Source organism: Macrotis lagotis, chromosome 1 (genome assembly GCF_037893015.1).
Source record: "Macrotis lagotis isolate mMagLag1 chromosome 1, bilby.v1.9.chrom.fasta, whole genome shotgun sequence".
NCBI lineage: Eukaryota > Metazoa > Chordata > Mammalia > Peramelemorphia > Peramelidae > Macrotis > Macrotis lagotis.
Window position 1 is genome coordinate 605340165 of NC_133658.1, and position 141773 is coordinate 605481937.

Below are 141773 nucleotides of genomic sequence, written 5' to 3' on the forward strand. Positions count from 1 at the left end.
TACTTCTAGCTTGACCCCTTTATAGATATGCTTGTTGATTGTTTTAGATAGATACTGCTCATCATATTAAGGAAAATCCATTAATTCCTATGCAATGATAGTACTGATTTGATTTTAGTTCCAATGTGAGAAAAAGGTATGTGGGTGTCTGCTGTCTCTCCTATAAGTAAAATAAGGTTAAAAGTTCATTGATTATGGACCTTAGCCAGAGGATAATATTAATAAAGATAGTTGACTCTCTCTCTCTCTCTCTCTCTCTCTCTCTCTCTCTCTCTCTCATATAGGCACATTTACACCCATGTATGTGTATATATATATATATATATATATATATATATATAGTTGCAAGCAACTATCATTTGTCTTCTATCAATGCTTTGAGGTAGGTAATACAAGTATCCCCTTCATTTTACAATTGAATAAATGAGTCTCAGAAAGATGAAATGACTTTCATGAAGGGGTCCCCTTAATTTGTTCTTTTGAGATGCCATATTTTGCAGAAACACTGGATATAGAGTATTCAAGAGACCCTGAATGTACCAGGAATGAAGTCTGCCCCTTCTATTGAATTTTTTGTTTGTACCTCTAGCTGGACTTCCTCTGTGTCCTTGGGTGTCAAGATAGGTTCCAGACAGTCTGCACTAGACTGGAAACCTGTTTGTGTAGCTGGGATCCTTTCTATCTTCATAATCTAGCAATTCTCATAGACAATGAATGTGAATTCATGATTTCTCATCTCCTGCCACTCTCATTTAGGCAGTGATTTCTATTTTTCTTCTTCTGTCACAATTTCATAAATATTGTAAATTTTTGTTTGAATTATGAACTCTTTGCACCTGCTTATGTTTAAGCAGGTTTGTTCATTTCTCATGTAATAAATCTAGTTGCAATGTAATGGTTTTATGGATTTACAATATTGTTTTTGGTCAACACTTGAGCATGGCGATAGAACTGGTAACTATTAGACCTATGTTTTGAAGATTAGTCTTCCTTACGGTGAATCTAACATTCCATTTTGCCTCTACCACTCCTAAAATAATTATAGATAAAGTAAACATAATTTTAGTATATGGAAAAATGCAAGAATGAGATAATTTTATGACACTGATTGAAATTCAAACTCTTGCTGATAATTAATTATAATAGTTGATACTTATAATAGCCTTTCTCCTGAAGGCTTTTATATTCACACAATGTATTGGAGCTAATGAGAATGGGAAAAATATTCAGAACTGTTACAAAGAAGGATTTGTGCATTTGTACTTTGAAGATATCTTTTGAAGTAAGTGATTTTTTTAAAAAGGAGTTCTGAGGAAACCAAAAAGCAGAAGGAGGAAGTAAGGGGTGGGGAGTGGAAATTCTTGCTGAGCTTAGGGATTTCTTCCATGAATGTGTTGCATCTAATTTTTCCTCCTTCCAACATCAAAATCTGGGTATTCCTGAGTAGCATTGTTATAGATCAATGAGATTTTGTATCTTTTGTCAGGGCCAGGGTTTGTTTTCATTTTTTTCATGTCTTACCTAAGACAATACCCTTCTATACTAGAAGTAATGGTTCCATATTCCTGAACAGTCAATATTTTTGTATAGGTAGCAATGTTGATCATGTAATCATTAATAAAGAGATTAGAGGAGACCCCTAGAGTCCATTTAAATTGACTTCTCTATTTTACAGATCATGAAACTAAGGAACAGGATTTGAAGTCATGTTCTGCCAGTCCATTTCCAGTACCCCAATCAGATAAGGGAGTGAAACTATTTTTCATTGTAGTCCAAAGGAATAAACTATTGATTTATTATTTCCTGTTCTTTCAGAATGGACAATTAAGGATGGGAAAAATTCCAGGCACATTACCTACTGCCTAGGAATTTGGGAGATGGTTGACTTTGCAAATCATCAAGGAATGGTTTGCTTTTTATTATAATTATCTTCCTATTGACCTCCCTTTTCCTATTAAATAAATTGTACTTTCAACACTATTTTATCTATATATTTGTGTACATATATGCATGTATACATATATATACACAAATGTGCATATATTCTAATTAATATCTACTTATCATTATATATATATATATATATATATATATATTACTATATACACACTTATTACCAGCTAATATGCTTACCATGAGAAAGAGCTTACTAAATGAGAAAAAATAAAAGTCAAAATCAAAGCTTCATTTAATTATTCTTGAATCCAGCCTTGGATGCTTGGCTTCCTAGAAAGTACCTATGTTAGTTTAGTTGTTACCAGCAATTTAAAAAATGACTGTTTTCATAACTTTTTTGTGACATATGCAAGTGATATTATGATCACCATCTTGCAACTCATCTGAGATTTAAATTGCTTTGCCTAAGGCCACAAATCTAGTAAGTAGCAGAGATAAATCTTCATCCCAGATTCCTAGTTCTTTAAGTTCTGGGAGTTTTCATGACATTGCACTGCTTTAAAGAATTACACTGAAGACAAAGTTCATTAGGTATATCCATATAGTGGGTAGACTATAGGAATTAGTCTCAGGAAGACTTGAATTCAAGTTCTTTCACAGACACATACTCTCTGTATAGCCCTGGAAAAGTCTCTTAATCTCTCTAAGCTTTAGTTTCCCTTTCTGCTGAATGGAGATAATAATAGCTTCTACCTCACAGGGTTGTGTCAAATAGTACATGTTGAATTCTTTGCAAACCTTTAAGAACTACATGAATGCTAACCACTACCATTATTACCAATGCAAGGGTGAAGAGAAAATCACTTTTTTAAAAATGAGAAAAGTAAAAGGAATAAAAATACAATAGGCACTTTGAATTTATAGCTGGACAGAGAGGCAACATTTCGATTTTGATTTTCTGACAGTTTGCCTTTTGAAAGTTAACAGAATAACATTTCCCTTTTGGCTTTCCTTTGGGGAAGAACTATAGTTTTCTCTTTCTTTTTTGATCTTTTCAAACCATAAATAAGATTAGACAAATGATTAGCAATGTCCTGTTAGCATCAAATTCTTATATATTGCAGACTATGATCAGACCTGAAAAGTAATCAGGAGGCTTTGTCTTTGGGGTTCAAAGGATGAGGGAATTCAGAGTTGGAAGTACTCTATTCTCCTTGTGTTTTTATAGTTCAAAGAAGATATAGCCCATAAATGTAAATAAACCACACACACACACACACACACACCACAAGAGTTGTTGTTCAGTCACTTTCAGTTGTGTCTGACTTTCCCACTGGGAATATTCTTGGCAAAGATACTGAAGCATTCCATTTCCTCCAATCCCTCATTTTACAGATAAGGAAACACAAAAAGGATTAAATAACTTGATAGGGTTACATAGCTATTCTCTGGGACTGGATTTGAATTCAGATCTTTCTGACTCCAGACCTTGTTTTCTATCCAGTGTGCCTTCTAGCTCTTTGTGTGTGTGTGTGTGTGTGTGTGTGTGTGTGTGCGCGCCTTGCGTGTGTTCTGTTTAAGTTGTTTCTTCATGTCCTAATTACTACAAAAATTAGGGAAAGAAATCTAGATAAATATCCAGCAAAGGAGATGAAGAAAAAGTGGTCAAATAGGTAGAAGGAAAACCAGCATTGAGTAATGTCACAGAAAACTGAAAGAAAAGAACATCAAGGAGAATACAGTGACAATGGTGTCAAAGTCTTCTGAGACATCAGAAAGGATGGAATTAAGAAAAAGACATTCACATTGGCAGTTAAGAAATCATTGGTAACTTTTGGATCATTGGCAACTTTTTCTTTCTCTTTATCTTATATCACTAACATGCCTTCTGCAACCATCTCCTCCATTTCCAAACTTACTTGGACTGGTAGTTCTTTGAATTGATAAGACAAACCTTCCTATATACATGAGTGATACTGTTCTATCATTTCTTAATCAGTGAATTGCTTCCTCTATAATTTATATTTAATCTTTTTCTATCATCTGCTTACCAACTGTCTAGAAGCAAAACCACATCACCCCAATCCTCAAGTTGAAAAAAAAAACAGATGCACTTAATCAGCCCATCCCTGCTAATTATTAATTCCCTGATGAGGTCATCTATAAGAAGAACTTCCACTATCTTTCTACTCATTCTCTTCTTAATTCTTTGCATTCTAACTTCTAACCTCATCTTTCCACTGAAACTACTCTCTCTAAAGTATGATCAGAGGTGTATACAGAGAAGTTGATTCTGTAGAGGAGATGATAATCTCTTCATCATTATTCCTAATATTATCCCTTCTCTCTTTTCACATAATCACCATGTTGCATAAGGCTCTCATCATCACTATCCTAAATTACTATATTAACCTCATAATCTCATAATTATTCTTCTTGGATCTGATCTTTTTGTCTATAATCTATCATTCATATAACTACCAAATAATCCTAAAGCATAAGTTTGGCTACAACATTTTTCCTACTAAAAAAGCTTTAGTGGCCCCCTTTAGAGTTGTGAGAAAAATATAAATTCTCTGTGGTAAAAACTCTTCCGAATCTGGTGAGATATGTTTTCCATACTCAAAGTATATTGTTCATTTTTCCATAATATTTTGTCCAGCTAAACAAATTATATATGTGTACATACATAATTTGTCTTTCACCTCTCTCTCTCTCTTTATATATATGTGTATATATACATATAGATAGATACTTATAAATGTATGTTTTCCATTGGTACCTTTTTACATGGCATTTTCCTCCAGGATAATGTAAGATTTTCTAAGGCTTTGATTTATTCTTATTCATCTTTAAATCCTTAGTACATATCACAATACCTTACCTACACTACAAATAAAATAGATGCTACCTGAGTAAAAAAATAGGAGAGATTGCCTATTATGATGACCCCACAAATCCATTCTATCATTGTCATGCAACTTTTCATTTCTATCTTATCTTCTTTATAAAGTTGTGTTCTCTTGGAGACAAAAGTCCATATCTTAATCTCTCTATTATCATAATATAGTAATTCCTCATTAAATATACAAAATTAGATGTTTATTCACTATAATATAAAATCACAGAAAGAACTAAAAGGAACCTAAGAGACCACTTTATACAAACCAAACATTCTACAGATGATGATAGTAATTTACAGAGAACTTATTATAGTGTGAGGACCACCATGTTAAATTCTGAGAACATAAAGTTGCAGAAATTATGATCCCTGACATTATTAGACATTTGGTCTAGTCAATGAAACAAAAGTATGTGCAGAAATTGTTTTTGTTATTCAGTAGTTCAGTTTTGTTTATTTTTTATGATTCCATTTGGGGTTTTCTTGGCCAAGTTTGCCATTTTCTTTTCCAGTTTATTTTTATAGATGAGGAATTGAGGCAAAGAGGGCTAAGTGATTTGCTCATGGTCATAGAACTATTAAGTGTCAGAGGAAAATGAGTCTTCCAGATTAAAAACAGTGTTGTATCTACTGAGCTACTGAACTGCCCCATATAAAGAATAATGCACAATAATGTAAAACTAAGGGGGAAAATGTTCAGATCCTTCTATAATAAATCACTCAAAAAAAAAAGTAAGAATTGGTACATATTTGATCTCCTTGTCAAATATCTACTGTTATGTTTCAAGTGATCATTTATACATAGAGTGCTAATAAAAAGTGACTTGATAAATGAAGTTTTCATCTTGATATGTGATGATGTTCAATTCCTACTGGTCTAAGTTCTCTTTTGAGACTCCTCTTCATTCTGTCAGAGTATATGGTATGTATGACTCCAAAGTCATTCAATCAGCAATAAAGATACTGTTGTTTGGGTTCTGTCTCATTTCTTCACCATCGGCATCAAGGAATAGAATAATTAGCCAACCAATCATATTATTTTGATCATAGTTTCCCTTATACCCCAAGAAACATAATGTGTTTATTTATTTCTCTGCAGCTTGTTTCCTGAAAACAAGAACCTTAGTAAGATGCCTTTAGCTGTTCTTTAAGGTCTATGTAATTGTCTTTCAATATATTCGGAATATATTGTCTTTCATTGAATGAATGCCATTAAATTTGGTTGTCATGTTTTTATCATCACTGAGTTATTTCAGGAGATTTCTGTTATAAAGGATATGACACTCAAACTATATAAATCTGAAATGCCTTCCTGTGTGTGTGTCTCTCTATATCTCTATTGTCTGTCTCACTCTCTGTGAAAAGTATTGAGACAGTAAAAACCTGGGAAAATATTTTGAAATGTGTTTTCATCACATAGTATGAAGATTTTATTTTAAAAAATTAATTGATGTACAGAATATTTCTTCATGATCACATCAATAACAACCAAGAAGGCTGAATTAACAATATAGTAAAGAAAAATTTGTTGGACAAAAATACATAGAAAAGAAGAGATTAAAATAGGTGGTCCACCTTTTCTATGAATAATAAGAATTAAGAAAAGTCATACAAGAGAGTAAAATTCAATAAAAATAGTTGCTTTTGTTTAATGTAATAATCCTGGTGCTAGGATCATAAGCCTTTGTATTTAGAGCATTTTTTTTATCCCATAATACATCAGTATGAATGAATTAGGCAATCCATCCATTATCAAGGCCAAGAAGAGAAAAGTTCTTTCTAGTACAACCAATTAATAACCTAGTGAGAATATAGAAAACATTTGGATATTTATGAATACATGAACTCTTACCCATAGGACTTTTCTTATTTTAGTCAACACATACATGTGAACTGGGAATAGGAATCTCTCTGATTCTACTTATGACCAGGTCAATTGATTTTTAATTTGAATATCTTGAATTTGGAAAACATGTTTTGATATTAGTGGTGAATATTCTTTAAATAAAGAAAGCAACTGATTTTTTCAGGTAGTTCTAAGGGGTGTAGATCATATATTTTTGAAACTAGAAGGTTTTGAAGAATAATACATTGAAGTATTAGGATTTTTTCCCCTTCTAAAAAAAAAGAAAAATTCAAAACAAAAATAAAAATCGCTGAAGCAAAGGCCCCTGGAGCATTAGACTGTAGAAATATTATCTATACTGTCTTTTCTTTTTATCTTCTCCAGTATTAGGATTTCAAAAGTACAAAAGAACTAAGGGAATTGACTTTAAAACATATCTATTCCCAACACAAAAATCACCATGATATTTAACCCATCACACTGAAAGATGTTTGACAATTATCTTAAAACTACTTTTAAGGTAGAGGATATCATAACTAACATCCTTTCCTTTCCCAAAAGACAAACCCAAGACTCAGATTCAACAACTCTGTTAGTGGTGCTGGTTAAATAGATCCGCTCAAGTTTGAGAATGTAACCCAGGGGGATGATTTACATTCCTTCAGCAAAGAAAAACTTTTAAATGATAAAACAGTAGAGCTTTATTGGAGATTTTATATTGTTGCTTCATGAGTATTCTTTTGTAGGTGAGGAAACAGATCTAGAGTGGTCAAATGACTTGTACTAGATCAAACAAATGGTTAAAACAACTAGAACTCAGATCTCTTGATTCTTTAAACATTAAGAGTCTGGGCTTTTTTCTTTTCTTTTCTTTTTTTCATTTCTCATTTTAGCCTACATCTAGAAAGCAAAACTGGGGGAAAAAATAAAAGAGAGGCCATAGTAACTGGAGTTTATTGAGTACATTTATTCTAGTGACAGTTCATGCCACTAGTACATTTTTTTAGACACAACAGTGAAAAGTTTTCTTTTACTTTGTAAAAAAGTACAATATTCAGAGAGACTGAGTTACCAACAGAAAAATCACAGAGTGATTCACTCACAGGGACAGGACATACTTTGTCCCCTCCAGCTGATGACATTGCATTCCTTATTCATTTTGGTCTTGCTTAGAGAAGTTCCACCTATCCAGATTCAATCATTCTTGATATTATCACAGAGTGAATATTGCCAATATACTTTCAAACATAATTGTTTTCTTTTTTCTGCTATAAAATAAAAGTATAATATTTTTTGAGAATATTTTCCATTTATTTCTACCTAGGCCTAGAGCTATATGTAGCATGTCATGGTAATTTTCCTTTAAAATTGTATAGGTCTTGGCTTTACCTTGCTCTTTATAAAAATTGGAGCCTCTGCAACTCTATTGTGTCAGTTTGCCTCATTGTATAGAAATCACCTTTAGAGGTTGTGATGTTTGAAGAAATTTTTTAGTCTGTTGTTTTATTTGTTCCTCTCACTTCAAACTTGTATTAAACTATGTTTCTATTCTTGGAGCTTAGAAATAAATGTTTATTGAATGAATAATAAATAATATTTTAACCTTGTAGAGCAAGTGTAGTCATTCAAATATTGTAGGTTTGAGTCCTTTTGTCTCTGCTCACATATTTTTGTGAAGGAAACATTTGTAAACCTCAAGGCTCTACCTTGCAAAAATGTTTTTTTTTTATGCATATACATTGCCTGTTCAACGAGATCTTGGTTTATTAAAGACCAAGGACAAGGAAGCATAGTTCAATGAGAAATATGCAGGTTTTGACCTGAGAGGACCAAATTTCAAATCTCTGCTCAGTATTAGCACTTAGCAACGGCTAGACCTTGAGTCATTCCTTTTTTAACTTCTTACAACTCAGTGTCTTCTTTTAAAAAGTGAAAGGGAGGAAATGGATGACATTTAAGGTCACTTCCATCTCTAAACCTCAATTTCTGAAAACATGCTAGGTTTTGTTTTTTACTATCCCCAACACAATTCTTTATATACTTATAGAGAAGGCAGCTAGGTTACTCAATGAATTGTGTAAAAGGCTTGGAGTCAGGGATACTTATCTTGAGAGCAAATCTGGCATTAGACATACTACCTGTGTGACTCTGAGCAAGTCACTTAACTGTGTTAATGAGTTTTCTCATTTGAAAAATGAGAGGATGAAGTAAATGGTAAACTATCCCAGTAGTGGTGCCAAGAAAACTCCAATCAGGATCACAAAAAGTCAGACATGACTGAACAACATACATGTTATGAACTCAATTTAATTGACTAATTTATCCAAATATTCCTTTTTTTTAAATATTGGAGCTTCATTTTTTCCTTATAGGAACTAGAGGAATTACAGTATACAGGAAAATACTTTATATTAGGCTCAAGGGGATTGACTCTTAAATCCTGACTCTGACACTTGATTCTCATATGACCTATCGAATAACTTAAATTCCCTGGGCCTCAGTTGCTTCTTCTGCTAAATGAAGGGAGTACATGGAATATAAACAGGCATTTCTTAAGCACCTGCTATATACCTGACTGAAGACAGGAAGATGCATTCAAGTCTGATCTCAGACACTAACTTTGTGACCCTGGACAATTTGCTTAATCTCTGCTTCATTTTCTCGATCAAAGAATGGGGACAATATTAATAGCATTTACCTTCAAGGGATGTTAAGAATATTGAATGAGATCAAACTTTTAAAAAGTTTTACAAACATTATAAATATTATTATTATTATTATTATTATTATTATTATTATTATTATTATTATTATTAACTAATTACTAGCCACTAGAAATAAGAAGACAAAAGCAAGAGAGTCTCTGCCCTCAAGAAGCTTATATTTTAATGAGTGAAAAAAGCACACTTAATGGGACCTAGAAAGAAGAATATACCTTACCCACATGGTGATATAGTTTAGAAAAATGCATTAAGTGATGGGGAGTCTTGGTTTTGGAAAGAGGTGAAACATTAAAATCCAGAGTTCCACTGACCAAATCTTATAGGAGAATCAATCATCTTTTAAGTGGGAGAAACCAGAGTGGAATGGCTGGAGGCATCATTCTTTATAAAATAACTGGGAAAACAGGAAAATAGTGTTATCTTCTAACTGTTCCATTATCTTCTCCATCATTCTTTAAATTTCAAATATTTTTAAATGTGAACCTGATAATATCAGACATTTTTTTAAAATTCAGTTCCTATATACCTTCTTGCTTCTCTTGGAAAAATCATTACTTCCTACAATTTACTGGTGTTTGTTTGTTTTTTGGTTCTTCACACACCTCATGTACCTGGAATGCTTAAATGTGATTTCCCCCCTGTACAACTCCAATTATATCACCAATCCAGTGAAAGAATGGAATTCCATGTATAAAATTCCAAATATTCTGAAATTTCTCTCCTGCAGGTTGAAGGGTAATGATATTCAAGGTATCAATGTAGATGAGAATGAAATCTCCGAGGATCCTAACTTACTATGTGACTTAGGGGGTATTCTAGTCCTAGCCTTCTTATTTTTCCTGTTTTTATTTTCCTTCTCTCTGTATCTCATTTTCCTCTTTAACGAAAGGAGTTGGTTAAACTGTATGATTTCAAAGTTATTTTAAAAACCTCAATTCAGGTAATTATTCTAGATATGATTTTTTTTTCTCTATGGAATTCTAAATGTGAAAATGCTTTTGGGCTTTATATGTGGTCTGTAAGGAAATCTGGGAATAGGAAAAATGTCTAACTGGAATAAAGGGAAGAGAAAATTAGCTTCCTATTTTTCTTCATGAATGTCTTAAAATGAGCATGAGAGGGAATGTCTGCTCTTTTACTGTCTCTCACAAACTCTTCTTTGACTTTATCTTTTATATTTCCAAGGCTTTGAAAATTTGCAATGGAACAAACCCAGAAAATGACCTCTGTTTTTACCAAGGCCCTACCTTGACCAGTTCTTTCTATCCTCTCTCTCTGCCAGGGAATTTCTACTTCTGTAGGGCAAGTCTTATGGAAACCTCACACATTTTCACAGTCTGGGTTGTAAAAATTCATCAGATGTTGTTTTTGGCAGCTCTTTGACTTCTATTAGGTGCATGGGGCTTCTTGTGTGTTCTGGGAGATGTTTACACAGCTAACTGAAGCCCAACTGTTTTCATTTGCATCAGCTTGTAAAGGCTTTAGTTGTACCCAAGTGGTAGCTGAAGGATACTTAAGGAATCATATTAGGAGGAAAGAAATTACTTTCATGCAGCCTCCTGCCACTCAGTTTTCTGTTGATAGGGCCCTGAAGCTTTGGTTTGCACTGCAGAGGGAGAAACAGTCCTGGTAAGATGCCTGAGGGGCCAGTAATATGAAGGGAGGAAAAGAGAAAATTGCAGGGATGGTTGAAGAACAGAACTCCAGCTCCCTTCTCTAAAACAGGGATCAGAAAACTGGATAACCCTGAGTGTCTCTTCTGGGTAATAACCAACAGACTGGGGTGAATAGAAAGAAGGAAGAAAAGATATAGAGTGAGAGAAAATAGGAATGAAAGAAAAACATTCAAGTTAGAGGGTAAGAGCCCTGACCTATATGATGTTGGGGAATTATACCTTATGTGGTCCTTAGTTTCTGCATCTATAAAATGGGACCAATTAAACTCATCCCATATACCCTATAGAGTTGCTTTTATGAATAAAATATTGTATTTCTTGAAGTTAATAGTACAATTCAAATATAAAACATACTATATTATTTTAAGGAGACAAATGGTAGAGTGCCACTGCTAATTTCCAGAGATGGTAAATTGGTAGAGAATTCAGTCCTTCTTACATTTCATAGAATAAGATCAAATAATGTGTTGTCCTTTTTTACCCATCTCTTTACTTTTCTATGCTTTAACTTGCTAGTCTTGACTTTTTATTGCCTTCCTTAAGTTTCCCATTCTGAATTTAGACTAATATCTCCACAAACTGGATTGATATCATATGTCAAAGGTCATCTGACAGTATTAATATCATGTAATCTTACAGCAAGAAGAGTACTTCTGTGATCTTGTCGAATAAAACACTTAAGAGAAAAGTGGATTGCTCAAGAAAATTCATATGACAATGTGCCAAAACTGAGATTAAAGTCTAGAGCACAATCCCAGAGTCATAGAAATAGCTTTGAAAGGAACCTCAGAGATCATCTAGTACAATCTAAATCCCATACAATCATTTTGTCCACTATACCGTATGGACTTTTTTGATGATGTTTTCAGGTTACCTTTAAAACCTGGATTAAATATGTAATCATTTTTTTTCTTTTTAAAGTTGCTTTTTTAAACCAAAACATTGATCATCTCCCTCTATTTCCAGGTGGAGAATAAAGTTGATTGAGCTGCATTTTGAACAAACCAGGATCAGCATACCGGTGATTTATTAATCTCTTCAATCTCTGAAGTTACCCCATGCCCACTAGATTTTTACCTTCCATATCCAGACTATCTTTAAGACCTTTGTATATTTGTATAAGACCTTTAAGACCTGAGTGGAAGTATATTATCTTTGTGGAAGTGGAAAATGAGATCCAGAGAGGTTAAATAACTTGTCCATGGTCATATAGTTTTTAAGTGTCTAAGGTAAAATTCAAACTCAGATCTTTCTAATTCCATGCCTAGCATTCTTAACATTTTAATACTAAGTGATTTATATGCTATGATCTGGTGAATTTGTCAGATACGTGAAATATAAACCCAAAGCAATTAGATGTTCTGGTATGGTACATGTATAAAAATTGAAGTCTGAATACCTGGATTCAACCCCAGACTTGCCATTAATCAGCAGTAACATAACTTCTCATTTCCCTGAATTTTCATTTTCACAATCACAAAAATGGGACATAGTATATGTTTAATGTTTCCCATTGTTACATTCAGATTCCACCCCTGCCCCCAATATCCACAAAGAGCCTTTGTTTTCTTTTCTCTGAATTTTCTTCAAGTAGTTAGAATTAATCAAATGACATTCCAGCAATTTATAAAGATATTTACTCAAAATGAATACAAGTGCTATTACAGGAGGTAAGAAAGAAATACTAAACACTTTCAAAGTCCATTTTCCAAGCCACAAAAATTCAAAATTCTTGTCCTCTCAGTTCCACTTTCCATTCTAACAAATCAACTTGACTCTAAAAATTACCAGGACTGGAACAAGTTTATAAGTACAATATCTTCAGCATTACATATACTCAGCAAATCTTAAAAACTTGGGCATTAATTACTTGTTAGTCACTTGCCCAACATCAAGTTCTAGAGCAATAGCTTAGTTCAAGTCTGTGTTCAACTCTTTATATATCTCTAACATCTATACTAAATAAATAAATACTGTGATGGAGAAGTTCTACAGATAATCTATCCAAGTGCATGCTGTCAACTGTTCAAACAACATTTTTCATTGACTTGTCTTCCCTGTAAGAATAATCATGAAAAATTATTTTGAAAGATTGTAAATTTCTTTTGGAAGGCTTTGTTCAAGGCCTTGGTGCATTCAACATTTGAACACCTGAAAATTGAAGCCTCTGGAGGACCTCACCACACCTAGGAAATTTCTTTTCATCTTGAATCCTGCACAGGCTCTTCTACTAAATAGAGGAAGACATTTTGGTGAATATGTGTCTCCATGTTTAATTTTGCACTTAATGTCTATGAGAATAGCGTCATTCAATTAAATTACAAGTGTTATTATATCTTTTAAGGAATCTTCTATTAGTTTGATATAGAAATATGTCATTAAATGATTCTGCAAGAAAAAAATGTGCAAAATAAATTAAAAAATCACATGTAGTAGGATTTACTAGTGGCACCCCATAAATCTCTCTCTCTCTCTCTCTCTCTCTCTCTCTGTTTCTCTCTCTATCACACACAGACACATGCACACAAACACACATACACACATATACATATATACATATACATATACACACACATATATATCTATATATATCTATATCTATATATCTATCTATATATATATATATGTAAAAACAATTACCCCAGGTTCAGAGTATTCTATGTAGTCTTTGGCTCTATATGGCTAAAACTGTAACCCATAATCTCAGTCAGTTTTGCTAATTTTGTCAGTGGCTCAAAGCAAAGGTTTGAAATTGCTGATATGTAATAGTAATATATTTATCAGTGAATCATCTCTGCTATAAACCTGGGATATATTCTCTTGCAATTATATATAGTATTTGTTTGAAGAATGGACAAATATATACATACATATATATACACACATACACATACACACATACATACATATATACATGTAGGACACATGTAGCCTAGACAAACTATACTCCCAATGCCATAGACCACTTCTAGTGTTTTCTAGGACATTAGTATTCACAGGGACATCTGTTCATTGGGTTCTACTCTTTCAGAGTCATGGCACTATGGTCAGGCATCTCTAAGAAGGTTACTCATTCTAGGTGCTAGATTCACAATGGTTATTCCTGATTTTCTTGATGCAGTTTTTCAGCTGGAATCTCTGAGCTTGCCTTCTTCTGGAAGATTCCATTAGCCATGGGAGGAAGGGGGGAGAAAAAAATCACACACCCACTGTGTTCTATAAAAGGATAAAGGTAAAAGTCAGAAAGGTGAGATCCACTCAAGAGTTGGATTCCTTCATAGCTAGCTCACTTCTCAAAAGATAGAACTACTCTTTCCAAAGCTTTGTGACTTTCCTATTTTTGCATCTATTTTTTTTTAAATTTCATTGTGTTTGATTCATATGAAGATGGTAAGAACCTTTCAGTCAATCACTGACTTTTTCCTATTCAGTCTCAATTTTCTTTAAGCAATGGTCAAGGCAAAAATCACTTCGAGTTGATTAAGGAACTTGCTTGCATCTCCCTAAAGAGGAATGGCTTACAAATATATCTTTACAGTTCTTTACAGTTGTCAATCAAATTTTGAATAGGGCATACTCTTATATTTAATTGTTTTTATTACCTGTTCCCTTACATCATGTAAAGGTAACCACTCAAAATCTTAAAGTGATGACATTTTATCCCTTCTTGTCTCTGTTAACTGGTTCTTACATTCTTTAACTTTGTCTTGTGGATTGCACAGATTAAAAGATCAGAAGTCTCCCCATCCTTACTTTGCAGTATATTCTCTTTATCTTTCAGACAATTGTGAAATGGAAGCCTATTGTTGAACATCACTTGTGAAAGCATATTCATTCCCTTCTAAGACCAATCAAGGACATGTTCAATTAATGCATAGACAGCTTTCATATTGATTTTGTTTAAATGGGAAAATAAGCCTGCAGTTTGGTAGCTATTGATGTTCTCATGGTCAATTGAAAAGTTTTCCATAGCATTGGTAAATGTCCTTCAAACAACCTTACATTAAACTTTCAAAGCCCTCATAGTTAGGCCACCTCTAGTAAAGGATTTCTCTATATACATTTGGATCAGTCTGACAGCATTCATGTTTTTGTTTTCCTTAGTGACACATACTCCTGCTAAATGGAAATTCAGAACTAAGAAGTTTAATGAACCAACTGTGGTTCTTAAAGTGTCCTTGATAAAACAAACTGTTTATTGTAAAATATTTTAGCCACCTTTTTATATCTTTTTTTAATCTTTTCATTTTCATTTCTAAATGTCTTTCATATAACCTTGCTTAGTTAAATGTTTTGTCAAACTTTCTTAAATCTGGTTTTGCCTTCTGCTGATTTTCTCTGCTTTATGAGAGAATAAGCTCATCATTCTTCTACATAAAATTTTACAAGCAATGTTATAATTTAACTCAATGCTCCCTTTATCAGTGTATCTTCAGTTCTGTGAAGAAGTCAGTTGTCTGTTGGCTATGGTGCTTTCTGAATTTTTTTGTTTTTTTGTGAAAAAGTATTTATACTGCTTAAAATTCTTCATACACTTATTTTAACTGTTTAGTGCAGTGTCTGCTCTTCATTTCACCTTTTTGATGGCAAATTCTATTTAAATAGTTCGAAACTAATTGTCTCAAGTATATATCCTTTTTCTGATGCTTCATCTCAGCATTGAGCTAGTCCTTGGTACTCAATGACCTAACTAATGGAATATGAATTCAAGCAGATTCTCATTCTAGAAAGACTTAATTTTTCACCCCAGCAATAGATTTGCTCATTCTCTGAGGATCAACTTAACCAAATAGGAATAGATTTCTTGGATGGAATGTTTTGCTCATGGAAATCCCCAGAAAAAAAGGAAAATTCAAGGATATCTTTCAGTCCTAAATATTCCACTTCCACTTTTGAATTTAAAATATTAGAATGATAGCAAAAAGGACAGAGGATGCTAAGAATCACAATTTTAAAAAATAATTTCAACAAAATTTATCATTCACATTATAAATATTGGTACCCTAAATTTGAGTTCCTTGCTTAATTAATTACCCCAGCATAATTTTTTTCCTAGATAACTTGAATCATGTCAATTCTGATATTCTTGCTATGAATGAGACCAGAAGAAATAAGGAAGTTGTAGTCAATCAATAAATTATTGATATGCCAGTTACTGTGCTAAACACTGGGGAAGCAAAAAACCAACAAAATATAGTCTCTCCTGTCAAAGAGTTTATCTGATGGGGAAGACAACATGCATGCAAACATATACAAACAAACTCTATACAGGATAAATAGGGAAAATTTTAGCATAGGGAAGACATTAGGATTAAGAGGAGTTGAGAAAGACTACCTATAAAAGATGGTATTTTTAGTTGTGACTTAATGAAAGCCAGGAAAGGCAGGAGGTAGAGATGAGGAAAATCATTTCAGGCATGGGAGACAATCAGAGAAACTGCCCAGATCTGAGAGATGGCGTGGCTTGTTAATAGAAGAGCCATGAGGCTGATATCACTAGGTTGAAAATTATGTGATGGCAAACAAGGTACAGGAAGACTGAAAAGGAAGGAAGAGTCCTGGTTAGAAAGGATTTTGAACAACAGGCGGAGCATTTTGTATTTGAGCTTAAATGTAATATGGATCCAGGGAAGTAGAGGAGTGACATAACTGGACTTGTGGTTTTGTAAAGTCACTTTGGTAGCTAAAGGGTTGATTAGAGTGGGCAGTCACACCATCAGGATATAGGGAAATCCAGGTGTAAGGTGATGAGAGTTTGTCCCAGATTGATGGCAGGGTCAGAAGAGAGAAGGGTGAGTACTTGAGAAACATCACAGAGGTAAAGCGGCAAGTTTTGTCAACAGATTGGACATGAGAAATCAGAGTTAGTGAGGATTCAATCATGAAATCTAAGTTGCAATCCTGAAGGAATGCAAGACTGAGATGCAAACCCTCTATAGTAACAAGAAAGGTAAGAAGGGCAATAGTTTAAGAGGAAAAATATGAATTTTATTTTGGATTTATTTAGGCGAATAGAAGGGGATGGAAATAAATATTTACATGGTAGCAGGCTGAGATTTAATCCTCACAACCCTGTGATATAGGTGCTTTTATTATTCACATTTTATAATCAAAGAAATTGAGAAAAATAGGTTAAATGATTTACTCACATTCTCAGCATCTGAAGCTGGAGTTGAAGCCAGGTCTTCCTGACTCCGGGACTAATCTTCTATCCATTGTACCACCTAGTTACCTTTTGACTTTAAGAAGTCTACTAGACACCCAGTTTGACATCTGAAAGGGAGATAGAGATGCTAAACTGTATGTCAGCAGAGAGATTAGTACATGAAAAGTCAATTTGGGAATCAACACCATACAGATGGTAATTATGAGATCACCAGTGAGTGTAGAGGGAGAAGAGAAGACAAGAACCCTGAGGGATACATACCATCTGGGAGCATGATCTAGATGAAGATCTAGAAAAAGAGACTGAAAAAGGGCACTCACACATAGATGGGGGAGAATTAGGAGAGAGTGGTGTTTCAAAATTGTGGATAAATAAGAATATTAAAGAGAAGATGGGGTTCATTGGAGTCAAAGCTGCAGAAAGATTTAAGGAGAATGAGGAATGAGAAAAAGCCATAAACAGAACAATGACTAACAGAAACCACCTGGAGAGACAAAGAGTTGGTGGAGAAAGTTTTATTATATGTGCAATAGCTATAAGAAAAGAAAGATGGGGGCAGCTAGGTGGCACAGTGGATAGAGCACTGACCCTGGAGTCAGGAGTACCTGAGTTCAAGTCCGGCCTCAGACACTTAATAATTACCTAGCTGTGTGGCCTTGGGCAAGCCGCTTAACCTTATTTGCCTTGCAAAAATACCCCCCCAAATCTAAAAAACAAAAGCAAAAGAAAAGAAAAGAAAAGAAAGATGAAATTCTTCTTCCAGAGAATAAAAAGACAGAGAATTTCTATGAAGACCATGTTAAGATCCTCCAAATTAAATGAACGTACACTTCAGTCCTTGGTGACTTAAATGCCAAAGTTGCAAGTGGTAGAAATGAAAAGACATATATGGGAAATCATGTTTCAAGAGGAAAGAATGAGAATTGTCTCAAAAATTTGAATATTGTCCAAAAGTCTCACCACTTTATACGTGAATGTTATTTTCAAGAAAATGATCTAGATAAGGCAAGCATCAAATAATATCATGGGAGATAAAATAAATTATCATTTACCAACTAAAGAAAAAACAAAACTTATTATTTATGTGAGAATTATCCTATAATCATCTATCTGGGTAGAGTTGCATCATAAGTTAGTTACCACTGCTATCAAGATTAGTTTTAAAAAATGAAGGAATAATAATAGTAAAGCATCTGGCATACAATCAGGAATTATCAATATGGTTTTCATTTCCACTGATTTCAAAAATTCTTTTCATAGGAATAACTGAAACTTGGTCCTCTTTCTCACTATCCCCCAAATTTCAAATACAATGTTATTAAAATATTTACAAGATTATAAAAGTATGATTGAATAGACAGGGTTCTGGACTTAAAAATCTTAAAAGTATGGTTTCAAACATCAACTGTTTGCTATTTGGTCCTAGAATCTTCATTTCACTTCTCTGAAGCTCGATTTATCTAAAAAAATGAGGATAACAAGATTTAGAATAACTGTTTTGAGGACAGCACTTTGAAAACCCATAAATCCTATAAAAATGAGAATGCTATGAGATATTACTAATAAAAACACGAGAAAATTGAGATGACAATGATGGTAATTAAAATTAAAGTTTTCAAAGGTGACATTTTAGTTATTACTTTTACCCATCTTTCGTAAGGCTACCCCTTCAGATCAGTCTCCAACTTCCCCTGGGACTATTTATTTTTGTCCTTGAAGATCAGCAACATAATTTATTAAAATTAAATAGCAAAAGTTTCAGTTAAATGGAAGATGTAGTATCACAGAGAGGATTAAGTCATGAGAAGATAATATGTGTTAACTTTCACAGATAGAAATCTATCCCTTTGAAAATTAGCAGACTTCTTAGCAAATGGTCCCCCAAATTAGAGAACTGTTTAGAGCTAATCAAAATTATTAGCTTTAATGTAAGAGAAGTAGAATAAAAGAATCCTTAACTTAGCAGGAAATTAATTCAAAATCACTAGTGTAAGGTTTTCAGAGTCTAATTATTTAACAAGTATCTCCCAATGAGCTTGTTCTTTCATTTGTTCTACTTAATAAAACTTTGAACTAATAACCCTAATGATTTAAAAAAATTCAAAATCTTCTACACATTTCATCAAGACATATTCTTTAACACAAAGCCTTGTCTCCTATTGATGACTATAATTCTCCACCTAAGTCATAGTATTCCAGATGTTTTAATGCCTATAATGAAATGCTGTGCTATGAGAACACAAATACCCAAGAGAATGAAAAACTTCCATTGGACCATAATCACTCACTGTCTAATGGGTTATACTATGGTTCTCACTTTCACAGTCAATAGAGCACCAACTGTGGATTCAGGAGGACTTGAGTTCAAATTTGGCCTTAGACATTTAATAGTTACCTAGCTGTGTGTTCTTGAGCAAGTCGCTTAACCCCATTACCTTGCAAACCCTCCCCCCCAAAAGGAAAAAAATTTCAGCAGCAAAATTCAATATAATTATATTATTTAAATAAAATTATTAATTATAATTAATTAATATATCTGTCTAGGCAATCCAAAGAGCAATGGAAAGTTATATACCTAGTATTAAGATGTAGCAACATGTTTACAATGACTTATTCACAATGATATAAATTAAATAATAATGATAGCAGTAGTAACTTGTAAAATGTTTACTTTATGATATGCAAATCACTTTTTAAAATCTCACTTTATCTTAACAATAGCCTTTATATCTTTAACTGATATTCTCTTTATAGATGAGAAAACAGAGGCAGATGGAAGTTAAGTGACTTCTGCAGGGTCAAACAGTAAGTTTCTGATGGTTAGATTTCAAATGATACTTTCCTAACTCTATATTCTCTGCATTGTTTCACATAGCTGTGAATGGATTTTGTAAGGGAATAGATTTGGAACGACCACATGTCAAAGTGCAAAGGATTAAAATGGGCTATGAGATTTGCTTTACTAATTGATGTCTTAAACATAAGCAAACTTACTAGAAGAAAGCTCCAAAGTGATAAATCCTTCATGAATGTATGGAAAGGCATGAACAAAGATAAAATATAGACAAAAGTAATTTTCCCCTGTGGAGCTACTAGCCATGTTAATAGTTTAACAGATTGTGCAAAATATCAGAGTATATCAGAGCTGAAAGGAACATTATCATTTAATTATCTAAGCTAACCTCTTAAATTTGTAGATGAGAAAGTTGAGGTCTGAGTATTGAAGTGACCAATTAAAATTCCATAGAGTTGCGTGGTCTAGAATATCTAGATGAAACTAGACTTTGGACCCCTAATTTGCAGTCTCTTTCCTTACACACTGATATACATATGATACTTCTAAATATTTATTTATGTCTATGTACACACCCAAATGTACATATAAACTCTTGTTATATATATAGTACTTAAATATCTATATGTATACACTATATACATTTTCATACATGCACATATCCATAGACATATATGCACAGATGTAGTTATGGATATGCACATACTCATATATATTTTGAAGGTTTATTTCCAGAGAGCATTTGTTCTAGCTGAGTTAAGAAACCAAAAATTTCCTATTGTTAGGTTTTTAAATATATAGGAAAAACCTCAGATATCTCAAAAACTTTTTCAAAATGGTATATTGGTGATTTATGTGTAAATGATCTCAAACTACTTAGCTGAATTATTTCCTTAAATTACCTGTGATTCAAAAAAATTTAAGCAAAAACATTTCTTTAAAATGTTTCTTGAAGTTTCAATAGCTCTTAGTTGTTTGCAATTCATTTGGAGTTGGCTGATACATAAGAGTTCACTGTGTTTCCATCAAACTGGTATTTAGTATCTGAATTTCCTCCAAATCTTTCATCTTTAGGACTCAAAATTCCTTGAAGTGTAAATTAATTATTGTTGCTTATAGTTTTTTTCATAAGACAGTATGTCAGTGTAAAGAACAACCATAGTAAGACCATAGGATGTCTTCATGATATCTAGGTGAAACCTAAGAAAAATCAAGTAATTTATCACTCTGTTCGTAAAAGTATCTCTTGAGGGGAAAAATATGAATTCTATAAATATTTATTTTGGGGGCCATTTTCCTATGCCTTCTCTCTTCTCAGCACTGCTTATGGCATTTATTTCCTCTATCTTAATTTCATGATATTTTAAATGATTAAATGTTTTCTATGAAAGGCTGTTCCTAGGAGGGAAAAATACTAATAACCTTATTCATGTTAATGTTGAATAATAGAATATTTAGTCCAATGGTATTTGGAATTTAAAGGGACAAAACAGAAAAACTGTAAAAGAGGAAAATTTCAGGAGTAAGCAATATAGTTTGGGAGGGATAAATACAAGAAATATTGATGACAATCCTAAAGTCATTTTATGAAAATGGTCACCTGCTTTAGTATTCATTAAGACCAGTGCTTAGATAGTCTTGAATTTGTTATATCTTTGTCAAAAGGTGGTTGTTTGCTGTTTTGGACAAAATTAGAAGATCTGCTTTCTTATAAAATATCAATTAATAATCTTTTTATAGTGCATACACTTTAGATTGACTTTCCCAACCCCAACTTGCCTTAACAGATTGTGGGTATCATTCTACATTAGGGCTCTTGAGATATCTCAGAGGTTGGTAGTGTTATTGGGTGAACAAGGAGATTCCATTGATACGTATATTTTTCCCATAAATTGATACCAATCACCAAAGCAGAATTAATTAGGTTTTAGTTAAAAGTATATGACTCGAATTCTAAAAAGTAAATACAACCTATGGGTAAATTGATTTACCATTAGAGGACATATATTGCGAAAAGGGTAGCTCATAGCAGCTAGAAGTTATTTTGCTCAAATCTTCAATATGTTCAGCTTAGGGATGGTATAGGACACCTCTCCTTGTAAAATCTTGAATCTCACTTTACTTATCACATCTGGTAATTCCTTGTCTATCAGTAAAGGTACTGTCATCAGGTATTCCAGAAAAGCTGAAAGGACCCTTATAATAAGGAGCAAATCTTTATAAACATTTGAGCTCTTTCTCTAGCCAAAGAGCTGTGCAGGTGAAAAGTTAGAGGCATTTGGGGTATATTGTGTGTTCAAGGAAAACTAATACCTCTGGTGTGAGGGATTCCAAACCCTTTTCAGGGTTGCTTTCCACCTTTGATGTCCACCTGAGCCATCTAACTCTCACTTGTGGCTCTAAGAAGTTATAGCATGCAAAGAGGCCACATTCTAGTAAACCTTTTTAGCAGGTGGGCTAAACTAGTCTGAGGCTAACCGAAGGAGTCTCAAACTCATCAGTGAGTTGGGGGAAGTGTCTACTTCAAACATGGGAAGTCTTCCATTGTTGGAATGAGAGGATGGGAACATTTAATTTCAATGTCCATGAAAGTAGTTGTAGTGGGTGCTATCGAGTGCTTAGGACTTGGTTAGACATTGAAGAAGTCAAAAATCATCCATTGCATCTGGAACCATCACCAGTTGTCTTGATTCTGTAGTGCTGCTGGATAATGATGACTGGAAAGACAAGTAAGGTGTATGACTTCTTGCAAGTATATCTCACTTAAATCTAATTTATGCATTCATCAAAAGACATTATGCATACCAATTTGCCATTCCTTAAAGTCCTGTGGCAATAGGCAAGTGATGAAGTAGCAGGTGCAGATACACTGACAGCTGTAATCACAACCCTGCTCACAGGTGACCCAGGTCATAGGGTTCCAGGCCATGGAAGTAGCAGTGAGATGTGGCAGCACCCTAGAGTGCCTGAGGAGCTTTGTAAGGATCACACTGTTCACCTCCTGATGTGAGGAAGGGGCTACAAAAGTTGCCCTAGAAATTGCCTGCTTACCCAACCCGAGGTAGGTGGGGATCCCACAGTGTGGTTGAGATACAAAAAAAATCTATAAAAAGCTTCTTGAATGAAGATTACACTCACCATTACTGCGTGGAACATAGTCACCTTCCTGAGAGCCAGTGTGACTTCAGAAAGGGTAGAGGAATAGTTGATATAGTCTTTGAAGTCCTATAACTCCAGAAAAAATGTCAGGAACAGAACAGAGGTTTGTATACAACATTTGTAGATCTGATCAAGTGCTTTGATACTGTCAGTCACAAGGGTTTATGGAAAATTATGTCAAAATTTGGTTGCCCAGTATTCTTCTTCAGTATTGTATGTCAGTTCCATGATGACATGCATGCCCAGGTTCTGTATAGTGGAAGATGCTCTCAAGATTTTCTGGTCACCAATAGAGTAAAACAAGGCTGTGTTCTTGCTCTCATACTTTTTTAGCATGCTATTTTCACCATATTATCAAATGCCTTTGCTGAAGATGAACATGGCCTCAAGGTCAGCTACTGCCCTGATGGTAAATTCTTCTACATGCAAAGGCTACAATCCAAGATCAGAGTAGAGGGAGTATTGGTGCATGATCTGTTTGCAGATGATTGTCCACTCAATGCAGTCTCTGAAGCTGAGATGCAACAGAGCATGGGTCAATTATCTGTTTCTTGTGCTAATTTTGGTCTAACAATCAACACCAAGAAAACACAGGTGCTCCATCTGCCAGCACCACACCATCCATATGAGGAACCATCGATTACAGTGAATGGAGAAGTTTTGAGTACTGTGGATAAGTTTGCTTACCTTGGCAGTGTCCTTAAGTAGGTACACATTAGCAATGAGTTTGACACACACATTGCCAGAGATAGATCAATATTTGGGAGGCTCCAAAAGAAAATGTGGGAGAGAAGAGGTATTAGACTGACTACCGAATTGAAAGTCTACAGAGCCATCTTTCTGACCTCATTGCTATATGCCTGTGAAACCTGAACAGTCTACCAGCGCCATGTCAGGAAACTGAATTGATACCATTTAAATTGTCTTAGGAAGATTCTGAAGATCTCTTGGCAGAAAATACCAGACAGTGAGGTACTTTCACAAGTTAAACTAGCATTCCAATATTACTACAGAGAATGCAATATAATGGACTGGACACTTTATTAAAATGACAGTTGTTTGCTTGCCAAAAAGACTATTTTATGGAGAACTCACACAGGGCAAGCATTCAAGAGGGGGTCAGAAGAAGTGATACCAGGAAACCCCGAAACTCTCATTCAAGGACTTAGAAATGATTGTGCAGCATGGGAGACCTTGGCACAGGACTGCCCAGCATGGTGTGACTTCATCAGTAAGGGGGCTGTGCTATGCAAGGAAGGCAGAATTGAAACAGCTCAAAGTAAGTTTATGAGTACTCTAATAGTGTTCATATGAACTATTTGTGCCCAACCTGTGGTAGAGCATTCTGAGCTCAGTTTGGTCTGATCAACTGCAGTTAGACACATTGCAATTTGTCTCAAACATCATGACATTTTGGTCTTTTTCAATGACCATCTAAACACCTAAGTTCTTCTCTGAACCAAAAGGCTGTGCAGGTGAAAATTTTGAGGCATTAGGAGTCCAAAGTTCTCTTTTCCTCACTCTCAAGTAATTTCTTCTCAAAGGATTGCCTAAGTTTTGGTATACCTAAATAACTCTAAATGTGTCTTTCCATAGTTTTTGGATTTGCCTTCTTAGATCAATTAGAACAAGTGTGATAACTTTTTTATATATGCCAGTTCAATAATTAAATATATCAATCATGCCAAACCTGATTTTCTCTTCTCCAGGGTAATTGTTCCTATCCCCTTGACTTCTGAAGATACTCATATGACATGAATCCATGGCCTTTCCATCGGGTCAGACTTCCATGGATGTTCTCCAGTTTATCAATATATATCTTAAACTGTGCAGCCAAGAATTGAGTATAATGTTCCAAAAGAAGTCTATTGATATTCAAATATACTAGCTCTATAGACTCCCAATTCTTGAAAGCTTGGTTACTCAATGAAGTCTAAAATTACATTACCTTTTTTGCATGACCCATCACATTACTAACATATGTAGTTGGCAAGTCCCTAAAACTTTATTTTTTTAAGACAAATTGATATCTAATAATATCTGCCTGATTTGATATTGGTGAAGTTTCTTTTTGAATCCATGTGCACTATATATTTCATCATATTGATTTTTTTCCAAATCTCTAGCCTGATATCTTTTTTGAATGATGCTTCTGTTATCCTGTATATTGACTGTCTTCTAGAATCATGATCTCTGAAATCTGATGACTGGGATTTGTATAATTTTTGAAGACATTGCTACTAAAGGTATTGAGAGGACTAGAACAAGTGGTATTAGGAATTTAGTGAACAGACTGATTTTATTTTTTTCTTGGTTTTGGAGCTAGCTTAGTTTTATTCAATTATGAGCTAGTCTAACTTCTATTCTATGAGAAAACTATACTCAAATATGAGAACTAAAAAATCTTACTCAGTTGTTTGAACCTCACCTGGCAGGGCTGGGAAACTGGACCACTTCTACTTGCTATTGAGAGACCCTTAAGAAAGGACCTGAGCTGGGATATTAATACATTGTTGGTGGAGCTGTGAACTCATCCAACCTTTCTGGAGAGCAATTTGGAATTACACCCAAAGGGTAATAAAAATGTGCATACCCTTTGATCCAGCACTACAACTACTGTGTCTATACCCTGAAGGGATCATGAAAAAAGGTTAAAAATGTCACTTGTACAAAAATATTCATAGCAACTGTATTTGTGGTGGCAAAGAATTGGAAATTGAATTAATGTCCATCAATTGGGGAATGGCTGAACAAATTGTAATATATGGACATTATGGAACACTATTTTTCTATTAAAAACTAGGAGAGATAAGAATTCAGAGAAGACTGGAAGAATTTCCATGAACTGATGCTGAGGGAGATGAGAGAGCCAGAACATTGTACACCATAAGAGCAACATGAGGGTGATAATCAATCTTAATGGACTTTCTCATTCTATCAGTGCAATAGCCAGGGACAATTTTGGGGTATCTGCAATGAAGAATACCATCTGTATCCAGAGAAAGGACTGTGGAGTTTGAACAAAGACCAAAGACTATTACCATACATTTTTTTAAAAACTGTTAACTTACTATGTAATTTTTCTACTTCTTGTATTTTATTGTTTTTCCTTAAGGATATGATTTCTCTCTCAACACATTAAACTTAGATCAATGTATAGCATAGAAACAATGTAAAGACTGGTGGACTGCCTTCTGTCAGGGATGGAAGGAGGGAAGTAAGATTAGGGGGAAAATTGTAAAATTCAAAAATAAAAAATTTTAACAAAAAAGAAAGATCTCAGTTATGCTGACAAGAAACTCAGATATATTCAAAGACTGATGAAAAGAGTTTTCTCACAATTTTACACCTCAGCAATCCAAATATCTTCTCTGAAAACTAGCTCTACATTGATCAATCAGTTATTGGTTTTATGATCCTTTGATTGTTTATAAGCCTTTGGGGAGACAAAGGAGACACCTCTTTTACTGAACTCAGGGAATCATATCTGTTCACTCTCCTCCCTTCAAAATTGGAAAGGCTCTAATTTTTTGCAAATTAGAAATCATTCTACCTATTATATTTTCTTTTTATTGGTTTTATTTAATTAAATGTTTTTAATTTATAAAATTCTATTTGCCCCTGTATTTAAGGTCTAGGTCTATGAAGAAAAGGTCAGATTCCTGTTTGTTGGGCAATTGCCATGCAATTGATCAAATATTTATTTTCCTCAGGATCTTAGCACTTGCCTGCTATAAGTTATTAAACAGCACAAACTAGGTTCAACCCAGTTCCCTGGAGCTCTCCTGACAGTTTGACCTTGAATAACTAGTGACCTCTTTTTTATTTTGGCTATCTTTTCCAGAACCATTGGCTATTCAGATTCAACTAGATCTGAAATATTATGATTTAAAATATAGCATATATAGCTCCATAATGTCTGCAAAAACATGAGATTAATTAATTTTGCTGAAATCTAAACTGTAGCCATAACATCTTATCTAGTTTACCAACCTCAGAGATAAGGAAATAATGTTTGCTAACACGACTTAGCCTTCATATAGTTATGTTGTGAGTTTATTAGCATTCCCATGCATTTCTAGATATGAATTAGCCATCTCTTTAATGTTCTGCTAAAAGGAAAAGTATGCTCAGAAATCAAATTCACTACACTATCTTTTTCAGACTTTATTCTTATCTTATTTTTGGATGTTGAGATGACTTTTGTCCTTCTCAGATCTTGTAGAATCTCTCTCGTGTTCCAGCATCATTCAAAAGTCATTCACAATGACTCAGCATTTTTATCTCCCAGTTCTGTCAGTATTAGAATTCATCTTAACCAGATTAACTTGACTTCATCAAGAGTAAATTGATCTTGGATACTAGTTCTTTATTAGCCTATATAGTTCTGTCATTTTTGGTACAAAGTCCATTATCTTGACAGAGAAAGTAGGAAAAAAATAAGAATTAACCAAATCTTCCTTCTATTGATCAGTTTTCATCATATTCTTCAAAAGAAAAGATTCTATTCTTTCTTCCCAATATATCTTTAAAATAACAAACTTTTCTTATTCTTACCTTCTTTTTGAACTGTTGGTTTATTCTGAACTTTAGACTTCCTGACACTATTTTTAGAAAACTATGAGATTCATATTTTTACTGTTTTATTAGAACTTATCTCCATCTTTTGTACATTTTTTATTTTTTAATTGATATTTTATTTTACTTTTCTAATTACATGTCATGGAAGCTTTTCAACAATCATCTTCATGCATATTTTTAAGTTGCACAATTTTCTTCCACCCTCCTTTCCTACTCTTCCCCTCCTCAGCAGCAGTTTAGTGAAAATTATACATGTACAATTGAGTTTAACTTGTTTACATATTAGTCATTTTCTGTATGAAGAATTAGGACTAAGGGAAAAAGAAGAAAAAAAAATGTGAGACAGAAAGAAAAACCTTTAGAGAATATTTTAAAATATGAACATAGTTTTCATTCAGATTCTGTAGTTTGGTTTGTTTGGGGTTTTTTAAAGGTTTTTTTTTTGCAAGGCAATGGGGTTAAGTGGCTTGCCCAAGGCCACACAGCTAGGTTATTATTATTAAGTGTCTGAGGTCAGATTAGAACTCAGCTACTCCTGACTCCAAGGCCAGTGCTCTAACCACTGCACCACCTAACTGCCCACTGTAGTTTGTTTTTGTTTGTTTTTGTTTTTGTTTTGTTTTGTTTTCTCTTCTTCTGGATGTGAATGGCATTGTCCATAATAGGTCTCTCAGGGTTGTCCTTGATTTCTAAACTGATGAGAAGAGCTGCATTTGTCAAAGTTGATCAACTCATAATGTTATTGTAATTTGTATGATGTTCTCTTGATTCTGCTCCCTTTGCTCAACATCAATTCTTGTAACTCTTTCCATACCTCTTTAGAGTCTGATCATTCATGGTTTCTTATAGAACAATAGTACTCCTTAACATTCATACATAATAACTTGTTCAGTCATTCCTCAATTGATGGACATTTCCTCAATTTCTGATTCTTTGCCACTAAAAAAAGTGGTGAATATTTTGGAACATGTAGGAATTTTTACATTTTTTATGATTTTTCTAGAATAGGCTTAGAATTACTATTTCTGGATCAAAGAGTATGATCAGTTTTATGGCTCTTTGGAAAAAATTCCATATTGTTCTCCAGAATGGTTGAATTAATTGACAACTTTTGTACACTTTTAAAAATCTTAGATTGTTTGTGAATAACATATGAATCCACATTGATCTAGTCAGAAATTTTTTCTCCTTATTGTAATTGATATCATCTATTAATCTCCTTTTACATTTTCCTAATTAAATTCATTGAAATTATAATTATATGGATCATCATTCTAAGCTTATATGAAATATGAAATATCAATTTTCCTTCTTTTAGTAAGAATCCATCTTTTTTCATTTTCTTAACTTGGGTATTTGTGAAGTCAAGTTGGAACATTTAAGTGCCTACTCTATGCCAAGTCCTTTGCTAAAGGTAGAGGATCCAAATAAAGTAAAAAAAAAATCAATTTTTCTCTCCTAGAGGTCACAGACTTTATAAGTGAGTATGCAAATACATATAGCTTGGGGGCAGCTAGGTGGCAAGTTAGATATAGCACCTACCTTAGAGTCACTAGGATAGGAATTCAAATACAGCCTCAGACAATTGAGGCTTACTAGCTATGTGACCTGGGGCAAGTCATTTAACCCTGATTGCCTCACATTCAAAGTCATCTAAGGTTGTCCAGATTCATATCTGGTCACTGGAACCAGATGACTCTGGAGGAGAAATTGAAGCTGGTGGCTTAACACAGTATCCTCTCACTCAAATTCAATTCATGTCTTTCTCATGGTATCACTTCCCTGATGTCATGTCTTCTTTGAAAATGAAGGAGAAACATCATCATTAACATTAGCCAATGTCATAGACTAGATAATGCATAGATCCAAATCCAATTTTAAGTTTAAATTGAAGATAATTTAAAAGGAAAATCACTAGTAATTAGGAGTACTGGGAAAGGTTTCTTTCTTTCTAAAAAATGTTTAGCATTTTATTTTTCCCTCAATTACATCTAAAAACAGATTTTCACATTCATTTTTAAATTTTGATTTCCAAATTCTTTTCCTCCCTCCTCCCCAATGAGAAGATAAGCAATTAGATATAGGTTGTATATGTGTGGTCATATAAAACATATGCCTATATTAGCTATGTTGTAAAAATAAATATATAGACAAAAAATAAAGAAAAATTTAGAAAGCTTCTGTCTATATTCAGATTCTGTCAGTTCTTTCTCTGGGAATGAATAGCACTTTTCATCATGTCATTCAGAGTTGACTTGAATCATTTTACTGATGAAAATAGCTGTCATGCACAGTTGACTATCAAATAATATTGTATTTGAGACTTTGTACAATATTGTCCTGGTTCTATTGATTTCACTTTTCATTGATTCAATGAAAATCTTTCCAAGTTTTTCTGAGAGAATTCTGCTCCTCATTTCTTTTTTTGTTTTTTATTTAAGGCAATGTGGTTAAGAGACTTACCTAAGGTCACATAGCTAGGCAATTATTAAATGTCTGAGGCTGGATTTGAACTCAGGTCCTCCTGAGTCCAGAGCTGGTGCTCTATCCACTGCCCCATGCTCCTCATTTCTTAGTAAAACAGCATTCCATCTTAATCATATACCACAAATTATTCAGTCATTTCCCAATTGATGAGCATCCTCTCAATTTCCAATTCTTTGCCATTACAAAATAAGTACTATAGATATTTGTGAATGTATAGGTTCTTTTCCTTTTTTTAAAACTCTTTTGGTATTCAGACCTAGTAGTGGTTTTACCGGGTCAAAGGTGTGCACAAAGTTGGTCAAAGTTCCAAATTACTCTACATAATGGCTAAATACATTCACAATACCACTACCAATGCATTAATACCTCAGTTATTCAAATCCTCCAACATTTGTCATTTTCTTTTTTCTTCCTATTAGCCAATGTCATAGATGTGAAGTAATAGTTTAGAATTGCTTAATTTGTATTCCTCCAACCATAATTAATTTAAGGACTTTTTAAATATAACTATATCTAGCTTTGATTGGTCATGTACTTTGACCATTTATCACTTGGGGAAAGACTCTTAATTTTAGCAATTTGACTCAGTTCTCTATATATTTGAGAAATGAGGTCTTTGTCAGAAAAACTTTCTTCAAAATCTTTATTTTCACAGTTAGTACTATTTTTCCCTCCAGACTATTTTAATCCCTGTTTATTCTATTCTCTCCTCTTTCATCATATCCCTCCTCAAAAGTGTTTTACCTCTTACTATTACTTCCTCCAATCTGTCTTCCCTTCTATCAGTCCCATGGTACCCCCATGTTTATCTTTTTTCCCTCCTACTTTCAGGTAAGGAAAGATAGATTTATAGGCTCAAATGAATGTGTGTTTAATTTCCTTTTTGAGCCAATTCCAATGAGAATAAAGTTTAACTGTTCCCTGTCACCTCTCCCATCTTCCTCTCAAGTGTTTTCACTCTTTCTTGCCCTTTTGCCTTCTGGAATATCATATTCCAGAACCTTTCAAACATCACCTTATAACAATAAGGTGAAAGCCATCATATCTTGTGTTATCCTGATTGTGTCTCCATGATAGTTGAATTTTTTCTTTCTGGCTATTTGCTATATTTTCTCCTTAACCTGGCAGTTCTGGAATTTGACTATAATATTGCTGAGTACTTTAATTTGGGGTCTCTTTGAGGAGATGATCATTGATTCTTTCAATTTCTATTTTATCATCTGATTTTAGAATGTCAGCATAAGTTTCTTTTTTTCTTTTTTTTTTTTTTTAGGTTTTTTGCAAGGCAATGGGGTTAAGTGGCTTGTCCAAGGCCATACAGCTAGGTAATTATTAAGTGTCTGAGGCTGGATCTGAACTCAGGTCCTCCTGACTCCAGGGCTGGTGCTCTATCCACTGCGCCACCTAGCTGCCCTCAGCATAATTTTCTTTCATAATTTTCTGAAGATGAGTCTAGGCTTCTTCTTTAATCATGATTTTCAGGGAGTTCAATAATGTTCAAATTTTACCATCTGCATCTGTTTCCAGATCAGTTATTTTTCTAATGAAATATTTAAAATTTTTTCATTCTGTTTTTTCTTTGTTTCTTATAGTCCATAGTTTCCATGTTGCCAATTCTAATTTTGCCCCTCTCTAAATTCAGTAAATTTTTTTTATCTCCTATTCCATTTAGTCAATTATACTTTTTAAGGAGTTCTTTTCATCATTTAATTTTTATAAATCTTGTTCCATTTGGTCAATTTTGCTTTTTCAAGGCATCCCTCTCTTCATTTTTATACTTCTTTTGCATTTAGCCTAGTTCATTTTTTAATATGTTTGCTCCAGTACGTTTCTGGTGCCTCCTTTACCAAACTGTTGACTTTTTTCATGATTTTTTCATTTTCATGATTCCCTTGTATCATTCTCATTTCTCTTTCTGTATTTTCCTCTACATCACATAATTGATTTCAAAATTCTTTTTGAGCTCTTTCATGTTCTAAGATAAATTCATGTTCCTCTGAGACTTTGGATATAGTAGTTATGACTTCGTTTTCTTCTGAATGTGTGTTGTGATGCTCCTTGTCAATATAGCAACTTTCTATAGTTAGCTTTTTGGTTTTTTTTTAATCTGTTGTTTTCTTATAATTTCAACCTATTTCTTCACTTTTAGCTCTTTGCTAAAGTTGTTCTTTGCTTCTAGGGAGAGTGTACTTTCCCATACTTCAGGAGTTTTGTGCTGCTATTTTGAGAGCTAAGTCAAGTCTAGTATTCCTTCTATTAAATGAAACTGTCTCTTAACATATGTTAAAGTACATTTTGCAATCTAAAAGAAAACTATTATATTATATATTTCCAAGGGAATATTATTTTTCCAAGGCAATGCTTACTGAAAGCATTATTAATAAGCCAACATTAATGTTCTGATGATGAATTTAGCATCTTAGATAATAGATAATCTCCCACTGGGCCTTTACCCAAAGTCTGTTAGGCTAAGCACAAGTTGTGACAAGCATGCATTGCAATGTATTGTTTTTGTGGACTCAGGGTCACTTTAATGCTTTTAATGAGTTATTAGAGTTTGACCTTTGTGGAGGTTTCCATTTGACATAAATAATAATAATAACAACAACAACAACAACAACAACAACAGCAAAAACAATTACAATCTATGGGCACAGGAAAGATAAATAAATTGATGGAGAAATCCTACAGAACTTTAAATGATATAAAACAATTGTCACAACAATCAAGCCAAAAAAGCCCAGATACTGTCTCAGTCAGCAAACATTTGGTCTTCCAAATGACTGGAAATATGTAGTAGACAAGAACAAAATTAATTTAAAATATAAATTTATTTACAAAATATTATAGAGTTCACAATAGAAGATATCAAGTAGCATTGCCTAATAAAATATCTAAAATTAGTGAAGTAGGCATGCAGAAAACTTTATGTGATAGCTAGTTCATATCATTACAAAATCATTCATAATGAAAATGGAATTCTAGCACTTTACATCTCAATGTCATGCTATGTTAAGGAAATGAAAAAGACAAAGATCTCAGCTAGACCAGGCTAACTATATGCAGATGCCTGCTAGAGACAATATGAGCTAGAGACCTTTAAGAGATTTATTTTCATATATCTGAACTGAAATAAATGTGATTACCAAGAAATAAAGATGACACAATAAACTGATAACTGTTAAAGAACATGTTTTTCTATTTGTCTCTATAGAATTTTTATGGGAAGGATCCTAAATTTTTATTAACTCTTTACTGCCATAGTATAATATATATATAGTCATATGTTTGACTTTTACAGCTTATCTTTTCACATTGATTACATATTACTTCTCCTAAAATACTCAATTTTCCAGGCAAACAAGACTACTTGCTTTTCCTGTTTAGTAGTATTACATAGACCTATTGTGTGCCTTCATAAAACAAGCTCACTGTAGCTCCTTTTCACCTCTGCCTTGAAGGATTACTTGGAGTATCAACTTTTTCATGTCATCTTTTCTAATAGGTTCAGTAGTTAATAGCAGTACCACCTAAAATTTTTTGGCATTTAATTGGTGTCTTCCATTTATTTACACTGTACTTGTTGGAACCTTCTAGCAGAATGCCAATTCCTTGGGAGTAGGGACTCATATTTGTTTCTTACTAATACCTAGAACAGTGTCCAAAACACAATGAAGGCTTAAAAAAATCTTGATGACATATTTGGAGAAAAGATTATGGAATCTGAATGCAGACCAAAGGAAACTATTTTTACTTTTTTAAAAAAATTGATTTTTTTCTTTTATGTTTTTTTCTTTTGATTCATTTTTACAACATGACTAATATGGAAATATGTTAAGCCTAATTCTACATGCATAATCGAAATGAAATAACTCACTGACATGAGGCGAATGGAGGGAATGGAGGAAGACAGAAACATGTGAAACTCAAAATCTTATAAAAACTGGATGAAGAAAACTATATTTACATCTAATTGTTAAAAAAAGAAAAATAATTCTTGGTGAATTGCTTAATTGAATCCACACACATATAACAATGTGATTCTACATAATAAAATAAATGAACAGCTGGCTGTTGAAAATGATTTTCCACCATGGACCATGCCTTCATTGTCACACAATTGACTGAAAGTTAAAGAGAATACAAATTCTACTGAGTTAATTGTTTATTAATTATTTTTGAAAACAGATTTAATATAATAAAATTCAGCCTTGAAAGCTTTCTTCCTTCAACTTGTCCCTCATGAATATGTTAAGGCGGCACACTAGTACTTAGAAAGATGCATTCAAAAGTAGCATTTAATAGGGCAATGCAGCAGCAAGAATTCCCTATTTTACCCTTCTAAAATAACAGTCAGAGACTGTATATTTGTATATACATGTATGTATGCAGGATATTTCAATTCTTAGTAAAATATTAAGACTGAGTTAAGATTTTTGGGGTGGAGCTTTTCCCTACACAATGTTAAATGAACATTAAAGTAGACATTATACAGGTATTATATAAGCAGACACGAAAGCTATAAATCCCACCCAAAAAAAGATCAAAACAAATCTTCAACTGTAGACATCATAGAGGATCTTCAGGGAAAGTCTGCCTCTTCAAGAAAAAGAGGAAAGTAAAGGTCAATTAGGTAGGAGAGTCGGAAAACCAAAGGGAGACTTCTAGCCACAGTACAGCCCAGGTTCTGACAGCTAAATAGCAGATCAGCAAGGAGGGTACCATCCCTAGACAGTGTGAACTCTGGAAACAAGGGGGAATAGTCAGGACTGGATTGGGAATAAACCACTGCATATGCATGGGCATAAAGGAGTCAACAAATCTCTGCAAAGGCAATTCCTGGGATGCATAGGCAGCATCTCAGCAAGAGATAAGACAGGGAGCAGACTGAAGACCCAGCACAAAAAACTCATAGGAGCAGAGACAAACACTCAAAATTAGGAAGAAACAAAAAAAAGTCTCTAACCATAGAAAGTTACTCTTCTGAAAGAGATGGCAAAAATGCTATATCAGAAGAGGAAAGCAGCAACAAATTATATACATAGGAAATCTCAAAGGAATTTGTAAATTGGACTCATATCCAAAAGATTTTAAAAATCAAAGAAGTGAGGGAGAATAAAAATGGAAAATTATTAAAAATTGACTAAAGAAATCAACTACTTTAAAAGTGAAGTTAACCAACCCGCAAAAAGAGTGTGACTCATCAAAAAGGGATGCAACTCAGCAAAAAGCAAAATTGGCCAAAGGGAAAGAAAAACAATTCACTGAAAAGCAAAGTTAACCAACTGGAAACACAACTAATTGAACAAAATAAAACCCTAAAAATTAAAATTGGACAAATAGAAACTAATGAATCTATGAGACACCAAGATTCCATCAAACAAAATCAAAAGTTTACAAAAGTAGAAGTAAATTTGTAAAGTACCTTTTAGGAAAAACAAATTACCAGGAAAATAGATCTAGGAGAGAGATTTTCTGAATTATTGTTCTACTAGAAAACTAAGATTAAAAAAAAAAGCCTGGAAAATATCTTTCAGGAAATTATCAGGGAAAACTGTCCCAATAGATCAGATCAAGAAGACAAAATAGTCCTTGAAAGAATACACATAACACTTCCAGAATGAGATCCCAGGATAAAAACTCCAAGGACTATCATATCCAGAATTCTCAAATAAAGGAGAAAATATCCATCAGAAGCAGTCAAAAAGAAGTAATTTAAATATAAAGAAAGCACAATCAGAATTACACAGGACTTATCAGTTTCATTCTTAAAGAAGCAGAGGGACTTGACTATGTTATTTTGGAGAGTAAAGGATCTTGGATTACAACCAAAAATTTAGTACCCTGTAAAATTCAACATATTTTTTCAGAAGAAAAGCTGGATTTTCAATGAAATAGAGAACTTTCAAAATTTTGTGATAAAAAGACCAGAATTAAATAGAAAATTCAACCTTCAAAAACAAGACTCAAGAGATGCATGAAAAGATAAAGGGAAAGGGAAAAAAAGTACTAATCAATAACATTAGATGTATATATCCTTACAAGGGAACATAACACTTGTGACTCTTGAGAATTCAATTAATTTCTCTTAGGATAGTTAAAGGGTTGAATATAGTTAAAGGGATTATATTTAGAGAATATAGGTATGGTTGGTTCTTGTACTTCTTTATTGAAAAAGATCAAAATGACGTCACTATGTTTGAGACAATTTTTAGTGTGTCCAACTGTGGCTGATCAGATCAATATGAGCTCAGAATATTCTACCCTGGGTCAGGCACAAATAGTCCAGGTGAACCACTGGGATGTTTACTCTAAACTTATGTTTCCTTTGAGCTACTTCAATCCTGCCTTCCTCAGAGAGCACACTGCTGCCTCACTGATGAAGGCACACCATGCTGGGCAGTATAATCAATTCCAAAGTTATTCAATGAGACCTCCAGGGTGTCTCAGCATCACTTTTTCAGACCCCCTTGTAAACCCTTGCCTTGTATGAGTTCTCCATAAAATAAGTTTTTTTGACAAGCGTATACCTGGCATTTCAACAATATGTCCAATATGGTTACATTATCTTCAGTAATGTTGGAATGCTAGGCAGTTTTGCCTGAGAAAGGACCTCAGTGTTTGGTATATTCTCCTGCCAGGGTGTGTTCAAGGGAAACTAGTACTTTGGCGTTGTTGAACCCTTCCACCTTTGATGTCCACCTGAGCTACCTAACTCTTACCTGTGGCTCCAAGAAGCTGTTGAAAGTAACTGAGGGACTATCCAACTCAGCTGTGAGTAGTGGGGGGGGGTGTCTACTCCAAGCATGTGAAATCTTCCACTGGTGAAATGGGTGGAAGAGAACAATTCATTCCAATGTTCATGAAGTCAGCTGAAGCAGGTACTGTGGAGCACTTAGAGCTTGGTTAGACATTGAAGATGCCAAGGTCATCCACTGCATCTAGAGTCATCACCAGTTGTATTGCTATGCTGGATCATGATGACTTTGGAAGGGAGAGTGAGGTGGGTAACTTCGTGCTGCTCTACCTCACTTAAATCAAATTTACACATGCAACATAAGATGACATTCATAACTATTCTTCAAAATCCTGTGACAAGGGGCAAATGATAAAGTAACAGGTGTGGATACACTGGGAGCTGTAGTCACAATCCTGCTCATAGGTCATAGGGTCATTTCCCCACTGAAAGCCGCAGTGAGATTTGGCAGCCCCTTGAGTGACTGAGCACCCCCTTTAAGGACTGCACTGCTAACCTGCTGATGTGAAGAAGGGGGCTTAAAAAGGTGCCTTAAAAACTGTCTGCTTATCCAACTCTGGCCTAATTACCGTGGCAGGTGGAGATCCCACAGCATGATCAAGACGCAAAAAAATCTACAAAAACTTCTTCAAAGAAGATTCCACTCAGCATCAGTGCATGAAATGTACGCACTCTCATAGACAACACAAGATCCTATAGACCTGAAAGATGAACAGCTATTGTTTCAAGAGAAGACAGCAGGTATAGTATCCAAATAGCAGCCCTGAATAAAACAAAGCCAGCAAACGAAGGCCAGCTTACTGAAATCAGAACTGGATTGGTCACAGTGAAAGGAAACCTATGAAGCTGGCACAGGTTTTGCAATCAAAACTAATAAAGTCACCTTTCTTGAATGTATATCAAAAGAAGAGAACAACAGGCTTATGACAATGAGATTACCACTTCCAGGAAAATATGATGCCACCATTATCGGTGACTATGCTCCCACTATGACAAAACACTGATGAAGTTAAAGAAAAAGTTTATGAAGACCTGGAGAACCTTATCATCAATGTACCAAATGAGAACAAGCTTCTAACTCTGGGTGACTAATGCTAGAATAGACTTAGATTATCATGCATGGCAGAGAATCCTTGGGAGAAATGGATTTGGATACATAAGAGTAATGGTCACCTTCTTCTGATGACTTGCACATCTCATGACCTTCTCATCACAAACACTATCTAACATTTACCTAAATGCAATAAAACTTCCTGGATGCACCCTCATAGCAAACATTGGCATCTATTAGCCAATGTGATTGTAAGAAGAAGAGATAGGATGTGAGAATTCCAAAGGCAATACTTGGTGCCTTCTATGATAAAAACTCACTATTTGACAAAAACGCTGGAAAAACTGGAAAACAGTATGGCAAATAGTCAACATAGACCCATATCTCATATCCTATACCAAAATGAAGTAAAAAAGATAAAGTATTTAGACATGAAGAGCTATGTCTAGTCAGACAGCTTAAGAAATACTCTTATGTGTTAGATCTATGGAAAAGGGAGAAATTTATGACCAAACAAGAAATAGAGTACATAATAATATACAAAATGGATGATTTTGGCTATATTAAATTAAAAAAAATTTTCAATAATGAAACCAATGCTGCTAAGATTAGAAGGTAAACAGAAAGCTGGGAAACAATTTTCACAGGTAGTGTTCTGATAAAAGCCTCATTTTTAAAATACATTGAGAATTGAATCAAATTTGTAAAATTACAAGTCATTCCCCAACTGGTAAATGGTCAAAGGATATGATCAGGTAGTTTTCTGAGAGGAAACTAAAGCTTTACATAATCATATGAAAAAATTCTCCAAATCATTATTGATTAGAGAAATCCAAATTAAAACCACTCTTAGTTATTACCTCACACCTATCAGATTGATTAAGATGACTAAAAGAGAAAATGAGTAATGTTGGAGAGGTTGTGGGAGTATTGGGACATTAACACACTCTTGGTGGAGTTGTGTACTACTCCTGCCTTTGGAGAACAATATGGAACTATGCTCCAAAAGCAATAAATACCATTTGAAAGATCAATGCTAATACTAGACCTCTATCCAGAAGAAATAATAAAAATGAATGAAGTTCAACAAAATTCCAAAATGTTTGTAGCAGCTCTTTTTGTAGTGGCAAAGAATTAGAAATTGAGGGGACAGTCATCAATTGTAGAATGACTGACTAAATTATGGTATATGAATGTTATGTAGTTCAAATGTTCTACAAGAAATATTCAAGAGAAGCACATAAAGAATTTCAGAACTGATGCTGAGAGAAGGGAGCAAAACCAAGAGAATATTGTAAACATTGACAATAACAATGTGATGTGATGAACTAGATGAATGCAGCTCCTCTCAGCAGTTCAGAGAGCTAGTACAACACGGTGAGATCTTTTACGGACAATACCATCCACATCCAAATTTTAAAAAACAAAATCCAAAATAATTGACAAAAATCTGAATGATCACTATATTCACTTTTTAAAAATTTCTCTTCTGTTTTTTTTCTTTCTATCCCATGGTTTCTTTCTTTTCCCTTAGTCCTAATTCCTCATACACACAATGACAAATATGTAAACTTATTAAACCACATGTACATGTATAATGTTCACTAAACTGTTCAGAAGGGAGAGTAAAAAAAGTATGTAACTTATGCTAGTGGATGAATGATGACAAACTTTCATATCATGTATTTGATAAAATAAATAAAATATCAATTAAAAAAGACTTGAGAACTGGAAAGTAAAATGGATTGTTAAAATGCTCTACCAGTACCCTCTCAATTCCAGAAGCAAACAAAATAGGCCTTCAGCATATTGGGTAGTTCTTCCGCAGGAAACCTTTGAGACAAGAATGAAAATCACTTAGGATACATACACAGATGGACATTAGCATCATTGCAAGGAACTTCCAAATTAATGATTTCACATCCATAAAAGTTTTTGAAGAGGATAGGAATAAGAGGAAAATAATTCTAGGGTCAATAATGTGGGTGTTTTTTTTTTTCTGCAATATACCACTGACTGTTTTTGTGTGTGTGTGTGTGTGTGTGTGTGTGTGTGTGTGTGTGTGGAGAGAGAGAGAGAGAGAGAGAGAGAGAGAGAGAAGGGGGGGGGTTGTGGGGAGAAAAAGAGCAAGAAAAAGAAATTTTGGAATACCTGTTAAATTCTGCAGATATAAGTTTCATTAATTGCAAAATGAAAAAGTTATATAATATCAATATTTCCTTTGGATTTTGATATTCTGATTCAATAAATAAAATATAAAAATATATAAATATCTTTTCTTCTAAACTATTAAGCTAAATCAACATTTTTCAATACAGATTTTCATGGATAATTTTTGGTCTATCAGAATAGTATATATTATGTAGACTCAGTACTTCAAAATTTGATAACTCCTGGAAAACTATTCAGGACCCAGAAAATGGGGTCATTCTTAAGGAATAAGCTCCTTCAGATTCACAGTCCTGGAATACAGAAATACAGATTCCATCTTCACCTCAGCTCAAATATGCAGATCCAGAAGCCTCTATTCCTGAAATCGTGACATGTATTGTGGTTCCTGTTAAGCTCCAAACTCCTCCTCTTGTAGTCTCCCTCTCTTCTTCTTCTCCTTCTTCTTCTCCTTCTCCTCCTCCTCCTCCTCCTTCTCCTTCTCCTCCTTCTTTCTTCTTCTTCTTCTTCTTCTTCTTCTTCTTCTTCTTCTTCTCTCTCTCCTCTCTCTCTTTCTCTCTCTCTCTCTCTCTCGTTCTCTCTCTCTCTCTCTCTCTCTCTCTCTCTCTCTCTCTCTCTCTCTCTTTCTTTCTCCTCTCTCTCTCCCCAGTATGTAGAAGATACAAAAAGAACCTTTCCAAATCCCCTTATCCCATAATAATCTATTGACTTTCCAACTCTCCCTAAGCATTCTCCTACCAATTCTCTCTCAGCTGAACTCTTATAATAGTCACGGTCTCCTCTTTTCTCCACCTTGATCTCTTAGTGAAGTATTTTTTTTTTAGGTTTTTGCAAGGCAAATGGGGTTAAGTGGCTTGCCCAAGGCACACAGGTAGGTAATTCTTAAGTGTCTGAGGCTGGATTTGAACCCAGGTACTCCTGACTCCAAGGCCGGTGCTTTATCCACTACACCACCTGGCCACCTAGCCACCCTGTCTTGGTGAAGCATTTTAACCCTTCACTCTCCTCTTCTCTTGATTCACTAGTCCCCTTACCATTTACCCAATTTCTCTCTGCCTGGTTTCAATCTTTTTTTTTTGTTTTTTTTTTTTAGGTTTTTGCAAGGCAAACAGGGTTAAGTGGCTTGCCCAAGGCCTCACAGCTAGGTAATTATTAAATGTCTGAAGCTGGATTTGAACCCAGGGACTCCTGACTCCAGGGCCGGTGCTTTATCCACTATGTCACCTAGCCTCCCCTGGTTTCAATCTTTAATGAAAATATTTGCTACTTGTTCAATAAACTCCAGAGGCTCACTATTGCCTCCACAATCAAATACAAAATCATTTAGCATTAAAGGTCTTTAATAACCTAGTTCCATTTTTCTTTTCCATCTGACCATTTCTCCTGCTTTTTAAGGCTTTCTTCTCCTCATTGATCTTTTGGCCTGCTTTTTCCATTTGACCTAAACTAGTTTTTAACATGTTATTTTCTTTGTTTTTGTTTGTTTGTTTTTGTTTTTCTTCTTTTGTATCTCTTTCACTAAGCTGCTGACTTGGTATTCAGGATTTTCCCTCATCACTCTCATTTCTCTTACCAAATTTTCCTCTACCTCCCTTACTTGCTTTTCAAAGTCTTTTTTGAGATTGAATTCAATTCCTATTTTTCTTGAAAGCTTTAGATACAGCTTTGACTTTGTCATCTTCTGAGTATATATTTTTATCCTCCATGGGACCAAAGTAATTTTCTGTGGTCAAATTCTTTTTCTTCTGTTGTTTGCTCATTTCCCCAACCTATGTCCTGATTTTAACAGGCTGTCAAAACTTTTGAAGGGTATTGGGGACAACCCCTGGAGATTTTAATTCCTTCAAGGTCTTATTAGAGGCTCTGACCGCTCTCTTGGCCTGTACTCTGGACTGTGGATGACTACAAGCCCTGCACTCTGTCCTGGAGCTGTGAGGAGGGTGCCTGCTCCTCCTTTGGTAATAGGGGCCCCAGACTGAGACCAAGGAATGAGTGTGCACAAACAGCAGAGTCCTGCCCCAGGAATAACAGAGAGACTTCTGCAGTCTCTCCTCACCCCCTGACCATCCCTGGGCTGACAGCTCTGGAAGCAGCTACTGGCTGACTCTGGAGGCCTGCTTGTGTTTCCCAGGGTGGGGCTGCACTGAGGCCTGGCTGGACTGGGCTCTGTGCTGTCTTTGGTGCAACAAAGTTTTCCTATTGACCTTCTAAATTGTCTTTTTCAATCCCTGGATTGAAAGATCTGGAAATTTCCCATGGACCTAGGCACCCCCAGGGACTGCCATGGGGCTGTTCCTGAAGGACTGGAGCTGGTTTGTTCCAGTGTAGCCTGGCTGCGGTATGGGTTGTTCTGTGGCTCTTTCCAACCCTGGTACCAGTGGAACAGACCTTTCCTGCAGATCTTTCAAGTTGTCTTGGATTAAAAAAATTGTTTTACTCGATCTTTTTTTGTGGGTTCTAACATTTTAGAATTTAGTTAGAGTCATAATTTAACAGCATATGGAATGTTCTGGGGAAGAACATCTGGGCATTACTGATGCCATGCCACCATCTTGTCTCTTCCCCATACAATAAACACTTGCAAAAAATGCTTATTGTTTGATAGATGTTCACCATCTTTTTAGTGATCTACCTAGAATTTTCCAATTAATCAAAGTCAAGTTTATTATCCTTTAGTTTACAGACTGTTCCTTTTCCTTTTGTTGAATGTTGTTACATTTTCTTTACTCCAGTTTTATGACACTCGTCTTTTTTCCCACAATTTTTCATTTACTAGTAGAGGTACCTAGTAGAGGTACCTAGATCAGTTCTTTCAGTGTTTGATAATACAGTTACTCTAGATCAGGCAACTTGAATTCATCAGGGGCTACTAGGTATTCTCTGAAGATCTCTTTTTTTATCTTGGATATTACCTCATTATTGATCATTGTTTCTTTTTTTTGTCCCATCGCTTCCAAGGGCAAACATTCCATTTCCATCTGGTGAGACCCTTCTCTTGTCTGAACTTTCAACTATTTGACTTCTTCATTGCAGCTTCACTTTTTGGATCTCCATGCAGGTTATCACTAAAAGTAAGTGCCCCTCTGGACTCAGCATAGTTGCATTTTTCTTATGCTTTTGCAGTCTTCCCATAGTCCCCATATATTTTTCTATTCAGTGTCAATGGTCTTGCTATTCTACCATCATGACTTTCCATCTCCTAGCTCCCTGGCTATCTCCCAAGCTGGAAAAGTTCTCTCTTCTAATCTCTGTCTTTCCCAAACTCTTTCAATTTAGTGTTTCCTTCTCCTACTGATTTCCTATTTGTCCTACTTATAATCTGTGGGTATATTTATTTGCTTGTTTTCTCTCTCATCAGAATATGAATTCCATAAGGGCAAGGACCATCTTTTTTTTTTTCTGTCCTCAGCACTTAGTACAATGCCCAGTATATTGTACATATATACACACATTCATACACACACAAACACATATAACATATATGTGTATATATGTATATACATATGTATGTATGTATACTTAGTTATTGGAGAGTGTTAAACGAACCACCCCTCTCCCTTCAGGCCAGCTATCTCTAAGTTACTAATGATAACAGCAGGGATAGCAAGAACTAGGTCTCTGGCACCTATCCATGATGTAGTTCTTTATTTTATTTATTCTTTATTTATTTATCTATCTATCTATTTATTTATTTATTTATTTATTTATTTATTTATTTGTATGTTTGTTTGTTTATGGTATTGGGGTTAAATGACTTGCTCAAGCTTTCACAGTTAAGCAATTATTAAGTGTTTGAGGAAAGGTTTGAACTCAGGTCCTCCTGACCCGAGGACCAATGTTCTATCCACTGTACCACCTAGCTGCCCTCTTGATGTAGTTTTAACCACTGCAGGGACCCACTGCTGCAGGGATCCTACTGTCAATCCTCCCCTTTTTTTCTGTAAAAAGTATTCTATTAAAGAAATTTTCTCTCAAAGTCTAGAAAGTTAGCAGTTATTGCTATCCCCAATATGATTCTCAGTCCACTATACTTCTTGCAGCATCAGAAAGATAGAATTATTGAAATGATGCAAAGTTACCCCCTGAAACATCTAGAGGAAGTAGAAAGAACAAAAGATTTTCATATTACAGTTTGTTATCAAAGAAAATGTGTGGTTTCCACTATATTCATAAATGGTACAGTTGAAGAGGAAGAAGTAAAAATCATAAAGCAATTAAGTATAAATATCTTGACATCATAAATTTTATTTTATACCCTTAGCAATCCAATTACTTAGCAGTGTGCTAGTTACATAAAATATCCAATTCCTCCTCCCCAAAATGTAATTCACAAATCATCTCTATGATCAAACAGGTAATATTTATGTAATCCCACTGAAAAAATAAGTACATACATTTATTTAGAAAACAAATCACCAATTAATGTTTTTACATGGTTTAAATGGAATTGGTGTCTTAAGGCTTTAAAATTTTGTACTCTTCTGAACTATTTTGATACCAGGCTCTAATCTCAGAAGGTCATTTTATTTCTCAGCCTTATTGATTCCACCTAGAAATACTCTTATGAAAATGATAGATAGATTAAAGATGGATACAGATATGTGTTGAGATAGATAGATATAGATATGCACATAGAGATATAGATATATCATTCTGATGTAAATTATAAATATAGATTTTCTTTAGTAAAGGTATTAGGATCCTAGGTAATAAACACAAAAAACATTGAAGATAACATATGCAATGGGATATTCTTTATTTTATCACAGAGTAAACGTAGACAATGCAAAGGACTCCAAGAAATACATAGAGACAGAAAGCACAAATGATACTAAACTAATCTCCAAGTTCCCCTTTAAAAGAAGCTAAACTTGGGATTGTGATCAGAGAACCCTTTGGTCACTCTGTTTTCCAGCTTCCTTAGAAAATTAATCTAGATTCCTAGTATTATCCTGTGTTTTTAGCTTCATAGAAGCAAACATACTTTGGGGACTGTTAAACAAGTCAATCCCCTCCCATCAGATCTGCTCTCTCCAAGTCACTACTGATAATAGCAGGAATGGCAAGGTTCACATCTCTTGACCCTGTCCATGATGTGACTTTTATTCTTCAGCTATAGGGACCCCTCTTAATCTTCCTTCTTTCTATAAAAGGTTTGCTATTAAAGAAATCTCTCGTTTAGAAAGTTAACAGCTAAATTTTCAAATTTAGAAACTCTTAAACCCCAAGTCTAGCACTGCTTAAGACATTTTCTTGCTCTACCTAGAAGACTACAAGCAGTTCCTGGAATTTGAGATTCCATCTTCCTCCATTTTCTGTAGAGAAGAGTGTGGTTCAATTAAATTATTCATGAAATATCCTGTCTAGCTATGTGTGAGCATGGGTATCATTGTGATGCAATTCAGTTCCAAATTGTCAATATTTGCTTTTTGAAAGGAAACTGTCTATGCACCATTTTCCCTACTCTTTGTCCACAACATTTCCTTTTTTATCTCAATAACTATTGCCAGTCTTCTGGAGAGAAAGCAGAATCATTGAGCAATCAAACTAGATAATAAATTCACTTTTACTGATTTTTGGATAGGGGTGACTTTCCAAAAAGGGATTTATCCTCTTCAGCCTCAGTCTGTCAATCATCTTGGAGTTCCCTATATATTTTTAGAAAGGATGTGCTCAAATTTATAGGGTGGGGACACTTAGATGCTTCTAATTAAAAATCCACACTCTATAATCTCATCATTTTGATTGAGGAACTCATCAAAATTTTCAGGAGACTTCCCTGATGACCCCCTTTTACACAGATTTCTGGGGACAAAGTGGAAAATTCATTACAGTTAGGCTAGTATGGGTTTCTCTTAATGAACATCCTGAATTAGGTTTTTGGTTTTTTTTTTAAATCATCTAGATGATTTCCTGTTCTGTAAGAGAAGTGATTCAATTCAGTCAATTGTTATCTTGTTCACTCAGTCAATTATTCCCTTGTTTAAATGCTGTTCTATGCTTCCTGATTACCTCATGCCTAGAAATCACTTAAAAACCAAAGACCATACATTTAATTGTATAAACATTAGTGAGTACGAAGTATTTTCCTAAGCTCTATGTAATATACAAATACATATGAATATGTGTGTCTGTGTATATAAATATATTTATACCCACATATTTGAATTTATTATCTGTTTATAGAAACAATATGCATGAAAAGGCAACAAGTAGTACAACATCTATTAAATACCTTATATAGACAATAAATATTATAAGATTTAAGAAAAAGGAAAGCTAATTATGGGCTTAAGAGATCAGAGAAGGCATCATGGAGAAGGTGCAACTAGAGAAAGGCTTTGAATGAAAAATAGGATTTAGAGAGATGGCAAGAAGAAAGTAATTGTTTCCCTTCAATCCAAAGGAAAAATAGCATAGAAAAGGCAAAAAGTTGAGATGGATAAAAGAATGTAATTGGAGCATAATAATGAGAGGGGTGAAAATGAAGACAAAAGCACATATTGGGTTAAGTGCTGGAGATTCAAAGACAGCAAAAAAATACAATATTCTCTCAAGTAAAGAGGAATGACTTGGAAGAACCACTGAGATGAATGAGGTAAGGAGTTAAGTAATTTTAAAAGGATTATCATGACTCAGTGAAGCTCCAGTTGAAATCAGATAGTATAAATTTATAGAGGACCCAATTAGCACATTTTTGCCACCTAGCTGCCCCTTAAGATAAGGGATAGTTCCATAGTGATGTAGAGCACATTCAGATAGTAAACAGAGTCAGGATTCAAACTCAGGTTATTCTAAATACAAATCTATTATGTCCCAGCCACTGTGCTAAGTGCTGAGGCTGCAAAGATAAAAATTAAATAGCTTCTATTCTCAAGGAGCTTATATTTTGTTGGGGGAATACATTGGCATGTATAAAAATATGCCCACTTTGGCAAAAAAGTACTGACAACTGAGGACCAGAAAAGACTTCTGGGTTAAAGTAAGATTAAAATATAAGGTTCCCTATTCCTAGCCCACAAGGCAATGGTGTTAGATGACTTACCCAAGGTCATGCAGCTAGTAAGTATCAAATGTCTGAGTTCTGATTTGAACTCAGATCCTACTGACTCCAGGGCTGGTGTTCTATCCACTGTGCCATCTAGCTGCCTACTATCCTTTTTTTTAAAATATAAGACTTTTAAATATAGGGTATGTATTTTATGTATTGGGAAATGGTGATATGAAGCCCCTTCCTTGAAGGGGCAGTGCTTGTGTAGTAAGCAGAGTATGATGGAATCCAGCACTAACTAAACTGGAATGTAGTCTCTGACATTTATTAAGTGATATTAGAGAAGTTCCTGAGTCTCAGGCTCTGTATTTACAAAGTGTGGATGTTTTTGTTGCTTATTTGTTTCAGTTGTGTCCAGGTTTGTGATGTCAATTGAGATTTCTTTGGTAAAGATGCTTTCTTTCCCTAGTTCATTTTAGAGATGAGGACACTGAGACACCCAGGGTTAGGTGACTTGCCCAGGGTCACAAAACTAGTAAGTCTCTGAAATCAGATTTGCACTGAGCAAACAGACTTCAGGGTTTGCTGCTCTACCCACTATGCCACCCACCTACTGGGCAAAGCAGCAGACCCTGAAGTGGGGATACTAATGCCCATTCTACCCACCTCAGGAAAATGTTTTGTAATCCTTAAAGTGCTATAGAAACATGAATTATTATGATTATAGCTTACACTAGAGTCCTATAGTTAATGAAAGTAGGGATAGGGCCTCAGCAGGGAAGCAGGTAATTTAAGTGAAAGTGTCAACCTCACACTTAAAGAGTAGGAACATTAATTTCTGAACAAATTGCCTATATATTCACCATGTAGTTTGAGCTCCTAACACAGCTGTTCATTGGTTCTATATTAATGGAGACAAAATATTTTTGGCTGAAATTTATAATTTATTTCAATTGGATGGTGTTCAGAAAACACGGCCCTTAAATAGAATATAGTAAATACATGTTCTTCATTCTGAGGCTCACTTATCCAGTGGTCAGACTTTCATTATCATAACAGCAGGTAGCCAGGATCTGGGAATAAGCAATAACAGGGCTACACTCTGGGCTACACTGAACACAAATAGCTGGTACAAAGTCCATGCACCATACTCTACTTAGGATATTTATATTTTCTAGACTGGTACCTACAATTTCTGCAGTGAAAAGAAATCCCAGTATGGATTCACTACATAGATATAGATCAACAGGTCATCAGTAACTTGTGATAAGCGTCATAGATTTTCAATTGAAAGGGACCTGAGAGATCATCTAAGTCCAACCTTCCTTATTTTATAGATAAGGAAAGTAAAGTAGATTAAGGGACTTGTCCAAGTTTACACATACAATAAAAATTCTGAAGTCAGGATTTGAATTCAGGTCCAGTGACACCAGGGAAATTATTCTTTCTACTGTATAGTCTGTTTTCTTCATAGAGATCTGACTGGGGTACAAAGAGTTTAAATAATTTGTACATGGTCACTTTTAGATGTAAGACTCCTATGCAAGGTTTTGTCATTTTAAGGTCAGCCTTGTATTTGCTGCCCTACAATGTCTCTTGATAAAGTAATAGAAATAGTAAGAAATGTGTCCTCAGAATGACTGGAGTGAAAGTGAAATCAGAAGTAGGATAAAAATCTATGAACCACAGACAAGAGAACTATCACAACATGAATATCTAGGTTCATTCAGTAATGTGGATAACTGCTTTACCATAAGGAATTACATGACAAGAATTTCTATTTATCCATCAATCAACTATCAACAAAGAATTGTGTCCAATGACAAGGATCAAAATGGAAAAAAAAAGAATCTCTTTTCTCAAAAAACACACAGTCAATTGTAGAACATACCCCATGTACATATATATGTGTGATCATACAAAAATATGCAGAATTAACACAAAATAAATAATTCATATAATTTAAATATAATATAATTTAAATATAATTCATTAGGGGACAAACTAATTATAGGGATCAGGAAAGTCTTTATGTAGAAGGTGGACATTTGAGTTGAAGTTTTAAGGAATCGAGATATTAATGAAATTTAGCTATGGAGGAAGTACAGACAAATTATGGGAGATAACAGCTTTAAAGGCAGGAGATGGAGTATCTCATGAAAATAAAATCCAAAGGCCATTCAAGCTAGTCTATGCAGAGTTCAGGTAGAGGAGTAATATATAATGAGGAGGGAGGAGGAAGGGGTAATGTTGGGAAGGACTTTAAAATCCCAACAAAGGTGTCATTTTTGGACACCTGGCAAGTTTGTAATAGAAATAGGGAAACCATGGAGTACATTGAATGAGAGAGTAACACAGTCCTAACTGGAAAGATCACTTTGGTATCAGTGTGAAGGAGTGATCAGAATGGGGAAAAACTTGAGCCTGGAGGAGTCAGTCCTCTTACTTAGTCTCTCTTGTTTTCTCCAATACAAAAGATGTATCAGATCTCAGTCTGGTTAAGAATGGATCACATTTTCTGGATTTTTACAAAACAAAACCCTAGAGAAATTCAGGAACAGAAGAGAACACAGCTATACTGTTTTAGTCATATTGACAAGATTATGCAGCTTCAGACTTATATGCTGTTCATTTTTTATTCAATTTCTTGTGGACTTCAGTACAAATATATACTACATTGTTGTCAAGTTCTTGATTCTTCACACTTATTTGAAGAAAATTCTAGACTGAGAGTCAAGAGACCTGTATTCAAATTCTATATCTGAAATTTCCCACGTTAATAATCATGGACAAGTCATTTCACAACTCATATGAAATTTCTGTTTCTTTATCTTTAAAATGGAAAAAGTAATGTTCAGTTTTTGAAAAGTCAAATTGGGTGTACCTTTCTCAGTCCCAGGCTTCCACAGAGCTTCCTGGACGTCTCTAGTAATACCACTTCATGTGTTATACCTGACACCTATAGAAACTAACCATTATGTATGGTCCTTCTTTTCTCATTTTGTATAATGCAGTCTCCCAGGGGAAAGCACTATGTTTTTATTTATCTCAAGTTCAAAGAAATAACTTAGTAAGTATTTGACTGATCTATCTCTTTAACTATCTAGTTACTCTCTCTGTCTCTCTCTGTCTCTCTCTCTCTCTCTCACACACACACACACACACACACACACAAACACACCAGAATTTATAAGAAATCGGCCCTCCTTTCCAGTTCCATGTTGTTGCTGTACCTTCCCAAATTTAGGGTTCTTATATCATGCGAATAGAAGAGAAAACTAACAGTACAATATTTCAGTGACTGACCAAGATTTTGAAAAAAGAATAAAAAAAATTACATGTGTATTCACATCACTAACTTTAATTGTTTGTTTCCTTGAGTGTATTGAAATAAGAGGTAATGAGTTCTTCGTTATTCACTAATTGTATACTAAAGAGAAATCTCAGCCAGCTAACTGTAAATTGTTGGTTTACTGTAATGTTTGCTACTTTAGTGCAAATAGTCACAAATACATCTGTTCTCACATAAAGTAAAATGTTTCTATTATGAAAATACGTTAATGTAGTAAGCAATAAAAAATGATGTTTTCAGTTGATTAGAATTTGGTGGGTTGTAGGAAATGCTTTTGATTATATCTTAAATGCACATAACAAAGACACACACACACACACACACACACACACACACACACACACACACAAAGAAGTCACAAAGAATTTACCTCCTACAAAAACTCAGAAGAAAGGGTTGTTATAGCAAATGCAATTGAAATCTGGAGCAATTTTTGAAGAAGATATGAAATCTAAGTACTATCACATTAATTTTATGACAAGAAGAGACAAATCCCAGAGTATTCAAGGAGGAGTTAATTCTGATAGCTGCTAAAATGATGATGGAGATGATGATGATGATGATTATCATCATCATCATCATCCTTGATTATTATCAAGGATGAAAACTAAAAGGTAAGGAGGCAACCTTAGATTTTATTGATTGAGTTTGAGATTTCACCATGCACATATACACATTACACTTTGAATGAGTTATCTCCTATTCAAAGTTTCAAGTTTAAAATATTGAATAAAGTCTCATCTAATTAATGATATTTTTTGTTTAATGTATTTTCCCATTTTAAAGATTGTTCATTGGTTATCAACTACCTTTTAGGTAGCTCAATATTAAGCAAATATACAGTAGGAAAAAAAGGCATTGCTATTTTTTTTCTCTGACAATCTTAAGGTAACTAAAGTGTCAGTCCCTTTATCTTTCTAAACAAAATGAGAGTCCTATTGGTTGAAGTGAAGATATATTAAATGGCTAAACATGCTCTGTTTGGCATTCAAAACCCATCATAAATTAAATCCCTACTAATATTTTAGTTTTCTTACCAATTACTCCCTGACATGAACACGTCGATTCAATGACATTGGCCTTCTGGTTGTTCCATGAACAACATACTCAATTTCTCAGCTCTAAGCATTTTCTTTGGTTGTCTACCATGCTTCTGCTTCCTTCATGGCTTACTTTATGTCCCAGCTAAAATCCTACCTTCCTTAAGAAATAGTCCCTCACCTTTGTTAATTCCAGTTCCTTTCTTCTCTTAATTATTTTATTTTTGTCATATATATATATATATATATATATATGCACAAACACAAAACATACAAACAAATATATTTCTTATTGATGTTCATTTGTTCTGATTCTTCTTGACCTTATGGACTATAACATGCCAGCCTTCTATCCTTCACTATCCCTGAAATCTGTTCAAGTTAATGCTTGTTGCTTTCATGACACTGCCTTTTTATCTTATCCTTTAACAACCCTTTCTGCATTTTCCTTCAATTTTTCCCTACATCAGTGTCTTTTTCAATGAGTTTTGTTTTCTCATTTTGTAGCCAAAGTATTTAAGTTTCAACTTCAGTATTTGTACTTCCAAAGAGTAGTCTTAATTTCTTTAAGTATTGACAGTTTTGATCCTGTTGCTGGCAAAGGAACTCTCAAAATTCTTCACTACAACCACAATTTGAAAGCATTGATTTTGCAGCATTTGGCTTTCCTTATAGTCCAACTCTCACAACTATACATTACTACTGGAAAAAAACATAACTTTGACTTTACATACCATTGTTGTCAAAGTGATATCCCTGATTTTTAGTATGTTGTCTAGTTTCACCAAAGCTTTTGTTTCAAGGAGTAAATGTCTTTTAATTTCATAACTTGTCACCATCTGCATTGATCTTTGAGCCCAAAAGCTTCCAAACTCCTCTCTTCACTTGCCAGGAAGTGATGGGATTTATCCTCATCAAGAGGTTTTTTAATTCTTCTTTACTTTCTTACATTAGAATGATTTCACTTGCAAATTTGTTGTTTGCTGCTGTTTTTTTTTCCCCAGCAACCTTAATTCTGCTTTTTGATTCAACCAACCTTTCTGCTTTTTTGATTCAACCAGTACTTCACATGATATACTCTGCATATAGGTTAAATAAATGATGATGATGTTTATACTTTGTCCTCAAAGAAGGCCATGACATGCACATGAATTGGATTTAAGTGATGGGTGCTGTGCTGAGTCACCAGCTTAACTTTCTCCTCCAGAGTCATCTGAGTCCAGTGGTCAGATAAAGATCAGGATGACTGGAATTGGCCCTGGAGGTGAGGCAATCAGGGTTAAGTTACTTGTTGAAGGTCACACAACTAGTAAGTGTCTGAGAGCATATTTGAACTCAGGTCTTCCTGACTTCAGGGCAAGCATTCTCCACATTGCACCATTTGGATGCTCAAGTTAAATAAGGTGATATACATCTTTGCCATACTTTTTTTCCCTAATCTTAAACCAATAAGTTGTTCCATGTTTGGTTTTAACTGTAAACTTAAAAAAAGAAAGAGAATATATATAGGTTTGTATGGTATCTTCCCCATAAGATTGTAAGTTTCTTGAGGTCAGGGATTATCTTTTGCTTTTTTTTTATATCCCCAGATTTTGGGGTTCAAAGTAGTGTAGATGGTGACTGTGGATATGAAATTAGTATAGTGCTTGATATATAGAAAGAACTTGATAAATATTTATTGAATTAAATTGAATACAGAGACAGAAAGATATATCAAGCAAGAAAAGAAAGAAACCTACATTTTAGTCCTGGCTTTTCATTTGCCAATTATAGGATGTTGGAAAGCCACCTATACCTTCAGTTACTCAATAAGAAAATGATTAGAGTTCAGCTTTGTGATCTATCATCTTGGAGTCTCCACTCCAAGGAAAAAAGAACCCCACTCATGGTCACAGGCAATTTAACTCATGATAATTGAGACTGAAACAAATGATACAATGAAAATATAATGTCATTCTACAGCATAGACACCCTGGTTAATTTATGTCCTGAGTCTGGGATTTACCCCAAAAAACAAAGTGAATTCAAATTCTGGACTAGCTCAATGAAGACTGCAGGCTGCTGTTGACCTGTCCAAGCTATCTTCCCCCTCTGGAAAGTATTTTTCTTCTTCTCAGGGACAAGCAAATAGAGCCAATCTGCTTTTCAAATATATCAGTCTGTCATTTAAAAATTTAAGATAACTTTGAATATGTCAAACTTAAATAAATCAAATAAGTGCATAGACACAGTTCAATAAAGTTTCTTTAGTACCCAGAAGCCATGGAAACTGTTTCCACCAAATAAAAATAGTAACTGAAGTTGAGTAATGTCAGCATGTCACTCTAACTCTACCACAGAAACATGATCAAGTCTGACCAGGCTCTCTCAGTTTTGTTTCAAACTATTTCTGTTCTGTGATTTAATTTCTTTATTTGTATTCTGAAATGCATTATACAATAGCTAAAGCTTTCAAAGGACTTTACAAATCTAATTTCATTATATTCTCACAGCAACCATGAAAGATAGGTGTTATTATTACCCTCCATTTATAAATATGAAAACTGAGACTCAGAGAGGATAAATGACCTGTCCAGGATCACATAGTAAGTGAGTTCATATTTGAACTCAGACTTTCCTGAGCCCAGATCCAGCACTCTAATCATTGCAACATTGAGCTGTTTCTACATGCATATACATATATACATACATACATGTGGGAATGCATATTTTATATATAAATATATTAGATTATAAAACAATAATGCATGCATATAGAAATATATATATAAATTTTAATTTTTATATATGTATATGATATAGTACTACTAAAACAAACTCAAGAAATTGAACTTGAAAACAGAAGTATTAGCCATTTGTTTAGACCAGAAAACATGACCATTATCATAGCTATAATAACAATATTAATGCAATAAAATTAATAATAATTCATAAATATCTGTACAGCATCTAAGTTTTACACCTTTTATTTCATATTATCAATACTAATTTATAGATGAAAAAATAAAGCTTTGAAAAATTACCATCCATAATAGAAAACATGGTAGTAATTCTCTAATACAAAACTTTAATTTGGATCTTGCTGACTCCAAGTTCACTCCAAGAATTCTATTCACTGAACCAACTTACTGTCTAAGTCATATGTATATGTATATGTATATATATATATAGTGTGTGTGTGTGTGTGTTTATATTTATATATATATACATATATATATAAATAAAAGTGGATTACTATATTTACATATACAGGTATGTACATCGATATATTTATATATCTTTATGTATATATTTGCATTAATTCTACTTTTTAGTAATCTTTCTCCCTCTCCCCCCACACACATACTAAGAGAAAAAAATTATGTTAAGAACATGATTTTGCATCATTTTAATTAATAATAATTTGTGAATGTGAAAAAAATAAGGCTATTTTATGAATTTTTCCTCTACTACCTGCATAATGAAGGAAGGAGAAAAGGATTCTATATTTAATTTAAAGGAAGGAAAGAGAATTTGAAGGAATGACAAATGCTAAGGAATTGCAAATTGAAAAACAATCCAAATTGTTGGATGGAAAAGGAACAACCTCACACAAAATTCTGTAATTGTGGGATTCACAGTTTAACTAATAGAATGTGGGAAATGGATTGCTGCTAGCTGTTGCTTGTGAAATGAATTTCTGTCATTCATAGGACAGCTTAGGGCTATTACAACTTTTCACAATAATACCTTGCAAATATAGTGCAGTTTCAACTTTTCAAAAACACTTTCATGTTGGCTGCCTCATTTGATCTTAAAACATCCTATGGAGCTTTGAGGGTAAGACATGTTATTATTGTCTCTTGACAAATGTGGAATATAAAGTACTGGGTTTAAATTGTTTACTTGTCCAAGTTTATTAGTGATGAGGTTGGGATTAAAACCTGTGCAATGATTTTTCCAGTGCTTTTTTAAATTTTAAGGGAATCATTTAAAACCAAGGTTATCTTCTGAATAACACATGCTAAAGGATGACTTTCATTGAAAGGACACAGCATATTTTTTCCTTTTCATAAATTATAATATAGGTGCATCATTATTCATTTGGCTAGTGTAAATTTAAGTTAGGAATCAAAAAAAGTTCACAATTATTCTATGCTAACAGAAAATATGCTGCTAGTCCTATATATTAAATAGTTGAAATGTATTTATATCGCATATTTGAAAAGACTGAAAAAAATGACCAAGGGGCAAAATGAAGCTTAGTTATGCATGAATTACTTTATGTTGAATGAACTGAGCCATTGAAAATCAAGTATTCTTATTTTCAGTTCTTTGTGTTTGCATATACTTTGCCACTTAAAGAAAATAGGTTTTTTCATTACAAAATGATGCAGTCTCCCTTCTCTTTCAGATAGATGGTATTATGAGCAATGATGCCAACAACATATTTTATTTATATTTTGAGACATGATAAGGCTCTTATGTCCATGTATAGCATGAGACACCATAATCTTATACTCTGCATAACAATGTGATGAATTCAAAGAATTTTGTTCCACTTGACCTACCACCATTGGGAAATCTGAAGGTGTTGGGGAGTGTTTGTGATGAGGAGGAGAGAAAGGAAGATGAAGAAAAGGAAGTAGGCAGAGGAAAGAGGAAAAAGTCTAGGGCAAAAAAAAAAAAACCATAAAACACAAATTTAAGGGGAAGAAGATAGATGAAGATCCAACAATTGGTTCAGAGAAGTATTGGTTAAATAAATAGAAGAAAACCATGATAGAAGTCAAAGGAAGAAAGTACATTTGTAAAGAGATTAGTTAACAGTTCTACATATATTTGTGCTATGAAAGCAATCTGGAGGGGGGGGAGGGGAAAAGAGATAATATGAAATCAATCTACATGATAACTCCATTAAAAGGAGTAGCAAGTTTTCCATAATAGATTTGCAGTTTCATATGCTGTTATCTATTTTTAATTCTGCATTTTAGATATACCACTTTTACACCACAAAATTAAATTTCAATAAATAAAAAATAAATAAAATAAAATTCAGAAAGAGAGCATTTTACCAAATTCTTTATGAGACAGAGTTGTAATAGTTGAAAACAGTAAATACAATACAAAAAGAACTATAGAATAAAATTATTTATGAATACTAATTTAAATATTTTTAATAAAATGCTGACAAAAAGACTACAGCAATCAAAGAAAGTATTCTTTATGCAGTAGAATTTTTACCAAGGAAGAAAGTACAACATTGGGGAAAATAACATAACTTATTCTAAAAGAAATAAAATATATAAATAAAAATCCCAAACCATGTGATTTTATCAACATCTGTAGGGAACCTTTTGACAAACTAAAATACCTATTTTTAATTGGTTCTTTAAATTTTATTTTTAATTACATTCCTAATTCAATGATCTGCATTTTCTCTCTTTGTTTGATATAAACATTTAGAGATATAATTTCCCCCTATATATTACATTGGCTACATCCTATAAATCATGAGCTATTGTCTAATTGTCATATTCTTTAATGAAATTATTTATTGTTTCTATGGTTTGCTTTTTGCTCTATTATTGTTCTCTTTATCTGAAACTCATTGTTTGGGATTAAATAACCTAGCTTCCAATGAATTTTTTAATCTATGTTTGCAATGACTCTTTATTGATCACAATTTTTTTTGCACAATGGTGCCTTAATAAATATTTTTGTGACTATACCAGTTAACATATGAATACAAACATATACATACACACACATATATACAATTCTTGTATTCCTATTCAGTTTTCTCCAGAATTCTATTATCTAATTTCTCCAAAATTCCATTCTTTCCCTTAACTTCCTTTTTGTTTATTTTATGGTTAGTTATATCTGATTCTAAAAGGGGGGGAAATTGAGTACCCTACTGCTTACCTCTTTATCTTACCTCTTCTTCTATTCTGTTCACTTTCTCCTCTTTCCCTTCTCTCTTCCTGTTGGGTAAGATAGTTTTCTATATCTAACTGAGTTGTGTTTGTACATGTAGACATAAACATATATGTATGTACAAACACATGCACACATATATACACATATGAGTCTCTCTCTCTCTATATATATATATATGTATATATATATATATATATATATATATACTTCCCTCTTTCAACTTTCATATGAAAATGATGTTCAAGTACAGTCTCCCCTTCCTTCCCCTTCACTGTAAAGACTACTTCTTATGAACCTCTTTTATATGAATTTCTTTTCCCCATTCTTCCTCTCCCTTTCTCCCTTCTACAGCATAGATTGTCATTACTCCTTACCAATATAATTAACTCACACTTCTGACCTTTGCTTATGTAGACTCCTTTTAACTGCCTCAATAGTGATAAAGTACTTAGGATTTACATGTATCATTCCCATAAAAAGATTCTAAATACTTTAACATTTAAGTTTTTGATATTTCTTTCATATTTACTTTTTATGGTTTTCTTTAAACTTATATTTCATTATTTTTTAAAATTTGGCTCAGTTCTTTTATCAGGAATATCTGAAATTCCTCTGTTTCCCTAACTAGTCATTTTCCCCCTTAAACTCAATATTCAGTTTTTCTGCACATCTTATCTTGCTTGCAATCCTAGTTCCTTTGCTTTTCAGATAGTCATATTGAAAATTCTCTCATTCTTAAATATGGTAGTTGCTAAATATTGTGTGATCCACGTGGCAGAACCAAGATGGCAGACTAAAGGCTGTGACATAATTCAATAATTCTATAGAACAATTTGGAACTATGCCCAAAGGGTTCTAAAAACATGTATACCCTTTGTCCTGGTGGTGTCACTGCTAGGTCTATATTCTAGAAGAGATGAAATATAGGAAGAAAAGGACCTATATGTACAGGGATATTTATAGCACTCTTTTCTGGTAGCAGGGAGCTGGAGATTGAGGATATCCCCACTGGTTGGGGAATGGTTGAACAAATTGTTGTATGTGATTGTAGTGATCCCCTGTCCACCAGGAGATAAATTCAGCTCAGGAGAGAAAAGAAAATACATTACACTCAGGTGGGGGTGTCATCAGGACATCTGACAGAGCCAGTTTATTGAAAATATTAAACAGTTCTTATAGAAGAAAGCCACAAAATTAGCAAACAGCATAAAAGCAATGATGTAACTTTGTTATGGGCAGGAATTAACCCAGCAGGATGTGACCCAGGTCAAGAAATTTGGAATCAGGGCTTATCAAATAGTGAGGTCATGAATGATGCAGTTGTGTTATTAAAATCAGAGTTCTGTGGAAGTTTTCAGCTCAAGGGTCAACAGCATTCAGGTTATTTTGACTAGAATTGGCCTCATGACTCCAAACTCTCTTGAGCTGCCTCTACATGTGATTACAGTGGAATGGCATTCTGCTATAAGAAATGATGAATAGGATGCTCTCACTAAAATGTCGAAAGACTTATATGAGCAGATGCAAATGGAAATGTACTGTATACAAAGTAATCACAATATTGTAGGATAATCAGCTTGAATGACTTAGTTTTTCTCAGCAGGGCTGTGATCAAAGCCAACTCTAAAGGATTTATGATAAAGAATGCTGTCTATCACGAAAGAGAGAGCTGCTGGTGTCTGAATACAAATTGAAGTATGCCTCTTTTTAAACTTTATTTTCTTGATATTTTTTGGAGGGGGGAGAGGAGGAGTAGGTCTATGCTTCCTTTCACAACATAACTTTTATGGAAATAGTTTGCATGACTACACATTTTTAACCTGTATCAAATACGGAGGATGGGGTGGGAAGAAGGGACATAACATAGAACTCAAAATTTTTTAAAATGAATGTTAAATTTTATTTTTGTAGATATACTGACTGGTTTCACAATATTTTAATGGTTTCCTTCAGACTGCATATCATGTTTTTTCTTGAATTTGGAAATCTGAAACTTGACTACAGTGTTCCTGGGAATTTGCATTGTGGTATATCTTTCAGGAAGTGATGAATAGATGCCTTAAAATGTTTATTTTACCTCTTAGTTCTGAGATATTGTGGCAGTTTTCCTTTATGATTTCTTCATATGATGTCTACGTTTTTTTTTAATATATTTTTGATAATGGTTTTTAGGTATTTGAAAAATCTTAAATTATCTTTCCAGAATCTATATTCCAGATCCATTGACATTTTCTGATTAGGTATTTTTCATTTTCTTCTATTTTTTAATTCTTTTGATGTTCTTTTTTTTTTATTATTCTTTGGCGTCTCAAGAAGTTCTTAGATTCCAGTTGCCCAATTCCAATTTTAAAAGAATTATTTTCTCTCGGGTAGCTAGGTGGCACACTGGATAGAGCACCAGCCCTGGAGTCAGGAGTACCTGAGTTCAAATTTGACCTTGGACACTTAATAATTAACTAGCTGTGTGGCCTTGGGCAAGCCACTTAGCCCTATTTGTCTTGCAAAAAAAAAATATTTTCTTCAATGAACTTTTGTACAACTTTTTTCATCTGGTGAATTCTACTTTTAAAAGATTACTGTTTTTGTCAGTAAATTATGTCTCTTTTACATTTTTCCAATCCTGTATTTTCTTCAACACTTTTGTCTCCTTTACCAAGATGTTAATTGCCTCTTAATGATATTCCTCTATTGCTTTCATTTCTTTTTACATCTACTTCCTAGTCATTCTTATTTGATTTCTAAATTTGTGATCCTTCTCTCCTATTTTTAAAAATAGTTTATGTAGAATTGGAATTAATTGTTTCTTAAATGTTTGGTAGAATTCACTTGTTAAGTCCATCTGGACCTGGAGAATTTTTCTTAGGGAGCTTATTGATGATTTCTTCAATTTCTTTTTCTGAAAGAGGATTACGTAATTTCCATTTCTTCAAATCTGGGCAGTTTGTATTTTTTGGTAATTTTCATCCATTTCAATCAAGTTATCCAATTTATTGGCAAGCAGTTTGGCAAAGTAGGCCCAAATTATCTCTTAATTTCCTTCTCATTGGTGGTTACTTCACCCTTTTCTTTTTTGAAACTGGTAGTCTTTCTCTCTTTTTTTTAAATCATATTACCCCAAAGTTTATGTATTTTATTGGCTTTTTCAATAAAATAACTCTTAATTTTATTTCTTATGCTTCTTTAACCCTTCCAAAAATTATTTTTTTGGCTTTGTTTTTAATTCACACCATTTCCTCCTTGTCTTCCAATTTTGTGTCTTGATCTTCTCTTCCATCATAGTAGCTTTTTATGGTTAGGTTATTTTTGTTTGTTCAATTGCTGATTTTTCCATTTGATTTCTTTACTTTAAACTTTAGATCAGAGTGGTATACTACTCACCTGGTGAGGGTTAGTGCACTATCCTAAGCTTCAGACTTTTTGTGTTACTATTTTCATAACTAGTTCTGGTTTCTATGTATTTTGGGTGTTTCTAAGTTGTATGACTATGGGATAAATATGATCTGAATTCTGATCTTTTTTTTTCTACTTTTTGATCCATATGTACATGTATATTTTTTAAGTCCAAAGACTCCTTCCACTCTCCCTTCCCACCCCCTTCCCCTCAGCAGCAAACAGTCAGGTTAGCATTGTACATACATATTTTTTGATAAACATATTTACAGATTAATCATTTTTGCTATGAGGAATTAGGATTAAGGGAAAGATACATAAGAGATAATTTTTATAAAGTGTTCATCAAATGCTGAAGGGTTGTTTTTTGTTTTTATGTTTGTGTTTTGCTATGTTTTTCTTTCTCTGGATGGGGATAACATTGTCCATAGCTAGTCTAATATAATTGTTCTAGCTGAGAGGAGCTGCTTCCAGTTGTTCATCTTACAATATTGTTAATGTATACAATTGTTCTCTTGCTTCTATTCTATTCACTCAGAATCAGTTGCCAAAAGTCATTCCATGCTTCTCTAGAGTCTAATCATTTATTATTTCTTATGGAACAATAGTATTCCATAGTATTCACGTACCATAACTTGTTTAACCATTCCCCAATTGCTGGCCATCCCCTTAATTTCCAATTCTTTGCCACTACAAAAAGAGTTGCTATGAATATTTTGGAACATGTGACACTTTTTCCCATTATTTAAAGATATCTTCTGGATATAGACCTAGAATTGGAATTACTGGGTCAAACAGAATGAACATTTTATTGCTTTTTGGGCATAGTTCCATATTGCTCACCAGAATGCATTCTGGTCTTTACCTAGGAAGACCCCTGATTCCCTGAAGCACTTGGACTTCTTTTCCACCCTATAACTGGAACCAGAGCCCATGTCCCCTTGGAAACACAATAAATACTTTCTGCCTTTAAAGTGTGACCTAGAATTGCATATTGAGTTGTCAAAGAGTACCCAGTTCTGTGCCTAGGCCTAACACATATGTCCCTTGTAATAATATCTTTCTATATTTGTTGAATTCCCTTATTGTATCTGGACTGAGAACTCCAGAAGCTGCTGCTACTATCACAGTTGTCTCCAATATCTACAGTTGTATTATTGTTGCATGTGTTTCATATTCTAGATGGCAATGCTAGTGAAAACAATAAGGTATGTAAAACATTAATACAAATGTACAAAGCCATTCATATTTATTGGCAATGTGATTTATATAGAAAATTTCAGGGAATTAGAAGAATAAATAAGTAAATTACTGACCCAAATTTGCAGAATAAACCTCCACCTATCAACAGTAATTGTACATAAGAGTAATAAAATGGAGAAGAAAATAATAGAAAGGAGAATCTGTATAAACCTGTCTAATGTTTATAGGGGAAAAGAGGCTATTTACTAAAAACTTCTGCTTAATCTTAAAGATTCGGACCCAGGTGCACCTGGCTCAAGGGCCAATGCTCTGTCTGCCACCCAGCCACCCCTACTATTATTACTATTTTATTTTATTTTGAGTCTTTTTTTCTTTTTGGTTTTTGCAGGGCAGTGGGGATCGGGTGGCTTGCATGTCACATGGCTGGGTGATTATTGGGTTTACGAGGCTGGATATGGACTCTGGTGCTCGCAGCTCCAGGCCTGGTGCTTTGTCCATTGCGCCACCTGGCCATACCTACAATTATTACTATTATTTTTTTAATTTTAATTTTTTTTCTCTCCCCTCTACTTTTTTGCCCAAGCAAGTCTATCTATTTTCATGGCGGGAGGGGTATTTTGTTTACTTGTAAACGAGTATATTTTATTAATGTAAAAAAAACATTTGTACAAAATGAGAATAAAAAATAAATTAAAAAAAAAGAAATGATGGGGGCAGCTAAGTGGAGCTGTGGATAGAGCATTGGCCCTGGAGTCAGAAGTACCTGAGTTCAACCTGAGTTCAAATCTGGCCTCAGACACTTAATAATTATCTAGCTGTGTGACTTTGGGCAAGTCACTTAACCCCATTACCTAGCTAAAAAAAAATTAAAAGAAAAAAGAAATGATGAACATAATTAATGCAGAAATCTATGGAAAGGTTACTTAAAATTCTAAATAGTGAAGAAAGTAAAGTCAAGCAAATTATGACTACAGAAATGTAAATGGAAAGAATTGAATCTGAAAATTGCAAAATTATAAAGAATAAGCTAAGTCCTCAAGAAGACATAAGAAAACTTTTCTTCCCACTCCTTTACAGATTTAGGTATGTGGGAGGGGGTGTGTAGAAAGATGGAACAAGGCATATAATATGAGATTTTTTTTAGATCTATATGATAGTTAGAATAAACACTTATTACCTGCTTATTCTATTTACTACATCTACTACATTCCTCGAGCTATCCTGAGCAATTTACAAATATTATCTCATATGATCTTCACAGCAATTCTGTAGATATATTCTATTATTATCTCCCCTTTACAATTAAGGAAACTAAGGCAGACAGAGGTTAATTAAGTTGACTAGGGTCATACAGCTAAGTGTCTGAGGTGGGATTTGAATGCAAGTTTTCCTGATTACAAGTCCAGAACCCTGTACACTATTACACAACCTGTCTCTTAACATTATATGTTCCCTGCTTTTTTTCCCTCTCTTCCTCTTTGTCTTACCTTTTGAAAACATTTATGATAAAGGTTCTCTCAGATAGGGTCAGGGGAGTAATTCAAGGGGAAATAGAGGTAAGGTAAAAATGTAAATATATACATATCAATGAAAATCTCTTCTAAAAAGGAAAGAATACGCTCTAGGAATTTAGGAAAGAAAATTTCTATTTGAATTTCCATTTTAAAGATGAAGGTGTGAAAGCACATCAGGTTAGAAGACACAGTAGCATCTTCTCTTTGTTACATCATAAAAATTTCATGTCAGTCTTCTGTTTTGTTTTCTTTAAATGCTCTTAACTAAGCTCCAAAATTTAAATATATTTTTAAAAAGCAACAATAATAGTGACATTATTAAAAATAGTATTTCAAATTTTGGATGTTTTATCCTCACAAATTTCCTTTAAAGTGATTATTATAATTTTTATTTTTTTCCTACTTAAACACTGAAATTCTGAGGCCCCCCCCCAAAAAATTAAATGAACTTCCTTTAGTCATATAATTAGTAAATAATGGTTGCAAGAAAAAACTCACATTTTCATAACTCCAAATCTAGACTTCTTTCTAACTGCTCTTATAAATCTATTCCATACAAATAAGTATTTAAACTATGTGAGCAAAACTGACTAATTACTATTGCTTTCTTTTAATTCTTTGCTTACTTATAATTGATAGAAATTGTTGGCTTTATTTTTGAAATTTTTCTTTTCCTCTGATCTATTCCAATATAGAATGAATGAAATGAAAATCAATAGAAATTATATATATATATATATATAGATATATATCTTTTCAATTTAGCAAAGTAATATAATAGAAAGTTGATTATTAGCAACTGTACATGTCACCCTACCCTTATGTTCTCTAACAACTGATAAAAGAAATTAAGATTTACTGTGCTAACATTAACAAAGGAACAATAATAGCGTGTCTTGAATTTAGCAGACACTGATCAGTAATCTGATTCTTTTTTCAAAGCTGAAAGTAAAGTGTGCCATATTGTTTTGATTCTATTTATTTTCCTCACATTGTAGTACTTCAATATATTCTCTTATTTTTCTCTTGATTCTTCATAGTTCATATTCTTCAAAATTCTATTCCATTCTTATACCATTACTTTTTGGATGATTAATTATAGGGAAATTTTATGTGATTTTCCCCCCTCATATAATGAATCATAGAGGCAGCTAGAAGACACAGTGAAGAGAGCAGCAGCTCTGGAGTCAAGAAAATCTGAGTTCAAATGTGGTTTCAGACACTTGATAATTACCTGGATGTGTGACCTTGAGTAAGTCACTTAACCCCACTGCCTTGAAAAAAAAAACAACTAAACAAATTACTCATAGAATAATTATTCCCTACAATCACCACATAACTTACTTTAACCTTTCTTCTTAGTCCTGGCATTTTTTAAATGACATTAGATAGACTAAATCAACCAATAATTATTATTACTTGATTATTATGCCTTGTCAATGCCATTGTTTGTTCTCTTAAAATGAGACACTCTGATCTCAGTGTTCTGGTAATCTCTTAGGAGAATGTAACATGTTCCCAGATGAGTGAATGAATCATACATAGAAATAAATATAAACAAGCTAATAACCGCTAAAGAAGATGTTTAAGCAATTAATGTTTCATACTCTTAGTTCAGATTGGGAGAAACAAGACCACTTTTAAGTTTTAAGTTGTTAAATATTTAACAACTAGTTCTCTGTGGGAAAATGTAAACAAGTGACACATTTTTAAGATGAATCTATTACTCTCCTATCATTTTTGTAATTACATGTAATCATTAAACAATATTTCAAACTTTGATTTATAAGATTTGCTGATTTCCAAAGTGTAAATGTTTGTATTGAAAATGTAACAGTTCATTCTCAATATTTGGTTTTAGCTGGTTCCAGCACACTTTTACTTATTTTAAATATTTGTATAAGTGCAAAATGTATAAGTTCAATTCAATCAGTCTATATTGAACATCTATTATGAAATTCTATACTTGAGTGGTGATTGTGTACAGTAAAAAGAAAGGTAACATACAGGATTGCAATTGTGTAAGGCTCTAATTATTTCTTTAATGAATGAATGATCTGTCTGATTGTTTTAATCTGTGAGGAAACTAATGTGCTATGTGAGCAGACAGTAATGTTACATTCTATTTAAGATTATTTCCTATGTATCCTAACATGTATGTGTGTGTGTATATATATATATATATATATATATATATATATATATATATATACATCTATATATTTAAAATTCATGAGCTCATATCTCATTATTAAGGATTTCTCTTTCTGTTTCTCCCTATTCTGAATGGTTCATAATAAAGTTTTACTTTGATCCTGAACTAATGGATTCTTGTTTTTTCTCTTTACTTCCTATTCCCTGCTGCCTACTCCCTATTAAGATAACCAAATATGTATTTTGAAGATCTCAAAGAACATAAAGTTTGTTTGCTGTGGATAGTCAACCTAGGAAATAATAATATCATTATTATTCTGTTTAGTGGGGAGGAAATATTAAGGTCATGTAGTACTGGAGATAATGTATAACTCAATATCAGTGGCACAAAAGGTGAAGCATGGAAATGGACTATAATACTACAGCACCACTAAGTCCCAGAGAAGAGATAAGGAGAGAAGAGCCTCATTGAATACTTGTGCTCAGTTAGAATGGTTTTCATCCCTGAAAGGAGATGGTGTCCCCACCCCAAAAGTTTTCATTTTCCTTTCCGTCCTTCATTTCCTAATAAAATAAATAAGATGCATTTATTTAAACCATAATCTTAACTCTTCTATTCTGAAATGAATTTATCAAGTGAAAATGATAACATGATATTCATCTTTTATACAGTGAGGGGAAAGGATAGTCATCTACAAGAGTAGATGATTCTGACCATAATGGAAGTGGTATCTTAAAATTTACTTCTAGATACTTTTATGATTATGCCTTTCCATAAGCACAAGTATAAAAGACAATTATCTTTTTTGATCCTGAAACTCTGAAATTTTTTGAACAGAATTATGCCTCAGTATTAGACTTAGCTGGCATAAATAAAACAAAAATTATAGTTAATAACCAAGGAGTTGCTAGACTCAATAGAAAGCAAACTTCCCATTCAGAGGTTTTGAAATATACTTCTCTACTTTCATCCACTCTTATTCTGCAAAAGTATTGTTTAAGTATTGAATACCTACAGAGGTCTTCTATTCCCTTGGACTCTACCACTATCCTCCCACAACTGAAATAATCCACTTCATACTAAACTGGGAAAATAATGGCATAATGCAAATTCTTAAAGACAATAACTGCTTCTTGAGACAATACAAGGCAAGAAATAATAAGGAAAAAAGTCTTGAGAGATAGAAAGAATATGTTTCTTTCTTTTCTTACTCTTCTCTTTTGGTGTTTGTGTTCATATTTGTACACCCATCTGGATATCTTCAATAGCTACTTTTACTCTGAACATACATACTTTCAGTACAATTATCTTTCTCTGGAATTTTCTTTTCTTTTTCCACTTCATTACCCCTTCCTCTCACCTTTCCCCCTCACTCTTATCCCTACTACATACAATAATTTGTCTAGTACATGGAACCCAATATTTGACTACTTTCTTACTTTTAAAGTTTATTGATCCTTGCCAGCTTACATTCACCTCTCTGATAAAGAGCCCCTACTGAAATGGGAAAGAGGAATTTGAAGACTCCCAAAACAAAAGTCATCTACCTGAAAATGTTGATTATTTGCCTTGAATTCTTTCAGACAAATATAATCTGGATATACCTACTGGTTGAACTATATACATGAAATGATTATAGAATAATATATGATACAATATGAATACATGCTAATAGAATGTATTCCTTTGAACTAATGCTGTATGTAAGGAGTTTTTGAGAGAAGAGGGAGGCAAAAGTCTGCAGCCGTCCTTCATGGTCATCTGACTTAATATGGGAAAAAAGATCCTGTTCAGTTTGACCCTGACCTACTTTTACAATCTTATCCTCCATTACCTCCCACTCCCTATACAGATCCTACACATCAAAATGCAGACAGTTGAACCAGATGGTTGGTTATCTTATCCTATATAAAAATTCTCTCAGGTTGATAACTTTAAACAGATAATTGTCAGTTGCCCTTACTTCATGTCCTTTCTTCTTTATTTCTTGACCTTGATCTGAGTGGACAAGTTCATAGTTTTTCCCCTTAGCACTCAAACTTAGTTTCTAGCTTTTTGCTTAGACAGTAATATCTGATGCCAGTGTCAACTCCTAGCTGATACTTGGCTCAAATTTGCTTTCCTCTTTAAGTCTCAACAAGAAACACATCCCTTTCAACAAGCATGGTATTTTCCTCAAGGACTATTATCTACACATAATCTTTGACATGTCAGCTGTTGATTTCTCTACTACCCTATCCTCTTTCTCCTCTTTCTCCTTTTTTGTCCCCTCCCCTCAAACTTCTCCCCTCACCAGCTCTCTAAGTAGATCAGATGCAACATTTAACCTTTCCTCTGTCTAAGGTTTCCTCTCCACTACTTTTCTTCCTGCCTATGTTCTTTGCATATTTTAAGATCCAATTTAAGTTGCACTTCTATAAAAAAGAAAGTCTTTTGTGAACTTTGAGATTGTTCTATATGGGAGATTGATTTTTTTTAAAATTTTGTGGGTGGTGTAAACTTGTATTTTGTTTGTTCACTTACATTTGAGTAGGGAAAGGAAGAAATATAATTACTTGAGCAATAACTGGATCGATTCAAACCTGCTGTTCAATCAAAGTATTTTAGTTGCCTGAGATTATAACAACAATTAGCATTTATATGGTGTTTCAAGGTTTATAAATTACTTCACAAACAACTCTAGATATAAATTACATTATTATCCTCATTTTTAGATGAGAAAATAACTAAATAGAGGTTACATGATTCACCCAGACTCCAAAAGTTAGTGTCTGAGACAGGATTTGAACTTTGGTCTAACACTATAATTTTGGTCTATAACAAAAAACTAAGTGAATGGTTATATACTGATCCACTTGATGATGTTTTTCCTTCATTCTCGAAGAAGACCATGACATCAGGGATATGATGCCATGACAAGCACATGAATTGGATTTGAGTCAAGGGGTGCTGTGCTAAGTCATCCAGTCTGACTTTCTCCTCCATAACCATCTAGATCCAGTGGCCAGATATGAATCAGGATGTCTGCCCCTAGATGCAAGGCAGACAGGTTAAGTGACTTGTCCAAGGTCACATAGCTACTGAGTGTCAAGAGTTTGAGACTGGATTCAAACTCCTTTCCTCCTGACTCTAAGGCCAGTGTACTTTCCACTGTGCCATCTAGCTGCCCTACTGATCTACCTAATAGCCTCTAGACTGATGAAATTTAAAATTGACATAGTAATCATCACAGAGAGAGAGAAGATGCCACTGACAGATATCCAGGAAAATTAATTATCTAATATCTGCTTAAAAGCATAATGGATCAAGTAAAATCTAAGGAATTTCAGCTAAGTAGAATAGGTTAAATAATTGTGACCATCTAACTTGAGAAACAGTATTTCTAATTACCCTGCCTTGAGGCATAATTTTGTCAATTGATATGTGCTCCATCCATGTTTTTTTTTTTTTTAATGTTTTTGCAAGGCAAACAGGGTTAAGTGGCTTGCCCAGTGCCACACAGCTAGGCAATTACTAAGTGTCTGAGACCAGATTTGAACCCGGGTACTCCTGACTCCAGGGCCGGTGCTTTATCCACTACGCCACCTAGCGGCCCCCCATCCATTTTAAAACACACTTTATCAAGAATACTCTAGTAGTGTGGCATGTAGGCAAATAAGAGAGAGACTGGAAATAGAACTAGGTGCTGGAAGAAGTAACAAAAGTCAGCATCAGTAACAGAGATAATTAAGGTTTGGATATGATAGAATTCTATAATCAGACAGTCAAGCAGGTTTTGTTTTTTTTTTTACCAGGGAGGGTCAAAGAAACTAAAAATCACAAATTGGATTTCAGTTATCAGGAAAATTTTGAAAGTAAACAAAACTGAAATCGCTGGAGCTAACAGAGAGGTCACTTAGATCTTTTTTATTTTCTTTTTAACCAATCAGCCTTCTCCTCCTTTATTATACGTAACAGAGACAATATTCTGAAGCTCTGGAATTTTTTCCCTCTGTTTCTGATGACTTTTTGGCAAGTAACTTTCATAGTCTACTACATACATATAGAGCAACACAATATGTTTCACTTTATTCCCTTTCTATCTTCTGGACAACCATCTTGCTTTAACAAGTGTCAGAGGTAGCATTTGAAAAAAGATTCTGACTCCATAACTGGTAGTCACTTAATCATTCAATAAATATTTATTAAGCACCTATAAAGTGCCAGACACTGTACTAAACTTTGGGTATATTTACTAAAAGAGTCAAAAGATTATCCCTGCCCTCAAGGTGCTCACAATCCAATGGGGGGACAGAGGTAAATATAAATATACAAGCAAGTTATATGTGGGATAAATAGTATATAGGATTATAGAATATAAGATAAATAGAATACAATTAAAAATGGGAAAGTTCTAGAATTAAGAGGAGTTGTGAAAGGCTTCCCGTAGAAGACAGAATTTTGGGTGGGACCTAACAAAGGTCAGGAGAACTAGTAAGAGAAATGAGTAGAGAGAGCATTCCAGACATGGGAGACCAATTCTTATTAGCAGATTAGCAAAGAGGCTAGTCTAGACTAATAGGAATGGTCTGGGTTGTAAAGAGTTATGAACACCATATTTTATATTTGATCCTAGAATTAAGAGAAAGCTACCAGAATTTATTGAGCACAGATCCACATTTTTGGAAAATCACTTTGGTGATTGATGGGAATAAATTGGAATGGGAAGAAACTTGGGACAGGCCAACCTACTACTGCAATAACCAAAGTATGAAGTGATAAAGGCTTGCACTAGAAAAGTAGTAGCGTCAGAGAAAAGAATAGAGTTTTTGAGAAATAGCTTATTTGAGAGATGCTGCAAAAATGAAATTGACAGGTTTTAACAACAGATTGGATATTGGGACAGGGCATTGGGGGACAGTGAGAGATAATTAGGAAGACACACAGGATGATATCCAGGCTGCAAGTCTGAGGAATTGGGAGGATAGTGTCCACTATAGTAATAGAGAAATTAGGAGAATGAGAATATTAGGGGGAGAGATAATGGGCTGAATTTTGCACATGTTGGGTTTAAGACATTTATTGAACATCCATCTTGAAATGTCTGAAAGGAAGCTAGAGATGTGAGATTAGAGATTAGCTAAAATTTTTAGACATAAAAGGTTAATTTGAGAACTATCAGATTAGAAAAATATTCTTTCTGTACTCTTTCAAGTATATCATGATGCCACATTTAAGCTCAAAGTCATATCCTTTCTATACTGTCTTGTTTAAGGGAACTGAAATGTCTCTTTTTTATTCCTTTTATGCTAGTATTTTACCATTACAGGACTCTTACATAGTCCTATTCTTTAATTAATTTTGGTGCACATTTTAGCATGGTAGTGATGCACCTTACACAAAGGAAAAGAGACATAAAAACATTTGCCACGCATATACTCCTGGTGAGCTAGCATATCAGTACATGCTTGTTCAAGAACCACCCAAACATTTGCTGATTTTACTTGCCCTTTTGCAAATTCCTTTGTCAAATTTTATAATTTTGTTTCTTTTTTTCTGTTCTGCTCCATCTGGTTTATTCCTCAGTACCAGATCTCATCTTTATCCATAAAATAACTGGCTGAACAGTTCCAAAGAAAGCAACTTGATCTAGACTGAATTAAGGGCAGTGAATTTTCTTTCTTGTTATCCCTTCCCATCCTCAGGACTAAGACAATGCTATCAGACCCTGTTCTTTAACATATTACTTTATCATACTCTTAGGAAATTAAAATATGTTTACTTTTTCATGGATGTTCAAATTGTTCCTTTAACTAGATTATAAATTCCATGTAGGTAGAAAAGAGAGCCTTAAGCTAGTAATATTGGCCCCTGAGGTAAGATTCACAAAATATATCTGTAGCAATCAATGTAGCAAGCAACAAGAATTTATTAAGCATCTATTTTTTTAATTTAAATTTATTCACTTATTTCAACAACATTCAAAGATATTCAACATTCACTTTTTTATAAGATTTTAAGTGAGTTCCAAATTTTTCTCCCTCCCTCCTTTCTTTCCCTTCCCCTTGACAAAGACAGGCATCTATTTTGAGGTCAAAAATCAACTTATGTATGTGTCAGAACTGGCCCCATTCTGACCAGTTGAGAAACACAACTTCCTTCCTTCCTTCCTTCCTTCCTTCCTTCCTTCCTTCCTTCCTTCCTTCCTTCCTTCCTTCCTTCCTTCCTTCCTTCCTTCCTTTCCTTCCTTGACCTGGTCAAACTGAGACCTGTTAAAGACCCAGAGTTAATGAGGCCAAGGTTTGGAGACTTGGACTTTTTTTTTCCAGTAGAGCTATTTCTCTTATCAGTTTTCCCTTCTAAAAGCCTATGCTGAACCCCTCTCAGCAGTTCAGAGATCTAGGACAACCTTATTTGATAGATTATGGATTATATTATCCCCAAACAGAGGAAGAAAAACAAAACAAAACAAAATACACAGGAAAAAAAAAACCTACTGAATCTGATGAGCACTTTATAAAAATCATCTCTTATGTATCTCTTCCCCTTAATCCTAATTCCTCATGCCAAAGACTACTAATTTTAAATATGTTTAACAAAGTATGTATGTAAAATGCTAACCTAATCATTCCCAACTGAGGGGAGGGGGGTGGGACAGGAGAGTGGAGGGAAACTTTGTAACTTGGAAATATACATGTACAAATAGAAGAAAATTTAAAAAAAAATAAATTAAAAAACCCTGTGCTGATGGAGGTACTAAAACTAAAGGAGAGCAGGAGAGCTTCTTACCTGAGTACATCAATGGAGATTTTGATTCTATTAGACCTGAAGTCAAAGGATATGAACTTGTCTCAATTCCTGATCAAAACTACACCAGTTTTACTAAATGTCTTGAAGTACTCCAGAAGAATATAGTAGAAAAGAACTTTCAGGTTGACATCATTATGACTTCAGGTAGACTTTCAGGACAGTTTGACCAGATCATGGATTCTGTGGAGATCCATTTTCATGTAACTAAGATCACTCCAATGACTGTATCATTATGCAAGAAGATTCTCTCATGACTGCTTCAGCCAGGAAAACAGAAACTGAATGTAAATATGGAATTTGAAGGAGATTGGTGTGGCCTTATTCCTGTTGGAAATCTTTGTAAGCAATTCACTGCAGTAGGTCTAAAGTAGAAACTCATAATAATGTGCTCATGATCCTAACCCTAAGCTTTACCTCAAACACCTATGATAGCACTGGAGTTGTGACTGTGAAAACAGATCACTTACTCATCTAGACCAAGGGATCAAAAATTACCAAGAAGTTGACACTTCATACTTCACCCTGCTCAAGACTGAACAACCAGAGGAATACATCTGGATTAGAACATTACTATAAACCAAGAAGGGGAAGGGGGGGGGGGTAAGTTGTGTTTTAATAATTGTTTTCCTTCAATTTTGGATTTAACATTTTTTTTAGGTTTTTTCCTAGTCAATGGGGTTAAGTGTCTTGCCCAAGGCCACACAGCTAGGTAATTATTAAATGTCTGAGGCTGGATTTGAACTCAGTACTCCTGACTCCAGGGTTGGTGCTCTATTCACAGCACCACCTAGCCACCCCCTGAATTTAACATTTTAAAGGAGGGTTTCAATTTTTTTTTAATTACGGGAAAATTAATGACAAATTACATGTTATCAAAATCAGGTGGAAAAAACCCAAATTTGAATTGCTCCTTTCTAAAATTCAGATTTGAATATTCACAGTAGAATTCACCAAAACCTTCAGCTTTAGCTCCTACAGCAGTCCTCCCTTTAAAGCTCTTAATACATTCCTCAGGAAACTATTAGATCCTACCCACCCCCACCCCCCACCATCTCCCAGTTGCATTTTCTTAAGAGTAAAACTTTTTAATTTACTCTGCTTCTTGCAAAAACCTGTTATTTAATTCTTCTTAAATCACTGATAAGTGCTGTAGTCCTCATTACTTATGAAATGGAGTAAAAGTTTATTACCCAAAGTATTAGATTTGAATGGGCAGCTAAGTGAAAATAAAGTGTCACACCTAGAGTCAGGAAGATTTCTCTTCATGAGTTTAAATCTGATCTCAGACACTTTACTAACTGTGACCCTTTGTTTCCTCATCCTGTAAAATGAGCCAGAGAAGAAAATGGCAAAGCCCTCTAATACCTTTGCCCCCAAAACCCAGATGAGATCACAGAATCAGACACAGCTAACAAAAACTGAAAATTAAATCAGAAATAATTCTCCAAGTCATTGTCAAGAATACAATATTGACAAGAAGAGTGTAGGGAAATGTTACCAAAGGAAAAATTTTATATCAGCAGACCATCCTACTAACTTTGATCATTCCTTCCTCAAATAAAGTATTTTAACTCCTGGATATCCATTACCCTTTTAGACTTTCTGTTCAAAAGATCAGATCATAGTTTTTACCTTTTTGAAATATTTTTTTAAAAGGCCAAGGTTTTCTACTGCATCCAGGTTCATTTCCAGTTGACCTAATCCATATTTGACCCCTGGATCCAGATGACTTCAGAAAAGAAAGTGTGGCTGGTGACTTTGCACAATCTTTTCTCACCTAAATTCAATTCATGATATCACATCCGTGATGTAATTGTCTTCCTTAAGAATGAAGGACATACAACAAAAACAACAACAGCTTTAATTCAAATAAGTACTGAAACACTCTTCCAGCTAAGTACAATAGAAGCTGCCTCTTTGAAGACAGATTTGATTGAAGAGGTTGGGAGAGACTATAGGATGATATCACATAGAAAGGAGTCAAAACCCTGGGACCATCATGAGGTTGTTGGTTTGGAAATTGCCTCTGGGAAATGTGTTTATGTTGGGAGGGAGGCAGGAAATGGAATTGGAAGAGATTCCCCATTTGGTGACTTTCAATTTGAACTAATGATTCTTGTTGAATATGTGCTAAAGGAATTTGTGTCCGAATATCCTGGACTAAGTTCAGGTCTAGTTAAAACTATGACAGAGAGTGCATGTTAGTCGTTTTTTTAATATGCCATAGCAATTTGCTCAGAGTTGTAGATGTAGTTATATTCAACAAATATTCACTAAATGACTAAGGAAAGATTTTCTTCATTTAATTAATCTAGAATTAACAAAGTTGGATTTCCATATTAAGTAGAATTAAAACAAGAAATCCCATTAAATGAGTGATGTTCAGAAAGTACCAAAAAAATTCTATTTTTTCAAGACTTTGAGATTCCAGTTCATAAAGAGACAGTTCTATCTCTGTCTCACTCTTGTGAGTATTATTGATATAGAAAAACAAAACATAACAAAAGAAACAAACAAAAAACTTGAGTAATTACCCCACCTTGTTAGGTCAGATGGACTTGAAGAATAACTGAAACAAATGGTAGTTTTTTGAGGACAGGGACTATTTTTATATTTTTTTCAAACCCCTTTACCTCAAAAATGGTGTCACCTTGTTTTGCATAATTGACCCCTTTGACATTCTGATAAATTCAATGGATCCCATTCTCAGAATATTGTTTTTAAAAACAATAAAATAAAATATATACAATATAAAGGAAATAAAATATAGTGAATTATACTATGCAACTATGTGTATGAGCATACAGATCTATATGTATGTGTATGTTTATGTGCATGTGTATGCAAGTACTTTGTACTTGTATGCATGTAGATTTACATATTGCCTTACAAGCTAATACATTGTGGTTATTTGATTATAAAACTTTTTAAAGATGGGTGCTACACAAAACTGAGACCATTAAACCTGTGAGAAAATTCAAACAATATATTTGCCTTTTCCATCTACTAATTACACTATCATTCAGTTAAAGACTAGCCTGTTTCCAGTCTAAATGGGGGGGAAAAGCTAGGTAAAGAAGCTTTGTCTAGGCAGTTTTAGTCTTTATCTAAGTGACTTTAAAGGATGGCTGACGTTATAGACAGTTAACTTTCATAATGAGAAAATATTTCCTGGGGAATCAATCCTATGTCTGAACCAGGGTGTTTGCCTTGTTGTGTATCACATGGTAAATTAGTATGAAAATCAGATCTTCTTTTCTGAGGAGTTCATTTTTCTCCTGCTGCTTCATTCAGACCTGAAGTAGTAATCTTCTATTTGTGACAGCACTGTTGGTTGCTGAGGGAAAAGGTTTTGATGTTACAAATGGAAGATTATGACTTCAGGTAGGGGAAACACAGCAGGACCACAGGATGAATTCTACAAGCAAAAATCCTGTTGTCATGCAAATTGTTCCCCCCCAAAAAAAGAAAGACACTTAGAATATTGAAATGCTTATTCAAAAAGACATTCTCCAATGTCAAACCATTTGCATATCCTCATTCAAAACAATGGTAGCTCCTGCTTTACAGAGGGTAGGGTCAATTTTCACCAGGGATGAGTTCTTCACCTTATTTTGCATAACTGATCCCATTGGCAGCCAGGTAAATTCAGTGGACTCCATTCTCAGAATAAAATTTTTAAAGACATAAAATACACAGAATGCAAAGGGAATAAAATATGGTGAAATTTACCATCTATCTCTGTGTATGAGCATACACATATATGTGTGTATAAATATATGTATATGTGTATTTACATGCATGTATAAGTGCATATATACATATCACATACATGCTGTGTTGCAAATATGCCTACATGTTTGCATGTATATGCTTATAAATATGTGTATATATGTATATATATAGAAACATAGATAAGACATTTATGTGTATATATCTTTATATATATATATATATATATATATATATATATAGAAAGAGAGGGGGGGGGCATTTAGTCTATTTGCCAAAATCTAGTAAATAACTCTTGCAACTTCTTTTGTTATTTTATTTATTTAATTTTTTTCTGATATATATATATATATATATTATATATATATTAATATATATATATATAAAAGACCCCATGGGGTTTCACTCTTAGCATCATCCCAGATGATTGGAGGGGATAGGAAATACACCCTGATAATCTCTCTAATCTCTCATCTGTGTATGCTAATAAAATTCAGTCAATTCACAATTAAGTGCCTAATATATGGCAATCATCGAACTAAGAGATGGAGGTGGTCTTTAGCTGACTCTCCTTACTCATGGTTAAAAGCATTATTGCCATCAAATATGTCAGGAATTCTTTCAATATTCAGTCTTAATAATCCATACTCACTTCACTTCTTATACCTCACAAAAATCGAGATAAATTTGGGCTTCATGGAATCACAAGTTTTGAATTGAAAGGGATTTTAGTGGTTATTTAAGCCAATTTCATCATCATCCAGGTAAGGATATTGAGAACCAGAAAAGCCAAGAGTCTAACCTGAGGTCACACAAATTGAAAGTGGTATAACTGACATCTGAATCTTTGTCCTCTGATGCCAAAATCAGGACTCTTTTCACCATACCATGCTGTCTTCTGTGGAGACCAATCTGAAATTTAATATAGTCTAGCTTTATTTTTGATTCACAAAGTGGATAGTTTGGTGGTACACTGGACTTGAGTCAGAAAACCCTGAGTTCAAATCTAACCTCAAATACTAGCTGTGTAACTTTGAGTAAGAAACTTAACTCTGTTTTCCTCAGGTTCCTCTTCTGTAAAATGAACTGGAAGAAGGAATGGCAAGTCACTCCAGTATTTTTTTCAGAAAACCCCAAATGGGGTCACAAAAAGTCTAAACAAAAACAGCAGGTAAAAGATATAATAACCACCTGGAACAATTTTTTATAGTGGTTTAATAAAATGTGCACCTAAGTTGGAATGAACTGATCCTTCAATAAAATATTAATTAACTACAGTTAATACAGATCTTTGCCTTGTAAAGAATAAAAAGAAATATAAAGAATAACTGATTCTTCTTCAGTTGGAAAGATAAAGCACTGTCTAACTGCAAGATCATAACACATGGCAGTATATCACTTGTCAATCAAGTGGTAGTAGATTAATCTCTATATTGATTCATAGGAGAGAGTTAGTCTGTTATGGGAAGGCTTCATTTAGAAGAAAGAACGTAAACTGGTTCTTGATGCATTTGGTAGAAGCCATGGTAGAACCTAGGCCTTAAGTGCCAATACTCAAGATTTTCAGTTGGCATTGATAAATGGCAATCAGGAAGAGTTAAAGAAAAGCTAAGAATCTTTATTTGACAGGGCTGGGTTGACAACAAAATAGAAGATATTTGCCCTGATTCTCTGGGGAGAGAGATATTAATACACAGCTTTCAGGTTATATCACATACTAACCAATCCCTAGTTATGGGTGTCACAATGCAGTTTCTCAGGAAGGGAAGGAGCAATATATTTTGAAAAAAATTTAGATAGCAAAAGAAAGAGGTTCTTGTAACAAAATGAAGCTTAGGGATTTGAGCAAAGAAACAAGGGTAATGGAAAATCTTTCAAGTTACTGGAGACAATCAACTTTGGGGTAAAGTCAAAAGATTCTATTAGAGTCCCATTCTTCAACCTTAATGCAGTTTCCCTATGACCTAGGAAAAGTCGATTTGATTACCAAGCCCTTTATTCCTTTCCTGGGTCATTGCACAGAGAAAGCTATGGTTTTTCCATTAGTAATGCATGATTATGAGTATTGTGTTATAAGAAAAACTAAATATTGCTGAAACAATGCTTTTGTGGTTTTAGTGAAGACTTTTGAAGACTCTTAAACATGAAGGACATCAAATCGGTCCATAGTTAAATTAATTCAGACTACATACTAGAAAATCAAATATTGAAATTAAAGCTTTAATACTTTGGTCACATAATTTAGAAGACAGAATTCAAAGGAAAAGATTCTGATGTTGGGAAAGAGTGATGACAAAAGAAAAGGGGACAGCAGAGAATAAGATGGAAAGATAATTTCATAGAAGTAACAAACATGAATTTAGACAGATGATGAGAGATAGTAGAAAACAGAAAGATCTGGTATGGTATGGTTTATGGGAATAAAAGGAATCAAATACAACCCAATGACTGAACAACAGTAACAACAGTGATGACAACAACAACAAATAATTCTTTATTTCTTCATCTGTGAAAGGCAATTTCAATTCTAACATTCTATAATCTTGATTTCAAATTTGTAAGAATTGTCAAACATTATAGTGAAAGATGAGATATCTTTCAAGGTTTATAAGGATATAACTGAAGATATTTAATGTCTTGATATGACTCCTGTACCATTCTGAGATCATGAATGGGCCCTATAAATAAGCAGAGATTATATTTTTTTATATAATGAGCAACTACTTTCAGTATGCAAAGGGTTGGCCTGAGGTTCAGCTTGGGTAAAATTTAATATGGTTTCTGAAAAAGCAGTTGAAAGGCAGGGTATGGTGAAGTGCCTTTGATTTCAGAGAATCCGCTTTCAGGAATTGAGAATCTTTTTTTAATTTGACTGACTCAGAGAAGACATTTATCTTAGACTCTAGCTCTCAGGAGGTAAAGGATAGAAAAGGTATGATACAGAAGGAAGAGGCAAAGTCATCACAGATGGAAGAGATTCAGAGGGAAGGGGGAAGAGTCAAGAGCAAAGTATGAGTCACAGATGCAAGAATGCCAAGATCAAAGTTAGGACTAATATCAGAGGAATTGAGGATTAGTCAGGTATAGTCAGGACAGGGATTAGTCAAAGTCCAAAGTCAAGGTCAGGATCACAAGAATAATGCCAGTCAGATCAAAGAAAATAAAGTGGAGAGAGCACTCATGATAAATTGCTGTGACAAGGACCAAGCTGAATCTATGACCTTTTGACATGGCATTAGGAAGTTACATGGGACATAACACAATCTAAACAATGTGATTAAAAGGGTGTCATAAGGCCATGAGTCCTTCCTTCCTTAGCTCTACCTTATGCCTAGATAAAATTTGCATCATTAGACTCTCCTTTATTTTTACACATGTACACACATGCACACACACAAAGACACAACAAATATATAGTTATCACTTTGTGCAAGTATACATACACTATACATAATGTATGTTTATATTGTATCTCTGTATATATATATATATTTATGCATGTTTATGTAGTATATATGTATGCACATTTGTAGATGAATAGATGTATGGATATATGAATGAATATATGAATGAATGAATAGATGGATGGATGGACAGATGTTTGCACAGACAGATGGAAGGATGGATGGAAGTACAGATGGATTGACAGACAGAGACATAAGTAGAAGATGGTCAAATAGACAGACAGACAGATAAACAGTGAGACAGACAGATGGACAGGTAGACATATGGATAGATAGATAGATAGATAGATAGATAGATAGATAGATAGATAGATAGATAGATTACATAGGTGTATTTGCTGCCCGTTACATGGAGGTATAGTGGGCAGTGGGTTAGGAAGCTGGTATAGGAGTCAAAGATTTTGAATTTTAATCCTGGTTTTCCAACTGACTGCATCTTCTTCATCTTTCTCAGACTAAGTCAAGATCCAACACCTCCATGAAGATTTTCTTATAATAGATGATTGTTTAAACATTCTATTCCCTTTCCTGCCTTTGTGCTTTTCTACAGTCTGTGCCACATACCTAGCATGCCTTCCCTTTTCACCTCCATCGTTCAAAGTTCAACTTAAAAGGAGAGGAAGTGTAAAACATTGCAAGTTTTTGAAAAGGATGTGAATGAAGACTAAGGGATGGAATTAATAAGATTTTTTCAGACAGAGTGACTAGACCAGTGTGACTAGAGCAGAGAGATTTTATGCAGGATAGTGGTGAATATGAATGGAAACACACACACACACACACACACACACACACACAAAATCCTTTCGTTGCTTAGAAGGGATTCATTGCACTGTCTTTATTTGTGATATGATGATATAAGAAGGTAAATGGCTGTGGTTAATGGTTAGTGATTCAGGAGGTAGAATTGAAATTCTACTCTAATCTGATATACTCTGCAATTTCTTTCATGCATTGGTCCCATGGAATCTAATAATATTTGTTACCTTCTTAACTGAAAACAAAGGAACAAATACAAATCTGAAGTCTATGAGCGCAAGGGAGAAGAGAATTTGCTTTGCCAATGTTCATACAATCTAAGTTCTCCTTAAGTTTAACTTTTAGTCTTGTTTATTCTTAATAAAGTTTAACTTCTTTACTGAAGGGAATGTGTTAAAAGCTTATTTAAAAAGATTAAAAGCATCCAACTGCCCTTAAGCAATATTATTATCATGGACTAAGTAAATTAATTTAAATTTTTTTGGAATAAATTAGAAAGTACATTTTTAAAAATCCATTGTTGCATAAGTTGTTGCCTTCATGCATGATCCTTAGATTTAGTAGGGGCTAAATAAAGCTATTTACCAGGCCCAAAAGCACAATGGATCAGAATTTAAGAGACCAGATTCTACTACTAATTATACCACCATCTGTTGCCTGACCTGGGACACTTTTATTGCTTCTCTCTAAGTCACATATTTCTGATATAGAAAATGAAGAGGTTAGATTAAATTATCTCTAAGTCCTTTTTTCCAACATTATTTCATTTTTCTTGCAATGATTTCAAAATAACATTTATTATGACACACCAAATCCAAGGAGATAGAAACTTCTTTGTTGAGATAGTCATTCTCAAAATCTCATAATAATTCCATAAGCATAATTAATCACTTACCTTTCTCCCAGAAATCATACTAAGAGTTAGAAATTCCAAGAAAGACAAAAGCAATTCTGCCCACAAGAACTTACATTATAATGTGTAAATAACTATCTGTGTGTGTGTATATATGATATATACAGAGGAGTTGGACTATAATTTCAGAAGGAATGCTCTAGAAGTGGGGAATTGGGACTGAAAAAACTTCCTGAAAAATATGGGAGGTAAGTTGAATCTTGAAGAAAACTTAGAGAAATCAAAAGATGGGGGGAGTGAAGAAGAGCATTTCAGGCAGGTGGAAGAGACAATGCAAGGGTATGCAGTTGGAGATGGAGTATCATACAAAGGCTATCTCTAACTAATTTATGCCAAGAATGTTCTTCCTCTTCAGTTTCACCTCTTGGAATCTCTATCTTCATGGCTAAGCACAAATAACACCCTCTATATAACTTTCACTGATCACCCTAGCTAATACCTGCCCAGACACCTCCAACTTTTTATTTATTTATTTATTTGGTTATTAATTCATTCATTTATTCATTCATAAGCAATGGGGGTTAAGTGACTTGTCCAAGCTCACACAGCTAAGTAATTAAGTGTTTGAGGTCAAATTTGAATTCAGGTCCTCCTAACTCCAGGGCTGGTGTTCTATCCACTGTGTCACCTTGCTGCCCCTCTCCAATTTATTTGAGTGTGCATCTATTTCTATTGCTATATATCTAGATATATGACAAATAATGAAAAGATTTATGTATGACATTTGTCATACAAATGACTCATGGTGTTCATAGTGAGATATAGATTGTGGCTCATAAACCACTCTTTATGAAATTATCTTTTACTTTAGAAGAGTGGAAAAGAGAAATCTTAAGACCAGTTGGATTTTGAAGTTTTTCTTCACATTGAGAGACTGTCTGTACTTTGTGCATATAGGGCTAGCTTTCCTCCTGTTGGTCAACCAAACATTCCAGCAATATGGCACATTCATGTATAGGTCATTCAGTAATAGAGTATGCATAGGCAAGGTCGTGAAAATCATAACCTTTGAATATTCTTGCAGTTAGGTCGCAAATACAGATTTGTTATGCATCAGTATCATTCACTGTGCCCAGTAGAGAGCAGGCTACAGAGTAGATGTTCTATAAATAGAGCAGACTAGATGGTATTTTGATCACCAGACTCTTAAAGGAAAAAGTAAACTTGCTTTTAAAGAGATATATTTAGGTTTAATCAATCCCCTATCATTTTTGAAAATGCCAATCCAAAATGACTAAGCATTACCTGGATTTTTAAAATAAATATAGATCTATATAGATCTACATGTATGTATATATATATATATATATATATATGTGTGTGTGTGTGTGTGTGTGTGTGTGAATATGTTTATGCATATGTATATGTCTATGTACATATTGTGTATCTAACATCCTAACCAGTCCTTTTTATATCAGAGAAAGGCAATGGGTTATCTGCACTGCATAATACCATAAAAGGAAAATTGGACTTCATGAGCTTTTATTTTGTAGGTTTTAGCAAGGCAAATGGTGTTAAGTGACTTGCCCAAGGCCAAACAGTAATTATTTAGTGTCTGGGGCCACATTTGAACTCAGGTACTCCTGACCCCAGGGCCGATGTTCTATCCACTGTGGCACCTAATCACCCCTACTTCATGAGCTTCTAAACTCAAACTTTAATTCTATTACTAACTTAGCTGTGTGACCTTGGGTAAATCATTTAACTTCTCCAAACCTCAGTTTTCTCACTTAAAAATTAAGAAATATAGACTAAATGACCTTTAAGATCTCATCTAGTTATTGCATATCATAAATTTGTGATACTATACTTTTTTTTCAGGTCTGTGAGATTTCATTTATACTAAGGAACTCAGAGAGGAAACTCCCTATAACAAAACAGATCAGAATCAAGTCACACCCTCTCTGGCATCTCTCAGAAGATATAAAATACAGGTGAGTTGTGGATATGAATCTACAAGTTAGTTTTTGAACTGAAGGAGAGAGGGAAAGAAAGGAAAAAGAAGAAAGAAGAAGGAAAAAATAGAAGAAAAAGAGGGGAAGGAGGAGGAAGAAGAGGAGGAAAAGGAAGAAGATAAAGGGAGGGATGGATGGGAGGGATGAAAAGAAAAGAAAGATGGAGAGAGGGAAAGAGGGGAAAAGAGGAGAAAAAGATAAGAGACACAATAGATTTGAAAAAGGGTATTAGATTTCCCATCACTCAACAAAAACCTATAAATTCGCCAAAGCGAATATTCATATAGTCTCTCCTATTCCCCACAAAACATGGTTAACATGCAATGCCAGCCTGTGAAATTCACTTAAATTTCAAAAATAGGAACTTGATCTTGATAAACTTTATCTGACCAGAAGAGCCAGCTGAGTACTCTAGAAACTAACTAGTTTGATTAGAAATGGAGGAAAGGGTCATTTACTATTGCCAATTTGCCCTCAGTGGAAAAGAGGCTTCTTTGTGGTAGTGATTATTACACTCTAATATTTCTAATATTATGAATTTTTCATTCTTTGAACTTTTTGTATGTGTATCCATCAACAACAAAAAAAAACAGTGAAGTGGACAAAAAACTCAATAAATACAAAAATGCAATTAAATCGAATGTTATTTTCACAGAACAAAGCTAAATTGTGTAGCTTAACAGTCCAAGCCCTTGATGGAACAAAGAAGAGGTCATAGTCAAAATGGCTAAGAGAAGTCAGGAAGTTGCCTAAGTTCTCTCCAGTTAGTCTTAGAAGCAATGTTAAAATCATCTCTAAAAGAATTCTGGAGTGAATAAATTCACAAAAAATTATGGAGTGAAGCAATTTTCCTTCCCAAGATAACTTAGAGGACTTCAGATCTGTCTCACTGGGGTAAAAGGGTAGCACAGCCCATCAAATCAATGTCTGGACAAACCAATGAGGGGAACTTAGCCAAAGCCAGGGCGGCAGCTGAGGTCCATGGTTCTGACTCAGCAGGTGGGTGGCTGAGAAGGCCAGTTCTGAGGCCTCCAGTCCCAGCATAGTAAGCAATCTGCAAACCTAAAGTGAGAGCATGATGAAGTCAGACCACCTAGTGAGGGGGCAAGCCACCAACCCCAGACTCCCTAATGCAGAAGTCAGTGACCAGGACCCTGGACCCAAGGAAAGAACCTGGAACAATGTTCCCTACACCCTTGCAGCAGAATTCAACATTAAAAAATGAGCAAAAACCAAAACAACAACAAACAACAACAACAACAAAGCCACCCTGCCCATAGAAAGCTGTTATGGTAACAAGGAATACTAAAACACAAGTGCAGAAGAGGACAACACTGTCAGTTGCCTACATGCAAAAACTCAAAGGAAAATATAAATTAATCTCAAGTCCAAAAAGTCCTCTGGAAAAAATTCAAAAGGAATTTTAAAAATCAAGTAACAGAGGTAGAAGAAGAATTGGGAAAATAAATGAGAGTTATGCAAAAGAATTTTGAAAAAAAGTCAACAACTTAGAAAAGGAAGCACAAAAATTGACTGAAAAAATAATTTCTTAAGAAAAATAGAATTGGTTAAATAGAAAAAAATATCCATTGAAGAAGACAAGTCCTTTGAAAGTAGACTAGATTGGCCCCTCTCTCCCACCATGGGAGAGGTGTGCCATTTTGTTAAGATATCTTAATAAAAACCATTTTAATCACTCTGGATTACGTAGTCTCAAACCATTTATAACAATCTGGGCAAAGGAGAAGATGGAAGATTACAAGCAGGAAGAGATGTCAGAGCTTTTGTAGTGTAACTGTTTCATTGCTGATTAAAGGAAGTTCAGAGTGATGAAGTGATTGGTGCAACCTTCTACTGGCAGCAAATGGCAAAGTGGGAATTCAGGGCTGCTGACTACAAATCCTATCCTAGAGATGATGTCTCTCCTTCCTAGATAAGTGGCTCTTATTATCCTTTTTCCAGCTTCCCTGGCTCCTTCTCTCAGGTAGAGATGTAATAACTAGGAGCTAAAAAAGACCAAAGACAAATTTAAAACTGAATGTGACAAGTTTAAAAGCTGAACATTAACAAGCTTCATATTAAATTTGGCAAACTTCAAGCTGAATTTGATAAGCTTCTTCAAGTTGAAATTGGTCACAATCTTAAAGATCAATTTGGTCAGAGCATTGCTCTAGAGAATCCAGAGAAGCCTACTCCACAAGATCTTGGCATGGAGAAGATTTGATTGAAATTTATCAGGAAGACATAGAATGATTGAATAGTTTCCATCATCTGTTTTTCCCCTTTTTTATTTTTAAACAATGGTTCTTTTGTAGTCTTGGACATAGTTGAAACTGGCACTCTAATTCTGGGAGTCTTACAATCAAGGTCTGTTACTTTGAAAATTAGTGATTATTATATACACTAGCATTTGTGTTCTTTGTACTGAACTTTTCTGATCAAGCTACAGCTGCTTCCTACTTTCCTACCATCATTTTTCAAATATATGTCTATATATGCAAGTTACATTCACTAGAAATATGCATTGCAGGCCTGAAGGTGATAAGATCTGCCAGAATAAGTGTGGTAGATGACTTTGCTATTGATTGTAGTGTTTTAGTATCATTGCTTCACTTCTGGACTATAACTCAAAGTCAGTAATGGAAAAAAAATGACTTTTGTTTAATTTGAAGCTATTGTTTAATGAATCTGATGGCCTGGAGATGATGAATCAAGTTACAGTCATGACTAACTCCAGAGTACTTCCCTAAAGAGACAAATCATTTTAGGATTTTGAATCTAGTCAAAAGGACCCAGAAAAGCTATCAATACTCCATTTACAATTCATAAAGATTGATGCAGAAATGCATGTAGCAGCCCACTAATATCATTTAACTTTATTATGCTTTCTCCCTGGAACATGATTTTTAAAGTTATAACATCTTTAAAATAAAAAATAAATTTGTAAAAAAAAAGTAGACTATATCAATGGAAAAGGAGGTACAAACTGAAGAAAATAATACCTTAAAAATTAGAATTGGTCATGTGGAAGCTAAACAGTTTTTCAGGGGCAGTTATGTGACACAGTGCATAGAACACTGACCCTGGAGTCAGGAGGACTCGAGTTAAAATCTGACCTTAGACACTTAATACTAGCTTACCTGTGTGAACTTTAGCAAGTCACTCAGCCCATTGCCTTGCCAAAAAGAAAAAAAATTCTTTCAGATAACGAGACTCAATAAAACAAAATCAGAAGAATGGAAAAAATGGAAGAGAAAGTAAAAAATCGCATTGGAAAAAATAAGTGACCTGAAAAAAATAGACCCAGAAAGGATAATTTTTTTAAAATTATTCAACTATTTGAAAGCTATGATTAAAAAAAGAGATAGGATAGCATTTTTCTAGAAATTTTCAAAGAAATTGCTGAACCCTGAAACCAAAGGGAAAAAGTAATCATTTTAAGAATCCAACAATCACCTCGTGAAAAAAATACTGAAATAAAAATTCCACATAATATTGTAGCCAAATTCTAGAACTATAAAATCAAGGAGAAAAAAAATTGCAAACGACCATAAAGAAACCATTCAAATATTAAGTAAGTTTAAATTTGTTTTTTGTTTTATTTTTCCCTTCATGGTTTATTTCTCCTTTTTTTTTCTGATTCTTCTTTTCCAATATGACTAATAGGGAAATATGTTTGACATAGCTATACATGCATAGCATCATATTTCTTATTGTCAAAGGGAGGGGAGAGGAAAGGGAGGGAAGAAAAAAAATGTGCAACTCAAAATATTACCAAAAATGAATATTGAAAACTATCTGTGCATGTAGTTGGAAAAATAAAATAAATTTATTTTTAAAATTTCAAGGAGGGGTGGCTAGGTGGCATAGTGGATAAAGCACCGGCCTTGGAGTCAGGAGTACCTGGGTTCAAATCCAGTCTCAGACACTTAGTAATTACCTAGCTGTGTGGCCTTGGGCAAGCCACTTAACCCCATTTGCCTTGCCAAAAAAAAAAAAAAAAACTAAAAAAAATTTCAAGGAAACACAGCCAGGATTACATAGAATTTAACAACTTCTGGATTAAAGATCAGATGGTTCAGGAATATGATAATCCATAAGGCAAAAGAACTGAGATTGCAACCAAAAATCAACAGCCCAGAAGAACTGAGTATAATTTTTCAGGGGGAAAAGAGAGACATTCATTGAAAAAAGGGGACTTTCAAACTTTCCTGATAAAAAGAGCAGAAATGAATAAAAAATTTGAGCTTCAAATATGACTCAAGAGAAGCATGAAAATGTAAACATGAAAGAAAAACAACACAAAACAAACCATGGTATTCAATAAGGCTAAATTATTTGCAATACTATGTGGAAAAATAATATTTGTCGTTCTTAAGAGCAATATCTCTTTTAGGACAGTTGTAAGGAGTATACTTAGAGGGTATAAGTTGACGTTGATGTGTTGATTAAAAATTGTTTTTAGTTAAGGTATTTAAAAAATGATTTTTCAGGGAGAAAAGGAAAGGAAGAGGCAGAATGGGGTAAATTATTTCATATGAAGAGGAATGAAGGACCTAACAATAGAGGGAAAAATGGGGGAGGATGAGCATTGTTTGACCTTTTATTGCTTTTGTATCAAAGAGATAGGGGACACCCATTTACACTATAAGAAAGTAAGGGAAATGAGAAAGAAAATGGAGAGGGTTGCATAAAAGAGAGGAAAGAAATGTAAGGATAAAGGGGAGAAAACAAGGAAAACAGAAGGAAGAGCTGATTGAGTCAAATTGTGGTCAGAAGCAAAACACTGATAAAGTAAAACAGGATGAGGGGAGAGAGAAAAGGATAATATGATGGGAAACACATTGTAAAATAATTATAACTGTGAATATGAATGGAATGGACTCTCTCAATTAATCCAACAGAGTAGATTAAGAACTAGAATCTTGCAGTCTGTTCTTTTCCATAAAATACTTCTGAAATAAAGAAACACAGAGTAAATATAAAAGGCTGGAACAGAATATATTATGCTTTAGTAAAAGAAAACAAAAACAAATGAATGAATAAACAAAAAAGCAAGGACTAGCAATGCTGATCTGAGAAATAGCAAAAGCAAAAATAGATCTAATTAAAGAAAGGAAACAGTATCAAACTAAAAATTACCATAGACAATAAAATATCAATATTAAACATATATGTATCAAGTGCTTTAGCATCCAAAAACATTTAGAGGAGAAGTAAAGTGAGTTGCAGGAATAAATAGACAGCAAAACTACACTATTAGGGTACTTCAACACCCCCCTCTCAGAAGTATATTAATCTAATCACAAAATATACAAGAAAGAAATTAAAGAGCTGAATACAATTTTAGAAAAGTTGTATGACAACAGCACATGACTCATACACAACAAGTGACCACGTCTTATGTCATAAAATCTTCTTAATCAAATGCAGAAAGGCAGAAATAATAAATGCATCCTTTTCAGATCACGATGCAATGAAAATGTGTATGTAATTATATGTAATTTATAATAAAGGGCCATGGAAAGACAGATTAAAATTGATTAGAAACTAAATAATTTAATTCTAAAGAATGAGAGCGTCAAACAACAAATCATAGAACCAAACAATAATTCCATCAAAGATAATAATAATAATAATAATAATAATAATAATAATAATAATAATAATAATAATAATGAGACAACATACAAAATTTAAGGGATGGAGCCAAAGCAACACATAGGGAAAATTCAATATCTCTAAATGCCTACATGAATAAAATAGAGAAAGAAGAGATCAATGAACTAAACTAAATTAAACTAAAAAACTAAATACTAGGAAACTAAAGCTAAACTAACCTAAAATAGCTATGAAAACCAAAAAAAAGCTATGAAAAGAACAAATGAAGATCCCAATTAAATATCAAATTAGAAATTCTGATAATCAAATAAGTGATTAGTAAAATCGAAAGCAAGAAAAATATTGAACTAATAAATAAAACTAATAGTTGATTTTATGAAAAAGCAATAAAATATATAAAACTTTAGTTGATTTGATTTTTTTAAGAAGGAATAAAACCAGATAACAGTATAAAAAATAAGAAAGGGAATTCACTACTAATGAAGAAGAAATATAAGCAATAATTAGGAGTATTTTGCCCAAATGTATGTTAATAAATCTGAATTCTAAGTAAAATGGATGAATATTTACAAAAATACAAATTGCCCAGATTAGCATAAGAGGAGACAAATATTTAAACAACAGTATTTTTGAAAAAAGAAAGGATTAAGTCATCAATGAACTACTTCAAAAAAATCTCTAGAGACAAATGAATTTTCAAGTGAATTTACCAAACATTTAAAGAAAAATGAATTCCAATACTACATGAGAAAGTATGGCAAAAAAAGGAATATTGCCAAATTCCTTTTATGACACCAATATGGTGTTAATCCCAAAATAAAAGAGCCAAAAATGAGAAAAAAAACAATTTCTCTAACAGATAATAATGCAAAAATTGTATATAAAGTATTAACAAAGAGATTGCAATAATTTATCTCCAGGAAATTACACTATGACCACATCATTATAGTGTATTATTGCCATAATTGATCATATCAATAACAAAAATTAACAAAAATTGTGATTATCTCAATATATTCAGAAAGAGTTTTTCACCAAATATAGCATCCATTTCTATTAAAAATTATAGAGAATATATGAATACATGGTACTTTCTTTAAAATGATACATAGTAGCTATCTAAAACCATCAGCAAGCTGATAGGTATCTATAATGGAGATAGGTTAGAAGGCTTCTCAATAACATCAGGGGTGAAACAAGGATGCCCATTACCACTACTATTAACCAATATTTTTCTAGAAATGTTAGCTGTAATAAAAGAAAAGGAAATTGAAGGAACTAGACTAGGCAATGAGCAAACAAAAATAACTCTTTGCAAATAATATGGTGGTGTACTGAGAGAATCCTAGAGATTCAAGTTAAAAAAAACACTACTTGAAAAAATTAACAATTTTAACAAAGTTGAAGAATATAAAATAAAGGCACACAAATCTTTAGCATTTTGATACATTACTAGTAAAGTTCAGCAAGAGATAGTAAGAGAAATTCTATTCAAAATAAACAGACAACATAAAATATAAAATACTAGGGAATCTGCATGCCAAGACATCCTAGGAACTATATGTACACAATTATTAAATACAAAATTAGTTAAACAATTGGAAAAAAATATCAGTTACTCATAGATAGGCCAAGCTAATATAATAAAAACTTTTCTGGAAAGCAGTTTGGAACTATGTCCAAAGGAAATCAAACTGTATATCCTTTAATCCAACAGATCATAAGGAAAAATTTCCTACATTTAGAAAAATATTTTTTGAACTTGAGGAAATGCCTATCAATTGTAAAATGGCTAAACAAGTTGTATCATATGAATGTAAAGGAATATTATTTTGCCAAAACAAATGATGAATACTTTGACGGATGAAATTCCTTTCAGCATTTCAGAGTTCTAAGATAATCCTGGGAGATGTATTATGGACAATACCATCCACAAATGAGAAAAAAAAATACAAAAATACAAAAAAACACCAGGAATCTGAATGGATGTTATGTTCTCACTTTTTAAAAAACTTCTCATATTTTTCTTTCTTTTCCCTTAGACCTAATTTTTCTTACACAAAATGACTAATATATAAAGATGTTAAACACAAGTCCAATTTTTATCACACTGTTTGCTAGTGAAGAAAGAAACAGTAGGAAAGGAGAGTGGCAATAAAATGTTTCAGATATATACATATATATATTATATTAATATAAGTGGCTCAATATTGAAAATATTTAATAACATGTAATTGGAAAAGTAAAATAAAATGTAAAAAATAAAAATTTAGGGGGTAGGGGCAGCTAGGTAGCTCAGTGAATAAAGCACAGGCCCCGGAGTCAGGAGTACCTGGGTTCAAATCCAGTCTCAGACACTTAATGATTACCTAGCTGTGTGGCCTTGGGCAAGCCACTTAATCCCATTTGCCTTGCAAAAAAAAAAACTAAAAAAAATAATTTAGGGGGTTGCTAGGTGGCACAGTGATAGAGCAGCCCTGAAGTCAGGAGTATCTGAGTTCAGATCTGGTCTCTGACATTTAATAATTACCTAGCTGTGTGGCCTTGGGCAAGCCACTTAACCTCATTGCCTTGAAAAAATGAATAAATGAATGAACAAATGAATGAATGAATGAATGAATGAACAAATAAATGAATGAATGAATGAATAATTAAATAAATAAACAAATGAATGAATGAATAAATAAATAAATAAATGGATAAATGAATAAATAAATGAGTGAATAAAGAAAGAAAGAAAGAAAGATTCAAAAATTTAAAAAAGAAATGATGAGTAGGCAGATTTCAGTAAAACATACAATTTTCCTGAGAAAATTCTTCAAAGCATTTAATCTCAGGGGCTAGTTGGCACAGTGGATAGAACACTGGCCCTGGACTCAGGAGGACCTGAGTTCAAATCCAACCTCAGACACTTAATAATTACTTAGCTGTGTGACCTTGGGCAAGCCACTGAACCCCATTTTCTTGCAATAAACACTGAACCCCATTGCCTTGAAAAAACTAAAAACAAAAAACCCTCAAAAAAACCCCATTAATCTCCAAGTGAAAGCTTTGCCAGGGACCCATTGAAATCTTATGCCATCCTATATTCACAAAGGACTTTTGTTTCCAAAGAAGAGAGAAGCATATACAAGTTCATCAGGTTCCCTGTGGTAACTCTACCTCAAAAATTTTCACTGGAATTGATGGTTAACAGAACCAATACATTTTAGAAGAAAAATAAAAGCTTTATTAGGATATCATAGATAAAATTTGCATGCTTCCCAGTTCTCTAAGTAGTTACCTTTCAACTCTCTGGTATAGGCAAACATAATCACCAACATTTCCTCATGGAGGAAGCTGAGACAGAGTGGTTAAAAGACTTTACTACAATCATTAGTACATCTAACTTAGTCCTTGACTTTTTCACCTTTGTACTCACTTTCTCCCTTGTCAACCTATGCTCCTACACTGTCAGTTACTACCTTTTTTGCACATGCCTTTCAACTCTCTATATAAAATCTGATCCTTTTTGTACATTTCTTATATAATACAATGGAGTGTATTTGGAAACAGAAGAACTGAACTTAAATTTCATCTCTTCCATTGAATGCCTGTGTGATTGTCAGTTAGTCTGTTAACCTCTCTGGACCTCAATTTCTTTGCAAATATGAGTGAATTGAACTAGATGACTTCAAAGGCCCCTTCTAGTGTTTATATCTGTGATGTTATGCCTCCTATTCACAAATGCCTATATTTACCTGAGTATTTCTTTGATATCTGAAACTCACTAAGTCTAAAATTTAACTTACTATATTTCTTCCTATTGTCTTTATTTCTGTCTGTGATAGCATCATTCCCCCAATGACCCATATTTTTATCTTTAGTTTATCATTGATTTTTCCTTCTCCATCACCTCTTTTGTATTATGCAGCATCTCATGCCTATCTTGTTTTCTCTTTTTCCATTGTCATCATCCTTGCCAATCAAAAACCTGATGCTACAATATTCTCCTAATAAAGTTTACTCCCAATATTTGTCCCAGTACCTTTAATTCTCTTGCCAGATTTTCAGTTTATTGTGCATAAGTCTAGTTGTATCATTTCCTTGATCAAAAATGTATAGAGGGGGCAGCTAGGTGGCGTAGTGGATAAAGCACCAGCCTTGGAGTGGGCAAGCCACTTAACCCCATTTGCCTTGCAAAAACCTAAAAAACAATGTATAGTGATTTCTTTATGGCATCATGAATAAAATGCAAATTTCAGTTCATGTTATTCAAAGACTGACATAATTTGATACTTTATTAAGTTTTTCCAGTCTCGTTTCTTATTAGTGCAAAAGAACTTCTGTTTTTGTTTGACCTCTTAAAGATTTATAATGCTTATACAATCTGGACATATCTCTTTCTTTCACTTTCATTCCTGGCACCTTTCCCTTTCACTTCTCTGGATCCCTTCACTTGTGTAATCCTATGTTTCCTATTTATTCCTGGCATCAAAGCTATCGATCAAAGCTATTACCTACTTAATAGAGACTTGACTTTCCCTTGAAAAGTCTCAATGTACCAATGTACATCACTGAGGTATCCTACTGTGTGAAGTGTAGAATGAAGAAATTCCTGTACCAAACTAGGAGTCTAATGAAAAACTGATTAAAAAAAGAAGAGGAAAAGAAAATGAAAAAACAACCACGAAAATACCCCAACAAAACCTGGTTGCCAGAACAGGAGGATATTCTCCATAGAATAATTAAATCCCTAGCTTCCCTAGCCAGGGCAACTCCAAGCATATCATGGTGTGCTTTTCCAGTTTCTTAGACCTCCTAAGGTCTTTGGACTTTTCAGAACTGAAGGTTGACTGGTGGGAACTTCTAAATAATAATAAAATAATAATGCTAATAATAAATAAAATTTATTCAGAACTTTATAATTATTATCTCATTTAAACCTTCAAACACCCCTGGGAGGGAGGTGCTATTATTATCCTCATTTTACAGATGAGGAAAGAGAGGCAAATAGAGTGTAAAGTAACTTGCCCAGGATCTCAAAGCTACTAAATGTCTGAGGCCAGATTTAAATGCATGTTTTTTTGAGTCCAGGCCAAGACATATATAGTGCTATCTAAAAATGAAAAATCAGGATCCATATTTGATGAAGATAAAGAAATAGCAAATATAAAGAGACAGAACTCACCATATGTTCAAAGAGCAACATGGCCATGTGCAGGAATAGTTAGATATCCCCATGCCCACTGTCCAGGTTATATTCCTGGTTTACTTTCCTTTCTTTACCGTATCTGTATGAACAAAATGCATTTAAAAGCATCCTTTAATCCATTGATGCTCTGTTCTTTGTCTTATTTCTTCCATGAAAAATTCCCATGGTTTCATCTAGCTCCATTTTCCAACCTAGTTTTTGGAAGACAACTCAATCCATTACTACTTCACTTGGTACCAGGAAGGAAGCAGAAAAGTAGTCATTTGTTTATATTTCCTAAGTTCTAACTTTGCTGCTAATTAGATAGTTCTTGTCTTCTTTTATTAGAAGCACTTGAATCATTATTTCTATTTGTTCAGAAGTCAATTGTGGGGGCTCTTCATCATCAAACACAGCACAAAATCAAAATGATGACTCATACATGGCTCAAAGTATGATCTCAAATTTCAAATGGTGAACTTTATCCAGATAGAGAATATCTAAGTATGCCACAAGAAATTTCTTCCATAAGCCAGTTGAACCATCCTATGCAGATAAAGTGGCAGATCCAAGATTCTTAAGTCATGACCTTTCCCCTTAAATCTAGCATCCTTTGAAATGCACAACAGAGTATCCCAACATTTCTTGAGGATCATGGTATCAGAGGATGATAAAATTAAAATTGGAAGTGACATCAGAATTTTATAAATGAGAAAATTGAGGCTAAGAGAAGTTAAATGATTTGTTCAAGATTGTACAGATTTTAACTATCACAGGCAGGATCCTAGACCTTGAATTCAGAGCCATTACTTTTTCCACTGAATAGTTTGAAATCCAAAGAATGCTTAAATATTCCAGTTTTCAGATAAGTCAAAAAAGGCTCATTAATAGGGAGAAATATATGTGTGTGTGCTATATGTAGGTATCATATATTACACATGCATACAAACATTTATGCAAACATATATATATACATGTGTCTGTGTGAGTGTATGTGCATATTGGTTCTCCAATTCATTGAACAAAACAGCCTTTAAAATTATCACCCAGCCAATAATGCTGAAGTGAAGTCACCATTCCATTTGGAGGTCAGAGACTTGTAAATAACTTCTACAAAATGTTTAGTGGGGGAAAAAAGATGGTAAAGAATATGAGCCCAGGCAAATGATAAAAGACTCCCTGAGGGCATCATTCTTCTCTGCACAGTGTATCTGTCTTAGCACATAATTTACATGTGTACCTGTATCCTATGTATAATAAAACTTTATTTTGTATGGCATCTCTGATACAGTACTCTTAAATGTTTAATAGAATTAAATAATGCATTTACTAAGGGAAGTAATAGGAGACAGAGAGAAAAATGAAAAGGCAGTGACACAGAGGAAGAGTTATATTTTGAGCATAGTTTAGGAATGATAGCCTACCTATTGTATGGCTCTTCCAGGAGCCAGTTCTGTAAAGGAAGGTGGAATAAAAAGATGTGCTATGGTGCAATAGGAGTAGGGCTGGGGGCTGGGGGTGGGGAATGCCATCATAAAATGTAATAGATCTAAATTCTTGTCCTGGCTCTGCACAATTCCTGGTATCAAATACTGTTTAACAACTGTTCTCAGAGTTGAATTGTTTATGACTAAGTAAAGACCATTACTTCTTTAGACCCCAGCATCCTCTTCTGTAGAACTGGGAACATCTTGTATATATACTAATAGCATACATACAAATTAACATTTGGGAAAGTGTATTGAAAAGTCTAGCATTCTATAGAAATGCAAGGAATTATTCCATCAAAAAGATGAAAAAATAATATAGGGGTGAAGCTAGTTGGCTATAATTAGAATTATCAAAAAATAAACTGGAAATTAGGACAACTAAGTGATGCAGTAGAAAGAGCACTTGCCCTGTAGTCAGGAGGAACTGAGTTCAAATTTGAACTCAGACACTTGACACTATGTCACCCTGGGCAAGCCACTTGTTCCTTTGTTTGCCTTGTTCCCTTCCCACTTCTCAAAAATAATGAGTTAGGAAATGGATTGTCATTTTATAAGCAATCAATGAACATACACCTTGTGTCAGATGCACAAATTTCAAAGATACAAAGGCAAAAATGAAATTAGTCCTTTCTTCATGGAGTTTATTTTATTGTGAAAATCTGAATTTACACTGTCAAGTAGATACACTAAAATACTCAAATGGGTCTCTGGTTAAACTATATTAAGAGTTTCCTTCAATGATACAGCAAGCAGTCCAGCTAAACCTTCTCTTCTTTTTGAGACTTTTCCATGCTATCCTAATATTCATCATTGAGGGTCCAATCAACATGCTGGAGATCTTGCTGAATTTATTCTTATCATATCAAAATAACAATTATTTTAGCATGTGACAAATTTATGTTTTCTTCCTGTCACGCAATTCTTTGATGTTCTCCTCAGTGTTTTTATGTTGCAGTTTGCTCACACTGACCATGTACCGCTCCATTTCCCTCTGAGTGATATACATCTTTAGTTATTAAGAGGTAGTAGTTTTCTAAATCTTGTTGCCATCTACCAATCTTGATAAAATATTATTATTAAAAATATGATCCATTTGTGGTTCATTAAAGAATCTTCGCTATTTCCAATATACACTCCAGTCCTTTATATTTGTCATTTTCAACTCTTGGCCCACCTCATTATGATGCGTCTGTCCTGACTCTTCTGATATGCACACTGTTGGTTATGATTTATTTATATGGTATTAGGTAAATTAAATGTAGGATAAAATAGGGACACTAGACATCCTTCAACACCTTGGTCTTTGATATGAAGCTTTTGTTTGGTCAGACAAAACATTTTTGAGTAATTATACATCTCTACTACGAGTTTTTTCAATATCCTATGAATTAATACAATTAACACAATGCCCTCTAATAGCCACTGATTATGGAGATCTCAAAATCTGCAGAGAACTCCTTTTGGACCTGAACCTTGCAATGAATCTGTTCCATCACTATTTTGTTTTGTTTTGTTTTTAGGATTTGTCAAGGCAAATCGGGTTAAGTGGCTTGCCCAAGGCCACACAGCTAGGTAATTATTAAGTGTCTGATGTTGGATTTGAACTCAGGTACTCCTGACTCCAGGGCTGGTGCTCTATCCACTGCACCACCTAGCTGCCCCTCCATAACTATTAAGATTATATTTGCACAACAGACATTTTCTAGTGTTGTGCCTCTTCAGATGTTTATTATCAGAACATTGATATTTATTATCAAGTCCTTTTTAGGGTTGCTCATTTTTCTTTGGTGTCTACATAGTTTGCAATTCTCATCAGTGACTCAAAGAATCTGTAGTGTGTACAGTAGCCACAACCTAGCAAAACTCTTCTGGTAGGTAGGATAAAATAGGTTGAAGGTAAGCAGGTCTCAAATTCAGCGGTGAGGTAGGGGAATGTCTACCCCATGTCTGTGAAGGTTTCCCTCAGTCAAAAAGGAGGATGAGAATAATTTGTTCCAATGGTCATTAAGACAAATGAAATAGGCATTGTGGAGTGCTTAGATCTTGATCAGACATCAAAGATATCATGATCAGCATGGGTTCCAGGTCATCACCTGTCATCCTGATTTATGTCTTTCCATTGGATGTCAATGACTAGATGAGAGAGTAAGTATGATAACTTTGTGCAGTTGTGCCTCAAATCTAATTCACTCACAAATCAGTATTTCTTTCTATGACAATCCTTGATCCTCTTCCAAAACAAGGACAAAAACAACCACCTCAAATCATCAATGAATAGGATCATTTCTATTATTATAGTTTACAAGTTATACTAAATGATTTTGATGTTTTGTGGGAGACATTTTCTCTAACAAACTAAATGCTTTTAATAACTAATGAACAGTAAATCATCCAATTGTTAAATGATAAAGTTGGGGTTAATTTTTGAATAATATTTTTGAAATCCTGCATGAAGCATTCCTTCACAATTATATTAGTTTCATGAGGGACATATTCAACATATAAGAATTTTTAAAAAATCTTAGGACTTAAACTTAACTTTGCATTTAAATAATTTAAGTACTTAAGAACTTAACTTCAACAAGTTTTAGAACTTTTTAAAATTTTTGAGATGTCCTTTAATGCTAATCCAGTCAGGTTGTTTTTTCTTTTCTTGTATTCTTTAGTGAAATTTTTACCTCTCCCAAAAGTATGGCAGCAACTTTTATTACTCATTGTATTGTAGTTCCATTATGTTTATGGAAAGAAAAATATTGCTATTATTAGCATCTCTATTTTTGACAGGAAAAGAGGAGAACTAGAAAGTATATATAAATAAGTGAAGTCTTCCATCAGGACTATATCACAACATCCTAATAGTTTTACAGTTTCTTTCCTAAACTCTTCACCTATTTCTTATTTCTGTCTAACTGGTCAATAGACCACTTTTTCTCTTTATTGATCTTCAACAATATTCACTCTTCTGTCCCTAGATATGCTTACATTTCCTTCTAAATCTACAATGGTATTATTCTACCTACCCTCCTCCACTCACTATAAATAGATATTTATGTATCTAATTGCTGTTTCTTTGTAATATGATATGCCCATGAAGTTCTATATTCTAGTACTTGGAACCATCCCATCAAGCATCACTGATAATCAAGAGGTCAAATTTTTCTCCCTTAAGTTCCTCTAGCTCAGCTGAATTGATGTCTTTGTTTTGTGCTTCCATGTCTTGTCATTTGACAATAAATTCCTATTTACCAGGGTTTAGTGATTTTAATTAAAAATAATTCATAGAAGAGATATAAAGAACAGTTAATCAAATATAGATGAAAAACCAAAAGATAATCCTGTAAAAATAGTTCCAGGAGAGGTAAAGTTCAGAATTAACTGAGAAAAGCAAAAGATAATAAAATGGATTTTTTTTCCTTGTTTCTACGTTTAGCTATGTTAGGGAAAGGTAGACAATCACAGAGGAGAAATGACCAATTGACAATCGAAATCTGACTCAGGCAATTTACAAGCTGTGGGACTCTAGGCAAGTCAATTCTCTGTCAATTCTCCGTTTCCTCATCTAAGAATGGAGAGCAATAGTAATGACCTTTCAGGTCATTTAAGAATAAAATTTTTATAAAAGAATTACTAAATATTCTATATTTAAAGATAGTTTTGATTGTTGTTCTTGTTGTTATAGCACTATTATTGTGGTTTAGCTTCTAAATTATCTGCCAAAATGGATGTCCTTTGTAGCTGAAAAAAGAAAATAAAAATTGATAAGATTCTAATACTAAAGACAGGAAAAGGTACAATATTTAATGATCAATTCAAAAAACTTTCCTCAGGTACTAAGGATCTAGCTTTAGGCACTAAAGATGTGATTGCAGATTCACTTTTAATTATATTTGTAAAACCAGAAAGTAGAAGAAAGATGCCATAGCAGAGGAAAGAGACATGAAGAAGTAAAATGTGTTCTAATTAAAAAGAGAGGAAGAGGTGAAAATTAATAAATTATAGGACTTTGATATTGACTGTGATTCCAGGAAATATTCTAGAATGCATTGTTAAAGAGATTTTTAGCTAATAACTAAAAAATAAAGTGGAAATAATAAATAGTAGTGGTATATATATATATATATATATATATATATATATATATAAAATTTTTTTTTGCAAGGCAAACGGGGTTAAGTGGCTTGCAGCTAGGTAATTATTAAGTGTCTGAGTCCAGATTTGAACCCAGGTACTCCTGACTCCAGGGCCAGTGCTTTATCCACTAAGCCACCTATCCACCCCTATATATAACTTTTCACAGAAGACTAACCTTATCTCCTTTACTGGCAGTCACTAAACTGGTAAATCAAGGTAACATTGCAAACATTATTTGTCTAAATTTTAGCAAAGGGTTGCTTAAAATATTTCATATTGTTCTGATGAAAAGTCTGAAGAAATAGTACAAATAGATTTAGAACTATTTGACTACACACAAAGAGTTTCCATTATAATAATGACTTCCTATTTAAGGATCTATCTATTTATCTATCCTACTAGCTAGCTAGCTATTTATCTATCTATATACTACACTGCTTAAATGAAATGATCAAGAGATAGGCTATTTAATATTTTAATCAATTATGTAAATAGAGATATAAAAATCAATATTTATCAAATCTGAAAATGGCATAAAGCTTTAAAAGAAGATAAATAAAACACATCAAAGAAAAGCTGAAAATAGAACTTGTTATTTAATAAAATTGAAATGGAATCCAACAAGAGAGAATTAATAATGAAGTCTTAATTCTGACCTCAGTAAATCAACTTCAAACATACATGATGAAGAGTGGGCATGAACAGAAGCTTATCTGAAAAAGAACTGAACATTTTAGTTACCTGAATTCACTCCAATTAACAGTGTAATGTGATACCCTGAAAATGTTTATGGAAATTTAGGTTGAATTAGGAGAGATGAAACTAGAAATGAGGAAGTAGTACTTCATTTTTTTCTGCATTGATCAGATTACAGCTGGAGAATTCTGTTTAGTGCTGAAAACCACAAGTTTGGATGGATATTGATAATTTGAGAATCTAGAGAATACCCATGAAAGGGACATCAAGATAGACAAAGGACTTGAATTATTTAGTATGTTATTTAGTATGAAGTGGAACTGTTTCTGCATAGAAAGACAATGCACATTTAATAAGGACATATATATATATATATATATGTATATATATATATATATATATATATATATATATATATATATATATATATATACCAAGTATATATAGCTATATAGAATAGAAGCACAAAGAAAGACTGGTAAAAAACTCAATAAAAAGACTCAAAGCTTTGTAAAGGCTTCCTGCCCTACTTACACCATCCCATTTAAGAGTTGACTATATTGCATAGCTACACGTGCAACTTCCTTATAGGTGTTTATCTTTTATGCCCAAATAAATGTGAAGAACAAAAACCATTAAGAGCAAAGGGCGCCATCTTATTCTCTTTCATCTCCCAACAATGTTCGGTACAATGTTGGCTACCCATTGGGTGATAAAAAGATATTTGCTGATGGGTGTTTTGATTTTTGTGAGTTCTGTGTGAGTATGGATTATTTCATGTTTTGTACTTTTGCCCACAGTGAAGCCACTGGATCAAATAGTTTTAGGTACATAGAAAGCAATTAATAAGTACTTGTTGATTGATTAGTTGATTGATGTTAGAATTCCTGAAGGCAACTCCGTGGGCATCCCTGATGGAAGTGTGACTAATTAAGAAAGAATTCTACTTCATCGAATTTGCCCCTGAGAGTCTGTCTCTAAGTCTATACAGGAATTTAATGCATTTGTGCTAGACATATGGGAGGCAGAGGATTCATAGAGGGAGATGTATAAAAATGTCATCAAATTCAGCAGTCACCTGAATAAAAGGACTTAGGAACAAGTCATTTGCCTCTGACTAAAATAAACTCTTGCTAAATAATTAGACAAGCACACGTGTAAGCATTTGACATTTAGGGGAAAAAATAGCTAGCATGTATATAACATTTTAAGGTTTGCACAATGTTTTACATATATTAACCCCTTTTGGTTCTCATAAACACTGAGAGATAGGAGGGAATACCAACATTCCTGGGTTACCAGCTACTATGTATCTGAGGCAGATTTTGAACCCTGCTCTTCTTAACTCATCCAATATCCTAACCCAATCATTATCTAGCTGCAAATTAATAATTACAACAACCACAAAAGAAATGACAATAGACCAGATAAACTAGATATTACCTTATCCCTTATTCTTTTAAAAGGCTAATCTTTTAATACAATACTATGATCAAAATCTCTGCACATTTTCTCTTTTAACCATTGGTTTGAGATGAATAAGAGGGCAAAGTTTATTTAATTAAAAAAAATAATCTTTGTTTATTCAACCTAACTTAGTCTGAACTCATATTTTCCTCTTTCCCTCAGTTCATTTATAAGCAGGACCAAGGGGTTGCTGCTTGAGCAGCTACTTGAAACACAAAGCCCCATTCTTCAAAGATTTGAAATATCCCACCATTGACTAAGATCAAATTAGAGAATATTGGCAATATATTGTCCATAAAATAACAAATAAGGAAAAGTTCCTTCATATAGAGATACTTAGAACTAATGTCAAAACAATTTTAAAAGCATCAGAAATGGGGTCAGGGCTTTGACTTTTTTTTGTTCATTTTCAAGTTCAAACTATTTTTAGTGAGGTCTGTGACCAGTTTCTTGGGAAATGGGTGAAATAAAATTTGAGTTCCAATGAAAATCTGTTCCTTGGTGAATTTTAACATCTCTATGCAAGGAATTTAGTTCAATGAGGGGGAAAAAGAATGGGTGGAGAGGAGGAAACAAAATTCCTTTATTAATGATTAGAGTTATAAATTCTGTTGGGAAGATTATGATGAGAGCTGCAACCTTTTGTTAGTCAAAGCAAAGGAATGTTAGATTTCCCCAATCAGTCCTGATGGCTATGAAAGGAGCACCTGTTTTCCCTAATGACTAAGGGAGCAGACAAAAGCTATCAAGGGAGAACAATCACTCAAGATAGTGCAAAGCAATGACAAGGAGTCATTAGGTAAAGACAAGAAAGAATAACATTCAGAGATTCCTTACCATGCCATCTGGCCTTCAGCCATTATCCTCACGTACATCTCCTTTTCCTCTGAAAACTTGGACTCTCTCCCTTTTCTAAAGATTTTGCTTTATCTTGTTAGGGCTCAGGACCTTCATAACACTTCCCACATGTATCTTCACCTTCTCATTCCTTCCTCTTCCACTACCCTTCAAAATGTTGTCTTCTATTTGAATTTATAAGCTTCTTTAGAGGAAAGATGGCTCTCTCTCTCTCTCTCTCTCTCTCTCTCTCTCTCTCTCTCTTCCCTCCTTCCCTCTCCATCTCCCTCTCCCTGTGTTTCTTTTAAGAAGGATGGGGGTTGGGTAGAAATACTCAGAATCATAGATCATACATTTAGAACTGAAAGGAACCTTTAAATTCCTCTATCCTAATCCCCTCATTTTACAGATAAGGAAACAAAAGGTGATAAGTAAATGATCTCTCTGAGGATACACAAGTAATAAATCACAGACCTGCAATTCAAACTTATGTTCTGTATCTCTAAAACCAGTGTTCTTTCTACTTCACCATGTAGACATGGGTACAAGCAGTAGTGGAATTCAAATAAATTAACAATCGGTTCATTGAACTCAACAAAAAACTAGGTATCAGTTCTACCAAACCAGTGTGAACCAGGTGAATCCCACCACTGGGTACAAGTTTTGTCTCCCATAACTTTGGACAAGTCTTTTTTTTCTTTTGTTTTCTTCTTATTTTTTGCAAGGTAATGGTGTTAAGTAATTTGTCCAAGGTCACACAGCTATTTAAGTATCGAGACCAGATGTGAACTCCTGTCCTCCTAACTCCAGGGCCAGTGCTCTATCCATAGGGCCATCTAGTTGCCATTGGACAAGTTTTTTACTACATGACAAAACTCCATACATATTCCTTCATTCTCCTTTCCTTCATTCCAGTTCCGAAAGTGCTTATTTTTTTAGACATGGATCAGTTATTCTGCAAATATTCTACAGTACATTTGCCTCCTGTTCTCTCTAGAAGATTGCCCCTTAATTCCATTTCTTTCTTAGCTTAAATCTAGTCCTCATAATTGTGCCCCTAATCCTGAAAAAAACTACTAGAGCCCATATTCTTCCAACTAAATTTCTCCTCCCTTTGAAAAGCCAAAATAATAGAAAAATTCCAGATTATTTTTGCCTCCATTTCCTCTTCTTTCATTCACTCCTCTCTCATTATTCAATTGAAATTGCTCTCTAAAAAGTTACCAATGACCATTTAGTATTTACATCTCATGACCTTTTCTTAATCATGCTTCCTGTCATCTTTTCATCATTTGGCTCTTGACTATTCTTTTTCAATTCCTGGTTACAATTTTCACTTTGCTACTGTTATTGCTATTGTGGGTGTGTATATTTTGTTATATATGACTTTATTGAATCTCCTCCTACCTCTGAGACTTATTTTTCAGTACTCTTTATTAGTTTGTTTTTAGCATCAAATCCATTATCTATGAGTGTTCCCCAAAGTTCTTATTGAAGATATTCAACCAGAATTCAAAAGAAAAATTAGGGTATTACATTAAAGTACAATGAATATATAGTCTGGATATGGTGTTTTGGGAAGCATTTGCATGGAGATGAAAATTGTAACAGTGAGAGGTTATGAGCCCAACAAGTGTGTCAATGTAGAAAGAAAACTGAAGAAGACAGGGTTTGGGGGAAGACTCTTCCTTCATTATGGAAGGAAGAAGAGGAGGCAAGACAACACCATCACAAAAATATATGTGTGTATATATGTATATATATATATATATATATGCATACACATACATGTATACATAGAGATATCTGCAGAGAGATATATTCATATATCTATGTATTAATATTTAGCTATATGTATATTAAATAAAATATCCCAAACAACACTCATAATGTTTTATAATACTATGCCATCCAGATTCATAAATGTGCTGTCATTACTCACAATCTATTGAATATTTCCAAATTTTCTTATTTCAGTATTTTGACTCCATTTGAGAAATTTTATAAATTCAAAAATAACCTTGATTTTTGAAATATTAATATATTCATTGGACTTCATCAGTTGCTTTCAGGCTCGTGAGAATGAAAAGATGTTGCAAATTGTCTTACAGTTTGTTAAAGATGCCCAAATCTTATAAATTCACCTAGATTTCTTCTTATAAGGCATTGCCTAGACTGAAAAAGTGTCTTCCTTTACTGAAAATTACCTTTGTCCAACTTTTTGTACTCTTGTCTCTCTTTCCCATGATAACAGTGTTTTTTTTTTATATTTCATAGCAATAGTTAATGCCTGTTTCATTTGATTTTTATTTTTAATGATGTTTTTCCTGACAATCCACCTTTAAAGAATCCATTCTACACTGTAGGTAAAAAGGCAAGGAACAGTCTTTTATTAATCATTTACTATGTAGCAGGTACTTTGCATATAGAATCTTGAAGATTATTAACTTAATTCAGATAACTTTTGTCACTTCTTGATCTTTTTGGATCCCTTTTTGTTTGTCTCCTCTCTCACTTTTCTTTATTCTTTGGTACAACTGATAGTTTCCTCATGCTCCTGAATGATTCTTAAAATGTGTTATTTCTGCACTCCAGTAAATATCCACAATAGTTCAAACAATTATTGAAGTTAGTCTTCTAGGAATTGTGTGTTTCCTCAACATAATTGAATATATCGATAATAAAACCAACAAAAATCAAATGATTATCTCAATAGATACTGAAAAAGTCTTTGTCAAAAAACGACATCCATTCCCACTAAAAACACTAGAGGGGATAAGAATAAATGGTGTTTTCCTTAAAATAATAAGTAATATCTATCCAAAACAATGAACAAATGTTATATGTAATGGGAATAATCTAGGACCATTTCCAACAAGATCAAGGATGAATTAATGATGCTCATTATCACCATTACTATTCAATATAATATTAGAATTGTTACCAATAGAAGAAAAAGAAATGAAGTAATTAGAATTGCAATGGGGAAGCAAAACTTTCACTCTTTGCAATGATATGATGGAATATTTATAGAACCCTAGAAAAATCAACAAAAAATATATACTTAAAACAATTACCAATATCAGTAAAGAAACAGAATCAGCATTTCTATATATGAACAGTATAGGGGAGAAATGTATGATAAAACAAGAAAGAGTACATTATAAATTGCAAAATGGATGATTCTGACTATATTAAATTAAAAAGGTTTTCCTCTAATAAAAGCAATCCGGCCAAGATTAGAAGGAAAATGAAAATCTGGGAAACAATTTTCACAGCTATGGGGTTCAAATAAAGGTCTCATTTAATATATTTAGAGAACTGAATCAAATGTATAAGGTTACAAGTCATCCCCCAATTGTCAAATGATATTAACAGGCATTTTTCAAACAAAGTATTTAAATGTATATTTAATCATATGAAAAATGCTCCAATCATTATTGATTAGAGAAATGCAGATTAACACAACTGTGAGATACTACCTCACAGCTACTCAATTAACTAAGATGACTAAAAGGGAAATTGATCATGGTTGGTGAAGCTATGGGAAGATTGGGACACTAATACATTTATGATGGAGTTGTGAATAAATTCAGCCATTCTGGAGAGCAATATGGAACTAAGCCCAAAGAGCAATAAAACTGATTATACCTTTTGATCCAGCAATACTAATTCATGGACTATATCCAAAAGAAATCATAAAAAATTAGAAAAGTTCTTCATGTTCAAAAATGTTTATAGTGGCTCTTTCAGTATTGACAAAGAATTGGAGATCGAGGGGATGCTCATTAACTGGAGAATAGTTGAACAAGTTATGGTACATGAATGTTATGGAGTACTATTGCTTTATAAGAAGCATGAATGGTCAGACTCTAAAGAAGCATGGAAAGAATCACAGGAACTGAAATAGCAAAGGGAGCAGAACTAAGAGAACAATGTACACATTAACAACATTTTGAGTTGATCAGCCATGATGGATGGAGCTCCTCTCAGCAGTTAAGAGATCTAGGACAAGCCTGGGAGACTTGTTATGTACAATGCTATCCACATCCAGAGGAAAAAGGCAAAACAAAACAAAATAAAACAAAAAAAACCCCACAGAATCTGAAAGGATAATATGTTCACTTTTTAAAAAACTTCCCTCATGTTTTTCCTTCATATCTCATGATTTTCTTTCTTTTTCCTTAGTTCTAATTCCTCACATAAAAAATTACTAATATGTAAACATGTGAAACATACATGTACAGCTTTTACCAGATTTTCAACAGATGAGGGAAAGGGTATGGGGAGAGTATGGTAGAAAAATGTGTAATTTATAAATTTGCAAGTGAATGAATGCTGAAAAACTTACATATCTTGTAATTGGAACAATAAAATAAAATATCAAAAATGAAAAAAGAAAAAATAATTGTGTTTTCTTAGATTAATATCCATTCTCTTATAAGCATAAGAATGTGATAAAACAAAACAAAAGAGAGCAATGAAACATAAGTGTTGGCCAGTTATTAACTAACATAGAACTAAAGATGAAGATGGGGGGGTGTTAATCTTATTTCAACAGATCAATGGCAGAATTTCACTGACATTCAACTGTCATTGAAAACACATACTTATAGAGTGAGTTTATTCTGTGAATAGAATTTTGGAATTGAAAACTTCCTAGCTGTTACTCGGTATAAGTCAATTAACTTCCCTCAGTCTCAGTTTCTTCGTCTATTAAATGAAGAAAATAAGAATACCTCTCTCACAAGGCTGTTGAGAAGAGTAAATGTTAGAAAGCATGTAAAACATTTTGTAGATTTAAAGTACTATAAAAATGTTATATAATTTTTATAAAATAATATCACATCAAATTCATTACTAGTCCCAAGTAATTTGTACATCTCTATATTTGTATAACATCATTTGTGACCCCAGAGATTTTAATTGTTTTGTTACACTGTGGTGATGAGTTATACTGTATTAACTCTGTCTCATCTAATATTTCTGGGGAACAATGGTCAGCTTTTGAGAGGCATCTGCCTAAAGGTAGGAATGAGTTCAATACTATAAATGATCACTATGTTTTGTGTAAATCTAATTTTTCCCTAAAAGAATGAAATCTGTAATCCTGGCCCATTTGGCAACTAATATGATCAATTAACCTGTCCAGAGGGATTAATAAAAATGTTTTGTTTTAATAAAACAATTTTCTTTAAAGTACAAAGCACAGGTTGTCATGGAAATAAATTTTTGTAATTTGAAAATAAAAAACAGTGCAAGACAGACATTGATTAATTTAATTGCATATCTATGTGTAGAGACATGTGTTCAATAAAAATTGCATGCTATGAAAATTAGAAATTCTGGAATCTGTGGTACATTGGTAACTAAAACCAATGCAAAACTCTATTGAAAACATTGCTTTAAATAATTCTAAACTCATCATTGAAAAGAAGTTTGAACCTAAAATAAATAAATACATAGAAGAAATAAATGATTGAATCTCTTGCCCCTCTCTTATGTTTTTCTTTCATATCTCATGAAAGCAGGGTTCAGTCTTCTTTGCAGAGAAGTGTGAGAGATTCTAACAATATTTATTCATGTCTCCTTGTGAGGTACATTTACACAGACTCCTGTGTAAATGCACATAGCCCAATATACACCTTAAAGATTGAATGAATAAAAAAGCATTTATTAAGCAATTACTATTTGGGAGCTCTGTGTTAAATACTAAGTACAAAAGTAAGACAATTTCTAATTAAGATTTTAGAACTAAAGAGGAAGATCATTAAATTATTAAATAGAATGAGAAAACTTTTACACTGCTTGCGGGACAGATGGAGTCCCAAAGTTTCCTACATGGGAACATGGTGCTCATAACAATATAATAAAGCAAATGATTTTTATTGTAGGTAGATACAAAGTAAAAATATTCAAAGAGAGTGATAGAAATAGGTCAAATTTGCCTAGCCCCTGGGAAGAATTATGACCTTCTGAGATGCTGGAAGGAACAGGAACTATCTCCCCAACCAGTAAAATTTAGTGGCTTTATTATAAGATTCTTTTTTGATTCTAGCAGATCTAGGTACTGAAGGAAGAAGAAAGAAAGGGGTCAGACCTTGATTCTTTAGTGCCTGAGTGAGTTGTTATTCAAATTCCCAGTTGATAAGAACAGGAACTTCCCCGGGCTTGTTTGTTTTAGTGAGGAATAAAATTTAAAAATGCAATTTTAAAGCATACTATAATCTTAAAGCACAATATGAATGCCATATCATCATCATCATCATCATTATGAACTTTCCAAATTCTCCTAGCACAAAAGATTTCCTCTCTCCTATTGCTCTATATTTCCTTCTTCTCATCATCACCATTTACCAATTTATGAAATGGAAATACTCCCATGCAAAATATGATAATCAATTCTCAAGAGAGATAAAAGTTGGCTCAATGATACACTTATGAGTATGTTTCATAATTTCAAGAGTACCCTGTCATTCTTATCAACTTAATTTATCTGAGTCTTTAAGGCCATTGTTAGCATTACACAGTTTCCTTATCAACATGAAAGTAGCTTGGGGAAAGTATCACATAGAATAAATATTCAGTTAATTTAGAATCAGGAAAATAGGAGGCACAGAGCAGACAGTGTCAACCTAGAGTTAAGAGGACTCATCTTCTTGAATTCAAATCTAACCTCAGATACTTATTAGATATGATCTTAAATAAGACACTTAACCCTATTTGCTTCACTTATTTATCTGAAACTGTGCTGCAGAAGGAAATCTTAAATCACTCTAGTACCACTGGCAAAAAATCACAAATAGGTTAATGGAAAAAAATCACAAATTAATGAATAGCAACACTCAATATTCTACATTTATTTATTTTATCTTTAATTCATGGAATAAAATAAGAATTTCTATAATATAATATAAATGAATAGAAAAGATGCTTGAACATGAAACTGCAAATATATTAGGTATTACTTGTTATTCCTTTTAAATATATAACAAAATTAGGCAAATTTATTTTTCATTTCCCTCCCCCTTAGAGCTGGCTATCACTAAATGCAAATAGGTATCCATATATATATGTAAAATTATTATTTAATACTTCTACTTACCAATGTTTTCTCTGAATGCAGAACGCTTTCCTCATAAGCTCTATAAAGTTAATTTGGATATTTATTATGGTCAAAATGACATACATTCAAAGACATTCTTAAAAAAATATTATTGTTACTGTATACAATATTCTCTATTTTCTGTTCATTTTGATCTTCATTACTTAATTTAGATCTTTCCATGTTTTTCTAAGATCATATACTTTGTTCAATCATTCTCTTATTGATAGGCAACCTTGTAATTTCCAGTTCTTTGCCAGTAGAAAGAGAGGAAACTATAACTATTTAAAAACATGTAAATTGTTTTACTTTGTAATCAAGTTTGGAAGTAGTAGTGGTAAAGCTTGGTCAAAAGGTATATATAGCTTTATAATAACCCTTTGGGAATAATTACAGATTGCTCCCCAAAATGTCTGGATCAATTCACAAATCAGCAATCAGTGTTCCAAATTTTCTTCTTCCCCTTCAACATTTGTCATTTTCAACCTTCAAACATGTTAATCAATAAGCTAGGTATAAAATGATATCAATTTTTTTAAAATTTGCAGTTCTCCAATCAATAATTATTTAGAGGATTTTTAATAACAGTATGAATTGTTTTGATTTCCTCATTGAAAAATTGTCTTTTCATCTCCTTTGACCATATATCAATTTAAGAATGAACATATTCTTATAGATCCAATAAAGTTCTTTATCATTTTGAGATTTGAGATACATTTGTGAGAAACTGTCTATAAAATTTTTCTCAATTTTCTACCTTCCTTCTGATCTTGACAATTTTTTAACCATATAAAACCTTGCTAATTTAATGTAATTGAAATGATATATTTTATAACTAACTTTGCTCTCTCTTATTTATTCATTAATATTTTCCTATTCTTAAGTCTGATGAGTCTAATAAGGAATATTGTTCTATGTTCTTTTAAGTTTTTGTAATATAATCTTTTATATCTAGGTCATGTATTAATTTTGACCTTATCTGGATAAAATGGTAAAAGATATCAGTCTTTGCTCAGTTTTTGTCATTACTGTTATCCTGTTTTCCCAACAACTTTTGTCAAATAATTAATTATTCCCCAAATCTTATCTTTACAGTTCTCAAATACAATGTTTTTATATATGTACGTATGTATTTTTTTTCTGCAGCAAATTTCTTAATCTTCCATTGATCTACCTTTCTGTTTCCAAGACAATATCAAATTGTTTGGATAATTATTTCTTATAGTGTAAGATCTGGTAGTGCTAAATTTCTTTTTTTTTTTGCACTTTTTCTTTATTTTATTTTGTATTCTTCAATTTTTGTGCTTTCTCTTTCTGCTTTTTTTTTGGGGGGGGGGGTTGCAAGGCAATGGGGTTAAGTGGCTTGCCCAAGGCCACACAGCTAGGTAATTATTGAGTGTCTGAGATCACATTTGAACTCAGGTACTCCTGATTCCAGGGCCAGTGCTCTACCTACTTCACCACCTAGCCACCCCACAATTTTTGTGCTTTCAAATGATTTTTTTAAATTCAGTAAAGCAAATTTTAAAATTCGGTTGGGATAGTGTTGAATATATAAATTAGTTTAGTAAAATTGTTATTTTCATTATATTGGTCCTATCTATCCAGGATTAATTAAATATTCTCTGATGATTTAAATCTAATTTTATTGACATAAAAACTTTTTAAAATTATGTTTATACAGTTTTTATATAACAAAACATTAATAACCAGAAAATGTTTAATTTGGAAGCAATGTTAATAATCCTTCCTTAAACTTCAAAGCAATGTGTTAGACTTTTTACTAAGGATTAACTTCAATTCAGCAGAGTATAATAATGTATGTTGAGGAGTGGGATAGGACTGAATTAAGAAGATAAATTGGAAAGCAACAAATATAACACAGCCAGTCACTTGTGAAGGCAACTATCAGCCTTCTCTCCTCAGCTTTTCTATGATCAGAGGGAAAAAAAAGAAATGTGAATTTTGAGATCAAATTAAAAATGTTACCAAAGGAACATACTCTCCTTCCCTCTAAACAATCAGCATGAAGTGAGATTTTTGTCTGTCACCTGATCTCATCAATTTCTATAGACCTTTCTCCCTACACATGAGCTACTCTTGAAATACACACACACACACACACACACACACATATATATATATATATATATATATATATATATATAATATACCTTAGTAATCTTTCTTTTAAAGATTTTAATGGTATTTTCCCTTAAATGCTTTAATGATAATTTACATTTGCATAATATAAATGATTTTCATGTGCATCATCACCATTGTTAATCCTTGAAACAAGAATTATCCAATTCACCCATTTTACAGAGGAAGAAACTGATATTTATACTGTCAAAATAATGTAGTTATTGACCTAGAATGCTTAGGGCAGGTAATTTATTTCATTAAATTTAAATTCCTAATACCATTTCTCCAGTCTTTATCATTGAAAATGTTACTAAACTTTTCTGCCTCAGCAAGATTATAATAAACCTCATATTCTAGTCCTGGTTTTGTAAGTTATGAATTGTTTGAGTTCAGTCAAGTTGCTCTGCATCTGTATCTGTTTCATGTAAAAAAAAAAATAGATACATTGGACTAAGTTTAGAGATAACATATTGAGACCTTATAACTGAATCTCTCTTTCTTATTGTAGTCTTCCATGGTCTCAGGTTTATCCTTTCAGCATTAGTTCTCATGCTAAACTAAAGAAGATGGAAAATGCATAAGGGACGGAAATAAATTTTGACTGATCCCAGAACATATCCTGAAACATACCTTTTTCTTTCCTTTAACAAAATCCCTGATGAGAACTTATTTTGTTGAAAATTTCCTTTTTCCTCCAAGTAGCAAAATATGCCAGTTGAAAAATATTGTTTTTGTTTTATAGTTAATTAGTTTTATATACCCCTCAAGTTATTTTATACATTTTGAAAGACCTTTATAGAGTGCTGTAAATAGCTGAACTATTTAACATTTTCCATCAGGGCATCCTTAACAGATTTACAAATGACAGAATGCCAGAGAGGTTAGCTAAAACCACCATAGATAATTATCTGTGGGTTTAAAAAGATCTTGAGAGGCATCTACAATATTGTCATAAATTTAATTAGCTAATATTTAATTGGGAGACATTTACCTTTAGGGTTAAAAATTTTTTTTCTAATATGATATAGAAAAGTGTGAACAAACAATAAATAGCTCCATAAATCTAGAAAGTTTCAAAGACTAAGTTCAACATGATACAACAGTCTTATACTATCAAGAAAAGTAATTCATCTTAAACTGAATAGAAAGAGTGAGAGAGAGGAGGGGTGAGAGACAGACAAAAACCTAAAAATATAAAGGGAGAAGGAAGAGAGAGAGAAAAAGACTGGGAATATAAGAGCTCTACGGTACTCTTCTTGTACTCTCTAGATGACCAGGCTCCATGTGGGGCCTTTTAGCTATGTGTTTGAATTTTCAGGAGGACATTGATAAGTTGGAAACTAACTGGAATGATAAATACATGAATTTTGGCTGAGGTAACTAGTAATATTTAGTTGAAGAAGATAAGATCGAGCAAAAACATGATAGCTGCTCAGAATATTTGAAGACCAGTGAAATGGAAGTGAGATCAAATTTAGTTAGGCTGATCCCCCCCCCCCCCAAAAAGCAAAAATTAAGAAGAATGGTTGGAAATAGGATAGATATAAATTGCAGTTACTTCTTAAAAATTAAGGCTCCATCAAATCACAAGGATAGGTAGGCAAATATTAGGTTTTCACTCATTATACACCTTCAAGGAAAGACAAGATGATTATTTGGTATTTAATGTAGGGGACTTTTATTCAGGTAACAGGTGAAGTTCAACCTCTGAAATTCTGCAAATGCTAACCACTTGTTTTGTACAGTAAAAAATAGGACCCGTCAGATACAATGTACAACTTTTCACCTGTTTACTGCTACACATGGTAAGCATCACTGAGACACATTTTCTCCTGTTTAGTTTAAGAGAAGAATGAAAGGACAAAAAGATAAACTTATATGACCAGGACTGTGGAAGAATGAACATTAAAAACGTACGATCTTATTATGAAAGTGCACTTATAGTACCTTACAGAATCAACTAAAATTTAATTGTAATAATAATTTCAGTAAAAATTGCATGACATTACTGTCTCTATTTGTAGCCAACAAATGAATAAGAAGGAGAAATTTCTCTCAAAATAACTACAGATTTAAAAATATTTGGAAGTGTATATATCAAGACTCATTTGGGGCTATATGAATCTGATATAAAACAGTTTTTAAGCAATAAAGGAAGTCTTTTAATTTCAATTTAATAATTGAAGAAACATTCATTGCTCATGGATAGGTTGAGTCAATGTAACAAAAATAATAAAAGTTCCTGAATTAATGGGTGGCTAGGTTGTATGTTGGATGGAGTGTAGACCCCAGAGTAGGAGGACCTGAGATCAAATCCAGTCTCAGACACTTATCAGCTGTGTGACTGAGCAAGTCACTTAACCATGCTTGCCTCAGTTTCCTCATCAATTAAATGAACTGGAGAAGGAAATGACAAAACTCCAGTTTCTTCATCAAGAAACCTCCAAATGGGACTACAAAGAGACAGATATAACTTACTGACAACAGTAAAAATTTATTAATTTACTTAGTCAATACATGTAACAAACATACAAAAGAATTAATATGGAAGAAAAAACTGTCAAGAATCTCAAGGGCAAAAATCGGAGAAAGAATTTGAAAGGAGACCAGTATCAGATGTAAAATTGTTCTATTTGTCAGTATTTAAATATCATTAAAATAACATTAAAACAACATGATACCAACTTGGAAGGAGGTTAATCAATGTAAAAGACTAGTTATACAACTTTGAAAATTGAATAAATATAGGAGTATAGCGTCTAATAAATCCCAAGGCCATAGTTAGTGAGTAAATTATTCACTAACAAAACCTGCTGGAAAAACCAGATATCTCATATAGTACACTAATATAAGTTTCAAAGAAACAAGTGATTTAGATATAATAGATGACAATAGAGGAGTAAAGAAAAACTTAACCTTTTGCATCTATGGATAGGTGAAGAATTAGTCACTAAACAAGTGAAAGAGAAGATTGCACAAGATTAAATAAGTGATTCTGATTGAATAACATTCTAAAAAGTTTTTGTGTAAACAAATTTAATATAGTAAAAATAAGAAGGGGAAATAGACAACTGGAAAGACATCTCACACCTCAAATATGTAAACAGAACTGATTCATACTAAAAGAAAAAAGTTCAAAAGATATGAAAGAGTAGTTTTCAAAGCAATAAATGCAAGCTAACCACACTAATAAAAATGTACACTTCTCTAGAGAAATTTAAGTTAAAACAAACTTTGAAGTTCTAGCTCATACCTATAAAGCTGGCAAATCAGAGAAAATAGGAAAATGACATGCTGGAAGGACTGTAGGAAGACAGGTTCTACATTGCACAATAGATAGAAATGTGAATGGTGCTGCTATTCTGGAAAGCAATTTGGACCCATGCCTGGAAAGTTACCATCATCTACTTACCTTTTGATACAATTATACTATATACAAACACACACACACACACACACACACACACACACACACACACACACACACACATACACACAAACACAAATGCTACAATTCAAAGAAAGAGAAAGGGAACTATTTACAAAAATATCAATAGCATCTCTTTCAAGTAAGAAATTGGAAACTTTCGAGGATTTGACAGTTGTTTTAATTTTGCTTAATGGAAGGTAGTAGGCAGAGCATATCATATTTTAAAAATATTCATTTCTTGGTATTGGGGGAAAGGAGTTATGATAAAAAGATGAGATGATGGGAGAAAAACATAACTCCATTCCTTTCAATGTTTAATGTTACTTAGGCAGCAACAACATTTACCAGATGTTTACAGAAAGACTTACTTGAAGTAATTAAGCTCACAGAGAAACAAAACCATTCAAGATGGTTTCATTAAGTATAAACAACATAGCATAGAGATCAAAGATTAGTTCAAATTCCACCAACTCTGAAGCCTTCCTGTCTTACTATCTCACAGTGTTCCTTCCATCATCTGATCTACTAGGGTATTTTAACTATCTGGATTATCCCTTTGGTATTCATTTATTCATCACCTTATGTTCTTTACTTTTTTATGTGCATATACTATCTCTCTTTAACTAGATTTCATGGTTTTGATCTTCACATCCAAGAACCATATTTAGCATCTGAAATTTCTAGCACAATAAATATTTAGTAAATATTTGTTTGCTTTCTTGATCAATTTATTTATATTATTCTAGCTAGTTGATACCTACAGGGCAATTTTCACTGTCTGCCTCATCAGATTAGAAATCAAATCATCACTGTTAATGATTTCTGGGACTTCAAAAATGTTGTGAGACTAAAAGAGAATATACTTCAGAATTGTGAATGGACATGTTTTTTTTTTGTGGGGAGGTGAATTAAGAGCTGGAGATGGTTGGTTAGTAAGTGACTCCATACAAAATGGAACTTGTAGTGGTCAAGTTCACTGCTTCTGTTTGCACTAGAGAATGGTAATAGGAAAGGGCAGCTTGAAGAATACAGCAGAGCTCAATTATTGGAATGTGTTTACAATTGTTCTACTTGCTGAACCAGATATCATGCCTCTGGCTCCCACTCCCCAATTCTCCCTGGCTTTGTCACTTATATGATGAAGAAATATAAAGCTGATCTAATTAAAAAAAACTATTCTTTTCACTCTAATCTCATTTTCAGTAGTTTGATTCTCTCTTGTAATCTCTTTTAAGAAAATAATTTATGAAAAAGACAGAGATTTTCTCTAAAAATGAAGAGAGAGTCAACTATCCAGGAAAAGGAGGCAGAATGAATGATTTCTGAAAGGTATTTCAAAATTAAATTGTGGCATTTTTTTTCTTTTTCAGTCTACTCACATTACCCCAGTGAAACTTTGCTATGTGACATCACCATAAATTGTAGTAAAAATGGATACTAGACAGCAGTGCCTACATTTCATATTTCTTTTCAACTCTTGAAGTTCACATGTGTTATTGCTAAACCAAAGGTAGGGTTGGATACTATCCACTGATAATAACACTTAAATGGATGAGGGAAAGTCAATAGATCAAAAATTTCTGGAAATAATAGATTAATAATACTATGAATTTCAATGCATTTTTTTTCTGAAGATTCAGAATTTTTTTCATTATTCGCAGAGATAATATTCTGGATTGCTATTAGCAGCATCTCCTCAAGAGGAAGTGGAGCTTAGTGAATAGAAAGATAATATTCAAGTCAGGAAGACCTATACTCAAGTTCTATCACTGACATAATGACTACATGACCCTATGAAAATCATTTAATCACTCTGTGTACTACACAGTCCTCTTTGATTAAAAGTTTCAGAGACAGTATTGACCAGAAAGGATAGAGAAAGTTTCCTCACTTAAATGTTCTCTATACCAGTGAAGTCACTGGTCTTCTCCATTTTAAATGAAAAGTACTGTGAGTTAAGGAATTATGGCGTGAAGTAAACAACATAAATCAGCTGTCATTTGGTACTTATTTCTAACTTATTGATGAAGACTTTACACAGCACTGTATTAATTTGATTCATTTAGTGAACATTTATTGAGTTTCAGAAGCTAACTATTCCAGAGACACACCTAATAATGATTCCCCAATCTGATGGATTTAAACCACATAAACAAACTCTTCCTTCCTCTTACCCCAACCAGTAAAGAAAACAATTGTTGTGTGAGGTTGTACTAGTTAGTTCAATAAAAATGATGCAAGTCATTAATTTTACATTCATTAAGTATTTACTATTTATTGTGCATAATTTTGCAGTAATTCTGACCATATTTCATGACCCTCAAATGTTCCTCCTTTTATGAAGCTTTGTATTTGACTCATGTAAGCTTAGTCAAATACTTTGCTCAGTGCTTGGTACATAGATGGAGTTTAATAAGAATTTATTGACTGACTGATAATAAATTCTCCTTTACTAAATTCTTTTATAAATATATGTCACTTATTATAGCATCTAACAACTGCCGTGTGTGTGTGTGTGTGTGTGTGTGTGTGTGTGTGTGTGTGTGTGCATGAACCTTTATTTTCCTTCCAAATCTAAACTAGATTATAGGTTTCTAAATGACAAGGACAGTATCTTATACCAATTGCATGACTATTTTAAGTAAGATTCTATGATAGGTATTGTATATGGGAGTGAATTGGGCTATAGATTAATACAAAGACATATGAGACACAAAAGTGACTTCCTTTTTATAGACTGTTCTATTTACTGATAGAAAAGATTGATGCATGAAAATCTAAACAACAATAATATTTAAATATTGAAATAATGATTCAATAGCAATGTATGACATGACTAATTGCCTTGTTCCACATACTTTTGTTTCATGCAAAAATCCTCCTGAAATGATTTGCCCTTATTGAATGAATGAGATTAGATCCAACTGGATTTTTTGATTTGCCAGGTATAATTGAAAAGACAGTTGTAATAGGTCCTAAGGGAGACATTATTGTTAGATACATAATTACTTTTTAACTCAACAATAGCAAAAGTGATGAAAATATTTGCACTGCCTCTCAGGAGACCAATCAATTTTCATTATTTAATAGATAAATTTTTTGACCTGTCAAATACAGTAATTACCAGTTCTATAGGTTATCCATCTTTCAACACTGTGCCTTTAAAAATAATCTAGCAGTCAGGGTCCATCACATGCATTGACTCTACCATCAAGATTTCCTTGATTGATTCACCCTTCAATTAATTCTTCTTTCTTACAACACAAAGCATGTATTTATCCTATGAATCTTTTAGCAAAAATAGATAGGATCTTGGGACAATTCTCATGCTATTGCCTTTAATTTTTAACTAATTTATTTCCATGCTTATCTGACATCCCAGTTGAATTGAGGCTAGCTGCATAGTGGTTATAGTACTGAACTTGGAATCTGGAAGATATTCACTAGCTGTGTGACCTGTGACAAATACCTGAAATATCCTCAATCCTTGATTTTTCATCTGTAAAATGAGGTGATCAGCACAGTGGCTGAGGAGATGTACTATATACTACTATGGACCAGAGGAATTCAAATTCAGGGAATTCAAATACCTAAAAATTAGTACACCAAATTCTACCAATTTCTTGAAGAAGTCATAAAAACTCTATAAAAACTCTTAAAAATAGAAGAAAGGAAGTGGATAAGAGGAACAAAGTACTTCCAACTTTCTATAGATATATGTGTGAGTACTTCATGAGTTATAAATTTGATTTATAGATTACATATTTCTATATTTGAAATATTTGAAATATTAACTAGTAATATAGCTTATCACTGGAGAATTATCAGATAATTTGAATTACAGGAATATAAGCCATATTTATGAGTAGACCCTCAAAGTGTTCTCATCTCATTTATGTTAGAAGGAATACTGACACAAAGACAACTCAACACTATTATCTCCATAAGTGAATACTCTAAGACTAAGAAGTAACATCCCTAGCATCATAAAATAAGATGAGGACCCCTGAGTTCCAACTCATGTCATTTGACCAAGCTTGATGCTCTTTCTACTAAGAAGTGAATTCTTTTGGAGAAGAAACTTCCAGAAGAATTAAGCTTGTGAAAAATAAACATCTTAAATACAACATATGGAGGTAAGTAGCAGAAATGGGCTTCAAATATAGATCATTTGATTTGAAATTCAATATTTTTGTACTATACTCTGCTATCTCTCTTCCCCAAGGTAACTTTATTTTTGATCAAATTTGATTTAACATTTAACTTGAATAGTCAAGTAGTTTGAAGCATTTCTTAACTATTCAGGCAAACAATACAAATCTCACTCATTTTGTCAATTTAATCTGAATGTATTTATTTAATTTTCCCCAAACAAATTAAGGTTGAACTAAAAATTACATCTCAGTGATATTTATTCAAATAGTTCCACACTCCTCTTCCCCTCAGTTTTTTCAGGCTATATTAACTAAGCACAGAATACTCCCACACTGAGCTACTTGGCATGGAAACCCACAAGACATATGTCACTATGATTGAGTTGGCTAATGTTGTTGAGTGAATTTGTGAGGTGAATATTTTCCTTCAACTAAGTTCAGGAAATATATTTCTTGTAGAAAGCAATAGATTAAGATTATCTGTGCATATTTTGGAGTGATTATTTCTGTACAGCAGCCAATATCATCACCTAGATCAATCTTATCAGTGAAGAGCAAAGTATTATTTTGTGCCAACATTTCCCTTCATCACCATTTGGTTTCATATTTTGTTTCACTAATAATGGAATGAGTGCTAGTCATATGGGACATGTAGAGAACCCCAGTTTGACTCTGACTTGGATATTTTTTGTGTGATTGTGGACAAATCATTCAACTTCTCTGAAACTTTGTTTCTTTTTCTGTCAAATGGAGCTGCTATTTGTAATACCTTCCATGGAATGTTTGTAAGAAAACCAACCATTAGATAGATGCGAAAATAATATTTATTTTAATATATTTTATTTATTTCATTCAATGTTTCCTAATTATATTTTAAAATTTTGAATTTCAAATTTTTTCTTTTGCCCCTCCCCACCTTCTTGAGATAGCAAACAATATATGTTATGAAATCATACAAAGTATATATTCATATTAGTCAAATAAAACAATAAAGCAAAGTGAAAACTGGCCCTAAAAATAAGAATGATGATCTGCATAAATTCTCCACTTCTCTAATTCTAGTAGCAACTAGTGGCAAATTTTTTGTTCAGAGATAAGATTTGACAATTGCAAAAGAAAATACATGTACAATTGAAAAAATGCAGTTTAAAAATAAGCTTCAATTTTATACTTCAGGGTTTTTTTCTCTGAAAGTGGTTATTAGTTTTTATCATGAATACTTTGTCATTTTCCTGGATTATTGTCTTGATCAGAATAGCCAGGTTTTTGCTATTACTATATTCAATGTTCTTGCAGTTATGCTCTGTATCAGTTCATGTAAATCTTCCCAAATTTTTCTGAAACAACCCTGTTTGTCATTTCTTTTAGCACAATTGTATTTCATCACAATCATGTACCACAACTTCTTCAGTCATTCCCCAAAGGATTCTGAATCTCCTAGATTTCCAATTCTTTTCTACTACCAAAAAAGCTGCTATAGTTTATATATACATATATATAATTATTTTATATATGTTTGTATCATAAATGGATCCTTTCTTAAGTAATTTTTAAAAGAAAACTCATCATTTATACTTCAACCATTTTCCCATTTGGTTCCAAGTCTTTTGTCATTCTATAATAAAAGCTTTAAATGTTCTACTTTGGCTTGCTTGCTGTCATTTCCACTAACTCAATTAATCTCTTGAACTCAAATAGGAACAAGAGAGAAAATGTGCTTTTATCATTATCTTCAATTTATAAAGACCTTACCTATATAGTTACTTGCTCTTAAAAATCTCCAGGATTTGAAATGAATTGTTTCCCCCACAAGAAGAATGCTAATAAAATTTGATTGTAATTGGGTTTGTTTTTTATTTGTTTGGGCGGGGGATTGAAAATAACAATGATAAATCTCTTTTATTCTCTAAATTCAGGTTAGTCTTCATCATTCATTTCACACAGAAACCTGTAATTTCTATAAGCAAACCTTCAAACCTTTCCAACTCCAACCCTTTTGTGAGGAAAAGTGACAACAAAATTGAGCCACCTCATACTCCTTTCCAAAGCTGGCGTGCTGCTGTTCTTGCTGAGGGAACACAGGATTCCGCCAAGAAAAAGCCATCAAAGTGAGTCATGAATGTTGGCTATGATTATAGATGGGTGAAGGTAACAAATTAAAGAAGTTGAAAGTATTTGTTACATTACATCTCTGGGCAATTAATTTACCACTAGTTGCTGCTAGAACAGCAAAAATTAGTGATCAAGAGGATAAATCAAACTCATCATTCTTATTTTTCAGAGCTAGTTTTCACTTAGGATGCTATTTTTATTTTATTTGATAAATTCTTCCTAATGAATTGGAATCACAGCTGGATGTGAACAGCAGCAAGTCACAAATACTGAGGAAGGGTTAATTGAGAGGAATTTTACAGATACCAGAGGCAGATCAAACCAAGAAAGGTCAGTTAAGTCACAGAGAAGCAAACAGATAGGTACCTTCCTTGGGTCCTGTTCTGTAAAGAGAGTCCATTGTCTAAGATATCAGAAGGTTATCCCTTCTGGCATCAGTGATCTAATTCAGAGGATATTAGCTTTCGAATCAGTTTTATCTTCCCCCTAGTCATAGCCTGGAGGAGTCCAGATGTTCAGTTGAATTCTGTACCTGAAGAAAGAAGAGATATGAGAGTTACTTCTACCTCATGATCAGTAAGCACTTCACTCTCAGAAGAATGATTTGGTTTATATCACCTGGGTCAAAAGAGAAGGGGAATAGTTGTTTCCCCTAAAAACATATTCATTCCATTTACTGCTCAGACATGGCAGTTACTCTTAGGAAACTTATTGAAATAATCAGCAGCAGCAGAGATGGCAACTATGACATTTGGTCACAGGAAGACACTAATAAATAAAAGCATTATCCACCTTATTCTTTGTGTTACACAAGGCCAGCTTCCATTTTATTTTTAAACCAGGTATGTAAATGTGCAATAAATCAAGATTTGCAGAAAGAATGAAAATAATGTTTTTATGTGACACCATTCATTGTATTTTTCCTTTGTACAGAGGAGGAAACAAACCATTTCTACTATTATTTTTCTTTTTATATGTGATTAGCGTCACTCATATCATTTGTGGAGCTTCCTTTCTTTACCTTCTCTATTCCCTACTCTGAAGAGTGGGTAATTTGTAAGTAGAACCTCAAATTCCCAGAGATTATTTCAGTTTGACCATCAATGATATTTGTTTAAATTTTGCACAAATGCTTCACACATCATGGAAAGATGCCAGTAGTGACATATTCTTTCTTTTCTCTAAGGGAAGAACAAGAGAAAAGTGTAGCAAGAGAGAGCTATTACAAAACAAGTAAAAACACACTTGTATAAAAGGGTTGTTAGGTACTGGAATCCATTACTGTGAAGAGATTTTGTTCTGGGAGAGACTAATGGAAAAGATACATTTGTCTGTCTCTGAACAGCTGAGATTAAGGCTGTTCAAAGTGGATAATTAGATTAGAGGAAGTCTGGTTCTTTCACTGTGTTTAGAAATTTGACATAGCTCTTAATAGTTTGGCTCATTTTTTGAAAACTGGACTAGGAATCGCTGACATAACCTTACCATATCACTTAACCTCTCTGGTCCTCTTTTACTCCATGTAAAAAACTAGGAGTGTGGGTTAAATGATTCTGAAATCACTTTTCAGCTCAGAAATGATATTTTATCCTATGCTGTGTTATGCTATGCAATGCTGTATTATGCTAATTATTTTGTCATTTTGGTTTCACTTGACATGGAACTTCAGATGACATGAAGTGGTGAAATTAGTGTTGGATTTAAAGTCAAATGATTTAGATACAAATTCTGATTCAGTTTTCTCCACTTTGAATCAAAGGGGGGTGAACTTGATTTCACATTTCTAAATCTAAATTTATAAGGCTATATGTATGAATGTTTGGGGTTCTAACAGTTCTAACATTTGTAAATTCCTTTTGAGTACACTTGGGAGAAGCCAGTGAAGAGAAGGCAGAATCATTAAAAGAGGGTCAAAAAAATTTTAAACTTCTGAAGTACTCATCGTCAAGGAGAATTTTCTAAAAATATCTCACTACAATGTTTGGATTATCCGAAAGATAGACACATTTTGTTATCAATTAACAATACTTGTTAAGATTTAAAACATTATAACTACAATCAAACAAGCAAGTTATACCATAGAAAAATATCACCAGACTTGGGGTTAAAAGAATTGGGTTCAAATTCCAACCCTTCTATTTATTATTATTGTAGATTTAGACAAATTGTTTTATTTCTCTGAGGCTCAGTAACAAAACTTAAGATGTCTATAATTGATATTATATTTTTCCTAAAATCTATTCTTCCCTCTGACTTCTGGCTTGTAAAATCTGGAATTTATGGGAGAGTTCTGGATAAATAAATTTGAGATTCCCATGAATAAAGGTAATAAGTCAACTTGAAGAAATATCTAATATTATTGTCTTAGAAAATGTAGAGGGAAAAAAATCAAGAACTAAGAATAGTGAACACATACCTTTAGGGTAGGGAAAGGAATAAGGAGATGGACAAGCAATGGTTAGAGAATTAATTAAAATAGGATAGAGTTATATCTTGGGAGGAGAGAGAATACAGAAGAAGATGATAGTAAAATAGCTGATACAGAGAAATATGAGAGAAGCTAAACTAAAAATAAGACACTGAAGGAATTTCTTTGGTAACCTCTGAGAAAAATTTCAGAAGTATATCAAAAGCAGATACTTTGAATAAGTTTGTTTTGCCATGGTTATAGTCTAAATGTCTATACAAAGCTCCAAGATGATGGTGTGAAGCAGGAATTCCCAGAAACTCATTTTCCAAAAAACTCCAAAAGCCATCAAATTAGGACTCTACTCAAAGTTTAGAGGGGCAGAATCCACAGAAAGACTGAGTGATACAATTTCCCAGTCCAAGGCAACTTAGAACTTCTGTGGGAAAGGACAACTTCACCAGGACCACGGACTGAAAAAAATCACAGCACAGCTGGGCTGGAGCACACCAGCTCCAGCCTTCCAGGAACAGCCCATGAGGCGCTTGGGTTTAAGACAGAGGGGGCAATTTCCAGACCTCTTGGCCCAAGGATCATGGGGGAGAGCCATAAGCGGTGGTGAGAGAACTCTGCCACACCAGAGTGATTGTGGAGCAAAGCACAGACTTCCGAGCAGCCCTGCAGTGAGAATCTTCAGGCGGAATTGATGAAGCCACCCAACAGGTCCAGAGCTCTCAGCCCATGAATGGTAAGGAGGGCAGGAGACACTATAGAGGTCTCTGCTCTCCCTGGGGAAGGACTCAGCTGTTTGTCAGCACTCAGATATTTGTTGCAGTCTGGGTCCCCAATACAATACCATAGCAGAATAGGACCATCCTTACAGATCCAGGGCAGAGAGGAGGGCCTGAACACAGGCAAGAGAGCAGTCAGAGCCTCTCATAAGACCTTGGAGCAATTAAGGTACCTGTGGGTTGTCCCAAACTAAAACTCCCAAATCAAAGAGAAAATACTAAAAGCTGCTAGAAGTAAACAATTCAACTATTTCAGGATTACACAGGATTTGGCAACATCTACATTACTGGTTTGTAGGGCTTGGAATATGATATTCTAGAAGTCAAAAGAGCTTGGATTACAACTGAGAATCAACTACCCAGCAAAACTGAACATTCTCTTTCAGGGGAAAAGATGGACTTTTGATGAAACAAGGGACTTTAAGACTTTCTTATTGAAACAATCAGAGCTGAACAGAGAGTTTCATCTCCAAGTACAGGATTCAGGTGAACCATAGAGTGGGTGGATGAGAACGACCAATTATGAGGAACTTAATGATGTTGAGTTGCTTGTATTTCTTCATGGGAAGAAAACTCATATGAATCGTCTCATTTATAAAAGCAGTTAGAAGAAGCACATATAGAAAAGGCACAGGAGGGAGTTGAATATAATGATATAATATGGTATAAAGATGGAGTCAATGAATGATAAAGGAAAGTACTGGGAGGAAGAGAAAGGAGAGGAGAAAGGGGCTAAGATATTTCACATAAGAGTCAAGAGAAAACTTTAACAATGGAGTGGAATGGGGGAAGGCAAGGGGGAATGAGTGAGTCTTCGTTCTCATCAGAAATGGCTCAGAGAGGAAATAACACACACTTTTGTTTAGGTTTTTTTTTTTTTGCAAGGTAAATGGGTTTAAGTGGCTTGCCCAAGGCCACACAGCTAGGTAATTATTAACTGCCTGAGAGTGGATTTGAACCCAGGTACTCCTGACTCCAGGGCCAGTGCTTTATCCACTATGCCACCTAGCCTCCCCAAATACACACTTAATAGGGTATAGAAATCTATCTTACCCTAGCGAAAAATGAGAAGAAAGGGATGGGATAAGGAGGAATGGGGGGGATAGCAGAAGTGTGGGAAGATCATGGGAGAGAGTACTCAGATACAACACACTTCTAAACAGAGACAGAGTGAAAAGAAAGAGAGAATAGAATAATTGAGAATGGGAATGAATAGAGTGGAGGGAAATACAGCTAGTAATAGCACCTGTGGGAAAAATATTGAAACAACTTCTCTGGTGGACTTATGATAAAGAAGGCAACTCATCTCAGAGACAGAGCTGTTGGAATTTGAACACAAACTGAAGTACATGTTTTTCTCTCCCTCACTCTCCTTGAGGTTTCTGTATCTTTTTTGGGGGAAGGGGGTTTACATTTACTTTCTTATTTTTTAGGTTTTTGCAAGGCAAATGGGGTAAAGTGGCTTCCCCAAGGCTGCACAGCTAGGTAATTATTAAGTTTCTGAGGTTGGATTTGAACTCAGGTACTCCTGACTCCAGGGCTAGTGCTCTATCCACTGCACCACCTAGTCACCCCTATGTTTACTTTCACAATGAGATTAGTGTAATAATCTAAATTAAATAAACAAAATTGTCACTCAAAATAAAAAAAAACTCTAAGAGTGAATATTCATTGGGGATATTGGGGATATTGGGAATATTCAGACATATCACATATCACTATCAACTTTCCCATTGCAGACAGATTATAAAAGTGGTATTTGATAAATTGTAGGATATAGATATTTTTGGTGAAATATAGAAATCTGGAGCAATCTTGCTTCTTGCTAGCAGAGATTCACAGTACTACTAATAAGGCAAATTCTTAAGGAGTAGTGATAACTGATTGTAAACTTACTCTTTTTTCTTTTTTTCTCTTTCTATACCTTCTGTATTGCAATTAAGACCTAAGTCATTATGAAGTATAGCTACATATATCATTTCCATGATTGAATTGTATCTGCATGAAAACACAAACTGCATAATACAATGAATATATACTGTTCTGGGATTGATCACCAGGGTCTTTATCTTCCATTGTTAATAAAAGGCTCCAAATCATACCTAAATCACATTTTTATTTACTTAACTTAGAAGTTTTTTGGGTTCTCTATAAAGGAATAGCTTTCTGCTATGAATCTTCTTTCCTCACATAAGAAATGGATGGTTTAATTTTTGGTGTCAATATTATAGATCCATAAGGAGAATTCTTTTTAATTGTTAAAGGTTCAAAAGGAAACCTGAATTTTTTTAAAAATGTATTTTAAAATCTTAACAGAGCATCCCAAAGCAGTGATAAAATAAGTTTTATTCTTGGAGATATCCACTTAAACATACCCATCACTATTCAATGGTCTTTGGGAACTTCTATACCAAAACAGACAATATGAATGTTAGGTATCTAAATAAAAACACATATGAACAGCAGTTCAGCCCAGACTGCCAAAATAATGATAATATGTCCAGTTAATAAATCTCTCACTCTCTCACAACAAGTGTGAAAAGGTTAGCAATAACCTTAGGAAAACACAGGCATACACACACACACACACACACACACACACACACACACACACACAGCTGCAAACAGACAAAATCAGCTAAGGATGGTATCAAAAAGAAATTGCTTTAAAATAGAAACACAGCTTTGCCCTTTGTCCATAAAGTAATCACTTGGCAGTTTTCTGAGATTTTATGTGTCTCTAGAGCCCTTAACTCAAACCAGTTTTCTGATGGATCTAATACAGGGCCTGCCTCTCTGAGATTTCTTAGAGATTATGAGTGTTTCAAGTGACCCATGACTATTAACTTTATAGGAGAATACAAATGTTGAAAACCCTTTCCACTAATTTATTCAGAGATCAATGCCTATAAAAACCTTATTCAGAACTCAATATTTGGGTTCACTTAAAATTTTACTGATTTGTTTTGGTTAATCTACAATTAGGATGTGATCATTGGCAAGATCTCTCTATCAAAAATCAAAAGCAACAAAGAACAAAAGACATTTCATTTATTAAAACACTAATCACTTATTCTGAAGCATTTATTCAGAAGATACAAGCTTTTAATTGGACATTACTTTTATGTCACAAAGAAATCATTTATTCTCCTATGAAGAAAATAGCTCGTTTTAAGTACTCTTGGGACAGGACACTGCACAACACAACAAATGGACATTTAAATTAAAAGGACTAATTTGGGAAAACTCCTGTTAACATTGTCTTTTATTACAATGTAGAATCTTGCTCAGATTGAAAATATTTAGAAGGCTCAATAATCATACCAAATGAAGTATATTAACAATCTATTAGGCATTTCATATCCAGTTATTTAAATAAGTAAAAATTTAGATTTGAGATATTTTATTCCACTATTGTATGAAAGCATATTATTTTAGGGAAAGTACACGTGCAGATCATTTCAATTTGGAAATTTTTTTTACTTACCTTAAAATGAATATTCATGCATTTATATGTATACACACATGACTAACTTTTCACATAGTTATTAAATCTTTTTCACTGATATTTATTATACCTTTGTACATCTTGGTCTTTCCTGCCATAAAAGGTTTATATTGTATTAATTTTCCCTTCCAGTTTATTACATAGTCCATAGCAATGAGCATTCTAGGTTGTTTTTTATTTTTTTTTAAGGCAATGGGGTTACGTGGCTTGCCCAAGGCCAGATGGCTAGGTAATTATTAAGTGTCTGAGGTCGGATTTGAACTCAGGTACTCCTGTCTCCAGGGCCAGTGCTCTATCCACTGCGCCACCTAGCCATCCACCACTGCACCACCTAGCTGCTCCCCCCTGCACCACCTAGCTGCCCCCCATTGCACCACCTAGCTGCCCCCCACTGCACCACCTAGCTGCCCCCCACTGCACCACCTAACCACCCCAGTAATGAGCATTCTAGTTAATGTTGCAAACTGGTCTGTATTTTAGCCCCTTTGAGGTTGAGACTTCCCAGTTTTTACAAACAGTTTAAGGATACAATCTGACAAACATACATAGGTCACAGAAAAGTGGTAAATGAAAAAAATCCTAGAAATGCATTTTATTTGATTTAGGATGGGGGAAGACCAAACTTGTGAAGGCATCATTATATAGAGTATCTGGAGAGGGAGATCAGGGAGAAAGTTTGAGTGACTTTCCCAAGATCACATAGCCAGGACATATTAGAGGAGGAATGTGGATCCAAGTCATCTTGACTAAGAGTTCAATTCTTCATCCATTGAGCCATTCTACCCATGCAAAAGTTTTTATTATAACTTCTCTAAATAATTGCTCTTATTTGAATCCAGTGCTATTCACAATTAACACTATTTTAGAATTATTAACTTAATTAACCATTAAGAGTATCAAAAGATCATAAATTTAGTAGTGAAAGGGGAATTTGTATATTACCTAGTGAAAACCTCTAAATTTACAGTTAAGGATACAGAGGCCTAGAAAGGTTGTTTTTAACTTTTTGTTGTGTTTTGTAGCAACAATGAGAGGAAGTTCAGGAAAGAAAGATTTGGGGTCAGTTGAAAATTCAGATCTTAACAGAAGCAGAGAATATTTGCTCAGGCATTGAAAGTCTCTGTTCTTTTTATTTCCACTGAAGTAAATTTTCATTTCATTTATGTTTGAGTAAATAGTCCTTTTGAGGGAAGACAGTGAGGATAAGAAAGAGATACAAACCCAGAGCATCAGGGTAGAAAATGAGCCAAGAGTATTATGAATTGTTATAGGAATATATTACCCCTAGAGTTCAAACTTTAAATGAAAGAACTAGGAGAAAAAAGACTTTAGAGAAGTAGGGAAGGTATTAAGACATGTACAGTGAAAACAAATCACAGCAGATTGATTCGTGGATGATATGAACAGATATTACACCCAAGTATCTTTCCTTGCCTTTCTCAGAGGGCCACATAAATCATTGTCCCTGTGCCAGGGAAAAAGGCTTTATATAGGTAGATAGTTGACTTCCATGGATATTACCATATTACTGATGCATTTGAGGTACCAGCTTCCATATATTTTGGGTCAGATGTTAGTTTTATTTTCTAGCCAGAAGTAGCTTACCCCAAATCAGTGTGATGACATGATCTATTTGTCTGTCAATTCAGCTTCTTATTCACTGTTTATTACCCAAGGCTAGACAAAGATTAGTCCCTGTTAACTTGTCCAGATTTTTGTCTTCTTGACCAACTCTGAGCAACTAATCTAGGATAAGTGCCATTTATTTATCCAAAATGTGATGAAAAGAATGTGTGCATCAAGGTTCTACTAGATAAACTCTAAGGTTCCTCTCAACACTGAGATATGATCTTTGTGTTGATTAACCCCTTAATAACTGGTAACTGGTCACAAAAATTTTGAGAAGGGGTCAAAAGACATTAATCTTCTTGCTTCACCCACTACCTTGACCCAGATTTATCCTTATTTTCTGAATCCCCTTTTCTGATGTTGTTATAATTTTCATAATTCCAAAATGGGACCACCACCAACATCACCTGATCTAATGAATGAAATTATTCTCATATTTTGTTTCCTTGAGAAAATGTCCTTTTACTATTAGAAAAGCTAAATGATGCTTGATGACACAAAATGTGCTTACTAGATTACAACTATGTGCTTTTGATTACCTAGGACATCAGATGAGCATGTATATAAATGGTTCAGTAATAACTCCAACCCTGCTACTGGAAAACCAATAATAACAAATCCATAAATGTATGTGCCCCAGAGAAAATAAGGCAATAGAACTCTAAAGTATAAATTTGCATTTTATTTTAAATGAAGCTACAGTATAATATACCCTTAAAATATGTTTACTTATGAACCAAAATGTATCTCGGTGACTTAGCTGAAAGAACTTGGTGTTGAATAAAAGAAGTGACTTAGAGTAACTTAGAGCTTAGTGTTGGAGAAAGGAATATGAATTCAAATTCTTCCTCTGAAACTTACTACCTCTAGAACCCTGTTCAAATTATTTTTCTCTCTCAACCTCAGTTTCCTTATTTATAAAATGAGGATACTAATAGAACCTACTTTACAAGGTTGTTGTGAGGATCAAATAAAATAACATGGGAAAATGCTTCACAAAACTTAAAAAATGCTGTAGAAGCACTAATTATTAATATTATTGTTATTATTCTCTCAGTAATATCCTGAAGAATAAATGACTTTAAAATCTCTCACAAAATAACTCATTTATTTATATCAGGAAGGAGTGACATAATAACTTAATGGAGTTGCTACAAAAATAACAATACCTTTAAGGCAGTTGATGTACTGTGAAAATTTCCTGTTTCAATACACACACACACACACACACACACACACACACACACACACACATATATATAGCAATTTGCTGTATAAAATATTGTAACAATGAGATGTGGTCAGATCTATCCTGAGTTCTATACAAACCCCAACAAATGACTTAAGAATCTATAAATCCCTACATGACAGTACTTATGCAGGTTTCATAAATGATTTGCAATGGAAAGAAAATTATACTAACATTGCTATTCATGATCATAAAAAAAACCCTTATGTAGGGGGAAAACAATAATATTAAACAGGAAAAAATATTTGCTTAAAAAAATGAGTCTTTTGAAATGAGGATATGGAAATCTTAATGAGCCAAACTAAATGTGTTGTATTCCTTATATGGGAATGATGGCATGGTACCATTATCAGTAGTACATTAGTTTTGAGTCTCTTCTCCCCCAGAAATAGGGTAGGCTTACACTACTTCATCCTCACTTTCCAAAAAATATCAGTGAATTTCCTATATACTGAAATGGTACTTGCCACAGCCTGGGTGCAACTCATTTGCTTTGTCTTCTTTATTGCCTTGTCCCCAGTCCTAAATGAGGGAGGTACAATGAGATCAGTCAGGGAATTATTCAAAGGGGGTCAACTAGAAGTAAAGAATTATGATAAAGTTTGAAAAGACCACTGGAAAAAGAGTCAAGAATTGTTATTCATTTCTTTCAGTCATATCTGACTCTTTGTGGACCCATTTGAAGTGTCTTGACAAAAATAATGGACTGATTTGCTATTTCCTTCTCTAACTCATTTTACAAATGAGGAAACTGAGGCAAACAAGCTTAAGTGATTAACCAAGTGTCACACCAGATTTGAATTCAAGAAGATTAATCTTGACTCCATGCTCAGTGCTCTAGCACCACTAGAGATTTATGTTTTAACCAAGTTATGCAAATGATAGAGCAAAATATGTCCTCTCTAATATCAAAGAATTAGACTAAATCTCTTTCTAGATCTGGTATTTAATGAGCGTGTAAATTATTTGAAATACCCATCAAATGTCAAATCTGGCAAATTATGGTTTTAGTTGATTGACCAAGCAAAAAATATTTATTAAGTAGTCGCTACATGAAGAAATGGAGAGAAAACAGGCACTGTACTAAGGTCTCCTGGTCTTCCCTCATATATAATATGAAACAAACTGCTATTTAAATTTTTTTAAAAATTTCCTGAATTTATTTACACATTGCTAAAATATTCTTGTTTAAGAGGAAACACAGAGTGGGTACCATGGACACAGGGATCCTGGTTCGGCTGCTGCTGCTGCTGGCACTGGTGAGCTAGGGCCAGGCCATGGGGCCGGGGAACACAGCCCAGCCCTGTGTGGAGTGTATCTTCATGGTGGAAGAGGAGGATGGACCCCATCATCACCGGGCTGGAGGGCCAGAGCACTGCACCTCTGTTGCAGTACCTGCTACAAGCTGTGAAGAGATGCAGCCACAGCCCAGCCTTCCTCCTCCAGTCCCAGAGGTCTGACTGGCTCACCCAGAGGAACCCTGGGAGACAATGGCTGAGGGTCCAGGCTGAGGAGAGACTCAGTGCTGTCTTCTGGAGCTTGGTCGCCCCCCTAATGTTTTTGGAAAAAAGTGACGTTTCACCCCACCAGTCCCTAGTTCTAAATAAAGGCTTCTTTACACACACACACACACACACACACACACACACACACACACACACACCACACTAAACGTAATGCCCCCTCCCCCACAAAAATATAACACCTCACAAGAAATAAAGTGAAAGAAAGAGAAAAAAAATATGCTCCAGTCAGTGTTCTGATAAAATAATCTCTGCCTTGGGTGGATCACATTATTTATCATAAGTCCATCGTGGAAATTACTTCCATATTTTCCCACAGTTGCTTTGCTGATTGTAATTCCCTCCATACATTCCTCCCCACTACCATCTATTATATTTTCCCCTCTCCTTTCACTCTGTCCCTCTTCAAAAATGTGCTGTGGAACAGCTGAGTAGCATAGCAGACAGAGCATGAACCCTGGGGCCAAGAGGCCCAAAGCCTACATGCCACCCCAGAGACCCAGCAACCACTTGACCCTATGGTCCCAGACAGGCCACCTGATACCACCACCTTGCAAAAAGTAAAAAAAAAAAATGTGTTATATCTGACTATCCTCTCCTATGATCTACCCTGTCCTCTATCACCCATATCACCCCTCCCCTCCCCCAATCCCCTTTCTCTCTTTTTCTTCTAGATTTCTATACCCCATTTAGTATGTATGCTGTTTCCTCTCTGAACAATTTCTGATGAGAATGAAGACTCCCTCATTCTCCCTCACCTTCCCTCCTTCCATACCACTGCAAAAGTTACATGAAATATCTTAGCCTATTCTATCTCTCCTTTCTCTTACTCCCAGTACATTTCCCTTTCACCTATTGACTCCATTTTACAATATATTATATCTTCAAATTCAGCTCTTTCCTGTATGTCATCTATAAAAGCTCCTTCTACCTGCTCTATTAAATGAGAATGTTCACATGAGTGTTATCAGAATCATTTTTCCAGGCAGGAATAAACGCAGTTCATCATCATTAGGTCCCTCATACTTTACCCTTCTCATCCACTCTATGCTTCACCTGAGTCCTGTATTTGAAGATCAAACTTTCTGTTCAGCTCTGGTCATTTCAACATGAACATTCGAAATTCCTGTCTCATTGAAAGTCCATCTTTTCACCTGGAAGAGGATGCTCAGTTTTGCTGGGTAGTTAATTCTCAGTTGCATTCCAAGCTCTTTTGCCTTCTGGAATATTATATTCCAAGCCCTATGAGCCCATAATGTAGATGTTGCTAAGTCCTGGGTAATCCTGACTGTAACTCCATGATATATGAACCTTCCTTCTGACTGCTTGTAATATTTTCTCTTTGACTCAAGAGTTCTGGAACTTGGCTATAATATTCCTAGGGGTTGTTAGAGGAGAAGTTGAAGGAGTTACAGAAAGACATAGACAGCAAAATTCTCTTGGTGGGAGCCCTCAACCTCCTGCTCTCAAATTTAGATAAGTCTAACCATAAAATGAACAAGGAGGAAGTTAAGGAGGTAATTAATTTGTTAGAAAACCTAAGCATGACAGACCTTTGGAGAAATTTGGATGGGGATAGAAATGAATATACTTTTTTTTTCCTGCAGTACATGGCACTTACACAAAAAATGACCATGTATTAGGGCATAAAACCCTAATAATCAAATGCAGAAAGGCAGAAATAGTGAATACATCCTTCTCAGATAATAATACAATAAAAATCACATGCAATAATGAGCCAGGGACAGATAGACCTAAAACTAATTGGAAACTAAATAACCTCATTTTTAAAGAATGAATGGATCAAGCAACAAATTATAGAAAGAATAATTTCATTCTAGATAATGACAATAATGAAACGACATACCAAAACTTATGGGATATAGCCAAGACAGTTGTCAGGGAATATGTTAAATCTTTGAATTCTTACATGAATAAATTAGAGAAGAGGAAATCAATGAACTAAATATGCAACCTAAAAAATTAGAGAAAGAAAAAATTTAAAACACACAATGAAATATAAAATTAGAAATTCTAAAAATTAAAGGAGAAATTAATAAAATTGAGAGCAAGAAAACTATTAAACTAATAAAAACAAGAGTTGGTTTTATGAAAAATAAAAAAATTGACAAATGTCTGGTTAATTTGATTTAAAAAAGGAAAGAAGAAAACCAAATTGTCAGTATCATAAATGAAAAAGGTAAACTCACCACCAATGAGGAGGAACTTAAAGTGATTACAAAACTATAAGTTGCCCAAGTTAAATGAAGAGGAAATTAAATACTATCTCAGAAAAAGAAATTCAAAAAGTCATTATTGAACTCCCTAAGAAAAAATCTCCAGATCCAGATGGATTCACAAATGAATTCTAACAAACATTTAAGGAGCAATTGGTTCCAATTCTATATAAACTCTTTGGAAAAATGGGTGAAGCTGGAACTCTGCCTAACTCTTCTATGACCCCAATATGGTGCTAATATTTAAACTAGGAAGAGTCAAACACAGCATTAAAATATGGAGAAAGAAAATTATAGACTTATCTCCCTGATGAATATAGATGCAAAAATCTTAATTAAAATCTTAGAAAAAGAAGTTACAGCAAGTTATGGCTAGGATAATACAATATGACCAAGTAGGATTTATCCCAGGAATTCAGGGTTGGTTCAATATTAGGAAAACTGTTAGGTACTATCAGAAAGTCACAGGATATTAAAAAAACCCTCAAAAATTGTCAATATTTCTATATATATGATTACCAAGATATAGCAGAAAGAGCTAGAAAGAGAAATCTCATTCAAAGTAACGTCAAACTATATAAAATACTTGGGAGCCTACCTACCAAGGTAGATTCAGAAACTTCATGAAAACAATTACAAAACACTTTTCATACAAATAAAATCAGATTTAAATGACTGGGCAACTATCAACTGCTCATGGATAGGCTGAGCTATATAATAAAAAAGACATTTCTACTTCAATTCAACTACATATCTAATGCCCTACCAATAAAAATTCCAAGAAATTAATAAGTTAGAAAAAATTGTAAGTAAATTCATATGGAGAAATAAAAAGGCAAGAATTTTCAGAGATTTAATAGGAAGAAAAGGTCCAAAAGAAGGTGGTTTAGCCCTAAGAGACCTAAAATTATGTTATAAAGCATCAGTCTTCAAAACTGTCTGGTAATGGCTAAGAAATCAATAGAGTGGTGGATCAGTGGAATATTCTAGGTGCAAAATAGATAGCAGGAAATGATTATAGCAATGTGTTGCTTGATAAACCCAACGAGTCCAACTGTTTGGATAAAAACTATCTCTTTGATAAAACCTGTTGGGAAAATTGGAAGTTAGAATGGCAGAAACTTGGATTAGAGCAACACCTCACACCCTATACCAAGATAAGATCAAATGGATACAGGATTTAGACATATAAGACAATATTAAAAGCAAACTAGGAGATCAAGGAATAGTTTACCTGTTAGATCTATGGAAAGGGAAGCCTTAGTTTATGACCAAGGAAGAGATGGCGAACATCATTAAAATCTAACTAGACAATTTTGATTACATTAAATTAAAAAGTTTTTGCATAGACAAAATGACTGTAATCAAATCAAAAGAAATGTAGTGAATTGGGAAACAATTTTTACAACTACAATTTCTGACAAAAGACTCATTTTATAAAGAAGTCAAATTTTTTTTAAAAGTCATTCCCCAATTGTCAAATGGTCAAAGGATAGCAATTTATAGATGAGGAAATAAAAGCAATCCATAGTTATATGAAAATTTGCTCTAAATCATCACTTATTAGAGAAATGCAAATTAAAGCATCTCTGAGGTATTACTTCATACCTCTCAGACTGACTAATATGACCAGAAACTTCAATGATCATTGTTGGAATGTTAGAATGATCAATGTTGGAAATCTGAGACAATAATACATTGTTGGTGAACCTGTGAACTCATCCAGTTTTTCTGGAGAGCAATTTGGAATTATGCCCAAAGGGCAATAAAAATGTCTATACCCTTTGTTCCAGCAGTACCACTAATGGGTCTGTACCCTGATGAGATCATGAAAAAAGGTAAAAATATCACTTGTACAACAATATTATCAGGAGCTTTGTTTGTGGTAGCAAAGAATTGGAAATTGAGTGAATGTCCATCAATTGGGAAATGGCTGAAGAAATTGTGGCATATGTACATTATGGAGCACTTGCTTTATTAGAAACCAGGAGCAATGGGAATTCAGAAAAGCCTGGAGGGATTTGCATGAACTGATGCTGAGTGAGATGAGCAGAACCAGAAGAAAATTATATACCATAACAGCAACATGGGGTTGATGATTAATCTAAATGGACTTGGCCATTTCATCAGGGATAATTTTGTATCTGCAATGGAGAATACCATTTGTATACAGAGAAAGAATTGTGGAGTTAGAACAAACACCAAAGACTATTACCTTAAAATTTTTTTAAAAACCCTATCTTGTTATATAATTTTACTATCTCTAATATTTTATATTTTTTCCTTAAAGATATGATTTCTATCTCAACACATTCAACAGATTGCCTTCTGTGGGGGATGGGGTGAGGGAAGCAAGATTAGCAGAAAAATTTGTAAAATTCAAAAATAATTAAATAATTAAATAAAAAAGATGTCACTATATACCAGACACTGTGCTAGACAGATACAACACAAAAGCGGGAAATCACAATCCTTACCTTAATGAAGCTCACATTCTAAAGTACCATGTCTCCTGGCTAGACTTGCCAGGTTCATGAAGCATCGTTTATTCTATAGAACACTGGACTTGACTCAAATCTTGCCAAAAAAGCTGTGAGAGAATAGCAAATGCATTATGAAAGGAGATTGAATAGGATTGGTTTAGAAAAGCATAAGGAACTGTGATCTGTAAATCTATGTAATTTCTCAAGGTAAGGTATAAATAAGCTAGTTGTAATGGATGTTTTTGAAGTATTGAACAACTGGATGTTTTATTTTAAAGAAGTGGGGTAGAGCACCACTTCTGTTATTTTTAAGGAACTCTTGGTTCTTGGATTTTTAAACATTGAAAAGCAAATATTACTTTGTACCTAAAAATACAGCTAGTTTGACCTAATGTTAATAATCTGAGGGCAGCAGCAAGGAGATCTAGGTTCTACTATCTATCTGCTGCTAACTAGCTATGAAAATTTAAATATGTTATTTCACCTCTGTATATCTCAGTATGTAATGCAGCCTTTGTCCTATCTGAAAGAATTGTGTGCATCCATGAGACTAGAGCTAATGAAAACATTTTAAAACTGAAAGTGTTCTACAATTTATTATCCTTGTTTAGTTGAAAGTTACATAGAAATGATTTTACATCCACCAAGGGAAAACAAAGCTCAAATACCCCAAAGCCTTTCCAGGAAAATGTATGGTTTTTTTAAGCCATGGTTTGTACAAGAACCTAACAATCAAATCCTTTCAAAAAAATCCCTCTGTTTCTCTTCTAGTAAAATTTATATATGTACAAATGGCATACATGTATTCTAATATGTAATATATATGTGCATGCAGGTGTGTATATATATATATATATATTTAATATGCACAAATCTACAGTACTTCATTTTCAAAAGACTGCTCATTAACCCTGTATAATAAAGAAACAATGAAGTGACCAGACAGAAGAAGCACACAAATGGATTTCTTATTCATATAACTTCAGTCTTTCAGCAAGTCCAGGTTTTCCCAATTCTAATACAAGGCTACCTCTAGCCTTTACAAAAGTTAGGGGGACAAGACCAGGAGAAGGAACCAGGAGAGTGCCCAGTACTATCTTTGAGATATCAAATGCTCTTCCTAGTAAGCACTTAATAGCTTTGGTTGGCATTAGGAAGTCCCTGCAGCCAAAGAAAATTCCATGAGGACAATCTAGACTCTGGACTACATTTGAAGAGAGCAAAAAACTTGGTTCATTTGAGGTCTCCACCAAAAACCATTTGTAAATGTGCCATTAAATGTTATTGCCAGTGAGGACATCATTGAGTTATAAATTATATAACTCATTAGGCAATCTGTTTCCTAGCAACTGACATTAAAGAAACTAAGTTTTCCATGAATTCATGGATATAGCCAAGGCAAGAAATGATAAGAGATGGGCCATTTGAAAGCTTTTACTATTGAGGCTTCCAGGAAATTTCATAGAACAGGGTCATGGAAGAAGAAATGCATGGTTCCTGGAAATAAGTAATCTATTTTTTTATAGACTAAAACTTGAATCTTTTTAACCTCAAGAAACAGTGTATATGACAGACATGAGGCACTGCATATATCATATATGATATGATATGATATGTAATTAATATCAAATTATATATAGTACATTATATATATATATATATATAATATGTACACACATATAATATATGGTTTTTTTCCCTTTTAACAACTCTTTTTTCTTCCAGAGGTAGAGATAATGATATAAATAGGGTGAAAAACAAAGACATAAATTTAAGCCAGTCTCATGTTCTCAGAGGACAATCAGAAGGCCTGGATTAAAGCAATGGATGCCCTCCTATTTGGTCACCATAAGATTTTATTCAAACCACTTAACCTCCCTAAACCTCAGCATCCTCATCTGTAAAATATTTTATATTATATAAACCAGTTAACTCTTGGGGTCATATTGAGAGGATTAAATGAGACACAGTATTGAAGTTCTTTTAAATATTAAGGGTAATGAAAATGCAAACTATTAGTCCCCTGCCTAAAAAATGTCTTCCCCCATTGATTTCTCAATTGGCACACCTACCAATTCATTCCTTTAAGTAAATAATGAGAAAAATTCACCTCCATGTTATAGAGCAGAAAGAGCTAAACACTGTCTTTTTCAGATTTCCCTTTTAAAAGGAAAATATAAGCATGAGAATACTGTTATTAAATAACATTACAGTATGAAACATTTTATCAAAAATTATTTTCTTCCAGGACAATAAAGGTGATGAGAACTTTTCTAATTAACAAATCAATTTAAATCTTTGGGGTTTATAATCCACTGCTATAAATATATCTTCCAAGGTGGTCAAAGATAGAAAACAAAAGGTCCTATATACATCAAAACATTTATCACAGCACTTTTGTTGAGAAAAAAGAATTGGAAACAAAGTTAATGTCCATTAACTGGGAAATGGTTGAACAAATTTTGGCACATGAATGCAATAATGGAATGTTATTGTACCCCAAGAAGTAATTATTAAGATGAATTTAGAGAACCATAGGAAAAATATGAACTTGATGAAAAACGAATTCATCATAATCATGAAAACAATATATAATAATGCCTGACTACAACAATAAAAGTGAAAAGATCAAAGAAAAAAACCAAATGAATAATTAATACAATGAAGTTTGTCTCCAAACCAAAGACCTGAAAATTGCATCTCTCTTCCTTCACTGGAAGAATGAGGGCAAAAAGATGTGAGGCACTGCATATACTTCCACACTCAGTTACTGTGTTCCAGACTCAGAACTGGTTTTCTCTCTCTCTCTCTCTCTCTCTCTCTCTCTCTCTCTCTCCTTTTATCAACAGTCATTCTTAGGTCTAGAAACATATAATTCACTGCCTAGCAACTTTCCTATAATCTTCTTTGCCTGAAACCTTCTACTGAAATCTCTCCTAGTCAATTAGATATTACCTAAATCTTCTCTAAGAAAGTCTTAGATCTTAACCTGTACATCTGGTCTTTTCTGATGCATGGAATTGACTCACAGACCTATGAACATAATTCCTTACACCTGGAAGCCGGAAATTAATGTAATAATTCATCAAGTCCAGAGGACAATACTGTTCTTTTTCTTTTTCACCCTTACATTTAAATAATTCTATTATTCTGACCTTGACAAACATCAGCATACTTAAGTATTTACCTATACATGGAACAAGGAAAAAAAAAAGCTGATTACATTTATGTGGACCCAGAGTTCTCTATTTCATACAGGATGCATTCATAGATATATATATGTATATGGATAGATAAAATAAGTTCAACATTAGTTTCAAAGTTGTTCAACCTATGTGCACCTTCTTCCAAACCTTCTTCTCTTTCTGTGTTTACATTTTTTAAATTTCACTTTTCTTTCTTTCTGTTTTCATTTTTTTGTATTATCACTAATCCCCCTAGTTCTCCTCAATTCTCAACTCTCATTTAAACACACAAGCACACTCACATATACATACATATACTTAAACACACAAAACCTCATTCTTAACAAATCAGTATAATCAAGGAAAATATATCTACATATAATCCTTATCTAAATATGTACATCTCAATCTACTGTGGGTACAATCTCTTGTGGAAACATCAAGCAAATGCTTCTTGTCATTGCTTGAAAATCATCATGCTTAATAAATTATGGGAAATATTAGACAGAAAAAGATATCTTATAATTAATCTACTCCCTCTGTACTGACAATGTACCTCACATTAACACTGACCACTTCCTCATCCAATTGTCCAAGTAATATGAGATCAATGACTTTTAATAAAGTACCTTATCACTCCCTCAGTAAATCCTTGACCCCAGGCAAAATACAAATCTTTAGCAGTAAAACAATGGATTCCTGCCTTAGTCCAAAAGAATTAAATCTTTGAGCTATAGCCCTTTTATCAACACGTGTTTCATTACCTCATTTCTGATGATTGTGATGATGTTTGTCCTTCTTTCTCAAAGAAGATCATGACATCAAGGAGATGATGCCATGACAGGTACATGAATTGTATTTCAATGAGGGGGTGCTATATCTCACTTACTCAGTGGCCAGATATGGATCAGGTTGACTGGAGATGATCATAGTTGGTAGGTAATCAGGGTTAAGTGACTTGCCCAAGGTCACACAGTAAGAAAGCATCTGAGTCTGGACTGGAATTCCTGTAC

The 141773-nt window shown here is 33.7% G+C and overlaps 1 pseudogene; it reads left to right on the forward strand.

Annotated features, from left to right (window-relative positions):
- The first annotated feature begins 939 nt into the window (after window positions 1-939).
- On the forward strand, window positions 940-73038 carry LOC141505710 (thiamine pyrophosphokinase 1 pseudogene; annotated as a pseudogene).
- The last annotated feature ends 68735 nt before the right edge of the window (window positions 73039-141773 follow it).